Consider the following 124,818-nt stretch of genomic DNA (forward strand, 5'->3'; position numbering starts at 1 on the left):
GTGATTCATTTGCCACACAGCCTCACCACAAAACTCTAGACTGGGCAGAATAGGAGGGTTCTTCCAGGAGTGGAGATCAGTCGCCTCAGGCAATTGTCTTGTATTCATAAGACACAGCTACTGCATAGTACTCTAAACACAACAGGTGATGAGAGGAATGTGTCTAATCACTGGCAATCGCTCGCAGTAGCATCCCAACCAATCGTTCTTTTGCTCACTATGCCAGAGTCCAAACTGAGGTGATATGGTGAGCAAAAGAAGAGTGGGTTTGGATGCTACCCTGAGTGAATGCCAGTCGTTAGACAAATTGCAAGCATTCACCCCATCACCTTTTGTTTCGCGTGCTGCCCGAAGTGGCATGGCTATGCCCCGACATGAGTCCCGTGCTCACTGGAACCAAGCTGTACCCGGGTGATGAAACCACATCTAGGGCAAAACCATTCCTGGGTTGCTTGTGTTCCAGTTCACGGAGGTCCTGGTGGCAGCTCATGCTGGATTGCTCTTTTGCGGATAAGAGTCTAGCCTGATTGAGTGTGGCTGGGTCCACACTGAGGTGGCATGATGAGGTGGTGGAGTGCTGCACCGAGCCGTTGCCAGTGGTTAGACAAAGTGCACGCATTCTTCCTTCACCTTGTGTGTTTACTAAATGGAACTCCCCAAACCTCTGCCAAACGTCCCTCCACGAGTTAAACAAAAACCTAAAGGGTGCAGGAAATCGCACAACTACGAAGAAAAGTCAAAGCAAACATCCAGAAAATGAGCAACAGGAAAGCCCCCCACCCTGAGGGAGGGAGGCAGGCAGTGGGATCTACTCACATACTGCCTGGTACTATTGTGTATGGTATTGTAGAATACTTTTATGGTTGCTTTTGTGAAAACCGAATAAAGTTGGTTCGATTGATTCAACACTTCAAAATGACATCGCGACAAGAGGTAACACCACTCCTAAGGGAGAGATTACGTGGCCACCTTGGATCTTAAGGATGCCTACCTGCATGTACCAATAAACCAGAGCCACAAGAAGTACCTGGACAGGGTACACCACCAAGTCAGAGTGCTACCATTTGGCGTAACGTATGCACCAAGTGTTTACAAAATATCTAGCGGCATTGGCATAGCTGAGAAGATGTGACATCCATGTCTACCCATACCTAGATGACTGGCTGGTTAAAGCAAAGTCAAAACGCTACCAAGACGTACAAGCAGTAATTGCAACGGTACAACACCTTGGGATCACCATAAACCATGAGAAATCTTCACCAGAACAGGTGAAATTATTCCTTGTAGGGACCCAAAAGTAAGAACTGAATTGGTATACCCAGACACCAACAGAACAGCAGCAGTTCTAGAGCAAATCCCCTTTACCAGTAGGGTCAGTCTGACAGTGAGGACTGTCGTTAAATTGATGGGCATAATGGTATCATGTATTCCCCTCATACCACATGCAAGACTGCACATGTGCCCCGTACAAGAATGGATCTGCAATGGATGGTATTTAGTGGTTGTCACAGCAAGCTGGCAAAAGGAAATGGAATGGTGGAACCTGACCAATGTGGGGATAGGGAGACTGTTCAGATCACCAGCCCCCATGACTGATGCATCCAACAAGGGTCAGAGTGTACATGGACAACCTGAAGGTCAGGACTGGAGCCCCACGGACACCATGAAACCAACTATCTGAAAGAAACAGTTATAGATTACCCCGGGTGTCTGACTGGATCCGGAAACTTTTGTCAGCAGTACCCCTGCGCGTTGGAAGGTGGCATCGGTCGACAACGCGTTCCGGGCGATGGGATGACGTCGCCGTAGCTACATAGACACCGCCCTCATGCGCTGAAGTCAGTTCTTTCTTTTTCCATGCCAGCAAGCGCAGCTCTAGAGAGAGCGGTACCTCCAGTCGCTTTTCGACTGACTTTTGTTGACATCGTTTTTTGAGTCCATCGACTCCTGGTGCACGAGGGATGCCCGGCTTCAAGGCCTGCAGTTCCTGTGACCAACTGATGTTGGTAACTCCTCCGCACTGCATGTGCCTCTACTGCCTGGAGAGCGACCATGACCCAAAGTCTTGCTCCGACTGCTGGATCATGGCCCGAAGTCTTTGCGGGAGGGGTCCCGAAAGCTACTTGAGGCATGGCAGTCGGCTCCCCGTTACTCTAGGTCCTGTGGGAGATCCAGGGACCTGTCGCCATCATCATTCCTCTTCCAAGTCTTCGCACTTGGGGTCAGGTAAGTAAAAGCGCAAGAAGGCGGCGAAGCATCGTTGCTCTTTGACCGATGTGACGAAGGATGCGGATGGTGCCTCCTGCGGCTCTGCTTGCGGAGCCCTCTGGGTTGACTCTGGGCTTCCTACCCTTCACGGGACCAGAAGCAACTCCTGCCCAACTTCGTCAGTTTTACGATGGGATGCATGCCATCTTTGTGCAGCCTGACTCGGCTGGCACGACTTCGGGCCCTGCAGACTTGGCTGGGGGCCCTTGGCCTTCGATGCTGGTGGCTCTGGCACCGCAGGGACCCCTTGGATCCAGGCCTGGATCCCGATTGGCACCGGTTGACCTGATCATGCCTCCCCTGGTGCCGATTCCACCGGCGCCACGTCTGCAGCAGACGCGGGCTGGACCTCCAGCCGGCTTCTGCCCCGATGTGGACACTGAGCCGGACCAACGCCGGATCCGGCGCAGATGGGTCCTACTTGTGTTCCACATTGGCCCTTTTCAGCCAGGTTGGCAGCCAGAGGAGGGTGAGTAAGACTGGGAGGGATCTGGAGACCCTTTGACCGACCAGTTGGATTATGATCCTGACTGGAGACTGGAACTGGGGAATGCTAGTGGTCTGGATACTTCACCAGACCGTGGCATGTTGTCTCCTCCTACCGTGGCTACGGAGAAGGGAGCCCTACATAACACGCTGTGCTGTTACGTAGGGCAGCCAAGGCTCTCCACCTTGTGCTCCCTTTGGTGGCAGTTAGGACTAACCTCAGGTGGCAGCGAGCTCTTGGGAGTCCCTGCTGATGTTCAATGAAGCCCTAACCGACATCCTTTTGGGCACCTGGTCAAGGCCCAACACAGGGCCTCCTGTGGATAGGATTATTGCCCGGCCTGGGCGACCCCACTGTCCTCGCCCAACACCCCTCCCCTGAGCTTGGTGGTCAAAGCCTTGACATCCAAAGGTGCATTCCCCAATGCTCCATCCGATGGGGTATCCAAAAAAGCTGGACCAACTTGGGAAGAAAATGTTTTCTTCCTCCAGCTAGGGACTGCGGTTGGTGAACACCCCATGTTTGTTGGGCCGTTATTCCCACTATGTGCGGGATACGTTGACGCAAGTGCTGCTCCAGTGCCCGGAGGAGGCCCGGGCCGTGCTGTCTGTGCAGTTGCCCGAGGAGAGAAACGCAGTGTAGTTTACCATCCGCTGTGGACTGGACACCGCCAACTCACTGGGTAAGACTATTTCAACGTCGGCAGCCCTTTGCCGTTACGCCTGGATTTTCTGGGGATATCAAGAACACCCTGATGAACATGCCCTTTGACAGCCGTTGCCTGTTTGGCGACAAAGCAGGTAGTGCGCTAGAGCGCTTCAAGGACATTTGGGCTACGGCTAAGTCCTTGGGCCTCTCCACTACACGCCCTGCACAGTCTGCTTTTCGTGGCTTCGGAAGGGGTGCCCCACCACGTTCCCTCCAGGGCCACAGGCTGGCGCAAGCTGTTCAGCCCCAGCGCGGCTGGAGACGTGTGAACCACTGATGTGGTTCTGGGTGCCAGTGGGCGAGCCAGTCCACCAACGCCCCCTCTGCAGCAGCCTCCAAACTCTTCTAGCCTGACCTTTCAGGCCCATCACATGCCAGTGGGTGGCAGGATTAGCCATCCTCTCCCACCACTAGCTTACCATCACGTTGGACAGGTGGGTTACTCCCTCCCCTTCCAGACTACCCCCAAGCAATGCCACCTCCGTACCATCTAATATCGGGGATCATCTGGCCCTTCTTCAACAGGAAGTTATGGCTCTCTTGGCCAAGGGAGCTATTGCATGAGTTCCTGCCCCAGAAGTCGGTTGTGGTGCTATTCCCACTACTTTCTGGTGCCAAGAAGGACAAGTGTCTGTGTCCTCTTGGATTTCAGGAACTTCAACCACTTCCTCCAGAAGTAGAAGTTCAAAATGTTGACCCTGGCTCGGGTCCCATCTGCCCTCGACCCTGGAGACTGGATGGTAGCGTTGGACTTGCAGGACGCTTATTTTCACATCCCCGTTCTGCTGGCCCACCGGCGCTACCTGCGGTTCACAGTAGGCCATGAAAACTTTCAGTTTACCGTGCTCCCCTTTAGCCTTACCACCTCCCATCGGGTGTTCACGTAAGTGATGGTGGTGGTTGCAGCTCATCTGTGTAGATCAGGGGTTACGATCTTCCCCTATCTCGATGAGTGGTTGTTGAAGGCGGGCTTGCCGCAGGCAGTTGTTGCAGACCTCCTGCATTCGTTGGGGTTCTCCATCGACATGCTGAAGTCACACCTGACTCCCTCTCAAACTCCTCTTCATCGGAGCGGTTCTGGACACAAAGCAGTTTCGGGTCTATCCTCCTGAATAGCGAGTCTGGGATATTAGGGCTATGATTTAGATCTTTCAGCTTCTATCCTGGGTTTCGGTCCGGATGACCCTCCGGCTTCTGGGCCTGATGGCCTCCTGCTTGTGGATCATGCCAGATATGGGCTCTGCAGTAGGACCTGAAGTTCCAGTGGCCCAGCATCAGGAGAGCCTGTCTGATTGTGTCCAGATCTTGGAGGGCACTGCATGCAACTGCAGTGGTGGCCCACGAACCATCATTGGGTTGACAGTAGATCCCGCTCCCTTCCCCAACCAGAGTTCACAGTGGTGACTGATGAATCACTTCTGGGATGGGCAGCCACATGGGGGAGGCGGACATCAGAGGCCTCTAGTCTTCTGTTGAGTCCAGGCTCCATATCCACCTTCTGGAGCTTCGGGTGACTCGTCTTGCACTCAAAGCATTCCTTCCCTCTGTCTGGGGAAGAGTAGTGCAGGTGTTCACGGACAACACCACTGCTGTGTGGTACTGCAACAAATTGTGTGAGGTCGTGGATTCTGTCAGGAGGCCATCCGCCTCTGGACATGGCTGGAACATCAGGACCTATCCCTGGTGGTTCAACACCTGGCAGGTTCCCTGAACACTAGGGTGGACAAACTCAGCTGCAGGTGCATGATTTATCACGAATAGCCAAACACACAAGAAGATGGACGGAATGTTGCACATTGACAAAACACTCACCCCCAGTCAATTGATCTGGGTTTAATCCATCACCGTTCTTTAGCTCACTCCACCACCCCAGTTCTGTCATTGCCATATGCAAATCAGTCTTGACCCTGTGCCTCATGGGTACAGTCCAGCACGAACTTCCAAGCCATGTCTTCCCTGGACTGGAATCAAGCATCCTAGGACCGGTTTCTGGCTATCAGCCAGGATAGCTTGACTCCAGTGGTGTAGTAAGCACGGGACCCACGTCTGGGCATACCCTTCCCACATAGGGCGAACAGCAAAACACATGAATGGCTTCGTCACTCGGTGATGGTGCAAGGTCTCTTTCAGCAGTGGGGCCTTGATTAGATCTATTCACCACTGAAGAGAACGCGCAATGTCAGCAGTTCTGCGCGTTGGAATTTCCAAGGCAGCACTCGCTAGGTGACGCTTTTTGTCGCAACTGGAGTTGCGCTCTTCTATATGCCTTTCCGCCGACACCACTTCTGCCTAGAGTGCTGAAGAAGATCGAGTGAGACCGGGCCCAAGTCATTCTTGTGGCTCTGGATTGGGAACAGAGTCTGGTATCCTTAGCTGCTCAGCATGGCCATCGACCCTCTGATCCGACTACCTCTTCGGGAGGATCTTCTGTCACAGCAGCAGGGGACCATCTTCCACCCGAACCTGTCCAGTCTCCAACTCCTTGCGTGGAGATTGATCGGAGGCAGTTGACGTCATTTGACCTGCCTCCTGAAGTCTGCAATGTTATCTTGGCAGCCAGGCATCCCTCCACTAAGACCGTATACACCTGTGGCATGGTGCACAGCAAAGGCTGTGGATCCCCTGTCTGCCCCTCTTTCTGAGTTTCTCTTGTTCCTCCTTTCTTTGGCCCAGCAGGGCTCTGCTCTGGGCACTCTAAAGGGCTACCTCTTGGCCATTTCAGCCTTCCTTAGGCTTACTGATCAGCCTTCTCTTATCAGGTCCCCTGTTGTAAATAGATTGCTTAAGGGCATTACTCATCTTTTTCCTCCTGTTCCCATTGTAATGCCCCACTGGGACATCTATGTGTGCTTCCTTTGAGCTGCTACATAACTGTCCTCTCAGACTTCTCACTTTGAAAACTGCCTTTCTGGTGGCCATCACATCTGCAAGCAGGGTAATTGAGCTACACGCTCTTTCTGCCAAGCATCCCTTTCTGGCTGTTGATCTGGATAAGGTTACCCTTAGAACTAAACCTTCCTTTCTTCCCAAGGTTGTTACTTCTTTCCAAATTGGCCAAACCATCACTTTGCCCAACTTCTTTCTGCCTCCACATCCTTCAAAAGAGGAAGAGGCTCCACTGTCCGGATCCAAAACGTGCACTTTCTTTCTACTTTGATCGCACCAAACTATTCCTGGTGGACGACCAGCTCTTTGTTGGTTATGTGGGCGCTAAGAAAGGTTGGGCTGGTTAGAAACGGACCATCTCCGGGTGGGTCATTGTGTGCATCAAAGCATGCTATTCTTTGGCAAAGAAGTAGCCTCCAGTGGGGCTTCGAGCCCATTCCACCAGGGCGACAGGGGCTACTACTGCTTTGGGACGAGGAGTCCCCCTACATGACAACTGTCAGGCAGCTACGTGGGTATTGCTTTACACGTTCACCAAACACTACTGCCTGTATAACTAAGTCAGGAGAGATGGCTTCTTTGGCCGTTCTGTTCTCCAGGACTTTTTGGTGTGAACTTAGTTTGCAGACCTGCCTCTGGGGCTGTTATTACTGGGGTATCTATTCTAAGGTAAGGAATCTATAACTAACTGGACATCCCCTGGAAAGCCAGTTGTTCCCAACCAGGTGTGAAGGCGAACTGCCACCATTGATGAAATCGCTCTGCCATGCAAGCCAATCAAGTTCAGACCACAGCGAATGGTGAACTTTGCTGCATCCATCCCATTGGTTGCTGCTTGGGAAAGGATGGCCGGGCCTTCTGAGACCTGTAGCAACACTTTTACACCCTTTCCCGCAGGGTGCGGGAATTACGGACAAATAAGCATGCAGTGTTCACCAACCACAATGCAAGGCTGACTGAAGAAAATATTCTCGCTCCAACTACCCAGCCTCTTGGATTCCCTGTCGGCGGAAGAAGGGAACCCGCCATGGGAGGTAGAGGTGCACATTAAAGGGCAGCAAGGATTCCGAAGAGGAGACACCTGGCTGTATGACCTCTGTCAAGATATTAGACTTTACTGCCATTGAAGGGAGCTGGCAGTCTACAACCTCAGCTGCCCTTCACACCATCACAGTATAAGAAGCTCTCTCCTCTGTAGCCACAGTAGGGGGGAGAAGGCGGGCCATAATCTGGAGAGGTATCCAGTCCGCTGCCCTCACCCAATTTTTCATACCAGTCTATCTTGGTCAGGCTGGTCTTCTAAAGGTTCCAACGACCCCTCCAAATCTTATTCCATTCCAAGCCTTCAAAATAAGGCTGTGTGGAAACAACCTCATGAAGTCTAATGTTATTTTGGCAGTCAGGTGTCATTGCACCAAGACGGTGTATGCCTGCCGATGGATCACATTTGCAGTACCTTGTACAGAAAAGTCTAACCCTCTTTCTCTTTCTGATTTGCTTTTTATTTTAACCCTAGCCCAGCAGGGCTTGGCTTTGGACACTCTTAAAAGGGTAACTTTCAGCCCTGTCTGCCTTTTTTGAGGCTGCCAGACCAGCCCTCATTAATTACATTTCCCATTGTAAATAGATTCCTCGAAGGACTTGTACACCTTCCCCTTTCATTATGCCTTATTGGGACCTTAATTTTGTTCACACCTTCCTGAAGGTTGTGCATTTTGAACCTCTGTATAATTGCCCTCCGGTTGCTTACCATCAAAACAGCCCTTTTACTGGCAGTCACATCTGCCGGGAGGGTGAGCGAATAGCAGGCTCTGCCATCCAAACCACCTTAACTGTCCATATTCCCTGACCAGTTGGTGCTTTGTACTAGACATCTTTACTTCCAAAATTGATAACACCATTCCATGTGGGGCAATCGGTCTCCTTGTCCACTTTCTATGCTCTGCTGTGTCCCTCTAAGGAAGAGGAGCGACTCGCTGCCTTGATCAAAAGAGCATTGTTGTTGTACATTGACCGCACAAAAGAGTTCTGGGTGAATGATAAACTGTTCTTTGGGTCAAAGAAAGGTTGCGCGGTGCAGAAGAGGATGATCTCACAATGGGTAGTCCTCTGCATATAGACTTGCTACACTCTGGCTAGAAACATCTTCCTAAAGGCTTAATAGATCATTGCACCAGAGCGAAGGCTGCATCCACATTGTTGCATCGTGGAGTTCCAGGCATCTACATTTTTCAGGCAGCAACGTGGGCATTCCTGCACATGTTTACCAAGAATTGCTGCCTCAATGGTCAGATCTGCAGGGAATACTGCTCTGGTTGTTCTGTCTTGCAGGACTTACTAGCCTCAACTAACTTGTCAGCAGTCCTTCCTCCAGGGATAGTATTGATTGGGTAGCTATTCAAAGGTAAAGAATCTGCAGCTAGATCAGATTAACTAGTTACTTACCGTTGGTAATCTCTTATCTTTTAGACAGGACCTAGCTGCAGATTAATTACCGACCTCCTCTCCCCTCCACAGGTTTCTGTGTCAGGGCTTATCCCTTTTTGGTCCCTAGTTGTTCAAGACACTGCCAGTGTACTTCATGGCTCAGCGCTTCTGGTGTGAAAAGTCGGTAAAGTATCGGACATCTGCGTGCTGAGGTGGTGCCTATATAGATAGTGCAACTGTCACAACAGCACTGATGAACTCATGCAGAGCTGACTGATGCCACCTGCTGGCGTGGGATGTATTGCTTGAAAAAAATCTTCCGGATCCAGTCTGATGCCTGGGAATTTCATAGGTAAGGAATCTGTGGCTCGATCATGTCTTTACCAAGGTAAGTAACTTGTTGATCAGGGAGATTTGGATATGCCTTTCCACTAATCGCAAGCACAAAGGACAAACCAGACAACCAGGGACCTCGCTTGTTCTCATAAACCCACAATAGGCCAGCCAATCATGTTAGTCAGACCTGCTGGATTTGTCCAGAGGGCAACATAGAACATGCTAACCATCCAAAATGGAAAAGTGTGCCCTCTAGATCCAGCCACACTCCACCTAGCAGTGTAGTTCCTGAATACCTTGAATTTGTACACCTACAGCTACCTCCCAGGACAATTGAAATGTTGAGGTAGGATAGAAAAACAAACACGAAGTGCTACACGGAGAAGTGGAGCAGGTACAGTTGCTGGAGCAGGGACAACAAGAAGATAGAAGCGAGGACAGAGTGCATGACTGTACTGACCTATCTCGCTGACCTACTGGAATGTGGCATCACTAAAGGTCCACCTGGCTGCAATAGAGGTGTTCACTGGAGGTACCTCAGGGAACAGTTTCTTCATGCTCCTGGTGGTAAAAATATTCCTGCGAGAACCTGCACATGGTTCTCGCACAATATGATGATGGAGCCTTTTGGACCAATGCAAAAGCTGGATTTGAAGTCTTTGATCCTAAAGACTGCTTTCCTAATTGTGATTAAGTCTCTCTGCAGAGTCAGCATGCTACCAGCAAACGAGCATTGACAATAGAAGAACCATACCTGCAAATTCACAAGGACAAGGTTGTTCTGCAAATGGATCCACAATTCTTAAAGGTGGTATCTCAATTCCATGTCAACCAAAGCATCCAGCTACTGGCCTTTTTTCGGGGAATCAGAGTTGTGGGCTAAGAAGATGCCTCACACAATGGATGTGTGAAAAGAACTAATGTACTATGACCGGAGACAAAGACATTGCAGAAAGGAAGCCAAGTCTTTGTCTGAGCGGGCACCCAAGGGAACACCGGTGAACGATCGTGCAATGGATACCATACAAACCTGCTACACTAGGGCCAGGGTGCACTCTACCAGAAAAAAGGGTGCAACCCCTGTGTTTCTAGCAAATTTACCCATTGATGACATCTGCATGTCTGGGACTTGGTCATCCCCCACACACCTTCACCCAACACTATTCTGTGGACCTTCCAGGCGAACAAGGAAGCACAGATTGCACATAGTACTGCAACACACCCACATTTCAATTCAACCTGGCCTACCCAAGAAACGAAATGCCACTGTAATCAGATGCACAGCATGTGAATCCAGAAAGGGATTCATGCTGCAAAGTGAAATGGTTACTTACCAGTTAAAGTAGTTTTGCAGCCTGAAGAATTTTCTAGATTCACATGCAACCTTCCTGCCTCCCTAGAAATGTTGGAAAAAGCAAAAGGGTGAGGCGAACAACACTTCAAGCCAAGGGAAATAACAGTAAAAATATAGATAGAATGAAGGAAAAGGAAAAGATCTGAAGATGGCGGTCACACTTCTGGGATGCTTTCTGAAGTCACACAGGGAGATGGAGTTACCACCAAATGGTGGTTGAAGCTCATAACAAAAAAAGAAGACACATATTCAGCTGCAGAGTTTGTGCATCACATGCAGGAATCTACTGCAAGCCATTGTGGTTTTGAAGACAGATTTGATCACTCAGTGGAGCTAACATTTTCTAGAATGCCGACTATCTCTTATGGGCAATTCGTGATCAGTAGGTGTAGTTGTTTCAGCAATTGAATGAGGAAAAAAAAAAACACCCCTCTCGCTCCGTGTTGGTTTATATTTTTAAAGTCACATGCTATTTGACTATTGTCCCAGGTTAAGCTTGGCATCCTCTGGTAAATTTGGCATGGGACATGTTCAGTCTTTAATCAAAAGCCATGCAAGCAGCATTTTTCTAGTAATTGCAGATTCCTTTTTCATACCTTCCTTAGCTAAAGCAATACCACCCTCTAACCCCTCCCTATTTCTGTTATTAAAAGATGTGGCTGGGAGTCTGCCAGTGAATCTTCATTGGTTTCCTGAATTTCAAAGGACTAGTTGCTCAATGTGTGTCTGGCCATTCTTGTATCTGTTTAGGTGTTTCTTAACATGTGGATCTTACTGAGTTTATGAAAAACTGGTGCCCAGCGTTTAGAGGACCATGCCCAAAAGTCATCCCACGCTAGAAGTGTGCACAGCTTGCATCTAATTTGACAGGAGTTAACGGCCCCAGTTCAATATCACAAGCACCAGCACTGTTTGACTGTACCAGAGCAGAAGTCATGAGTGCTGACTAAGCCACTGAATACCCATGATGGCACCTGTTGTGTCTTGTTTTAGCATTTCTCTGTGTGGCACAGGCCTAGGTTAGTGGCTGGAAAAAACAATTAGCTACAGTCATGGCAGATGATGCAGAGATTGAAGATTGGTTAAAAAGCTGAAAGAATGTTGGAATCTCCAGGTAGGCAAGGTGGATGGTAGTAGAAAAAGGCACTCCATGAAGGTGAAAAGCCTCCTATTCCAAGGACCTTAAGATGTCTGAAAAGTACAAGTAATTTCTGTTTGGTGGTGGTTTTGTGTGTGGGTTATCCACTTGGTTTGACTTGTAGGATTTTTGAGTTGGATACTGGGACAAGCCTGTCCTGTGGAGCGCTTCAGAGTATGCATCTGACAGATATAGCCTGCCCACACCACTCAATTTGTCTGACCTGAATTAAGACTTTCGCAGGGGTATTAATGTTTCTTTCTGAAGAGCAGTACCAAAGAGGTACATTAATGTGCTCGTGTGTTCGCTTGAAGCTCTCTCAAACAATGCATGATGTTGACCATAGTCTGTTGGTATACTACCTTCTTAGTGTTCCACTTAGGCCAGGTAAGTAGTTAAAGGTGATCTCTGAGGAGCCATATGTCAAAGTTAACTGAAAAGGTATTGCTTCAGACTCACTTTAGGTTCATGCTGAAGGTGGCAGTGTTAACACTTCAACCAAATGGGTCTCCGTGCTTGTGTTCAAGTTGCTAAAGTTTAAGATGGTTTCCCCTAAAGCTCATTCCACCAGGAAAATGGGAGCTTCTATGACTTTATTGGGAACAGTCCCATTGCTGACATTTGCAAAAGCAGCTACATGGTCCACTCCACACACATTTACAAACCATTATTGTGTGGATGTATTGCACGCCAACAAGCCAATGTTGGCCAAGCAATTTTAAGGACTCTCAAAACAACTGCAACCCACACAGGTTAACCACTACTCAGGAAGAGGGACTGCTCTACAGTCTATGCAAAGCATTTGTATCTACAGCACCCATGCCTCAAATGGATTATTACTTACCCTGTAAGTATCTGTTCTTGGCATACAGTGCTGTAAATTCATATGTGGTTTTGGAGACCCTTGCAGTTAAAAACTACAACACAGAACGTATTCTGTATGAGAAAGCACAACGCTGGGTCCACCGTCTCAAAACAGATAAGGAAGGAAGGAATGATAACATCCCATGGCACTCCCTTACATAGACCAATGAGGTTTGATAATTTACCCACACCGTATTTACATAGGTAAAGACGGAATTCTGTAAGGCAATATAACCTATTTGTAAATATTGAACATCTATTTTACATAGTAGAAATATTACACTCTTTCCACGAAGACTTTTTACAGTCTTTTCTCTACTTTATCACTACTGTGTATTGGGCCGAAATGCCAACCAGCCCTGCCAACCATTTTTCAGGTGTAGTCCCTTATTGCTTACAACCTTGAGAGTTGTTAAAAAACGGTCCTACAAGAGAGCGCATCACCTGAGGAACTAGAGTTAGCACTAGTCCTCCTGACGGCAGCCACACAATGGTCGACTCTCGGACATAAGACGAAACTGTGAGTAAATGATGCCTAATTTGACCCCTCTGTATATATTTTTTAACACCAGCAACAGGGCCTCACGGCTCGTTGATTCCTCGATGCTGCAATAATCACTATGATTTAAGGGGAGAGGGGTTGGCCTAACGGCTAAGGCGCTCGACCTCGGACCTGGGGATCTGGGTTCGAGTCTCGGTAACGACGCCAATAACCCCCTGTGATTCTGGGCAAATCACTTAATCTCCCCGTGCCTAAAAAAAAAATGAAAGTGTGTCCTCATGTAACGTAACTGGTGCTATGTAAAGCGCTCTGATAACTGATTCAGTTCGGTTCTAGTTCGCGCTATATAAAACTCCCCAAAAAAAAAAGGTAATGAAGGACTTTACTAAGTTTTGGGCCTTTTGGATGTTCCCCACTTTTCTATTTGAATTAGAGTGCACAGTAACTAATGAGTTTGGTATTTTTACGATATGATATACGCTCAACCCTTCACCATAGTGTATCGCGCTTGTAAATTCATCGAGGAAGCTGCCATTGAAAAATACACCGCCACTGTTGCCCCTTCACAAACGTGGCTTACACCCCCCCCCCTTTTCTCTTGACTACACGATGTACTAAGATAAAGAAGTAGCCTCTATAACAATGGTAATTGTCCTTGCTGACATGTTGCATAAACGCACTCCACATGTTCACAAACACGCGCTACCTACCAACAAGTATCACTCCTGTTGTTTCTGAAAATACGCAAACATCCGTATTTACATGAGAGGATTAACCTGAGATTAGATCTGTACTTGACGTTAACCCTCTCTCTACGATAGAGAGTTTCTCGGCTATTCTGGCCTACTGATTCGAAACTACATAGAACATCGACCTCTTTCCCTGTAACCTGTAATTGCTTGATTATAATCAGCGTTAACACACACTCCTATACTCGCACTCTGTGAATAGAAATTTAACGTCAGCATTGAAAGTTGACTGCAACAGCAATGTTATTAACTTATGATATTTCTGTAAAAATTTCTCTTTTCCTTTTAGGTACAGATAAAACAGATCTGTCCATTCACTACAAAGGTGGTGAGTAAACCACTTTTTTACATTTAGGAGCCACAATGAGCTCTTAAACGATTGGTCCTGATGAAAGCCTCTAGAGTTACCAGGAGGCTGAAACATGTTTACCGCTCTCACTAATGCGATAGGCCAGTAACTAGGTCTAAAAACGCACAACTTTGTTTCTAGTGTCCTATACCATTGATCTACAGAATAAAACACAAGAGACTTGGCATAAGGAATTTTATTTCACATTCACTTGAGCACAAACACGCCCTCTTTTTTTTTATTTATTTTTTATCTCTGACCACTACTGCCATCCCAGTTGGTCTTCCTCCATGTGGAGGTCAGCATAACGTACAAAGGAAAAGACCCAATGATAATGTTGTGACGGCACTGAAAGCTGGAGAATCAACATATACCGCCCGACGCCTGTGTCTGTATATGAGGGCTTTTTACAATGATCCCCCCCCCCCCCCCCCCCCACGTTATTCTAGACCCTGGTAACACAGGACAAGTGGTCCATTCTCCCCTCAACTTGATTTTTTGTAAATTCATATGTGCCATCCTCCTCAAAAGAGCCCGGTGTAGGCTGCAGTTCACATACTTTATATACTTACATTATACTATCGCCTGGCCATCACTTTGCTATACTTTTCACTATTACATCCTCACCTACGAACGGCAAAACAATCTGAAGATGGCGTCCAACACCATGTGCAATAGTCCCAAGAGGAGGTGTCACACAGCCTTGTGACTCGAAAAAAACGCCTTGGAACAAAAACAACTTCTAATCATCCAGGCACAACACTAGATGGCGGACTTATGCAAACATGTTAATCTACAGCATTACATGTCAAGAACAGATGCTTACAGGGTATCTAACATAATCCTTATCAATGATCCAGTAGTGGTGAAGAATATTACTTGGCTGTCGGGGTGGTTTTCGCGGTTTCACATGCATCTCTCGTAGACAATGCCCAACTCGTTTTATTTTGTATGGTACTTTATGTTACATATGCCAACTCAACTGCAATGTATTATTTCACGATTTTATACTCCTTTTCAAAACTAGCACAAGAGATCTTGCGAATTGCAAGACACATTGTCCCCGGTCATGTACCAGGAGTAAAAATAAAATGTAAAAAATCCTAGAAGCAAATTAAGCAGACCAACACGCGTGTAGTTTCATGTGAGAAATAAAGGCGTTGGTCTTTCAATCTCAATTCTAAGGATCTGCAACTTTGATCCCAAAAAACATCAGTCGATTGAGCCTTCCTAAAACCTGCTTAATATTAGAAGGACACAAGTAAACCGCCTGCTAGGAAAGGTTATGCTTCGGAGTGGACAAAATAAACCAAATGGCGCACAGTCATTTTCAACATGATTGATTGGACAACTGTTGTTTTCCATCCTGGCAACAAAAAAAAAAAAAGACCTTTTGTTTCCATGAATTAACTATAGAGAAATTTGTTATGGCAACCGTGCATGCAAAAGGGAATTTATTCAAGTGTTTAGGACTTCTATGAAGATTCCTATGGTACCCAACCAGGACTACAGGCACATAACCGTTTCCTACCTCTAAGAATGGTTTTGTGGCTTGACCCTTCTAGTGAATGTGGGGAGTTGTGCTAAACAGAAGATGTATATTAGTTTTGGTGATTTAATTGCATAAAATGCAGTGGTATTTAACCCTATATGTTACAGGGAGTGGTGAAATATGGAAAATATTTTACAGTCCTCCCAAATTTTTCTAAATCTGCATAGTTTTAAACAATCAATGAATAGTTTATGCAGGTATTTATCCCATTAAACACACTAATATAAGAACACCCATGGAACGCCCCCCCCCCTTGACACAAAGTAATGAAATCAGTGCTTTGCGCAACTTTGCGTTAGTTTGGAAAACTATCCAAAGCAAATACTAATTTGTGTTGGCTAGCATATCACAGCAAAACACATTGTGTTGGGTTTGCATTATCCAGAGCAAAACATTAGTAAATGCAGCCTTGTATGATTAGCTAAAATTACTTGTCTATGTGTGTCTTACGGCAATAAACAGAGCATTGATGTTGTGTCTTCTGACATGACCAACATCCAGTTAGATCTTCTGCAGCCTGGCCTTTTCCACACACCTTCAAACAGCTCGACAAATGTTGATCCCACCCTTCCAGGGTTGGTATGGAATTGGGTCCAGAGAACAAAATACTGAGACAGTGCAACCATCACTTGGGGGATTTTTGTGAGCTTGAGTATGTTTTGAAGCTTCTCCGTACACCCAATGCAATTGTTAGACCTGGCATCTTCTGGCGTGGTTTCCCCGCCTTTTTGCCTTTGTGCTGATGAGGCAATCAGAGGAAGAGTATTCCAAAGTTTAGCATTGAAACAAGAGAATGAAAGCTCACCTGCCAAATAAATTGTTTTTCCATGCTAGCTGTAGTAACAAGGCCTCTGAAAGTTGAACATAACGTCCAGACTGGACATCAAGAATTGATTGGAGAGAGGAAAGCAAAAGGGCCTTTACACAATAAAGGTTTATGAGATATATATAAAGAGATTTTGAGTTGTCAAAACTGTTTTGGAGGGTGGTTGTCTATTAGATGGCTTGATGTTGGGTCAATGGGAATTACTTTATGTCTGGTCTTCTCTCAGATAGGCACAATTAGTCTCAGCACTGTAAAGTGATTCCACTATCCTTATTTCCTTGACATTACAGCGAGTTAGATTTTTAGTTTGAAGGTGGCATGTGCTTCAAGACTAGTCTTGCACTCTTGTTCGGTTCTCTTTTTGAGATTGGTCCTCTTTTCAAGACTGTTGGGGCAAAAGACATGTTGGCTGTTTTGGTTTCTTTTACCCAATAACCGGGATTCTAATCCCTAAAGAATCACTTTGGACTAAATATATTTTGAATCATCATTGAATGGAATTTACCAATGAATTATAACTTCATCTCTCTAGCCTTGATTCACTCAAACTGTTTTATGATATAAATGGGTCTCCCTGTTTATCAAGGCTAAGTTACCTTTGACTTATCCTCATTTAGCAGGATGGGCTATGAAACAGGATCTTCAAAATTGTCTCTTTTCAAGACAATTTGTCCTTTAACCTGTTGGCTGACAGCAGCAATATCTCGCTGGTGCTGCCGTCGGCCAATGGCCGACGCGACCGCGCCCGTTTTTTAAAACTGCCGCGCGGAAGCAGCCAACGGGTTAAAGGACAGACCTCGTGGCTTTCCCCACTTGGGAATTTTAAGCTCGAGTCCTCTGGTGAGTGGTGTCAAACTTCAACCAATTCTGTATCATCCTCTCAAGGGTTCTTTTCGCTTTGGGTACTTCTGTTGCTGCCAACACTAATGTGGCAAACAACTGAAGTTGCCTTGAGGACAGTGACAAGAAGTCATTCTATTGTAATATACTCTTCAGTATCTTAAGTGTACCCGGTGAGATTACTGTGAGTCCTGGATAAAAATTTCTTTCGGAGCTTTACTTTGATACACATCATCCTCCAGAAGATGTTAGATTGGAAAAATCAGAGCTAAAAATATTTGTCTTTGTGATTGAAGCTGGTCTTTTCCATAATTTGGGGCTGAAATCCAATGGCTGCAGGTTATTATGTGATGATGCTAGTTAGGCTTCACCATGCAACAGCCTCACAGACCCCAAAGATGGTCCTTGGATTCAAAATAATAAATCCTTAGCTCAGTCCTGGTAGTGTGGCAAAGAGAAGACTGGCTTTGAGTACCAACATGGCTAAGTAATTGACAGGGTTCAAGAGAAATACGCCACCAATTTATGAAATATAAAGTGTTTTTATTCTAATTTAAACACCAAAATGAACGGAATAGCATATATATATATATATATATATATATATCCATCCAAAGTTATGGGTTTTAGAAGCAATTTAAAATCAGTGCAAAAGAATACAGTGAGACTTTTTCTTTGCCATCAATGGCAAAAACCACTAGTGATAATCAGTCACTTGCAGGTCGCGTTGTGCAGAACCCTTGCAGCTAAAGGTGATGTGGGTCGCAGGACCATGTCACGATAGTCAGTTCAATTTTGCCTGGGTGCATAGTTGTCCTGGCTGTCCCTGGGGCTGAACGGAAGCTGCGAGAGAGCTGCTTTACCGCTTACACAGTGCTGCAGGGAACAAGATGTAAAAACACAACAACAAGGTGGTTGCTGATGCCGATCGAAGTTCCCTGTAGGTGTAGCGTCTAGTACAGGGGTCGGTTGCCGGACTGGCGACCAACAAGCCTTGGCAGAGGTAATACTTGGAAAAAGGTACTTCGACGTCTGGTGGATGCAGGGAACATGGTAGCTGCCTGTAACTTCATGGAACAGTACACAAGGTGTTGTCTTGGTAGCAGACTTATTTTAGTGAAGAAAAAAAAGAATAATAGTAGCAAAACATACTACTAATTCATAGGAGCATAAATACAATTAAATTGAGGTTAGAAGAGGGATAAAATCCCCCATGTGATTTGATTCAAAGCATTAACAAATAAAGGCAACCCTGTTGCTCAATATGATTCTTAGTGCAATATATTACAGTGCTCTGGTTGCAAAAGGGAAGGTAGGAAGGGGGTGGGTGTTGAGTGATAACGTTTAGGAGCAGGGACAGGGAAAAGGTAATCGTGACATATGTTCATCAATATTTCATGGTATCAGCTTTTCCAACCTCAGATAGGTCAAGAGTTCCAAACAATACACATAACTCTGATGGACAGGTTACTATTTATAAGCAATGTCACTGGAGTTTGTGTTGTCGACGTTTCAACCGCTTAGGGCAAGACTGGATGTGGTCCTCGCGTCAGGGTCTTCTTCAGGACTGAAAGGAGCACCTGGGGAATAATTCGGAAAGTGGGTGTAAAAATGTGGAGTTGTAAATTATGTGCTACTACTGTGAAAAGGTGAACACTATCTACTATGTATGAAAACGACGGGTAACCTCCGCCGGTCAATCCAAAGGGTGGGCCTGTGGAGGTTCCTGGGGGGTGAGAGGAAACAGTCACACGTCTGCTGGTAAGTCCTTGCCAGCATAGACAGGGTTACTCAATAGCGGGCCCATTGGTACTTACTTATATGGAAGAGTAACAATTGCAGCACAGTTTGCTTGCAAATTGTGGGAAGATAATTCCAACGGTTCTGTAATGAAAGAAAGGGGGGTGTCTGTCATTAAGACATCCATGATGGAAACTTCAGATTAATTAAACCATAAACATGGAACAGTGGAACCAAGAACTGTCCGCTTAGCAATACCATGGTCACCATGCTCGTGACTGGAGGGCCAAGATGTGAGAGGTCTGGGCGGTTACACAGGCGAGTGCTCGTGTCGTGCTATGCAACCCGGTAATTTTTCCGGGATGCCGGCAATGACTGCATTGGTGGAAGTTATGGGTAACATCATGCCCAGAGGAGTCACTGTAAACGTTAGGGCAAGTAACAAATAGAGCCCAGGTGTTAATCGGGTGAGGCACCGCAGGCCCGGATTTATGTACAACTGCGGACCTGGGAGCTTGGTGAGACTAAATTCAAAGGCTGTCAAAAACAACCCGGGTCGGTAACAGTAAAAAAATGCTCTGAACGGAATGCCTGTGGACGCGGGATTGCTGCCGCTGGAGTCAGCTTAACGCAGTCAAGAACGGCATTACTAAACAACACAAGTTTGGCCGTCTATTCTGAGATGCAATTAAGTAAAGGAAATGGGGTTGCGCCGGAGTCGCTTGGCGCTTGGAAGACTGAAAAAGCAGAGACTCGCTCTCCTGAGTAACAAGCATTTACAATGCAACGGTTTCGCCTTTGGAGAAGTTAGAGCTATTGGCATTGTAAATGACAAAATTTGTATGTATGTGTTGGTTTTGAAAACAGATAAATAAATGGCATTGTCATTTACATTGCCAATAGCTTAATCTCTCGCAATTACTACCACCCACACACACACCCAGAGCCAGCCACACACACCCAGAGCCAGCCACACACACCCAGAGCCAGCCACACACACAACCAGAGCAGTCACACACACACACACTGGAGCAGTCACATACACACACACACACACACTCTGGAGCAGTCACATACACACACACACACCCAGGAGCAGTCACACACACACACACTGGAGCTGTCACACACGCACACACACACTGGAGCAGTCACATACAAACACACCCTGGAGCAGTCACACACACCCAGGAGCAGTCACACACACACACACACTGGAGCAGTCACATACACACACCCAGGAGCAGTCACACACACACACACACTCTGGAGCAGTCACACACTGGAGCAGTCACGCACACACACACTGGAGCAGTCACATACAAACACACCCTGGAGCAGTCACACACACACACACACACTGGAGCAGTCACACACGCACACACACACACTGGAGCAGTCACATACAAACACACCCTGGAGCAGTCACACACACACACACACATCCCCAGGAGCAGTCACACACACACACTCTGGAGCAGTCACATGCACGCACACACTGGAGCAGTCACACACACACACTGGAGCAGTCACATACACACACACACCCAGGAGCAGTCACACACACACACACACACACACACACTGGAGCAGTCACGCACACACTCACACACACACACTGGAGCAGTCACACACGCACGCACACACTGGAGCAGTCACATACAAACACACCCTGGAGCAGTCAGTCACACACACACACACCCAGGAGCAGTCACACACACACACACTCTGGAGCAGTCACATGCACGCACACACTCGGGATCCCTCATGTGTAGACAGCGGGTGAGATCGTTGGTGTTTTCAAATATAGAAGAACGGGCAAAATGGAAGACTTTACTAAGGTCTAGTGCTTATAGAAATAGTAGAAGTGCTATATAAAAAACATGAAAGTCGTGTGGTCACACAGCGGAGAAGGTGCCGTGCCTATATCTTGAAGACATCGGACATTTGACAGAGCAGCAGGGCGCAGCAGCTGCTATAACACAAATGTACAGAACGAGCGATCACAGTGGAACAGACATACAGCAAGAGGTATATGGCAGTTACTGAGTGAAGTGCACTTGTTTGTGTGCAATGAATCCTTACACCCAATTTTTCATTTTTTTAACACACACAGGTCCATATATGGATATTATTCATTGTCTCAACGATGGTGAAAAGCAAAAAGCTGTATCTTTACAATCACAAACATGTGGATAAAAGGGACGCATATGTCGCCTCGATATCATGTTTTAAGGGGGGGGAAAAGTTATGAAGGCTCACAGCATGAAATGTCCCAAATGTCAAAACAAAAGCTCAGCACTAGGCAGGGAAGGGGAACCCTTGACATTTATGGGATTAACATCCTACATCTCATCCATTAGTTTGATAGGGGCATGTAAGACTAGATCTTAAATCTGAGTGTAAGACAGGATTCTAATACGCTCAGTTAGACTTGCAAGACCGACATCAGATAGAGGCTCTGTACGGTTTCAGCAACTAAACTGTTATTTTGTCAAGGAGGTACTACACAAACAGAACTTTGAGGCAAAAAAGCACCTAATTATCTTGCACAAGTACACAACCCTTCGCTTTTCCCTATCTTTGTTACGACGGATTTTATTTGTGCATTGCCACAACATAATAGCAGACAGAGCGTAGCCTTCACCTGTGCCGCGGCTACAGTGGCATAACTAAACCCGGGGAGGGGGGCGTTCTCCTTGCTTCCATTTGAGCTTATGGCACCCTCGTTACTGCTTCCCGAGCCCCACAAAGGCCCATGTGTGCTACCTTCCTACAACTAGGCCATGGTACAGCGCCAGTGCATGCGTTTTCTGCTTCTTTGCCGTAAAATGGAGTGCCCCTACACACCCCTCCCCTACCACCACCCCCTGATGGTGATGGGGAAGCATGGAGTGAAGGTTCTCCGAAACTGCAGAGCTCCTCACCAGAGGTTGGGTGTTATCCAAGAGCCCTTCTTTGGCATTATGGTACTGTCAATTTGTCGAAATCCAGCATGGCTTTCCAAATCCTTTGCCACATGAACCTTGAGATATATGCTCAGCGTGTCATTGAATCTGAGGAATCCAAAGAGTGTTAGCACTGTCCAGTAAACAATTTCAATGAGATCGGGGCTATATACAATTGTGTTTTTCTATACTTTCTACAATTAGATTGTCAACGTATAGCAGTCATTTTGAAAAGCATGTGGCTTTATCCAATCAATTCTCATAGATAGCTCCGTTAAGGTCAAGGACGTCACTTCCGCAACACCTGGGATTTTAGTGAATCAAAGTCGGAGGGAAGTAGGCCAGAACAGGCCTTTCAGGCTGCATTTTCTAAAGAACAGTTTAGACTGTTAACACATCGCAAAAGCGTTTTAAATGATTTTGAAAAAGGACAGTCGGGGATCTGCAGAGGCCTTCCTTCCGCCTGCTCGCACAATCACGCACAGTGTGTCACGGGCCCTTGAGCAAGGAAGGCAATGGGCCGCGTGGCCGCTCTTTGAACTGTAAAATAAGGCAATTATCACGGTCTAGTCGCCACCGCAGGCCTCTGGGTCCTGGTACCACTGCACCTGCTGCTCCAATGGACGCTACGCCCCTGGAACTACAGGCGAGTAAACAAAGAAATGTACTTTAAAAAAATAATTTGCAAATATTTCACGTATTCTCTTGCCGCCGCAGAGACGATCTTGAAAAAACAGGTTACAGGTCCCTGCCAGCACGCTGGATGTTCTTGAAATGTGCAGGGTGCCTGGTCACACTGAATGAACTTTGCTGTCTGAGCACCATATATGGGACACATCCCATGTGTGCGCGTGCCGTCGGGGCAATTCCAAATATGCTCAAACACGGTACGTGCTGCGTTTAGGAAAATCCTGAGGGGTAGAAATATCTGCGCAGATACAAATCATGGAGCCAAGGCGAAGCCCTAAAAACACTTCGTTTTACCTTTCGAAACAACGACTGCTATCTTCCGTGACTGCGGGTTAGAGACCCTTTAAGGAGTTTTTAAGTTAGTCAACTTAAAGGGACAGTTGGCCGCAAATGCTTTTTTTCGGATTGGGCATCTCAGCGCAGGCTGCTAAGATCGGTATTTAAAGCGGTAAACCCAGCAAAGAATGCACCCTACCCCCTCAGAATGCCAAGGATGAGTAAACACAAGGGCAGTAGCGCCCTTTGACTTAGCTTTTTAAAAGAACGGTATAGTTTTCAGATCAAAAGTGAACAGGATTAAGATGTCAGGCAGTGTGTGCAGGGCTGCTTTAAACTTTGCCATGCAAAATCTGGAGCTAGTTTATAGCTATAGTTTTCTTTAAAAAGCAAACATATGCCAGGACCGAATAAATACAGGGATCAATCGAGTGGTGTGCTTAATAGATAATAAAAACAATCAGACCTCGTTTGAGCACTGAAATGGATGCGCAAGAAAAACAAGTCAGTCCCGGGCCGGCAGCCAATCACAGCGCGGCCCGGGGAATGACGTCACGGGGGTGTCCCGGCCGGCAGATTCGGGGGCGTGTTTTTCGCGCTCTCTCCTTCCCATTGGCTGGAAGGTAAAATTCCAGCCAATGGGAAGAGGAGAGGGCGGGACTTAAAAAAAGACACAAACGCCCCCGAATCGCGTTTTCAGGGGAAAGCGTGATTGACAGCCAATCTCTTCCAATGGCTAGCCTCCATTTATGGAGCTAGCCAATGGAAGACAAGGCGGGACCAAAGCTCCATATGTAGAGACATAAGATTTCGGCTCCGCCCACCCACTGCTCACGCAGTGGGACGGTAGCCGAAACCTAAAAACAGCTGGGCGGTTCTGACTAAAAAGAAAGCAGTGCGTAGAACCCCCCTCAGAGAATGACATAAGGGCCACATTAAGTCCTTGTGTGGGAAGAAGGTAGTCTGCTTACCTGACTAGTTTAGGCGTAACGCCCTTGAGGTAGATTGGCATCAGAAAAGTGCTGTGATATATAGGACCTGATTAGCGTGCACGAGGACGCGCTAACTTTCATCGTCACTGTCTCCCGGTGTGGCAGAGTCAGAACATACTTGGAATGTTCTGGGGCCCTATCTCAAAAGAGGAGGCCCTGGTGTAAGGGAAAATGTGAAAAGACGGTCGGTGTGTATAGTACATGTAGTAGTGGAGAATCTCTCAGTTGTGAGATCTAGTTAGAGTATAAAAATATCTGCATGTAATACAGATCTTATCAGTAATAAATGCAATGGAACAACTAGTAGCAACCAGTCTCTTAAAAAAAAAAAGACACACATGAATGTTAAACACCAGTATAAGCCTGACGGTGATTACATACATCTTACAATTGTGCACAAACCATGTCACATTTTTAATATTACACTCGTTAGCCATGGTTGCGAGTATCTAACCTTCACAGGTATATAACATCATACATTACGGTTATATTTAAAAGGCACAGGGTACAATAAACACCCTGTTACATGGTCAGTGATTCGAGACCTAACAAATGTCAATGCGTTTGCTGTAGTTGACACTCAAGTGCTATGGCTCACCTGGCGGCATAAGTTCATGTGTGGCCCAATAGACAGTGTGTTTAAGAAAACATGGTTGTGGAGTGCTATTATACAAATACCTCCTATTCTGTCATGAGGCCAGCCAGTTGGGCATTGGTACCATCCAATTCGTTTAGCCCAGTATTAACTGTGTCTAGAAGGTACATCATCTTACACTCTCTGACATTCAAGATAGGTCTAATGTCACCGCCCTTTGGTCCCAAGGATACTTTCTCTAGGACCAACAATCTGATGGAGTCTGGTGGGTGTGCGTGTGTTTTGAAATGTTCCACCAATGGGGCCCCTGGGGTGTCGCAGCGAATCCTGGTGCAATGCTGCAGTATCCTGGTCTTAACCTTTTGTCTGGTTTGTCCCACATATAGTAGATTGCATGGGCACAAAATGGTGTAGATAACGTCACAAGAATTGCAGTTTGTGTGGGTATTGAGTTGGATGGTATGGTGTTTGTAGTTGAAAGACTTGGTTTCGATCACCATTTTACAGGCCTTACAACTTGTGCGCTTGAAATGTCCCACAATTTGGGGTAAGTTCCACAGAGTCTGGATAGTCGGTTGCGGTGGTGTGTCGAGCAGTGAGCGAACTACATGATCACGGTCACTCTTTGCTTTCTTGAACGCATGCATTGGAGGCTCCTGTATGTCCAGGTTATCAGATATGAGTTTCCAGTGTCCGTTGATTATTTTCTTGAACTCATTACTTCGTGTACAATATGTCGACACACAGATAATTCTGTTGTTGCCCAGTCTTTGTTCTTTAGGTGTCAAAAGGGTTTCTCTGTTTTGGTACCACACTCTTTTTCTGGCTCTTTTGACAAGTCACCTGGGGTATCCTCTCTCTATTAGCCGATTGATAAGGTCGTCTGATTCACGGAAGAAGTCCTCCTTTTGCTTTGCATACAGTTCCTCTGGATCCGGAGGAACTGGCCGAACGTAAGATTGTCTCTAATGCTTCCGTTGTGGTGGCTGGTGTATCGTAGTAGAGAGTTCCTTTCAGCTGGCTTCCTATACAATGTGGTGTATAGGTGATCCTCCAATGTTTTAACTGTAACATCAAGAAAGTCTATTGTATGCCTGTCACAATGGATCGTGAACTTGATATCTGTGGGGCATGTGTTCAGCCACTCGAAGAACTTATTGAGATCGACTTTGTACCCTGACCAGATAAAGAGTATATCGTCTATATATCTGTGCCATTGTGTGACGTTTGCCTTGTATGGGTTGGTGTTGGAAAAGATATATTCATCTTCAACATTATCCATATACAGGATAGCTAGGTCCGGGGAGAAAGCTGCCCGCATAGCCACTCCTTTGGTCTGGATGTAAAATTATTTTGAAAGACAAAGAAATTTTGCATCATAGCCACTTCCAAAAGATCCACTATGAATTTGGTGGGTACCTTGGATGGTTGTGGTCTTCAATCCAGGGTTTTTTGCATCACATCAAGAGCTTGTTGTTGGGGTATACTTGTGTAGAGTGATACAATATCTAAGGTAGCCAACAGTTGTGACTCCGGGTCGCAATCCACTATGTTTATGACCTGCATGGTATCTCGTAGGTATGGTCTAGTTTCTTCAGCCAACGGTTTCATGAAGAAATGAACGTACTTGCATACAGGTTCCAAGAGTGAGCCACAGCCTGATATAATAGGTCTCCCCGGTGGCTTCTGTAGGTTCCTGTGTACTTTCGGTAAAGTGTATATGGTGGGAAGACGTGGTTGGACATTGTTGAGATAGTCAAATTCGTGTTCAGACAGAAAACTTGCCTCCTTGCCCTCAGTAGTTATGCGTTGAATGCGTTTTCTTCTTTGGTAGGGTCAATGGATACGGATCTGTTACTGATCCCATCTTGTAGTTGCGAGTGTATTTCATCCTTGTAGTCACCGATGTTCTGGACCACAATCGCACCGCACTTGTCTGCGGGTTTGATGACTATGGACTTGTTGTCCTTGAGTGTGTGCAGGGCTTCTCGTTCTCCTCTGGTTACATTGTGTCTAGCATACGACTTGGTTGGACATGTCTTGAGATTATCCCGGATTACAACACTTTCGAATGTTAGGCTCTTGTGCGACATAATGTGGCTCGGTGGCATGAACGTAGAGGGTGGTCTCAATCCATTGGTGGAGATCGATGGCGATGGGATGGAGTGTCTATAGAAGTGCCGCAGTCGCATTGGGGAACGAAGTTGGTACAAAAGATAGTCCCTTTGTCAAGATGCTGGTTTCGTCGTCTGACAAGGTGTGTCCATATAAGTTAATGATGGGGCTGGTCTCTCTTGTCACCATCTGTATGTTCTGCGTCTGGTGTTGATCTCGCCGTGGTTCTCCGGTTGGAACTGGACTTGTTTGGGGTTCTGTCACTGGGGCCGGCCCGTGTCCCATGTCTGTTGGCCGCATCAAGCAGGTCTGTTCCAGTTGTAACCGTGTCCCCTGGGCGGTCTCCACTGGGTATCTTCTAAAAAAAAGAGTTTCCAGGTTGGTATTGGCCTTGTGGTGGTTGGTACCATGGATCTTGTGGCTGGTACCCACTGCTTGGTCCTGCTTGCTCACTCCTGCTTCCTGAGCTGTACGATGAATCAGAAAAATTGGTGGCACGTCTGTTACCTCTATATCCTCCTCTACCTCTGTTGAAAAAGCATCCTTGGGTGTCCTGTTTGTAATAGTCCTCTTGGAGGTAGGGATATGTGATCTATTTGTCGTACAGGCGCATGTCTTTGGACAATTTGTCAAGTTTCTTCGTTTGTGTAGTTATTTCAAATTCCTTGATGGTTTACTCAAGTCTTTCAAGTGTTTCCTTCGCATTGGTAAGTGCGGAGTCTCCTTTAATTTCCAATTTGAGATCCTAGATCTCTTTAGTCAACTTCTCAACTTGCTCGAGTGCCGTTTCCACACCAAGGACCATTTAATGACGCGAACAGTTGTTTGCAACAAAGCTGAACCCCTCTTTGAATTTTGGATGGTCTACAAAGATCGCCGGTTCGTTGCGGACCTGTAGTCCTGTTGGTATTATGTTAGCTTGCAAGTATTTGGTGAGAAGGTGGCCATGGAGTCTGGTGCGGATCAGTTTCTTTTCAAGGCGTTCCAATGTAGTTATCTTCTCATTCAGGGAGAAGTCTATGTTAGCGGTACTAGATGTAAGAAATGCCGATGTGGATTCACCTTGTATCAAGTTGTTTATGAAATCCTCAGTGTAGGAGAGTGTTTCCCTCTCTGACATGTTAGGACCTACACGGTTCCTAAGTTTAAAAAACCCTCGCAAGTATGCACTTGTTCTAAGAGTGTTGAGTATAAAGGGGGCCTTCCTTCGCGGAAGGCAGGACTACAGTTCCCACAGTGCATTAGACCACCTGGATTTGGGCGAGCTCTCAGAAGGCCCGCTGCCCAGCAACTCTTCGGATCCTAAGTGTTGTTTTATCTGCAGTTTGCAGTGGACTAGTGCCACTAGTTCAGGGAAGTCTGAGGGTGCTACAGGCTCTCGCAGGGGTCCCTCTGTCTGGGGGAACCCAAAGTTGGCCTTGGACGAATATTGATCGGCAGTTCCAAGAGTGTTGCCACATGGACCTTGTATCCGTGTTTTGCTTTGTGTAAGTCCTGTAGTCACAGGTACAGGTCTCTTCTTTGTCATCTTTGATCCAGGTTGTTAAGAACTGATGTTCTGGTGTCCGGTGTAGCCCTTAAATCTTACATTTAGGGGTGTATGTGGCCAATGGGCTGCTTGCCCCAGTGACTAATTTGCCCGGAGATGAACACATCCGGTATTTAGGTCACCTTTTCTACCCAGAACCCAATACTTCTACCAATTTTTAAAATGGAAGAAGAATTCCTTAGCTGCACAGACCAGGCAGCCCACCATAGAGGTGCGACTAGCCTTCTGGGGGTGTACACCTCCTGCATACCAAATGTCATGCCTGCCTGGGTGCAAATCTCTCTGGGCAGGGGTTTCCTCTGGGGGTCAGCCCTGATGCATATCAGAGGCGGTGTAGCCTTTGAAGCTCACCGCATTGATGAGCCACTTCCCTAGTCTTCCTTGTACTTTGTCACTTGTTCACCAAGTCACGTTGTGTTTTTCATGTATGTGTTCGTGACAGATTCTTATGAAAAAATTGTGTATAGTATTTGGATATATGATTGTGAATATATGCAACAGGTAATGGTTATGTTGTGTATTATCTATTCCTTCATTGATTTGTACTTTGCCATATTACACATTGGTCCAAACTCCATTTATGGTGTGTATATTGTCCTCTCTTCAAACTATAGGCTCGTTTGCACAAATTGTTGGTATATTCTAGACACCATTTCGATCACACAAAGAAATTTGGTCACCCGACTTAATACATTGTAGCTTTTATCATTATACTCCCAGGTTCCGAGGGGGACAGGGTAACCTCATTATTTTTAATGGTATGTCTACTTTCAGTCATAACTATCAACTTTCCTACAGTCATTAAATCCAGAGTATAAATACGATACTTTCAACCAAGATAGTGGAAAAACGCAATCAAGGTTGATGTCTATGTCCCTACGCATTGTGGGCTTTGGGTGTTGTGATCACAAGCCATTGCACACACCCTTGAAGCTGAAACAAAAATATTTCCCAAAAGAAAGAAAATTACTACTCTGGACCCAACATTTGAAGACAGGAGAGGAGATCTGCATCAGGTACATTCTACAAAAATATGAATTTCCCTTTGATACATTGCCTAGCACAATTACTTATCCTAATAAAAGCACTGGCTCTGCAAGATGACATGCTTCTGTTATTTAAAACATCAAATAATAAAGAAAGTTTCAAGGAGCCGCAGGTTTGGAATACATTGGAATTGAATCCTAGTAGAATTACAACAGGGGTGAGGGGTATGTTACAGAGCAGAAAGAATTAAGGTGCACACAGACAGGATGAATGTGGCAGTTCAACTAAAATACTGCACGTTCACTGTGGGTTTGTTTGGGACATGTGTTTAAAGAACCTAAATAAAATGGACTGATTTCATTTTGATGCATTTTTATGATAAAAGCAGGAATTGGGTACACCAAGCTTTATTCACATGATCACAAACAAGACACAGGTACAAATGGAAAATGCATTCCTTCATCAGCACATGCAGTACATAGGGCCCGAGTCGTTCTGTTCGTCTGAGGATATGGGTTAAGTATAAAATCACTGTTCATACCTTCTTTAAAGCAACCAATGCTTATTCGTCAGCTTCCCCTCATCATGACCATCTGGGAAAGAGGGGAGTGAAGTTTTACTTTCTGTTTGGTTATTTGCAGGTTTTGTATTCTTGCAATTTATGACCACAAACAGCAATGTAAAGAATGGCCTACTTGGAGAATACAAATGGGCTCTGCTTTATGAATTAAGAGGCCACTTGTTCTACCTCAGTGCATCTTACACCCCAAACAAGCTTCCCTAATCCACTTTCCTCCCTGAGCATTAAGAAGTGCTTTCCTGCATGCCCGTCAAGCTTCCAGCACGAACACTCGTATTCGTCAAGCAAAACGGTACCCGCCGCCCTGCTCGTTTGTGTCGCAAAAGCAGTTAGTTCTGCTTTGTTTGGGTCAGAATTAAGGGGTTTTGATAGAACAGAGGAGCTCACTAGAGCAGAGCATATTCGTATTCAGGCTTTTTAAGTGGAGTGTCATGAGTCCCTGCTGCTGGCAAGAGGGGTGATGAACAACAGGGAGACGTTGGGTAGCCCAGGACCTACTTTTCAAGCACCAAAATGTGCCCCGGCAGGAGTACTGCAAAAGGGAGCGAGAGTATGGAGCATACCATGGTGTTCAAGCATGTGCAACTGCAGGGACCAGCCCTCTATATAATGTCTTCACACCTACTGATGTGGACATTATAAGGCCCTCAACTTAATAAATAGGAATGGAATGAATATGCTACTTACCAGTATGCATCTGTTCTTGGCATGTAGGGCTGCTAACATTCATATCTAGTGCATAGATCGCCGCCTAGTGTTGGGTCCGGATGATTGCACATTGTTGTCCTGGAAGAGTCTTCGAAGTATCACGAGATAGGTGGCTCCTCCCCTGGACTACAGTGCGCATGGGCATCGACTCCATCCCCAGATTGTTTTTAGCCATTGTGGCAGAGATGGAGTGAAATTGTGTAAAGGATGTCCATGCTAATGATGAATGCAAGAGAGTGTCTGCAGCCGCTACGGGCACCGGGGAGGAGGGCGGGCGATATGAATGTTAGCAGCCCTACATGCCAAGAACAGATGCATACTGGTAAGTAGCATATTCAGTTCGAGGCATGTGGGCTGCTAAATTCATATCTAGTGCATAGAATACACAGCAGTCCCTCCATTAAGGGCGGTTGCCCGTGCCAGCTGCAGAAGCTTGAAAAAGTGTCTTGAGAACAGCCTGTCCTACAGCTGCTTGCTGTTTGGAATGCACATCTACGCAGTAATGCTTGGTAAATGTGTGTGGTGTAGACCATGTGGCTGCTCTACAAATGTCTTCTAAAGGAATGTTCCCTAGGAAAGCCATGGAGGCCCCCAATTTGCGTGTGGAGTGCGCCCTTGGGGGTATTGTTAAAGTGCGTTTAGCCTTTTGATAACAGATTTGAATGCATTTAACAATCCATCTGGCTATTCCTGCTTTGGAAATGGGGTTGCCTTTGTGTTGTGCTGAGAAGGCAACAAAAAGTTGTTGTGTCTTCCTAAAGGGTTGTGTTCTGTCAATGTAGTACATTAGCGCCCTCCTAACGTCTAATGCGGCGGTACTCAAAGTACGGCCGCGGGCCATTTGCGGCCCGCCAGACCTTTCCTTGCGGCCCCCACAGCAGTCACGGACTCAGCACCATTACTGCTGTTGTGGTGTCTCCTTGGGGCCGCATTTGCGAGAAAAGTTCAAAGGCATGCGCAGACAATTAGTGTATTCATGCTCACCTGCGCACCCCCCTCATCTGCCCTCGTGACCTCATAGGCTTGCGTAGCAGCAGGACCTACTTCGGACGCCGACGGAAGCAGTGTGTTGAAACCGAGCCGAGATTCACTGGCCCCTGGCACCAATTGCCGCGAAAGCAGTAAGTATATGACAATACCATAATTGTTATGCCTGGGCCCCCATACTTTGTGGATTTCTGTTTCTAGACCTTGTTCATGCACCACACAAAAGGTCAAGATATCGTTTGGGGTTTTCCAGGCGCTTAAAATCTTGGGCAGAAGAGTTATGTATGTTTTTCTTTTCGATTTATTTCGAGTGGTTTTGCATATTAATTTAAGTGCACTAGACAGTAGATGGCGCTTTTGCGTATTCTGTGACCAATTGTGAGTTAATCTTTGGCTGAAATGTACTTTTTTATGCGAGTTTGTTATCCCCGAGTTAGCAAGCCGGGCTGCTGAGACGTGTAACTATTGGGGCTCCATTTTTGCCTTCAGGGTGAAAAAAAAAAAAAAAACATCAACTCGGCAGCAGCACTACTGCTCAAAAAGCCTTTGTCATTTCAAATCGACTGTTTTCATTCTTTGTCTCATCATTTCAGACCTAAAGCATTCTCATTATATACAACAAAGCCATAGTTTTTGCTTATTTATCTTATGCAACTAACAACTACTGGGGTCTCCATTTTCGCCCTTAAATAAATATCAACTCAACAGCTGCACAAAGCCTTTGATGCAATTCCAAATAGGCTCGTTTAAGTTCTTTCACAGTTTTGTCATTTCAGAACTGAAGCATTTTCAATTTTATATACAACAAAGCAATAGTTGTTGCTTATTTATCTTATGCAACTAACAACTATTGGGGTCTCCATTTTCGCCCTCAGGGTGAACCAACAATATCTCATCTCAATACCAGCATCACTGCTCAAAGATTTTGATGTAATTCAAATAGACTGGTTTTAGTTCTTTCATAGTCTCATAAGTGAAGCATTTTCAATATTATAATATATTTACAACAAAGCCGTAGTGGTTGCTTATTTATCTTATGCAACTAACAATCATTGGCAAAGCCAATAGTCCGGACTTGTTGCAGGTATAATGTCACTGGTTGTATCTGATATATCTGGATACAATGACAAGAGCGCCAAGATGCTCCTCGGAGCGATAGCCGCGCTATAAAAATGTGTGCTTACATTACATTACATTACATTACATTCCGCATTATACCAGTAGGGTGGCAAACTATGCTAAGCACAGATTTTGAAACGGGTTTGATTTTTGTTTACTCGAACCCCGCCCACCCACTGACTCCGCCCCCACCGGTGCGGCCCTCGGCCACCAACCACACTGTAATTTTGGCCCCCGACAGAAAGTTTGTGAGTACCCATGGTCTAATGTATGAAGCATTCTTTCTGCTGCCGTTTGTGGGTTTTGGAAAAATGCAGGCAGGTCAATAGTTTGGTTGATATGAAACTGTGACACCACCTTTGGAAGGAATTTGGGGTTAGTGCGGAGCACCACCCTGTTAGAATGTATTTGGATGAACGGCTCTTGGATTGTGAGCGCTTGCAGCTCACTAACACGTCTGAGCGACGTGATAGCAATGAGAAAAGCCACTTTCCATGTTAGAAACTGAAGTTCGCATGAGTGCAGTGGCTCGAAAGGTGGGCCCATCAGCCGAGTGAGGACCACATTGAGGTTCCACACAGGAGCTGGTGGAGTTCTAGGAGGAATGACTCGTTTCAGTCCCTCTAGGAAGGCTTTAATGGCAGGCACCCTGAAAACAGAGAGGTGCTGCCTATTCTGGAGATAAGCTGCTATGGCGGATAGATGTATCCGAATGGAAGCGTACGCTAGATTGCATTTGTAAAGATGTAACAAATAGCAGATGATGTTAGGAATGGATGCATCTAGCGGGTTGATATTGTTGTCTGTACAGTAGATGACAAACCGCTTCCATTTTGCAGCATAGCAAGCTCTGGTCGTGGGCTTTCTTGCCTCCCGGATGATGTCCATGCATTCAGGAGGCAGGTTAAGGTAGCCAAATTCTAAGACTTCAGGAGCCAGATCGCCAGATTGAGCTGTTGCGGATCTGGATGCTGAATGTCGCCATGGTTCTGCGTTAAGAGGCTGGGTGTGAGATGCAGCCTTTGATGCGGTACCACGGAAAGTTCTAGAAACGTGGTGTACCATGGTTGGCGTGCCCATGTTGGAGCAACCAGGATGAGAGTCATCGAGTGTTGCTTTAGCTTTCTTGCCACCAGCGGAATGAGAGGCGCTGGGGGAAAAGCGTACGCAAATTTGCCTGACCAGTTCATCCATATCCCATTCCCCTGCGATTCCGGGTGAGGGAACCTGGCGGCAAAGCTTTGGCATTTTGCGTTTTCCCTTGTGGCAAACAGGTTGATCTCTGGATGACCCCACTGCTGGAAGTACGGGTGGAGTACTGATGGATGTATCTCCCACTCGTGCATTTGATGGCTGTATCTGCTGAGCAGATCCGCCATCTGATTGTCCTTGCCCGGGAGGTGTTCCGCCATGAGGAAAATGTTCCTCTGAATGGCCCACTTCCACATGCTCTGAGCCAGATGAGACAGCTGTGGCGAGTGAGTACCTCCCTGCTTTTGGATGTAGTACATGGCTGTCATGTTGTCCGTCCGGATCAACACGACTTTGTTGCACAGATGTACTGTGAAGGACTTTAGCGCCATGAAGATTGCCATCAATTCCAGGTAGTTGATGTGCAACTTCTGTTGCTGGGTGGACCACAGTCCCTGCACAGTGTAGTGGAGCACATGAGCTCCCCACCCTTGGAGAGATGCGTCCGTCGTCAGGATAATCTGTGGCACAGGCTCTTGGAACGGTCGTCCCTTGCAAAGGTTGTGTGGATTCCACCAATGCAGAGAGTTGTATGCCCGACCGGTCACCAACACTAGGTCTGTCAGTTGTCCCCGAGCCTGTGTCCACTGATTTGCCAAGCATTCTTGGAGCGGACGCATGTGCAACCTCGCGTGCGGGACTATGAAAATGCAGGAGGCCATCATGCCTATCAACTGCATGAACACTCTCGCTGGCAGGGAGTGTTGCGGTCTGAACCTCTGGATTAGCGACTGAATGCTGTCGATTCTGACTGGGTTGGCTGAGCCATAGCAGTCAGGGTGTTTATTGTCGCGCCCAGATACTGCCGCACATGGGCTGGTTGAAGGTGCGACTTTGGGTAGTTTAGCGAGAACCCCAGACTGTGAAGGAGTTGAATAGTGTGGGACATGTCCGCGGCGCACTGCCGTTCCGACTGTGCTTGAACAAGCCAGTCGTCTAGGTACGGGTAGACATGTATGTTTTGCCTCCTGAGGTGCGCCGCCACCGTCGCCAGACACTTTGTAAACACTCTGGGGGCAGTGGTCACCCCCAAAGGGTAGGACTTTGAACTGATAGTGCCTGTTTTGAATGGTGAACCTGAGGTATCTTCTGTGGGATGGGTGGAGTGGGATGTGGAAATAAGCATCCTTGAGGTCCAAGGTTGCCAGGAAGTCCCCTTGATTTAGCAGGGGAAGAATTTGTTGCAGTGTCAGCATGTGAAAATGTTCTGACAGTATGTACATGTTGAGGGGGCGCAGATCCAGAATAGGTCTGAGGGATCCGTCCTTTTTTGGGATGAGGAAGTACAGGGAATAGACTCCTGTGCCTTCCTCTTCCACTGGGACGAGCTCGATTGCGCCTTTGTGCAGCATCACTAGAACTTCCTGCTGCAATAAGTGCAAGTGCTCTGCCGACATAGGACGGTGTCTTGGGGGAATGTTGGGAGGAGTGGATGTTAACTCCAAACAATAACCGTATTGGATATGTTTTCTTACCCACGTGTCTGTGGTGATGGATGTCCAGTCTGGCAGGAACTGCTGTAGTCTCCCCCCGACAGGTGTTGGATGGTCGGGGGGCAGTGACAGAGAGTCACTGTTTGTTGGCGGCAGAGGAACGGGAGTTGTTGTTCCCTCTGCCTCTGCCTTTGGCACTGTTATCCCTGTAACCCCCTCTACCCTGCTTGGGGTACGAGGATTGTGCACCACTCTTTGAGAATTGTGATTGTTGACCCAAGTGTCCTCTGGTAACACCACGTGCTCCTGAGCGACGAAAAGTGTTTCCCCTGAACTGTTGTGACTGAAGCGCCCCCATGGACTTAGCAGTCTCGTTGTCCTTCTTAATCTTTTCAAGGGTGGTGTCTACCTCTGGGCCAAACAGTCGGTCAGGATTGACGGGCTGGTTGAGTATTGTAGTTTGAATGTCAGGCTTAAATCCAGATATGCGAAGCCAGGCTTGTCGCCTCAACATGACGCTAGTGTTAATTCCCCTTGCCGCTGTATCTGCCACATCAAGTGCGCATTTTATTGCAGCGTTTGAGATAAGCTTTCCCTCTTGAATGAGCATTTCGGCCGCTTCCTTATACTCATCAGGTAGGTGTTGAAGGAGCTGTTCTAGGGTGTCGTAATGCGCCCTATCGTATCGCGCCAAGAGTGCCTGTGTGTTTGCTATACGCCATACATTGGCAGCCTGCGCAGCCACCCTTTTGCCGGATGCCTCAAGCACTTTCGACTCCTTGTCTGGGGGAGGAGCTTCACCCGTAGTTTGGGAGTTCGCCCTTTTGCGGGCATTGGCGACCACCAACGAGTCTAGAGGCAACTGTCCTCGAATATATGCAGGATCTCCAGGTGCCGGCCTGTATTTTTTCTCGATACGTGGGTTCACCACTCTTGCCCTGGATGGTTCTTTAAAGATCTCTGGGGCATGTTTAAGGACACCTTTGAGCATAGGAAGAATTTTAACTGTTCTTTCTGAGACAGAGAAAGTGTCAAACAAAAAATCTTCCTCCACCGGGTCAGCATGCATGTCCACATTATGATTTGCTGCTGCCCGTTCGATTAAAGCATTAAATGCTGCAGAATCCTCTGTTGGAGATGTACGTGCCCCAAAACCCTGTGGATCTTGTACCACTTGCTGTCCACCTTGGTCCCCAGTGTCGTCATATGAGTCCTGCTGAACATCAGGGTCAGTGTCCACTGGGAAATTGTATTGGTCGTCTTCTTCATCATCCTCTCCTCCCGATTGGTTGGGGGAAGGTGATGGACTTCTTATAGGTGGTGGCAGAATAGGCTCAATAAGGGTAGGAATGTCCTGTGCTGGCCTCTTTTTCTTCAGTGGAATAACATAGGATTCCAGTGGTTGGGAAGTGATCTTCCTTTTGTAAAGGGTCAATTTCCCTGTTTGGGCATCGATGTAATGCTCAGAATGGTCGTCTGAGGCTTGATGTGGATCCGATCGGCTCATTTGCGTTGAAGGAGCCGAAGGTTTCGGCACCGATTTTGGTGCAAATGCCTTTGGTGCCACTTTTGGTGGCAGAGTGTAAAGAAGCTTGGTTGAGGCCTTTGGAGGTGTGTCCACCGCTTTCGGAGCCGATGGCGTGGAAGCCGTTGCCGACAAGTCTTTTCCCGAATACGTTTGAGTGAGTCGGTGACCTGCTTTGTGAAGGAGGCAGAGGGTTTTGTAACCGACGACCGTTGTTCGGTGGCGTCGGAGTCCCTTGGTGTCGACGGTATTTGCGTCGACGAATCTTCTGCTGCAGTGTGCCGCGACTCCGTTGTAGGCTTCGGCGCCGACGCCGTTGCTGCAGAACCGGCATCCTTGTGCCGATGCGTAGTGCCTGCGGCCTTCGGGTCGTGGCTTTTAGTCGATTTTGGGTCGACTGGGCGTTTACTTGACGGCGCCGTAGGAGCGTCCGAAGGCGTGTCAACAGACTTAGACGTCCGTGCAGGAGCAACAGAGGTCGACTCTTGATGGACGGCCTTCTTGGAGGATGGGTCCTTGTGCACCTTTTGCGGCGCTGTCGACTCGACAGCCTTCTTCGACTTCTGTGGGCCGGAGGGCGACGGAGTCGATGAAGTAGCAGGCTTCGATATTTGCTGGACGTCGGCCATTTTAGGTGTTGTCGAATCCGTAGGTTTCGATTTCGGCTGGACGTCGGCCATTTTGGGTGCTGTAGAAACCGAGAGTTTCGGTTTCGATACGTGCAATGGCGGCTCCGCTTGAGTGTCCATGGCCGGGCCAGAAGGCGGGGCCGGGGATAGCGGTGCAGGGTCGTGGGTAAGGCCGAGTGGCGATCCCGTGACCTGAGCCTCAATAATGTAGACTTCGGGGCATAGCTCTTCCTCTGAGCTATCTTCCGCGGCCCCATAAACCTCTTCGTCGTCCCCTACCTCCTCGACGTATTCAAGGTCTTGGCCCTGTCCTTCGACAAGTTCCTCGGGATCGGCCTGGACCTCCGTCGACGGTGGTGAAATCTGGAGATGATGGCTACCACCTTCTTCTGCGGGGTCGTCGAATATGTCGTCGGGTGCCGGTGCCGCTCGCTGTGCCTCGAGGCGCGCCGATGCTTGAGCGTTTTCTTTGACCTGAATTTAGAGCAGGCCATGCAGTTTTCTTCATTGTGGTCCGGTGAGAGGCATTTATTACAGACCGGATGCACATCGATGTGTGGATATTTGGATCCACAGACTGGGCAGAACTTGAACGGGCTCCGCTCCATGTTAAGTTCGTCGGGGTCTTGCTGCGACGAGAGGGCCTCGATGTCCGAAGAGTTGCTTGACTCCGTAGAATTCCGGCTCAGAGAGTCGGACGACGCTCGAGACCGTACGCAAACAATACCGACGCAGGTAACGAAGGCCTTTTGGCCTTAAGAACAAAGTTTATCGGTTCCGACACGGAGACGTCGAAACCACATCCGAACCCAATGGCGGAAAAAAACAATCTGGGGATGGAGTCGATGCCCATGCGCACTGTAGTCCAGGGGAGGAGCCACCTATCTCGTGATACTTCGAAGACTCTTCCAGGACAACAATGTGCAATCATCCGGACCCAACACTAGGCGGCGATCTATGCACTAGATATGAATTTAGCAGCCCACATGCCTCGAACCAGCTTGTTATAGTGATTTGACAGTACAGAATGTGAGTTGGTGCTTGTGACCAAGCACAGATGTGATTGGTACCATTTTCAGTTTCGTTCCTCAATGTACTCTGCCATTTGTGAGTTCATTCCTTGATTGGCCTTCCAATGAACCAATTGCAGTTAAAATAATAATGTTTAAAAGTTTACTTTAGGATGAACCTAGTCCAGAAGTGAACTATCTCAGAAGTTTACCAACTAACTAGCAAAGCCAAAATACCTCCGTCGACATTTACTGTTGAATGGTAGTCCCTAAGATGTTTCAACAGGGAGCGTCCATATCCAGTAATAGAAGAAGTTTGGAGTGGGTCACCCTACTGACAGCCCAAAATAAACAGCCCTCAGGCAGAGCTATGGTGACTCGACAGCCAAAACAGGCACTTACTTCTATGGAGCAAACATCTTCATAACATCTGGGCACAAAGAACTCTGAGAACAGCCATACAAGGGATGATTACTCTCAACCAGCTTGGAAAATAATTTTTTTGCAAGTCACAAAAGCCAAAAGGTGTTTAGTCTCTAGTGTGTGCTTTATAAATTCTAACAGTCACTCCCAACCTGTAACTTCAGCAGATGCTGGATGACATTTCACCTCCTGTAAATCCACTGGTCCTGTTTTCATAATGTGCTTTAGGAGTGCTTAAATGTTTCACTGGTCAAACAACCACAGAACAAACCCCACAGAAGTTCACAAAGTCACCACCACCACATAATTGTGTGAAATCACACTTGCCATACATACCCAATACATTCGGGTGTCACAACTTGCTATTCACACAGTTCTATCAATCTTAATATTATTAGACAGTAGTGGTGTTCTTCAGAGTATCGTCCAGGGAAAACCTTCTTAGATCATGGAACAAAATTGTGGACTCTCAACTCCTTCTAGCCCCAACCCACTAGAGTAACAGGTCAACTAACCTCCCGTTAGGTCAGCAGCAACCAACCCAGATCTAACGATGCCCACCCTCAGCTGGCTAAGTGGCCCCAGTTTCCACAATGCTTATCTCTCCATGTTGGTACAGTGGGGTCAATGCAATGATTTCAGGACTGAGCAAAGCACACAAAGAAGCACAGCAGAAAATGTCAGATGGAGAGTCATAATAAAAGGAAGCATGGAACTAAGGTTTCAATTCAGTATTAGACCTACGGGTAGAGAAAGAAGCAGAGTTGTTCTCCTGGCTCAATCGTGGCAGCAGCAGCAACCAAGTCAAGTCACCTGTAAAGGAGGCCAATTGCAAATCTTAAGTTGTCAAAAAAATCACGACCTGCTGGGGAGGCAATCCGACAGGACTGGCATGAGTACTGTTCAGCTGCATGAACAGAGAATGTTCCTTACAGGTTTGGATGCCCAAAGAGGGCATATGGTGCGTTACTTCTGCTCCCTTCTCCAAATGATGACCATGCCCTTAGCATCGCTGGAGGCCAGCAAACTCTCGTCGCAGTTAAAACTGACATCAAGGACAGCCGCACTGTGTCCCTGAAGCTTGTTCACAATGGCCTTGGTGGCCCTCTCCACATCAAAGAAGTATACACACATGTCCTCGCTGCCAGTAACTGCGGGGAAGGAACAGCGCAGGATAAAAGGAAGGGAAGTAGAGGAAAAAAAGATATTTAAATTAAGTATTGTGATATGAACAAATTATCACATCAGAGAGAAAGAAAACAGACAAAAAAGGGAAATGGACACAAAGAAAAACATACCAGCATGAGGGTTATACAGAGGCAATGGGAAAAAAATGAATACAAGAATAAAGGAAAATACAAAAAAGTGTAATGTAAACCAAAAAAACAAAAAAAGGGCCATGAAAAGAATTGGTGAAGGAAAATGACGTGGAAAGTCAAGGAGGCCAACAAAGCATAATGAGAAAATATGAAAAAAATGAAAGTAGGGTACAGTGAATAAGTGATACAGAGATAATAATAAACCAGAGAAGTAAGATCAACGGAAACTCATACGACAAAGAGTAAAAGACGCAGTGGATGGAACAAGTTAAAAAGCGAAAGAAAATGGAACAATGTGTGGGAATAAGTGGGCAAGGGGAATGGAAAAGCATGATGGATAAAGACAAACAAAGAAAGCCAGTAAATTAGAAAAGAGGAACACACAGGAAATAAAGAATAATGGAAATGTTACAGTGAAAGCCAGTAAGAAAGAAACAAGTTATGGAAACCAGAAATAGAAACAAGTCTGAAAATGTACAAGGAGAACAAAATAGAAAACAGATGTGTCTAGGATCTCTTTAAGAATTTTGCTCAACTTTTTTGTAGTTGTTAATGAATATCACAATGTTATTCCTTATAAGCAGGACCAGGACGTTTTGTAATAGATCATTTTAAAGTCTCCACACTACGTTTTGGGCCCTTCCCTGCTGTGGGTACTACGCCCATCCTCACAGGTGAGGAACCCTTTTTATCGGGTGACCTGGGGGAACACTGGGTGGTAGGACATTTGTGTAAGATGGTGATTCTACAACTTTCCCACACAGAAATGTGAGGAAAAATTTGATTTTTTTCAGCTACATTTGATGTTTGCAGGGGATTCTGGGTCGCAAAACGTTGGGGGATCCACACAAGTCACACCTTCCTGGACTCCTTAGGGTGTCTAGTGTTCAGAACTGTCTCGGATTGGTAGGTTCCCGTAGATGGTCGCTGAGCCCGGGATCAAAAACGCAGGTGACTCGCTTGCAAAACAAGGTATTTTTGTAATCGATAATTTAGAAGTCTCCACAGTACGTTTTGGGCCTGGGCCATTCCCTTCCGCGGGCACTAGGCCTACCCATACAAGTGAGGTACCATTTTTATCGGGAGGCTTTGGTGAATGCTGGGTGGGGGAAGTTTGTGGATCCACAAAGATTACAGAACTTTCCATCACAGAAATGTGCAGAATTCTTTTTTTTTCCTTCTTTTTTTTTTTTAACACAGTTTTGAGGTTTGCACAGGATTCTGGGTAACAGAACCTGGTGAGAGCCACACAAGTCACACCATCCTGGATTCCCCCGAGTGTCTAGTTTTTAGAAATGTATAGGTTTGCTAGGTTTTCCTAGGTGCCGGCTGAATTGGGTCCAAAATCCACAGCTAAGACCATTGCAAAAAATAAAAAAGGGGTCAGTTTTCACGTGAAAAATGTGATGTGTCCAAGTTGGATGTTGGGCTGTTTCCTGTCGCAGGCACTTGGCCTACCCACACAAGTTAGGTAGCATTTTTTTTGGGAGACTTGGGGGAACACAGAATAATAGAACAAGTTTTATTATCAATTGACTATCTTTGCATTTCTACCTTCCAAATATAAGACAATTTGTAAAAATAGAAGTTATTTTGAAAAATGACCTCTTATTCACATGCCTGTATGGGTACCCACAATTTTGGAGATGTACAAATAACCACTGCTTCTAAACTCTATATTTTGTTCCCATTTCGGAAATATATAGGTTTCCTTGATACCTATTTTTCACTCTTTATATTTTACCAGATTAATTGCTATATACCCGGTAAACAATGAAAAACCATTGCAAGATGCAGCTCAGTTATTGGCTCTGGGTTCTTCGGGCTCTTGGTGAACCTACAAGTCTTATATATCTCTGCAACCAGAAGGGTCCAGCAGATCTAACTGTGTATTGCTTTAAAAAATCTGTCATACTTAGAAGAAGTTACAATGAAAACGTTGCACTAATGGCTGTTTTCTTTAACTCAATTTCAATATTTTTTTTTATTTTCAACTGTTAAGTTTCTATAAAAAAGCCTTGAAGGACAAATGACCCTTTGCTGAATTCAGAATTTTGTCTACATTAAAGTAATGTATAGCTTTCCGGTATCCATTATTGCTTTCACACAAATGACCCTTTGCTGAATTCAGAATTTTTGTCTACTTTACAGCAATGTATAGCTTTCCAGTATCTATTATTGCTTTCACACCCATTTCTACCACTAATTGGAAGGAGGTTGAAAGCACAAACAAAAGCTACAATAGGCTATGTCACAATAAAATGCCAAAAACTGTGTAGAAAATGTTGATTTCTGACAAATGTCTGCCTGACCCTGAAAGCTGAGATTTGTTGATACCATTTGCAGGAAACAAAAAAACAGATGCTTTCTTCTGCAGCATTTTTCCCATAAAAAAAAAAGTAGTTGTATTATGGCTAATTTCTGGGTCCCCTCCAGGGGAATCCACAAAGCCTGGTCACCTTTAGAATCCTCAAGACGTTAGAAGAAAAGGACACAAATTTGGCATGGATACCTTATGTGGACAAAAAGCTACATGGGCCTAAGCGCAAACTACCCCAAATAGCCAAAAAAAGGCTTAGCACAGGAGTGGGAAAAGGCCTAGCAGCAAAGGGGTTAAGTGGTTCTCCTGCACTTGTGCTATGGAAAATCTGAGGGATTGGAGCTTCTCTCTGAAATGTTCTAGAGGGCAAAGCAGCCTGATTGGCTGGATCTAAGTTTGGTCTCTTTTTTAAATAGACTACAGTAGGTTGCAAAATTGAACGGCCGAGGGCCTTCATGGTCTCAACATTGCATTGCTATTGTATGGTACCGGGGACTCCCATCTCGATGATGGGGGATGGTTCAAGCATGTGAATCTATGAAATATTCCAATACTGGAGAACTACAATTAAAGGTAAGTAACTTATTTTCGTCTTTCTAATATGGTCTTTCAACCAATGCATATGACGACCGTAAGCCAATAAAATGAAGGGCCTATGTGTGTAGATTATTAGTTGGATTTGTTTTTCCGGGTCTGGTGGCTTAGTGGACTAATGTGTCCATTGTAGGGGCCTGTGTTCAACCTCATGGTCACAGGTTCAAATCCCAGCGGGTCTACTCAGCCTTTTATCCTTCTGAGGTCGATAAAATGAGTACCATTAAGTTGGATAACAATAAACATCTATTATTCAGCGCCAAGATATGCATGGGTGAACGTGCACTTTACAAATCCATGTTATGTCAAGTTTTCCTGCAAGTAGTACTCCCTCCCACCAAACTTTTTATTTTATTTATTTGAACAGTTCATATTTTATTCTTTTCAGTGTATGTTTTACTGAACATTGAATAAAAAAGACTGAAATTCAAAATGAGCAAACTAAAAAAGTTGCATTTCTTGGATCTGCATTTGAGTATTAACTGGCTAGTTTATTTCTAAATGTTTAAAATTAAAGCAGGCACAGTTACTGTTTGGAGAGAGATATTTTGTTTTTATAAAAAGTCTTCAGTGTTTATGCATGCAAATCGAGATGACATGATTGGCCGATAAGGGATCATCAATAAAGCAACTCTTCTTATTCACAGATGACCACTGTACTCTGGTGCCAATACAGACTTCTAGATCTGTGTTGCTCCAAACCACAGACCAGGGTCATCCAGGGATCCTCACCCTGACATCTCAAGCAGAAAGTCAAGCACAAATTGTGGTTGTGCTCATACTCACCTACGCAGGCGCCCTGACGGAAGGACATGAGAGGACAGAAAATACTACGCAGTGGGTGGGAGTTCTGCTGGATCTGGAAGCTGCGCTTTAGCTGTAGTGTACCTTCATTGTCCACCACCCTAGAGAGAAGAGAGTGTAGTTTATAAAACGTCAAAGTAAAAAAACAAGTTGGAAAAATGTGTTCGACATTCCCTTATCTGCTAGGTAAAAGGACACATGCATATTTACCTCTAACTAGGTGAAGACCCTCTGACACTCAGTGATAGCGATAGTAGAAGGAACAGAGGTCCAGAGCACTTTCACGGATAAAAATTAATGGATACTAGACAGACCACAATGGGCCGCTGTCAGATTGTCCATGTCCAGCCGGACATGGAGTTTATTGATATACAATAATCAAGAGATTTATAACATTTCATTTGGAAACAGGGTTTCAGAAATGACGGGCACAATCCTGTGCTAAACTCAGGGCAGAAAGTAAAGAGAGATATAGTGGTAGAGTAAAGGGGAGGTTTTCAGGCAAAGAAGAGTAGAGCAGACTGGTGCACTTTTTAGATCAAGTGTGCCGTCAGAGATCGTGGTAGCCTGCGCTACTCTGACGGACATTGTTCCGGTTAATCGCGGATCTAACTACTGGCTGGACATGGACAATCTGACAGCGGCCCATTGTGGTCTGTCTAGTATCCATTAATTTTTATCCGTGAAAGTGCTCTGGACCTCTGTTCCTTCTACTATTGAATTGTACCCTCGGTCCAAAGCCACCTTAAGGATCCCCCCTTGTTTTTCTAGAGACTCAGTGATAGCAAAGCATCAGCCCACAGATTCTATGCACAGCAAATCTCCAACAGCGATTCACACTTACTGTGCACAGGCCAGCCAGCTTTTACGAGAACTTTAATGTCAACACTCAGCATGGACCTGTCTGTTGAGGCAGCACCCATAACAGACAGAACCTTTTTCAGCTGAAAACCAGGAGCGCGCAAATCATGTAGAAATCTCTGGAGTAGGACTTCAACGGCACCTTGAGTAGGTGAGATTTGTGCTTAGCAGAGTGTAAAAGCCTAATGCGATTGTTTCAGGCAGCACTGCAGCAACATGCTCCATCTATACACAATTATGAAGTACAGGATGGACACAAAGAAAGGATTCCACATCCGATCGCATTCAAAGGCTGTGTGCTCATACTACCCTGGACGCAATTATGATTTCAAACCAACCACAACTCTAAAGAATTGTGGAGTCCATGTTAAGTAGTATGCTTAAATAGCACATTTTAGGGAATTAAACGGAATGTATGACGTTAGAACGCATACATTGACAACGCGTACCTTTACAACGCGTTCGTAACAACAAAAGTTGTTACCACGCATTGCGCTGGGGGGCGCAAAATTGATTAATTTAATTTACTATTCCAACACCAGTCCCCGTGGATAGTAGGGAAGGTGTTGGGATAGTAAATTAAATCATTTACTATCCTTGAGCGCCCCCCAGTGCAATGCGTGGTAACAACTTTCGTTGTTACGCCCACGTTGTAAAGGTATTCCGTGGTAATGCTTGCGTTCTAAATGCTGCATACCAATTAAACGCTTTTAAGATGCTCTTCAAAACAGGACTAGGCAAAGCTCCAAGTTACACCTTGATGTACTATATATCCAACTGTCTACAGACATAAGATATCATGCTTTGTCATCAGAAGGAAGAATCATGGGGCAATTTTTTTTAAATTCTCTAGGAAGAAAGACAGTCTGCCATGTCGCACCTCTGCATTTCTTTAAAATACCAGTCTCGTAGTTCCCACTCTTCACCTTCTTGGAAGCAGCCTCCGCAGACGTGACCAGGCCTCAGGCACTGCTCTCACCCCATTACTTACCTAAAATAAATATGCAGGCCTCTCTCAGGCTGGTGTAGCTCACCATGAGACCCTAGATCCAGAACTGGCCAAAGTCATCATGTGAACTCAGGAAAAGGTTACAACTAGAAAACCCAGATCCAGATCACATATGCAGTTCTCTAAGGCATCATTTAGTTAAACATGGTTGATGGGTTACATTATTTAAAAAAAAAGTGTAATAATGGATAATCTGTGTAAAATCGTTATAGCCAAAGCTTTGTCAACATGAAAATAAATAGGGTCCGAAATCTTAATGAAAATCACTAACCTGCACCTGCAGGTATATATCCTTGCATTGGTGCGGATTTATGACTTTCAGGAATTGACAGATTCATGCCTCGAAACTGTAATTCCTTTGGGAATTTTGTGTGAGTGTGAACACATAGGGCCCGATTCACATAACTAACTTAAGACAAAATCCTAAACTTACTACAATTTTGGTATTCACAGAAGGCACTTACTCATTTTGGTATTCACAGAAGGCACTTACTCATTTCGGTATTCACAGAAGTTAGGAGTCCTAACTTCTGTGAATACCAAAACTAGTAAAGTTAGGACTCCTAACTTTAGGACTCCTAAACTGAGAAAAATCCTACCTTTAAGACTTTCGGTATTTACAGAAGGCATTTAGGAGTCCTAAAGTTAGGAGTCCTAACTTCAGTGAATAGCGAAATGAGTAAGTGCCTTCTGTGAATACCAAAATAGTAGTAAGTTTAGGATTTTGTCTTAAGTTAGTTCTGTGAATCGGGCCCATACACCTTTGTGTATTTGCTTGTGCAAAATTCTCCTGAGTGATTGCAATGTCACTTTCCATAAACCTACTTTTTTCCCCAAAGAAGAAAGTTTTCCTTCTGTTTTTCTCAGGACTAAATATCCAACCTTTTTAGGTGTTACAATTGACCGGAAAGGATTTGGTGGATTCCCTTTAAACATGTTGGTCTGTGGGTGTACACAGTCTCAAGGCAGTTCAAGCGTGGAACTACAGCTTCCTGCCGACCTCCAGCCCCTGCATGTAAATGTGTAGAATGTCAAAATCGGAGCTTTGCTAAAACCCTGATATCCTATGAGCAGTAACATTATCAAAATAGCTACCATCAAAGCGCCTCTATAACGAAATTGTGATCAGGTGTCAACACACGATTTCGACGACGGTAGTTTGTAACCAGTGTGTCGCGGGAGGAATCTCTTTAATCAGGCCCGCATCAGTTTTTAAAGAATCCCAACATATATATCGGGAATTTCTAGACTGTGGTTCTTTCCAGTTTAACTCTGATGGTGAGACAAGTTAGGAACAGAGATTGTGGCTTCTGGCTTTACTCTACGAAGGGATTTGTTGTGCTCACTTTTGTGATTTCCGGGCATCCACCACACAAGAATGGGACTTTTTTTAATTGCCCCGGTTTACTGTTTTTTCAGACACTGCTGGTTATCAGGAGATATTGATCTTTTCGACTCCGAATTTAGGAGGAGCTTTGTCGCCCCAGACCTCCAAGACTGTCTCTCCAGCCCTGTTGTTCACACTGTGTTACATTACAATTCTGCGATGACCAATCTTGGGTCATGAATAATTTTCGAAGCATAACCTGCGCCCTGATGAAGGAATTTTTATACAACGTCCTTGGTACTTTCCGAAACGCGCGTCGGTGCTTTTCTTTCTTGTGTATTATGTATGGTATAGTCGTGAATTGTATATTTCTCCGTTTCTTGTAATGTTTTTCTAATTTTTTGTAACAATGTATTTTAGATTCATTATGCGTGTTTTGTGTAATTGTTTCTTGGTTACTGGATTTATACTGTGAACCTTTATTTGTATTTTTTTAATATTGTAAAATATGGGCTGTCTTTTCTCTGTATGTCTTATGAATTTTTATGCGCTTTTTAGATGAGGTTAAGTCACTGTTCACAATTGTTATCATATCACAGATGAGATTTAAAAAAACTATGGGTTGGATGATGACAGTCGGGATCGCCATCCGGCTGGTGTTTATGACCACTGACTGGAGTGTCTTCTCGCCTCAATGCCATCTGTGTGCATGTACTGTACTATGGGGGAATTTAGGCAACCTCACCTGTACAGCAGCAGTTTGTTCACACATGCATTCACAAGCAGGGAGGGATCTCTAGCCTCCCGACTGATCCAGGAACGGGCAGATATATTGGTGATGCAGCTTCCTTCATTCACCACCAAGCGCTTGGCTTTGGTGAGCTTTCCTGCAAAGGACAGAGCAGAACACACGCCCATCAACGTATAGTAAGCAAAATGCATCCACAATGCAACAGTACTACTGCAGAGCTTTCCCAGCATGGTCTATGTTCCCAAGTACCTGACCCGGTAGATGCTTCCAAACCTCACCTGTAGCCATGTCGAACAGGAAAGAGAAGATGCTCCCCCGATCATCCCCAGCCCACAGGATGCGCCCCGGAGAGTCGAAGGATAGGGAGAGTACCCGGCCTGTCAGCTTGCTGGATCCCCCTTTCACTTTTTTACCAGTCGAGATGTTCACCACATGGATAGTGTGTTTAGCATTGCCCACCTTTGGGAGACAAAAGACATGTGCATGAGAAATTAGTAGATCGGGAATGGACTAGAAGATTAATGTGAAAGTTGAAAGCAAAGGATGCACCATAAACAGAAGCAGCATGTCCAACTTTACAGGTGGGTATAAGATAAACAGGTTGTCAGAATTTGGTTGAAGAACAGTAGATACATTGTTGGAGTAGGGGGATAAGAAATAGGGAAATAGACGAGAGAAAGCTTTCGAACAGGATAGAAAAAGGGACAGGGAGATACAGAGGACACATAGAAAACTTGGAAGAACGCTAGAGACTCTCCTACTTTGTCTTTCTCAAACAAATAACACTGCTGCAGCAAAAGGAACTGTAGGATCAATAACACAGTGAAATAGCCATTGTAGGAACTTCTGAACTGAGCACATTCAATACCTGTAACCACGAGTCAAAAGTAGATCGCAATATAGAGACAAAGCTCACTTCTTTTGGTTGGTCACAAAAAAGAAAACCATCTCATCCATTTTTTTTCCATGGATTTTACTATATTGTCAGCTTTGCAACACATCCTCACGTTAGAGCTTGCACAGAATATTTTTGCAGCAAATGCCTCATTTATCCACAGCAGGAGTTAAAGTATCATCGCACAAGGAATCCTGTTCAATTTAAAGTAATACTAGAAAAAGGAAAAGTTACTTATAATCATTTATCCATCAAAATATAGAAATTATGCACTTATGTACAGTTCCTTTGGCAAGCACTGTCTATTTAAATACTATATTTTCTGTCGCCTATTTAGCAGCTCCAACTAGAAGTTTAAAACGAGCTTAAACAAGTCTCCTCTAAGGCATCAGGGTGCTCCAGAGTCCCAGCTACCTACCTGAAAAACTAATGGAAATGCAGGCAAAGGCAGTCAATGAAGGAATGGAACATTTGTTCTGATTGAAAAACCTCTGCAATAGCTGTAAATGGTGCATGTTCGATCATAGATATAACAAATAAGTCTCAACGTTGGCTTTACAAATCCCGTTTTGCCAATTATGTTAACAAAAAGAAGAAGAAAAAAAATCGGTATTGGAGATGCTAAACAGCATTGGCAAAAAAAAAAAAGACTAACAATAGTGCAATGATGTTTGTGTGCATACTTACTGCGCATTTGCACACATATGCCTCATAATGCAACTGCAGCCTCAGCGTGATGATGTATATAGTGCATACATCATTACACTCTGGAACAGATTTTCTTCTTTATAATTCACCATTCCAAGGTGGCAGATGCACACGAAAGTGCTTTACGTAGAAAGGGGCAGCATGGTTGCAAATTGCAGCTGCCGACCCCCCAAAAAATGCAAGAGCACTTTAAAAAGTAATAATAATAATAATGTGGTGGGTAGGGGCGGGTAAATAGCAGCTAGAAATGTGCGATTAACATGGCAGCTTGCTCCTAAGCAATCCTCAGTTGGGGACTCCAAAACCTGAATGAATCACCCTCCTACCATCCTCCTGTAATTCTGTTGGGGACATGCCACCCAAGTGCTAAGCAATACATACAGACGTTTGTAGTAAATTGGGTTACTGGTTGATGGCGAATGTAGTCCTACTCAAGCAGCAACCACAATTCTCGTCAGTAAACCCCAAATTAACCTGTGCTCAACCCTCTGGTAGCCTGGCACAAGAGCAGTCAGTCTTAACTTAGAGGCAATGTGTAAAGTATTTATGCAGCTCACGCACAGTAATAAAGTGAAAATATGATACCAGAAATATCACACGCCAATTTAGAGAGAGTAAATGTTAATAAATGATTTGACACCAAAACGACAAAAAACCAATCAGTAGAACCAGAGATATGCAATTATAAGGACTGAAGTAGAAATAGTGCTTAAAAGCACAAAGCATCAATTGTGGTTATTTGGTCGCATCTGACCGGTACCAAGCCATATGTGCAGGCTAACCGAGATGGAGTGCAGGCTGGATACAAGGGCCGAGTTAGGCCGACTGAACAAAGTACCCTAAATTCTGGTTGTGGAGCACTCCGAGGTGCCGTGTTGAGGATGCATCGCGCAGCAGTGATTCTGAGGAGCGGCAGGGCTGCCATGCAAGGTTCTGCTTGGAGGATGCGCCACACAGCGGCAGTTCTGAGGAACTGCGGGGCTGCAAAGCGAGGTCCTCTTCGAGGAGATGTCATGCAGCTGCAGTATCAATGAGCGGCAAGGTCCTGCAAGGGAGCGAGACAGTTCGTTGAGCTGCATCAGTTCTGCTAGGATCACAGCTGGGCTTGCAGAGCACCTTGAAAAGCACTCCAAAAGGTCCAGGACTGGGATGGCACCACGTGTGGGGGTAGGACTTCCAGCAGGTAGAGTCCAGGTACAGGGTTCACGATGGTTGGAGACAACTAGCCCATGGTGGTCACTCTGCTGGTCCTGGGTTCAAGATGCAGGCCCAGTCCTCACTCAGGCAGCAGAGTAGCAGACCTTCTTGCCGCAGAGCAGCACAGCAGTCCTTCTGAGTCGACCAAATGTGTACTGACGAGTTGGGGTCTGAGGTTCAATAGTTATACCTGATGCCCACTTTGAAGTAAGAGAAGTTTCTAAAGGCTTCCATCACCCAGGGGTGCGTAGATGTTACTGCATCTCTGCCCTGGCCCAAGATTGTCTGGGATCACAACAGACTAGTGTCAAACCTTATGTGAGAGTGCTCAGGTAAGGCATATGTGATGTACAAGTATGATAGGTCAGAGTTCCTCCCCCTTGTTAACTCAGAGGGGCCCATTCTGCCAAAACCTAGCTTCTCTTTGTCCAGATGTGTACTGAAGAGTTGGGTCTGAGGGCACACTTTTTATCCTTGGTGCCAGCTTAGAAGTAGGAGAAGTTTCTAAAGGTTTCCACTCCCAAAGATGTTTGTAATTACGTTCCTCCCTGCCCTGGCCCCCGCCTGTCTGAGGGCACAAAAGACCAGTGTCAAACCCTTTGTGACTTTGCTGAGTCTTCGTCTTTGTGATGTGCAAGTGCGGTAGGTGACAGCTCCGCCGCCTCATCAAATCAGAGATGGCCCATCCTGTAAACACCTGTTCCCCCTGACCAACTGCCAACTATACCTAGTCATGGAACAAGAGATTGCCAACTTTATAAAAGTGGGATTTTCAGAATTGTTTGACTTTACCATTAAGGGTTTAAATTACAATTTTTTAGACACCAAACTCTACATTCCTACCTGTTCCCAATTGCAAGTTATCACTTATTTAATGTAATAGGATAACCCAACGGTATCATATGGAAGAGGAAAGCCTTGCAATAGTGAAAAATGAATTAAAAAACTTTTTCACTACAATGACATGTCAATAATACATGCCCGCCTTTTTAAATGCACTGCACCCTGCCCTATGGGCTATGTAGGGCCTATCCTAGGGTTGATATATGTATTAAAAAGGAAGGTTTAGTCCTCGCAAAAGGTTTATTTTGCCAGGTCGAAATGGCAGTTTAAACTGCACACACAGGCTGCAATGGCTGGCCTGAGACATGTTTAAAGGGATTCTAAAGTGGGTGGCACAATGAGGGCTGCAGGCCCACCAGTTGTCTTTAATTTACAAGCCTTGAGTACATGTAGTACCACTTTACTAGTGACTTACAAGTAAATTAATTGTGGCAATTGGGTGTAAGCCACTTTTACCATGTTTACAGAAGAGTGCACAAGCACTTTAGCACTGGTCAGCTCTGGTAAAGTGCGCAGAGTTCTAAAACCCAATAAAAAAGGATTCAGAACATAGGAGGGTGAAAGACAAAAGTTTCGGTGTGACCCTACAGAGGGGGCCAAGTCCAACATGGTTTCACTTTGGATTCCTCCTGCCTGCTGTAGTTAGCGTGAAGTTCTGGGTGAGAAAATTGGGGATAGACATCTTTAGACCAGACGTCTTTGTGCAGCCAGACACGGCCATCCCATTCTTCAGCCCCCCAAGCTGGGATTCATCCGAGAACTTCAAGGAAGCCGGCCCATGCACATCAAGCAAGTCCTGGTCTGTGGTGTCTAAGGTGGTCTGGACTATTTGTGTGGTGTCTGAGGACCTCCCCTGTCCCATGTTTCAGGTATGCTCTTCTACCTCCTGGCGCTTTCGTGAGGTGGATACTTCCTTGAAGTAAATCCTCTGGTCCGACGCCTCCTTGCTCGTGGTACTTAACCCCAGGGGATGGTGGGAAGCATTCCTTTGCAAAGCCTCTCTCGTTTCATCTGGGGATGACACAATTTCCTGATTCCACCTACAACACGATGATTAAGTGCGGTATGCAGTGGTTGGCCAGCCCAGGATGAATTCACAGTCGTGACAGGTCTGCTGATGCACTACTGCTCCCTGGGCCTCAGGACTCCACACTGATTCAACAGACCTCCTGTTAACTATAAAAAACATGCTTCACATTTTTCTTTACACCCCCCTATCTCTCCTCACCGTGGGGAAGGATCTTGACAACAGAATAACAGGAGGGAGGACCCTCATCTCTATGGAGGCAGGCATCATAGGTACACAGAAAGAGAATAAGGACTTCCCCTCATCGCCCCTGAATGCACCCCTACAACTACTTGGTTGCAACAAACAAAAGCAGGAATTAATCCCTCTCACAGCTATGTGATTGGGAGAAGTAGAACTAGGACTATCTCCTCTTGATGAACCCATATACCACTATTAACAACAACAACAACAAAGGAGTTTATAAAGCGCCTGGTGACGCCATCACGGCGTGTCCCCAGCTACAATCACATGGATATACAGTGAGATAGAACCTCCTTTCATTTCTTCTTTCATTTACATAAGTGCTCGAATCTCCTCAGCTTGACAGAAAATCTGATCTATTCCACCCATCTCCCATGTGTTTACCAAACAAGATCTATCCCCCTGGATGTCTGCAAATTAGATTTCTTCTGGATGTGCCCCGACATATGTATGGATACAGAGAATTAGAAGGAGGTCATCTTCTCTCCATCTATCTACATGAACTGTCCTTCTCAGATGTACCCCCTAGAGACCCTTACGGGTGATTGTGCGCTTTACAAATGTGGACTTTACTTTATTTCTCTGGCAACAAAGAAACAGAACCTAGTGTCCTCCTTACTTCATCACCGATTTTCTTTTTAGGCCCATCTTTTATTTATCCTGTCTCCAGGCTCCTCCCACCACTCCTATCCAACTACCCACTCAACCCATTCAGTACCACCCTTAACTTCTTCCACCATAAGGGATATCTATCTTGTGCAGTTCTTTCACCAGACCATGTTTTCTTTTACTTCTATGAATTAGGGCCACCACTCTTTATCTCTTTCTCTCTTCTGAACTAGGGAATCCTTTCCTCTTTTCCCCCCGTCACCATCTCCCTAAGAGAGGCTCCCCCATTTGTCATCCCTCAACTTTCTCTCATCTCTCACCTGGCGGAAAAAGATTAAGACTCAGACAGAATCATCATGTCCAATATATCAAGGAATGCCATGAAGATCTTCAAGCAAAGGTTCCTTGACCTATTACCAGAAACCCTTACCTCTGACCAATACTACTGTGTGAGAAGAGACACACATAAAACGGGTGTCTCATTCTTCTCACCGACATTCCACTCTGGCTGGAGACTTACACCTTCACCCTTACCCGTGTATCAAAAGTTCCTATCGGAAAGAAGATCAACATAATTCCATCAACTTTATTTGATGCAGCAAAGTCATTATTCATGCCTCGAATAATGACCTCCAATCAATCCCGTGACACATTCTTCTGTCGTTCTGCTAGACTGGGTCAGTTATTGGCTGAGGTCTTCGGATGAACTGACTTTTTTTTTTAATTATTATTGTTTTATAGAAAGAGGGATCACTAAGATTTTTGCTCAGTACCGGGGAACTTGTTCACAGGCAAGTAAAGCATTGCATAATGTTGTCAACATAAGAGCAACAGAAGAAGAGAGAGATCGGATTGTACTCCTACAGCAGGATTAAAACGTATTTATTTTGGATAGTGCAATCTCTTCCATAGCAAAATAAAAGCTGATCCTCTGTTAGTGCGAGATTTAACAACCGACTGATGAGAGTTAAACACAGAGGGGAAGAAATGTTGGGGCTGATTTGTTAAATGAATCATGGCAGTAATTAATCTCCTTATTCAACCTGGGGGATGGATAAACTGAGATGACAGGATACTTGTTCAGTGTTTAATTTAGGCCAGTGCCTGCTGAGCTCTGTGAAAGATTTGTGTCTGTCTTATGGAATCACTGGAATACAGAAATGGAAAAAGGATGGCCATGTGATCATTCCAGGAATGGATAAGTGTCTACGTAAGAACCCTTTATTCTGGTGGTGGTGCACACTTAAATAAAATTAGGAAGATAAAAACTCCATTTTAGTTGTAGCTGTTCCTTGAGAAATCTTTTTTTAATCATCTTTTCTTTTAACCCACTGTTAATATTTTCTCTCTGGCATTCTTTCCTATTCACTTTGTTTCTTCTGTGTGTTTTGAGTTCCAACCCTTAGTCAGGTGATTACTTAATATATTTGCTTTTGAAAAAACAGAACAAAAATCAATAATACGTTGTAATTTTTAGCTTTTTAAGACGCAATGTAACTAGCAGACAATCGTACATAGTACAGGCATTTCAACATGTACATTCTTTCAAGAGTAGGCACTGGAATTTACAAAAAACCTTGTTCGTTCTAATGTCTTGTATTGTTTTTGATCTGTTGAGCCTTTTTCCCCATTGAAACAGTTTAACAACATGGCTTTATGATTTGATGGAGAGGTTTATATTTATGAGTTTTTGCATTCTGTTGCTTAACAGCTTTTAATACTCAAAGACATTCGGTTTGCTTTTCACATATTGTTTCATAACTCTCAGTTCATACAATCACTCACCCTTTGTTATACTTCATATTTTTCTTAAATGATAACTTGCCTTCGTTTACTCTTATCTTACATATTAATCAAATCTATTTTAATTGTTTCATAGAGTTCTGGATATTTGTGGAGGAAGTTCAGAAATGTTTTTATTGGTATTATCTGCACACTAATGGTTCTTACATTTAGAAGTTGCAACCATTCTATTTAGCGTATGACCGAAAGGATAAGGAACTCCTAATTCCCACTTCTAAAAATATGAACCAATAGTGTGCTACAATAATACCAATAAAAGTGGTTTTAAACTTGACGCCCTATAATTTAGCACACTGAGAAAACAATTAAAGCAAACAATACATAAAGCATACATTCATTCAGAATTTTTACCTGCAGAAGACGTGACACACACAAAAAAGACCCGTTACCTTAAATAGAGCAGAATTGAGGGTACCCAAAATAAAACAGTACTTCCAAAGCTAATTTTTAAAAGTGCAAAATATGCACACACAAAAAGTCCAATCCAGCGACCAGAGCACAATAGATTGACACAGCTCTCTCTACATTGTAGGTCTCTGGGCCAACCTGCCATCTTAATCACGTCACTGCCCGCGCACACAGCAGTTCGCCATTGTTTGATTGTCATGCTGATGCTTACAGACAGCACCGCATTCCTTTCTAATGAAGCAGTTGCCTTCCTAACCCCATTTCTTGCACTTTTTACTTTTAACATGAATAGTTTGACATGAATTTTTTTTTAAATTCTATTTGGAGTTATTTGTAATTGAAAGAGAAAAAATTGTCTTTATATAGCCAATATTTAATATATATTATCTTGAACAGTATTTTCTCTGTTGGTTAAATATGTTACGGGATCCTGCACTGCCGGAAACATTCCATGTTCATGAATAATGAATTAAATCCAATTATGTGGGAATAGGAAACTTTCAGAAATTCAGCAGTTAAAGTAGGCAGTGTTACTTACCGCCAGAGCACTGTATACAATCTGTTGCAAGATCCCGACTGAGTGACAGCGAAACAGACTACGCAGGAGATTGCTTTTGTAGGCTAGCTGATGATTTTAAAGGCACATATGAATTGCAACAATATTGCCAATGTGCACTCGAAATACAACTGATGAAACGTAGAGATTCAATTTAATCTGTATGCGTCCCTGCCTGTGTGCCGTCTCCAAAGGCGCCAACTGAACTTTCTTACCGCCAGAGCACTGTATACAATCTGTTGCAAGATCCCGACTGAGTGATAGCGAAACAGGCTACGCAGGAGATTGCTTTTGTAGGCTAGCTGATCATTTTAAAGGCACATATGAAATGCAACAATATTGCCAATGTGCACTCGAAATACAACTGATGAATTGTAGATATTCAATTTCATCTGTGTGCGCCCTGCCTGTGCGCCGTCTCCAAAGGCGCCAACTGAACAATACAACAAGTATGCTGGGGAAAGAAAAACCCTCCAAGCTGGAGGGGGCACTTATTTGGAAATAGGAATGTTTCCTGTGTCAATTAAACAAGTTCATTCAATCATTACACTTGGTGCATTGCTGAAGCTTCTTTTTCAATGTTATTCAATCAGTTGATGTCATTCTACCAATGGTTCCTTGGTAGCCAAATAGTATTTTGTTGCAATCAAAAATTAAACATCCCAATGCATTTCGGGTCGAGCGTGGTCCTTCGACAGGGGTCTCCTTAACATATTCTGTAAATGAAACAGGAGACTTTTCAAAACAGTCAAAGAATTCACACTGCCTAATGAAAAACGGATACATTTTTGCCATCACCCTTGGTATCTTTGCTGTGCACGCATTTGCATTCTTTTTTAACCCGTGTCACGTCTTCATAAGGATGCACGACCCACATATCAGGAGGTTGTTGTAATTTATTATTAGGCAGTGTGAATTCTTGGACTGTTTTGAAAAGTCTTCGGTTTCATTTACAGAATATGTTAAGGAGACCCCTGATGTTCAAACTGGAAACAAAGTTCAATTAGGCAGCTGAGGTGACACACAAGGCTGTTTCTCTTTCTTAAAGCCGGAGCCTCTGTGAAGGGTGTAGAAAAGAGGTACACTTTCATGCAGCTGGTAAATCAGCTCAAAACCACAATCCTGTGCCATCCTTCAAAATGTCAGTCCTAGAACGGAGGATGAAAAGACATGGACAACTAAAAATTCGTTCACATCATTTACTGAAGGGCAGGCAGGCAGGCAGGCAGGCAGGCAGACAGACACACACTAATACCAGACCACAACCATTTTCGATCTTAAACCCAGGACACGTCTATGATTCTGGAGATTCACAGAAATCAGCCACTTGAAAATTAGGCAATACCAGGCACAGCCCCATGCCATCTCTCGCTAAAGGACACTTTCCACTCACCACTGTCAGGTTGTTGTTCATGGGTTGAAAGGTGCAGCACAGCAGCTCAGAGCTGTCGGGATCGGGGATCTCCCGGATGCACTTGCCATCCTCCGTGGCCCAGATCCTCATGGTGGCGTCAAGCGAGGTTGAGACGATCACATCATTGGACAGCGACCAAGCAAAGTCTGTAACACCCCGAGCGTGGCCACGAAGCACCCGCACTACAGCCGGTGGAGTGGGTACCAGCTGGCAGACTGAGATGGTGCCATCCAGCGAGCAGCAGGCCAGTAGGTGCTTGTCATCGTTGGCAAACTGCACCTTAGGAACTGGGGAGGAAAGAGCAGAGGTTTGAAACTCTCTGAAAAGAAAATGTCTTAGCCAAAGCACTCAAATCCAAGATGAAGCCAAGCTAAAGAACATCTCTGGGACCAGGAAGGAGTGCATTGAAACGTGGGTTAGGGTCTGGATTATTTTAAATGCACAACATGGACCTGGATAAAGTATAATGCCAATGCCAAGCCCGTGTCTTTCTAGATGTGTAATGGAGGTTACCCTCTGGCTCTCTACACCCCCTCTCCACCTGAACAAACTGTCTCCACACATGCACATCCACCGTATTCTGGAGGTAGGTAGGGCACTAAAGACCCCATGCTCCTTTGACTTACATACAAGGAAAGGTGACAAGGAGAGATTAGTGCCATCTGAGGATGTTTTTTAATTTTTTTATTTACTAAACTCACTGGAAACTGCACTGAGACAACAAAGTCATTCTACACGACTCCCCTCTCCTGCAAGGATCCTGGCGACAATTCAACTTAAGTCATAGGCCACATGAAAACGGCATCATGCCATGTTTAAGAATCACTGATTTTGTTGACTGAAAACAGGTAATTTATATTCAACACTTGGGAACTAGTATGAGGTGTCTATGAAAACACAGCCCCTTCCTAGGTCCAGGAGTACTGTGGTCTATGCACAGTCACTGCAGAAAGATGTCAGACTCTTGTTCGTGGCCAATGATGCCACTATATTACCTGTGACAGCATCAGCAGAAGTACACAAGACTTGCCCTATTCTATGACTGAAATGTAAGTTGTGGGATGCTACTGGAAGTCATTTCTCACTTAAACCACACTCACTTCATCATGGCGGCCTTTTCTGCTCCCCAGACTTTGCAGACAGCCACAGCAATGAGGTCATCCGCGTGCCCAAACACCTACCCGCCTCATCCACATGCTGATCAAAGATGTGGTGCATTCCGGCAAAGGCGTAGTTCTCACTGAGTGTCGTGTCACCAGCCATGGCTCGGCTGGCTTCTGCCACGGAGGTGGGTACCACACTGCCAGAGGGCCTGCCACGTGGGAAAGAAAGACAAGAGGGCAGGGTGAGCAAGAAAGGAGAGACGCTGAAGGGGGAATAATGAATATGGAACTTTATTAATATATTGAGTTTACAGCCAGTCAAACAGGAGAGAAACGATAGAGAAAACACCTTAGAGGGACACAGTAATGTATTCAGACAAGGGGAACCAGCAGGGGAAGATACAGTCATGGTTCCTGAAAGTTCAAACTCATTTAGGCCAAGTAGCCCACCAGAGTAGAAGCAAGTGTTTCACAAAAAACAAGCAAAACAGACCACAATATGCAAACAATGCATGCACAATCCAGTCACAGCTACTACACAAGCAAGCAAGTCAAAGAAAACGTACAAAATCCAGACGCAGTTGTATCATACAAAGAGATGTGCTTAAAAAGCATGCTAAGCCCAGTTTTGTCACCAAGTGGGGTACCTAGGAGATGTGCCCTTTTGTTTTCAAGGCATTCCTGATCACAGGATCCCAGAATCTACAATCCCCAGGTAGAAAATGAGCTAAAGTCCATGAGCTGATTGTTAATGCTTTGTGAAAAGACCAGTGCCTCCCTGCACCGGGCTGAGACAGTTAGCATGGCAAAAGGAGGAAAGAAGGAAGGCAGGCAAGCAGTTTATGAGATCAGGATTCTGTAAGTGAATGGGACACTGTATAAATACATCAGACAAAAAAAGTATTTGTCTGGGATATGTGAACCACATCTGGACCTTACACATGATTCTCTTAACCTAGAACAGAACTCTGGTTAAGGGAGAACCAACTCACTTCTCATCGTAGACAGCTCGGTTCATCTGGGCCTGTAGCTGGTATGAACCCCGGCTGACCGAGCGGCGGTGTCCACGGGCACCCTGAGCTCGGGGATCGTCCTCAAAGTCCTAAGGTGGAAAAAAAGAAAGATGTCAGAGTCTGCAGCAGGAAGACATGAGGGAGCCTGGTCTTCCATGATCTTTTCTGGAGATGAGTTTTTGTTCTCTGCACTGAACAGAAAGCTCATCGTTCATCGTCTCTGATGTGATGGAGGACCCTGTCCTTCAAACCCTCGGTCCGCCAGCTCTATTCTGAATCAGGCAGATGGTCAGTTTTCCGACAGATGTGCCCCCGCTGGCTCTCCTTTTTGGAAAAACCTATTCTGATGACCCTACAGAGAAGGGGCCGTCAGAGTAAGGCCATCAGACCGCCTAAACCCTTTTGAGCCAATGGTCTGATGTATTTTTTTCTGCCCATCACAGCCCGGAAAAATGTAAAACCTGCCAATCACTGAGAGAATAAGCATAATGATCCCCACACTCTGGGAGACCAATCTCAGGGTGTGAAGGTCATTAGTGTTTTATTTTTCGGAAACAGGCTTCTGCTTTAGGAACTTCAGTAAACGACCATCTAATGGACAGCAGCTGACCACCAAACTTGTAGAGCTTTCAGAGGTACAGCCGTGATGGGCAACCGACGATACATGAAATCAAGCCTTAGTGTGCACGGAAATTAAACAAATTTAAATCATGATAAAACCACTGACAACAAACGTTTCTTTAATTCCCTGCCTAGGGTTTGATGCAGTGAGCCTTCCCAAATTAATCAGCTTCTTGTATTTACTATTAAGAGACTAGTATTACTTTACACTCTACAAACTCCAATTAACTTGTTTTACTGGTGAAATGTTCACACTAAAATTGTAAATCTCAAACCTGCACATCATTGGACCAGTGTCTCAACCAAGGGTGACTAGCGGCCGCCCTTCACTGCTTTGTGCCATGCATCTTCAACATGGGCCAATGTACATAGAAAACCTAACTCAAGCGCACAGAGTTCTGCAAAATCACCCAGGACAGGTGGCAAACGGACGTGTGGGTGATGAAATTGTTGTGGTAATGTCACAGATTGCCAAGATGGTTTGGAACAGGAGTGGTCAAGCCAGCCGGTCTGTTTGCTTCAGTCAGCAACTGAATTGGCGCCATAGAAAGCTGTGAGCAGAGCATCAATACAGTCTGACCTACTGTTGGTTCAGGGATGTCCCACGCAAGGTATATGGGCTTCTTTCCCTGCCCTGAGAGCCCAACTACATGATGAGCTTGTATCCTGACTTAATTTGGCCCTGACATCATGTCAGTCTAAGTGTGTGTGCAGAGGCCTAGGTCTGTCATTTACGATGTGACGTCGTGAACCGGTCCTGTGACCACAGCGGTGCACAAGCATGCCCTTACTAGTGACTACTGTCCTTACACTGGGTATACCACATAAAGGCATGATGACAGCATGCTGTGTTTTTAGATAAGATTTGTAGTGTGACCGAACCTTTCTACGCGTCACGATTGGAGTGAGGCATACAGGTCAAATTAGGTAACGTTCTGCTACTATGCGTATGCCCAGAACCTCAGTTTGAATCTGTGTGTATGTTAAATGCATATGTAGTGCATGTAACACCTTTGGTAATAAGCTGTGTGTGAGTGATCCTGAGTACTGAAGGCCATTGGCATAACACAACATGGAGGGTGAAGTCTTTTGTCTGAAACAGTGGAAGTGTATGGACTACATGTGTGTAGCTGAAGGGAGGAGAACCAAATGAAGTTAGGCGAATGGAGACAGTGCCGTCTTTGGAAGTTAACTTTACAAAATCCTCTAACTTTGCAGTCAGAGAAAGAAAAGTAAACACCAATCTCCAAGTTAAAATATGCAGCAATTTGTAAGAAGGCAGAAGCTGACATTTGACCCATCTTTGAATGCACAGCAAAAGTGGCAAAAAACAAAAACATATTTAAAAGGTGTCTTTATTTCTCATTCACTTTCGGAATGAACAGAACACCTGTTCTTTGTCAGCTTGAGCTCACTCGTCAGAACTGGCCAGTAGGCACTAAAAATAGTTCACCCTGATAAAATCTGACTCGCCATAATGAGTGGGCGAGTAGATTTTTTATGGTCTGGGTATGTTTGATGGTCCAAGGAGTCTATAGTACATCTTAAGGCACTTAGCAGGAAATGGAGTGGGTGATGATGATGCACATCATTGTTTGGAACAAAGACCTTGTGGGCAGAGCATGCCTTAAAACTTGCAGTCACTCTGGTAGACCAGGACCTTCGGGCTCAGTATCTGCAGCTGGGCTCAGACTACATCAGTGTTAAGGGGCTATCTAGTAACGAAAAAAAGCTGTTCTATTTTCCCAATACCGCATCAGTAGCAATCATCAACAATACCCTAATAATGCTGTGTTGGACAAGATCACAGGACGGTCAATTTTAACCGCATGCGCGCTAGCGGGTTTTCCCGCTGTGCGCTGAAATTTTAAAAAACCGCGGTTTGTGACAAAGCCAGCTCGTCATCCGCGTAGCGCAGGTAACGCGCATGGCGAGCTGGCTTTGTCATCCGCATCGAAGGGGTTAAAGAAGATGATTTGAGATTTGCACACAAGGAAGAGATGGGTCATAGCTGTATGGAGCCTAGGTGGCCAGTGGTAGCTGATGAACGATATGCCCCTTGTGACTACAGCTATTTCCTAAACTGCAGGGATGAAGGGCAAGTATCAGTGTCTTCTTGAGAAGAATCTTTAGAAAAATCGTCACTTTGAAAAAGATGGTTGCATCTTTGACTGTGATAATTCAGAGCTTTTAAAAATGATTGTTTTAGGGAGTACTAATGCTCTATTGTTGAAGCCATGGACGTTCAACAAAAAAAAAAAACATAATTTGCTCCTTTTCTGGTCTTGTCCCTAGAATATGGAACGCAATAACTCCTGGAACCAGATCTAGCCCCCCAACTACCCCCTTCAGAAACAGAGTAAAACTGCTGTTGCGGACTAGATATCTTCAGTAGTAGTCCTGAATTCACTATCTTGACTATTTTTCCTGGATACATTTCAGGTTCTTGAATTTATTAAATAGTTTGTTCACATATATATATATATACTTTGTTTGTTGCTGATTCCTTTGCTTTTGCGTTTTAAATTGTTTCCTATTTGTACAACATTTTCCATCTGCCTTTTTATCTGTTTATTGCTTATTTCCTTTTCGTATATCTTATGGAGTCTGTATCGGGGGGTTCATGAGGGATGAAACCACGGTGGACTCGGTCTCTGGAGGGCTGAGGGACTACGTTGACACCGCTGCCCCACTTCAACTTGGGCTGGAAGCAGCTGGTGCACTGGTGTCCTTAAGCGCCGGGTTTTTGTGGTCTTGCGGTCCTCTAAGGTCTCTTTCGGTGCCTGCAGAATGAAGGGAGGCAGATACGCTGCTTCACAGGAGTTCTTGGTTCCTGGGTGGAGTGCTGGCAGGTCTCTCGACTTTGAGGTCTCAGCAGCTGCAGGACAAGTCATCTTTTGGCACAACTGTCGAAGTCAGCAGACAGCCCGGCAGGGTTAGTGCCAAGTCAGTTGCTGGGTCTCCTGTTCTTGGTCTGTTCGACTCTTCATGTCTGTCTTCTTCTCTTACATCGGCAGGATATGTTTTTCTGGTGCCAGGGGCTCCTCTAAGCACTGAATTTAGGGGCGTTAGGGGAGTGTAGGGTAGTAGCCAATGGGCTACCTACCTTTGGGGTCACTGTGCCTCCTACATGACCGCGTCCTGTGGGAAGTGGCATTACCCTGTCCCAGAGTTCCTAAGTTTTGCAATCACAAAGACGGCCAACTCTGAAAGTTATGTCCACTTCTAGTTTGGCCACCTTAGGGGTAGTGCTACCCTGGGGGTGGGCACACCTACCTTACTAGATAATATTCCCACCTGTCCAGGTGCCAAAGGGCTCTGGACAAACGGGGTCGGCTTCCTCTCATGTGAGGCAAGCCGGACTCGCATTTCAAAGATGGTAGCTTCTTTGAAGATCCCCTGCCTGGGAATGCTAATCAGCAAGTCATCCTCTACCCGAGCAGGCTTTGTTTCTGATTTCCTGAGAGCAAAGGCCCTCACCCTTGGGGGTCAAAAACTAATCTCTGGTGGCGGACTGGCAGAAACCAGTCAGTCGACACACCAGTGGATACTAGGTTTTCAGGGGGCACCTCTAAAGTGCTCGCTGGGTGCATGTATTAATAAATCCAACACTGAAATCAGTGTAGGCTAATACGAGATGTTTGATACCAAACATCCCTATTTTCAGTGAAGCCCTCATGTTGCTCTGTAACTCGTTATCACCAGTGTCCAGCACATTTTAAAATTGCATCCCTGCTCACTTGAACTGGCAATCATGGGACTGCACAGCACAGGGGCATATTTGCTGAGGCAGATATATCCTCACATATAATATATTGCACCCTGCCTTAGGGCTGTAAGGCCTGCTGCAGGGGTGACTTCCACATATTACATGTAGTGTGAGGGGACATGGCACACAGGGAGGAGTGCCATGTCGTGTTTTCACTTTGGTCAGCACCAAAAGCACGCAGCCTGTTGTGGTAGTCTTGCATGTGTTTGGTGAGGGGCCTCTTAGGGCGGACTAATTTGTGCTGCAGCCCTTAGGGACTCTATTACCTCAGGCCCTAGGTACCAGGGGTACCATTTACTAGGGACTTAAAGTGAGGTCTAAAGGTATTAGCAATTGGGGGAAACAATTGTACAGTTTCAGGAGAGAGATCTGGCACTGGGGACCTGGTTAGCAGGGATCCAGTGCACTTCCAGTTGAAATCACATTAAATACCAGGCAAAACGTGGAGGTGACCTTGTAAAAAATGGGCACTGTTGTACAACAATCAAAGGATTCGTCTGGTCTCAGGTATTTCATGTTCCTTGATCATAACTGTACCCTCAGGATGAGCCCTTCCTACATGCATCTAGACAATTAGGCACCAAGACAATAGGTGCGTCTGGTCATGGAACCCATGCAGTCAGTACCTTACCTGGAATTCTGTATTTCTAGGATATGCGTATTAACTTGCTTTCTTCTGAGGGATCGAGAGGAGAACTATACTAAATGTACCGCTATTTCATGCTACGGTGCAATTACGGGAATCTCCTCTATAATAAGGATCTGAAACTTCAGATAAAATAACACTGTGTGTTCTTTATATATTTAACAGTTAAGACTAAGACAAGGTACACATTTACAAGTATCGATAAACCATTCTTTGTATGCAGCTTATAAAGAACCTCTAAAGATTGGTGGACAATGTATTCCACAAGACCTGATAAGTTACACTTGGGGTTTTTTAGTTATCATTTTCTATTTGTTGTAATTTCTGCTGGGGCTTCTTCGGTGTTTGGCAATGTTTTACTTCTTTTTTTTTTTAAACACTGAGTGCCAGTGATAACCCTTTTTGCTCTGTTAAAAAAAATAACATCTGCGGCATTGTGTTTTTTCTGTGCTTATACGCTATTTGGCGTTAATGTCCTCCCTTCAGTCTCTCATTCCAATTCTCAATCCCTTCTTCCCTCCTTCGTGGTCCTAATTCCTTTCTGTGTTCTTTTTCCTTGATTTTGCTCTTATAAGGAACTTTTCATAAATCCGGTTATCTCCCTGCTTATCTCATTTCACAGCACTCCAACTCATCTTTCCAGCAGCACAATTCCAAACAATGTCCAGGATATGCATGCATGCTGATATGATTTCCCCTTGCTAAAATTTGATTGCAGCCGATAAAAGGTTAATGGTGAGCATTACAAAAGGGGGTGGTGATGGACGGAGCATCTGAATCAATCAAACACTCACACCCAGTCAAAAGATCTGGGTTTAATCCATCACCGTTCTTTAGCCCACTCTGCCACCCCAGTTCTGACATGGCTATATGCAAATCAGTTTGATCCTGTGCCTCATGGGAACAGTCCAGCCCGAACTGCCAAGCCAATTTGATTGCAGCAGATAAAAGATTAATGGTGAGCATTAAACACACCTTCCTGCGGCTGTATTCTTCACACAAGTGGCAAAGGTTGACTGAAGATTTTCTACATAAGACATGATATGTGTAACAGGGTGCTCTGTGTTGTCTTACTACAAAGTGATGTCACACTTCTTTGTTCTTTGTCTCGAGACACCAAGACTTGTCCTGCTCTACATGGTTACAGGAAAGAAGTCTGCTAAGGTAATAATGTGTGTGCTGCTAGCTAAACGGTCACTGTTAACAGCAAACTGCTGTTGAGTTAGTAAAGAAATGTCATGACCATCAGGATGCTTTCAGTTGTTTGCATATGCAGTTCAAACTGTGAAAGAAATTTATTTTACAATGCTAGCCTAGGCCTATTGGATTTTGTGTTGATTTAAATGCCAATTTGAGGAATGCTAAGGATTGATTTTACCAGTAATGCACGCCACTGTTCAGTTGAAAGTAATGCAGGGACTCTGCTCCTGCCAGGCTTGTGTGAGAGTTGCCCAAGGTACTTTAATACTGTGGTCTGTGGAGCTTTCCACTGTTCTAGTGCATGTTCCATCTTGGGAGAAAGAGTGCAAAATGTTTCCATTAAATTAGGTGACCGTGGCTTGTAAAAGAGATTTTGTCGATTGTCAGGCCTAGTTTCAGTACTAAATTTCAAGCTTCATTTTGACATGCAAACTTGAATTTGGTGTTCCGGGGGATGTATCGTGAACACGTTTCATGCTGGTATGCAGACTAAGAGCATGTCTACGCACCAGTTTTGCTCAAATTTGTTTGTAGAGAACAGAGCAGCAGCTGCCTCTTCAGGTTTCTGGGCTGCATGGTCTGTATCTCAAAACAGTTACTCATTGTCCGAGTTGAGGTACGCTCTGTACGCAGCGCAGCAACAGAAAAGAAACAGTCCGTTAACCTTTCTGGACCTGTGCATGGCTGCAGAAGGTTTTTATGATATGGTCCTTGTCATGCTGTATGAGGAGATGTGGCACCCACAGATCATCCCAATGTAAAACAAAAAATAGGAGTGCTGGGTAGAGCACCTAATTACACATTTTGCGGCAGTTACTTGATACAGTTTGTAATACCATTTGTAATACAGTTTTAAAATAACGATTTTCATATTCACAGTGCTTTCTGTCACAGCCTGTGGCCTCGTAGCACTAAATGCAAGTCACTGTGCCCATCAAGCCAACCTGGGTTCACTTGGGACTTTCTTGCTGGACACAAAGACACCTGCAGTGATCACATTCAGAAATTAGCATCTTATTAAGCAAAATAGTGCATTTTCCACTGATTAATTTGATCTGTATTTATTTTGCATTTAGGTTGTGCAAGCTATTTTATATGCAGTTACCTGGAGGCGAAACAAATCAGTTACTGAATATTTTGTTCTTTTTAGCTATGTCTTTGACCACGTCCCACACTTATAGACCCTTCCCCAACTTCAGCCAGTATCACAGTTCCCATACTATTTTATGTACTTTAACCACTTGTAGACTTCCATTGGAAACCTCAAATTTATTTTAAAATATATTTTAAACAAGCATTGGCAAAGCCAATAGGTCGCGCCTTTGGGACCTTATAAGTGGTTATCCATGTAACGGTTGATGTTGTTGCACCAAGGATATTGTGCTGCATAACTAAATACTTTTACGGTCACAAAAGCGAGACCTACTGGCTATGCCAATGCTTGTTTTGTTTTACTGTTACCTGCACTAGGAAAGTTGCTTCTTGCAAACTCATTTCTACATCAGAAGACTAATAGTTAATTGATGGCCCTTCCTGTGATGTAATTTCCTGTGATGTCAAATTATATTCAAATTAGAGGGGCCTCACACCTTCCCTTTTTGCCTGGGTCGTAAAAAGTCTTAGACCACTCCCCAAGAACATGGACGCTTGTGTAGACCACCCTTACAAACATATATGTATGAATCCCTCCTCCTCCAGCAACTTCGCCACTTGGAGGCAGGCCGAGGGTCGGGATCCCCAGAGTCCTCCAGCGCACAGACTAGCCCTGGGAGCTTCCTTAGTAAAGCGCTGTTGTGGTCCTCAGCTTCCAGTCTGCCCCATATGCAGGTGTTTTTAACACAGCCTCGTGTGCGGTTCGCGCTGAGTGAATCAGACCTTGTCACTTGCGGTACCATCACTTTGTGCTTTTTAAAGTTCACCGTCATTTGAAAGTAACAAAGGTAGAGTTTCTCTTTGGAAAGTGCACGTGGAGACCAGAGCAGCATCTGGCCCTCGAGACCCAACTACCCTATCAGCGACCAGATGCTGTGAGTGGTGCGAGGAGTCATGGAGAACACACAATTCTGACTTAATCCTGGGCCCTGGCGGCTGATCTGGCAACCAAAAATAATGAGGGGCTGTCTGGACTCCCCAAGATAGAGGAGTCCGACTGTGAGCAAAAACAGACAGGCAGCATTCCAACGTTCGCTGAAGTGACACTAAAGATTGTTGGTGCCAAGCGACTAGACGAGCGCACATGGCGGAGGACAGGCTGTCCTATGTCCCCAAATGCCTGGGGAGAACCTCCCGAAGAGAGGCGGCCTGAGGCGGTGAGTGAGGGCGAGCTCCCCTGATCTTCGTCGTGGGGGCCCGATAGCAAAGAGTGTTGGGAAACTGGGAGTCCGTGAGGCCATGTCCCTGGGCTTCAACCAGACACCAATACGAAGTTTCCCTATTGGGGCTCATTCAGCCAGATCCTAATCACCGACTCAGCGCTGGCGGTCAGAGGCTGCGTGCAAGAACCGGATCTTGTCCTGACACGTTCCCTTCTCCCCACCACCTGGCGAGTGAAGATTGTAGGCAGTGGCAGCAAAATTGGGGCTTGGCCTATGCGGTCGGGGGGGGGGGGGGCTAAGAAGGCACAACTGGGTCCCCTCAAGCACAGCAGATGCCAAATGGAGGGCCGGGGGCCCTGGAGCAAGAAACAGGAAGGTGGGTGCTGCCTCCCAGCTGGAATGAGACCGACACTGGAAGCATCTGGTGGCAAGCTGGAGGCATGGCTATGGGCTTGACCAGTGCTCTTCCCTGGCTTTATGTTGGTAGCTCCATATGCTGGTCGCTCCACCTCGGCACCTGGCGCGTTCAAAAAGGGACTCAGCGTTTCCCTTGCGGGATCGAGAAGCGGCGCCATCGGTTTCAAAAGCGTGAGCAAGATCATTAAAAACAGATGGCGCTACTGCTCACTCTCGCAAGGGAAACGCCAAACCTGCATCAGTGCCAATACAGAACAGTGCAAAACATGCACAATTTTGAACCAAAGTCCTGAGCGATTCCAAAAGGTCCCCTACTAAGCAGCGCTTGCGCGCTGCGTAGACGAGACCTAAAAATGAACGATAGACACTTCAAGCAAGATTACTGGAAGCAATGTGGTTCTACTAGTGAATCACAAACGTGGGTACTTTCTAGAGCGTCATATGCAACTCTTCCATCGACTCTTTTAAATGAAATTCTAAGCATCCTGTTTCTGAGAAACAAAATGGCACTAGTTGAGCCATGCTTTTATAACCCTTCACACCATCGTCTGGACTATTTATTATAGCCCAACAAAGTTAGAACAACTACTCATGTGGGTTACACTATCAAGAATGTAATTCCAAGAAAACATTTGTTACCACTGAATGTTTATTATACAGATGTCTTCCTCACAGTTAACCTTTCAAACTTTCTTCCTATACATCTTTTGAAAGGCCAAAACACTAAACACTAAAATTATAAAATTAATATAATATTGCACTTGCAATCGCAAGTAACCTTCATATTAGAGAGAATGTCTGCCCTGGAAGTGTATTTCCTTACAATTAGTACTCTAAAGCAGAGGTTCTGAACATTTTGAGTTATTCTGACCCCAGTGAATAATTACTAGAATACAGAGACTCCCAGTGTCATTATTGGAAGTCGCAGACCCCGGGTCTAAGCAATTTCTAGAATATTAACCTCAAAAAAATACAAAAACATCTAACAAATATTTAAATGTTTTGTATATCACTCACAATCAACTATAGAAAAAGTTTTCAAATTTCCAGTGTTACTGCTTTATTTGTATATACTTTAATATGTTTAATTGATTCATTTTCATATGATTTATTTTTGTTAAAAACAGTTGTGGACTGCCTCAGTAGGACTTGCGGACCCCCAGGGCTACTTGGCCCACAGGTTAGGAACCTTTGCCCAAAAGCAAGATAATCTTTACAACAGGCTCATACCTTCTTGGTGCATACACCAATTGACACCTATGCCTCTGTCTCCCAGAACTCACAAAAAAAAGTCAAATTTCCCCACCAATTTTTAACAAAAATATATTTCAGACCTGGATAGGTGATAGATGTATTTATTTCTTATTGGTTTGATTAACAACATTTATATCAAAACAGAGAACCCAGTAGTTGTACATCTGATTACTTTTCTACATCAGGAAAAAGTTTTTCTTGTGAAACCCTCACCCAACAGGATTTCCCCTTGGTGGCATGCTTTATTTATTTATTTATTTATTATTGAAGTTTTATATAGCGCTAGCTGGGCCCGAGGGTATCAGAGGCTTCACATCATGTACAGTTATGAACACGAAATTTTGGGCGGGAAACAACAACAACACGAGAACAAAAAGAGAAATAATAGTCTGCAGATCACCAACTTAAGAGCAATATGGAACAGAGTTCGAGAGCGCCTCTTCAGGCTATCAGGTTTCGAGAAGGGGAAATAGCTGTCCTTCCCCCAGTCAAAAGTGGAATTCTCGTTACGGACTAGAGCATTCTAGGAAGAGGGCTTTGAGTAGTGTCTTGAATTTAGGGAAGGAGGTGGTCATTCTGATATGGGGGGATGGAGTTCCAGATCTTGGGAGCATTTCCCGCAAAGGATTTATTTGAGGTTTTGTGTTTCCGTGATTTCAGTGGGATGAGAAGAAGCGTGTTGGAACTTCTGAGGTTCCTGAACTGACCGGCCCTTTTGAGTTTGGTGGCCAGATATTCTGGTTTGCCTGTGTGCAGGGCTTTGTGCGTGAGGCAAGCTGTACGTAAGCTGACTCATTTGTCGATAGGGAGTCACTTCAGTTCCTTGAGTGCCAGAGAGATGTGCTCGTATTTCTTCGTTCTTGTGACCATTCTTGCTGCGGCGTTGAGGGTAGTGGACCTAGGTGAGATGTTGCTGTCCCGGTCAGTGCTGCGATACCATAGTCAATTCTGGAGAGCACCAATGCCTGAGTGGCCTGTTTAAGATCTTTCGGGGGGAGGAAGGGTTTTATTTTGTAGAGCAGTTTCAGATTTAGGAACGCATTTTTGGCGGTTTTTGAGATGTGTTTTTTCATGTCCAATTTGGGGTCGAGCGTAATCCCTAGGGATTTCACCGAGTCCGTTGGCGTAAGGGCACCATTGAGGGAGTCTATGGCTTTGAGCCATTCTACGATTTGGGGGGTTTCGTCTCTATTAGAGATGAGGAGCACTTCAGTTTTCTCTTGGTTGAGTTTGAGGTGGTTGGTTGAGAGCCAATGTTGGACCTCAATGAGCGTGACATTAAGTCTGTGAATGTCTATGATCAAGGTGGTTTCCAGATAAAGTTGTGTGTCGTCGGCATAGAAGTGGAAGAGGATGTTGGGGTTCCTTAGAAGTGTGGTGAGGGGTTCCATGTAGATGTTGAAAAGTTGTGGGGAAAGTACTGACCCTTGTGGAACTCCTCTGCTAACGGGAAGGGGGTCCGACTCAAAGTTATTGATTTTTATTTTTTGTGTACGGTTGTGGAAAAAGGAGGAGAACCATTTTAGAACCGTCTTTTCAATACCCGCTCTCTCCTGGAGGACTTTGAGGAGCAGGGTGTGGTCAACTGTGTCGAACGCGGCCGAAAGGTCTAGAAGGATGAGAAGGCTACCTTGGTCAGAGTCAAGTGACATGTGAAGATCGTCTAAGACATTTAAGATTGCGGTTTCGGTGCTGCGGCCCTTTCTGAATCCTGATTGGTGTGGGTCTAGTAGTTTGATGTTCTCTAGGTGTTGGGTTAACTGTGGAAGAACACATCTTTCTAGAATTTTGGATAAGAGAGGAAAGTTCGATACCGGTCTAAAGTTGTTCATGTCCTTAGGGTCGAGGCCAGATTTTTTTAGTAGCGGCGTGACTAGTCCTATTTTGAGACCATCTGAAAGGGTTCCCGCGCTCAGTGAGTTGTTGATAATCTTGCACCAAATTGGGGCTAGTGTAAGCTTCAGGTCTTTAGTCAGTCTCGTGGGTAGCTGATCGAGGGAGTGGAAAGAGGGTTTAGAAGTGGCGATCAGATTGCTTATCACTTCTTCCTGGACGGGACGGAAGGATGACCAGTGAGTAGGCGTGATCACTGGGTATTGCTATTTGTTGCTGGTGTCGGGATCCTGATGGGGGTGGAGGGCTTAGTGCTGAGCGATCAATCAATTTTGGCGATTTTTTCGTTGAAAAAGCTGGCAAAGTTGTCACAGTGGATTTTGGACGTCACTATGTTGGCCGTCGCTGGTTTGGATGTTTGGCTCTTAATGATGTTAAAGAGTTCTTTGGGGCGGTTTTTAGCATTGTCTAAGGCGGAACAGGAGAAAGTTGTCTTTTTGCTCTTGATGAGATCATTGTACTTTCTGCGTGCTGCCTTGAGTTGATCCCGATGGAGGGAGGAGGGGTTATTCCTCCAGGTTCTTTCTAGGGATCTGAGGTGTCTTCTTTCCTCATTTATGTCTGTGGTGAACCAGGACCTGGAGGGGGTGCTTCTGGGTTTTTTTAGTTTCAAGGGAGCCAGCCGGTCCAAGGTGGGCGCCAAGTTGGAATGGTAGAGCGAGGTGAGTTCAGTGGTTGAGAGGTGCTCCGCCGTGTTTGGGAGGAGCGTGCTTAGTCCTTCTTCTAGTTTGTCTCGGGGGACTCGGGTAGTGTTCCTGACCCATTTAGGAGAGGCCTGAATAGGTGGTTGGGATAGGGCCGGTTGGTTGATATGAAAAAGTATGATGTGCATTGGGTCCATCCCGATCCACTACGGATCGGGGCGTGCTGCAACCTAGGATTTATGAATCTTGGGAATTGTACAGAAATCCGGAATTGTGTGTTTTTTAACAATAACATGACCCGGCAGCTAAGGAATCTGATGAATTGTAACACACAAAGAGTGGTGTATTTAATTACCTGCCCAGGCAACCTCCATTATATGGGGACGACAACAAGAAAAATAAAAACAAGAATCTGTGAGCATCGCAGTAACCTCAGGTGTGGCCGCACCACTAAAAAGAGGTCCTCTCATTACATAGAAATGAATCACAAAGCACACAACTACCAATGGGAGATCCTAGAACATAAAAGAGGCGCAACAAATTCTGAAAGAAGGCTTTTTAAGAGGGCATAACGTTGGGTGTTTAAGCTTAAAACATATGTTAACGGCCTCAAATCCAACATTCTGTGGGGCAGTTTCAGTTGAAAAGAAAAGATTAGAAAGTGGAAACCGTATTACATAAGATACAGTTTCTTCATTGTTCCTACTGCATAAACATCATTTTTCCTCTATCTAATAACCTACTCCCTAACTTACCTGAAGCGCTGAGGCCTAGCCACATTCGCTATGTTAGCTGCTTGGGTGAACCTCACATCTACTATCAGGGAGGCAGAACTGCCAGTGAGATGCCCTCCTGCGACTGCCCAGGATGTGGATGTTTGAGCACTAGGGGGTTGAAGGGCAATCCACATCAAGCTAACTTGTGAATATTGACCAAGAATATACAACTAGCAACTGAAAGCAAAAGAGAACCATACTGCCTGAAAGTAACAAAAGGCTTCAGGTGGTGGTCTCCCATAGACAAAAGATCTCTGGAGAGGCAATCGCGGTAGTCAGCGCCTAGAAGAGAAAATCACTCTACTGTATCCTTGACTTTATGGGAGGCATAACTACAACACGGTATTTGGACAAGGCCAGTACTGTAGGAGACAACCACAGCTGTCAGTGAGCGAACGCCAATCAGCAGTCTTTGACTGCAGAGGAGTAAAAGCAATGCATCTCTCTCTTATAAAGGACAACGCATCCCTTCCAGTCCTTGTGTTAGGAAGACATCACACACATATGAGATAATTAAGCACACATCAGGCCTGCGGGGAGGATGGATCTGGATATACCACTACCAAGCATAATTCCACCACCAAAAGAGAGAAGATAACGAAACACTTGCGACAAGACCACAACCTTGTAAGACCCACCACCAAGGTACCTATGTTATAAAAGAATGGGCCCACCTCGATTACCTCCATGCGATCCAGAGTGGTGCGGCTGCTGCGGATGCTGTTGCTGTAGGCCCTGAAGCTGCTCTGTTCTGACAGGGGCCCGTATCGCTGTGCTAGGAGCTGGGCCCGCAGCTTCAGGTACTGCCTACGTACCAGTGGGTCATAGCCAACCTTGGCATTCTCCCGCAGAAGCTGGCTGCGTCGCCGGATGTACTGCGTGCGAAACTGTGGGTAGTTTGGAGTGCGGTAGGCGTTGTATCTACAGGGACAGAAGGAAAAAAAGACAGCGTAAATCACTGGAATCTGTTGAGTAGCTTGAGAAGGAGAACTTGAAGACAAAGCATCGGCTGTACAACTAAAATCTTGTTTCAGAAACTCCCCTTGTCAAGGGCATTGTCCTGCATACATTACAGATCTACCTCTAAAAGATTCTGTGTACCTATTGGTGGTGAAAGGAACCTCTCTCAGCATTAAAAACAAAAGCCTTCCATGCATCCTCCGTTTTGGTACAGCCTACACAGCAACAGAGCAAGCATTCCTTACACAGAGCAAACAGAGGCACGTGAGGCAGCAGAAGAAAAAGCTTCATGTACACAGAACAGAAACTGCACAGGCAGTAAAACAAACATGAAACAGGTAAAGCATCTGTAGCAGCAGCCTCTCACTGACCCAGAAAATGTATAACAAACCCAGCACTAATGAGCCTTCATCAGCAGAGTAAGCTTTTTTCACAAAAACAAAGAACAATAGAAGATAGCAGCAGTGAAAGACACACACATACATGCAGGCACGTGTACAAGTGTACAGTCTGAGCGGCAAGCTCCCCTAAAAGAGACCCTTGCCAATAATGCAAGGACGAGCCCTCTATAAAGTGATCCAGAGGGCAGAGGTGACAATCATTTTTATAAAACACCCAATGCCACCTTAAGAGTATGTAGAGGCACACCATTCTAGTGAAATTGTGGCAAATGGAAAGGTCAAGAGGGAACTCAACATAAGATGTGTGTTGTTTGCGGAGCTGTAGACACTCTCAAACACAGGGCTTAAGATGGAGGCTTGGGCTACAGATTGGAAACTAAGAAGAAACCTCAATCAATCAATCAATCAATCAGGGAAGTGTAAGTGCGGTACTCACCCGAGGGGGTCTCAAGGTGCTGGAGGGGGAAGGGGGGCCACAGATCTCTTTAGCCGAAGAGCCAGGTCTTGAGAATCTTCCTGAAGGTGTTCGGGGAGGGGGCGCATCTGATGTCTGTGGTAGGTCGTTCCAGGTCTTGGCTGCAATGTGAGAGAACGATCTTCTGCCTGCTCTGGCTCTGTAGATGCGCGGGGTTTCGGCCAATGCGAGGTTGGAAGATCGGAGGTTTCTTTTGGGTACGTGGAAGTTGATTCTGTTGTTGAGGTATTTGGGTCTGTTGTTGTGTAGGCATTTGTAGGTGTGGGTGAGGGCTTTGAAGATTACTCTTTTCTCCACGGGGAGCCAGGGGAGTCTCCGTAGGTTGTGGCTCATGTGTTCGGGCCGGGGGGGTGCAGAGGAGGAGTCTGGCTGCGGTGTTCTGTATGGGCTGGCGTTTGCGGAGTAGGGACTTGATGCCGGCGTAGAGTGCGTTTCCGTAGTCCAATTTGCTGGTGATGAGTGCGTGGGTGACTGTCTTCCTTGACTCAGGGGGGATCCATTTGAAGGTCTTGCGAAGGATGCGGAGGGTGTTGAAGCAGCTGGAGGTGACGGCGTTGACCTGTCGATTCATGGTGAGTGAGGAGTCGAGTACGATGCAGAGGTTTTTGGCGTGGTCTGAAGAGGGAGGTGGGCTTCCGAGGGAGGTGGGCCACCAGGTGTTGTCCCATGCTGATAGGGTTCCAAGGACTTCTGTCTTCTCTGTGTTGAGTTTGAGGCAGCTGTTGGTCATCCAGACTGCAACGTCTTGCATTCATTCTGGAAGTTGAGTTTTGCTGTGTTGGGGTCTCTGGTGAGGGAGAGGATGAGCTGGGTGTCGTTGGCGTAGGATACAATGTTGAGGCCGTGTTGTTGGACGATGGCTGCGAGGGGGGCCATGTAGATGTTGAAGAGGGTCGGGCTCAGAGATGACCCATGTGGGACTCCGCAGGTGATTTTCGTGGGGGCAGAGAGGAAGGGCGGTAGTCGGATCCTTTGGCTTCTTCCGGTGAGGAATGATCGGATCCAGACCAGGGCTGTTCCTTGTATGCCGGCGTTGTGTAGTCTGGTGACTAGATTGCGGTGAGAGACGGTGTTCAAGGCTACCGACAGGTCGAGTAGGATGAGGGCTGCGGAGTGGCCTTGGTCCAGGAGGTTGCGGGTGTCGTCTGTGGCGGCGAGTAGAGCAGTCTTGGTGCTGTGGTTGCTTCAGAATCCAGATTGGGATAGGTCTAGGACGGAGTTGTTTTCAATGAAAAGTGTCAATTCCCTGTTGACAGTTTTTTCCGCCACTTTAGCTGCAAAGGGGAGGAGCAAGATGGGCCAGTAGTTCTGGAGGTCGGTGGGGTTGGCCGTGGGTTTCTGGAGCAGGGGCCTGACTTCTGCTCATCCTAGAATTGGGTGCTCAATTAAGGTTCAGCAGTGAGAAGCAGCAGGTGTAGATTCTTTAATCGACTCTCTGCCAGCTTAAACACTCCAATAGGCAGGACAGGATTTTAAGATAAAATAATATTTCGATGAGGCTGAAACAGTGTGTTTATACTTCAAGAAGAAAATTAAACCATGACTCTTTGCAACCCCTTCCCCAGCCGGATTTCCACTCTATTTCTATCCTTTCTCTTACCTTGCATCCACAGCCAGCACCTGCTGCCACACTGCGGCCATCCCAAGGCTCCACAGCCACCTTCACCTCCTTCGCCTTCTCAGAGCTTCAGCATACACGTGGGGCCTAGTATACGCGCAACACAACGGACATGTTGGTAAGGCACAACAGCTAAGACAGCCTCAAGAACACTAATTGTAATGGCTCAACAACCTCTGTCAAGAAAACAGAAACAGAGCAGCAGCATGTGGGGTGTGTTGTTAATCATAACATCACCAGCAGAGTGACCCTTCAAGGTGGTGCTTACAGGTACCTTGTCAATCAAAGCACGAACAATAGGTGTGCCTTTACCCAGGGAAGCACTTAGGAGTGCCCTCAATCCGTTCAGTAACTAGACACCTCCAGTCAAATACGCACACAGAGGTATGTGGCCAGTCTAGTATGACAAATGTGCTTCTAATCTGAGCAGCACCTTGAGGTGTGCCACCAATCACAATGGTACCTAGAGGCATTTGGGCAATTACGCCACACCTACATATCCAGAACAGCATCTACAGGTAGAGCGGCAGTGGATTCCACACCTGGACATGCATGGACTGTGGTTTGTAGTAGTCATATATATTATCTCAGTAGTTCAACATCTGCAAGATTGTTTTGCAATATTCTAATATTAGAGGTGATTTACAGTAAATTAGCAACTTTGAGGTGAATACGTTCTCTCCTCTTGTGGTGAATAGCAAATCCACTATTGTAAATCATCCCAATTACACATGATGACTCAATTGAACATACCTCTCACAATCTCCATACTTTGCCTTCTTCCTTGCCTAAGCCCTCTCACCAACGAAACCTTTCACAATCGCATAGAACAATGCACTCTTGCCCATTCCACTTGCTCTCCAAAACCTTGTACAATTTTCTCACCTGCATACCTGTTCACTCACCTGCCTTGCAGTAACCTTATACGATCCTTTACTCAACTGGCACTGCTGCCCAATCCTTTTCCATACCAAAACCATAGAAAATCTTATACCGATATGCACTCGTCAATCCTTTCCTCCCTGAAACTTTCTAAAATCTCTTACCCACCAGCATTCTTGTCCTATCACCGCCTCAACCAGTCTCCTCGACAGGCTGTCCCGATCTGACACTCAGAGTTTCATGGGGAAGAGAGGTGAGGAGTTTGCTGTTTTCTTGGCTTAAAGTCCACTACATATATGGTCACGCCATTTAAAAATTAAAAACAGTGTATTTCTTTATAAAGGGACCATTGCAACTGATTTCAGTTCAGTATACTAAATTATACCATTGCAATGAGACAGTTTTTAGAAGTGATTCTCATCATGAACTTAGAAACATTCATGTCCCTCCGCCACTGCCCTGACAACCATGCTACTAGTCAACTAAGAGGGAAGACAGTAGTCTCATGCCCCCATATGCGGCTTGAGAGTTTTACTATAGAATGCGTAACATTATAAATTGAGTATACATTACAGTTTCAACCAATGCCTCACAGACCACCTCAGCAACCACCAGCTCCTTGACATCAACCACGCAGTCCAGATTCAAGCCCAACGACAGTGCAGAAACAGCACTTATCGCCGTCACAGACCACATCCGCATGATCCTTGACTGAGGACACATGGCAGCCCTAAATTTCCTGGACCTCTCTGCAGCATTTGACACAGTCTCAGCCCATGCTCATCACGCACCTACACAAGATTGGCTTCCAATGATCCTGCTCCCCAGTGGATCTGCTCCTTCTTAAATGATAGAACACAAGCTGTCAGCCTGGCAACTTACTCCTCCGAAGCCCGCAAACTCATCTGGGGATTGCCTTAATGATCATCGCTCTGCCCTACCCTCTTCAATGCATGCATGCCCAGGTCAAACAGGATTACTTTAGAAGCCATCCCAGAGTCATTGGATGATCATCCAACTACCTTAGAAGTCATTTACACGTCATCAGACATCATCAAGCTCTTGAAGTCATCAGCAAGCTGCAGAAGCTCAGCCTGAGGATGACTTGAAAATGAGTATCTGATGACTCTAGTAGGTGTCATTATTGGTGATGATTAAAGGATGACTTGAAAAGGAGTACCTGATGACTATAGTAGGTGACATTATTCATGATGATTTAAGGAGGACGTGAAAATTAGTATCTGCTGACTTCAGAAGGTGTCATTATTCCTGATGATCTGAGGATGACTTGTAAATGACTCTCCGATAACTTTACAAGATGACATTGTTCCTGATGACTTTGGGGTGATTTGAAAATAAGCATCTGAATACTTCAAAGGTACTATTGTGTTTTCAATAAGATGTTTTTGCGTCTGGTGATTTTAACAAGAATTGTTTGTCTATTTAAAGAGCACGTCCACCACTTTGGTTTCAGTTTTCCAGAAAAATGAAAACTGTTGGATGATTTCACAATGAATTGCAGATAAACGTCTGACCTCCTGCAGCTGGGAGCCCCAAAACCCAAACACACCCTAAACCCTAAAATTAACCCTGGCACCCCAAAACCCAAACACACCCTGAACCCCCAAATTAACCCTTGCACACCAAACCCAAACACACCCTAAACCCTAATATTAACCCTTGTACTCTAAAACCCAAACACACCCTAAACCCTAACACTAACCCTGGCATCCCAAAACCCAAACACAACCTGAACCCCCAAATTAACCCTTGCACCCCAAAACCCACACACCCTGAACCCCCAAATTAACCCTTGCACACCAAACACAAACACACCCTAAACCCTAATATTAACCCTTGTACCCTAAAACCCAAACACACCCTAAACCCTAAAATTAACCCTCGCACCCCAAACCTAAACATGCTCTAAACCCTTAAATTACACCTGGCCCCCCAAAACACAAACCCACCCTCAACCGTAAAATGACCATGTACGCCCTAAAATCCAAAAGCCCTACAAACCCCCAAACTTTTTATGAATGCGGAATGCCGGGAGGCGCTGCTGTGATATGATACTTTCTGTACCCCCAGGCTGCACCTCCTTCATAGAGTATTTCCATAAACACATAGTTTAGTGGAATCCGATTGTTAGATTCTTTAAACAACTGCGGACAGAGGAATAGGTCTTGCAAAGGAAAACAAGCGTTGTCGTCATGGTGACTGCCGAATTCACTCCCTCACAATACTAAAATACATTTTTAAAAAGCAGTTGCCTCGAACACAATGCCAAAATCACCTACTGTCAGCCATCAGTCTGCCGGCTGGCTGGGACTCGAACCGCAGATCCTCGGTGCAGAGCAGCTCTCTCACCTTTTCTTCCTCTAGCAAAAGCCTACGCCCATCCGGGAGCGCCGGAAGTGACGTCATTGTTCTGCGGCAAGAACGAAGATTGCCGTGAGTGCAATGGCCATTAAAGGGACAGATGGATTCAGACGCAGCTCCCTGCATGTGTGTGCTTCGTACGTGTTATAATGAATACCTGCGTTGCAATGTGTGTGTATTATGTGTGTTTGATGTTTGTCTGTATCAGCCTGCCTGCTTGTTTAATATGCACCTTTTGTGTTTGAGCATGTGTATTTTTGTGTTTGAGCATGTGTATTTTTGTGTATGTGTGACGTAGTGCGTGCCTGTGTAAGTTGTAGAAAATTGCAAAAAGCCTAAAAAATGTGTTTTGCAGCAAGTTCTTCGCCGTAAGGAAAGATAAATTACTGCCCGGATATTGTAGGTCCCATGTTGGTTCCAAGTGCACCTGCGTGTATTCAAGATTCTCGACCAAATGGAACAGTTTTCGATCTACTGAAAAGTTGTCAATCAAAGAAGGCTAAACACATTTATTTATGTGAATATTGTATATTGTTGAGCATTACTTGTGTCCTTGCAACTTGTAGTGAGCCTTCATTACTAAATGAATGTGTGCTCTATTGTTGAATCCTGGTCACGTTCCCCAAGCTGTGTAGTGTGCAGAGCAGCACATCTTCTAAAACACTGGCAGTTTTCATGGATGCGTTTCAAAGCATAAGGATAAATGCTTCAAATAACTTAGCCGTTGTAATGCTGGTTCTTTATTTTGTTTGGTATTTGTGTAATTGAAAGGCCTGGTTGCCTGTGGCGATTGAGGTTTACGCCCTATTTAGGAAACGTAGTCCGACGCATTCCAACATCTTGCAATATCTACTTTCGCAAAAAAGGCTATCATTCTGGTTTCGTTCCATGTGCATGCAATGTTTTTAACTCGTTTGTATATATTATTGAGACCGCCAATTACGTATTCCCTGTTTGCGCTAATTTAGCCTTGACCGCTAAGATCTCTGTAAAAATGAAGCCGGTCTTGTTACATCTGCCACTATCGATCCCAGCCATATATTATCCAGTTACAACCTGACCTACTGCTAAAGTACTGAGGGATCGAGCCCTGAGATAAATCACATTAATATTTCCTATTTTCTCTCTTTCTCTCTCTCGCCTTCTCTTTGTCTCTCTCACCTTCTCTTTGTCTCTCTCGCCTTCTCTTTGTCTCTCTCGCCTTCTCTTTGTCTCTCTCGCCTTCTCTTTCTCTCTCTCTCGCCTTCTCTTTCTCTCTCTCTCTCTCGCCTTCTCTTTCTCTCTCGCCTTCTCTCTCTCTCTCGCCTTCTCTTTCTCTCTCTCTCTCGCCTTCTCTTTCTCTCTCTCTCGCCTTCTCTCTTTCTCTCTCTCGCCTTCTCTTTCTCTCTCTCTCGCCTTCTCTTTCTCTCTCTCTCGCCTTCTCTTTCTCTCTCTCGCCTTCTCTTTCTCTCTCTCGCCTTCTCTTTCTCTCTCTCGTCTTCTCTTTCTCTCTCTCGCCTTCTCTTTCTCTCGCCTTCTCTTTCTCTCTCTCTCGCCTTCTCTTTCTCTCTCTCTCGCCTTCTCTTTCTCTCTCTTGCCTTCTCTTTCTCTCTCTCGCCTTCTCTTTCTCTCTCTCGCCTTCTCTTTCTCTCTCTCGCTCTCTCTCGCCTTCTCTTTCTCTCTCTCTCGCCTTCTCTTTCTCTCTCTCTCGCCTACTCTTTCTCTCTCTCGCCTACTCTTTCTCTCTCTCGCCTTCTCTTTCTCTCTCTCGCCTTCTCTTTCTCTCTCTCGCCTTCTCTTTCTCTCTCTCGCCTTCTCTTTCTCTCGCCTTCTCTTTCTCTCGCCTTCTCTTTCTCTCTCTCTCGCCTTCTCTTTCTCTCTCTCTCGCCTTCTCTTTCTCTCTCTCTCGCCTTCTCTTTCTCTCTCTCTCTCTCGCCTTCTCTTTCTCTCTCGCCTTCTCTTTCTCTCTCTCTCGCCTTCTCTTTCTCTCTCTCTCTCGCCTTCTCTTTCTCTCTCTCTCTCGCCTTCTCTTTCTCTCTCTCGCCTTCTCTTTCTCTCTCTCGCCTTCTCTTTCTCTCTCTCTTGCTTTCTCTCTCTCTCTCGCCTTCTCTTTCTCTCTCTCGCCTTCTCTTTCTCTCTCTCGCCTTCTCTTTCTCTCTCTCGCCTTCTCTTTCTCTCTCTCGCCTTCTCTTTCTCTCTCTCGCCTTCTTTTTCTCTCTCTCTCGCCTTCTCTTTCTCTCTCTCTCGCCTTCTCTTTCTCTCTCTCGCCTTCTCTCTCCTTCTCTCTCCTTCTCTCTCCTTCTCTCTTTCGCCTTCTCTTTCTCTCTCTCTCTCTCGCGCCTTCTCTCTCTCTCGCGCCTTTTCTCTCTCTCTCTCTCTCTCTCTCTCTCTCTCTCTCTCTCTCTCTCTCTCTCTCTCTCTCTCTCTCTCTCTCTCTCTCTCTCTCACCTCCCCCCCTTGCGCGCTCTCTCCCTTCTCGCATTCAACTGCCTCGGATCATGTGTTAAATATTTATAAGGTGGAAGCACGCACAAGTTGCAGTAACGCGTGCCTTCCCCATTGATTGAGATCTTATAAGAGGTTTCCCCATGCCCTCTTCTCGTTTGAACTGCGGGTACTGCATGTGTCAACGAGGTATGGGATCCCTTTATGTTAAATTGCATCTCTTACCAAACTTCCAAACACCTCTGGCAAAACACTTATAAGGTCCCAGAGGGGAGACCTATTGGCTATGCCAATGCTTTTGCTTTATGTATTTGCCATTGTAATGCCTTTTGTTTCATTTATAAAGCCATTACATATTGCACAATTAACATACAATACTACTAGCAAAGCTAATATTTTTAGCTTAATAGAAGGTGAAACCTATTGCATTTTTAACGCTTGTCCTTTCATGTTGGGGGTGCCGGTGGGCAGAGGGTAGCAGGCATCTGACTCTCTATGCATCTGCGGGGATAGGTAACTTGATTTCCCGTCACAAACCCCAGAGTGAAAGTTCACTTATTGATAGTTCTTCTATTTCTCTCATAATGCCTCTACTTTGCTATTACTATTTGTCCCGAGCAGCAAGACCTAAGCATACACTCTGGCTCTCCAAAAAGAAAGTTGATATTAGGTAATTTCCTCAATGGCCTTCAGTGCATGCCCAAACACTTCTTTGTAGTCCACAATCTAGGCATATTAGATAGAAATTGCACCAGGTCAGTGTACTTTTTGGGGTGCTTTTCTCCAATTTAAATCTGTTAATCAGTTTGATATGCTTTGTATTTTACCTCTGAAACTTAAACCACACACAAACTAATTCCTGATTTTTATATCTAGCAGGACATAATCATGGCTTCATTCAACGTCCTGTTTTTCACTTGCGATCATTCTGTGTGTGTTCGAAAAGATGGTGACTTCCTGCTTTTGGACAATCCCGGGGAAGTTCTTTGTAGATGAAGCTGGTTGGCCAATCACCGAAGAGAGAGATTTTAAAGCTATGATTCTGTTCCAATCATCTGGTAAGCACAATAAGTAAACCTTTATAATAAGTTTGCAACTGCAGGATAACGGTACAAATTACCAACCTGTTTCAGTAAAACCTACATTTGTGATTAATTAATCCAATAATGGACAGTAAAAATGTACATGCATGTCCCCACATATGCCTTGGATTGCTCTCCAGAGACAAATGTAACACTTATGAAAAGGACTGAAACGTTTAGCTTGTGGCACTACTATAAGGCAGCTATTTTTGGATAAACTATTTTCAGGAGGTTCAAGTTCAGGCTTACAATGTGTACTGTCTATTAAGGAAAACTTACTTACTTGGTTAATGGATAGATTGTACATTTGTCCTTTATTATCAATACCTCTTTATTTATATATTATGGCTAGAGCGTGAAGATATATTGCAAGTGGTCAATGTGTTCTTTTCTGTTTTGAAGTTTATATGTAAATATATATTTTTTTCTCTTGCTTTTTTTTAGTGAAGAAACAATGTCTAATGATTCAGGATATTTTTCAAGAGATAATTGCAAGCTATTCTGGCACAACAGAGGGTCTAAAACAGGTGTTACTTCAAAGGGCACTGGAGAAAAGGCAGATGTTAATGGACTGTGGCAATCGGGGAAGCGCTGGTAGACTTAAGAGGGTGTTACGCGAACTACAAGAGGAAGAAATTGCAGAGAAAAGAGGCAAGGACAAAAAAGCCAAGCAGAGTGGACTGGATTATATAAGAGTTGGTAACAAAGCTCATGCTGAAAGCACAACTTCTCAGCCTGGTGATGCAAGTTCGCGGATGAATTTGCAGAAACTTGAAAACCTGGCCCTTTTAGCAGGGATGGCTAGTGTCCTTCATCAAAAATCCACAAATAAAAATGACGCATCAGACTGTGAAAATGAACTTGTCTTGGAGTTCCCGCTTAAATCCAAATATCAAGGACAAAAACATGCCTCCCTTTCACCACGTCATCCTAGAGTAATCAACACTCATTCTGAAAATATAATGGGGCCATTCTGATGTAATCAATAGCCATCCTGAAGCTGTCATAGGATCATCCAGGAATAATCCACACTCATCCAGAAATTGTCATGGGATCATTCCAGAGTAATCCACTTCCATCCTGGAGCGGTGATAGGATCATCCTGGAATAATTGACAGTCATCCTTAAATTAGCTAGAACCCATCCTGGAGTAATTCTCCCTCATCCTGAAGTTGTCAATTAGTATTCGTGGAGTTGTAAAAGGTAATCACTCCCTGCCAGTAGAAATCATCAGAACACCATCCTACTGTAGTTTTTGTGATGAGTCTAGGTTCGTCATCACATTTACATGTTTTGTCCTACAGGCATACTTCAGGATGGCTTGAGATGACTTCCCCAGATAATTGCGGGAATAGCCTGACTGTAATCATCAGATGAGTCCAGAATGACTCCAGGATGATCTTCCTTTTTGACATGGGTGATCCCTCTGGCCAACGTCATACGTGCACACATCAACATCCTCGCCTACGCAGATAACACACAACTTATACTCCCTCACTACAATATCCAGCTTCATCTGACACAGACCCCACACTCGTATTGTTCAGGAAAGAAATCAAAGTCCTGCCCGTTTTATCGTCATCCTCCCAACCTGTCCGCTCCAACCATACATTCAAGTGCACACCACTGAGCACTGAAAAGTAAAGCATGACATACCATCTCTCATCAACTACAATACCCACTTGCAACAAATCATTCTTAATCAACAATATAATAAAGTGACACTGCACTTGTATATTTCACATTCTTTAAATGAAAATCCCTGGGCTTTGAATGCTGCTGCCCGATGTACCGTCACAACCACAGGGTTCAACTCAATTCCAACAAGAAAACGAAAGAAAAAAATACCCAATATTCTGCTCTCTGTTACCAGGTCGCATCTTAACGCACCGTCATCCAGCCCAGTCATCCCCACCTCAACACACACAACTCTTCCATGATATCACTGAGATACGTCTACTGACCGCAGAGGTAACCCCACAGTCCCATGTCATTTCTTTAAATAATTCATAAAATGACTGTAACCAGATTAGAAACCTTCTCGCAACTAACCTATGGTTGTTAGTTCAAATAACATTGTCAATGTTTTAGCTTCTCTTAGTTGATCTACTCAACATAACGATTTCACTTAATAACATATTAGATCCCTATAAAATGATTGCCCAGCTCAATAATCGGAGAGATAGACCTGCAGTCTGAGGGCTCCACCTCTATAACATCTGCAAACTGAAACTGAATATCTCTGTTGACTTAAAAACGCCCTGACAAGTTTATTAATAATAGAAATGGCTAGTAACTGAATACAGTTAACCAAAAGTGATCCTGACAGAAGGTAAAATAAATCAACATCTTGGTGGAGTGGAGAATATAATCCAAGGACGACTACAGTCTTTCATGCCTGTGGGTCTTTCTACTTCATTCCGCTTTATCTGCCTGCCTCCTGGAAACACACAGGCATGCATATTTTCATCTGGAGTTCACATCCATATTTTGCACATATTTCGGTACATAAATGTGTAGGTTAGTATTTATATAATGCGATCCTCGCAGATTAGCAGCTTCTCTTCTGGGAACCTCTAAAATATAACACTTTGCAGTACGTGATAATGGAAAATGCAGGCCTGCCCACATGTTCATGAGACATGTACTGTGAAAAATTGACATTCATGGCAATATGTAACATGTATGTCCGGGGCTGCAAAAAGTGCTATTCTTCCTTCTCCCAACCCGACTTCCGCTTCTTTAAATGTGGCTTTTGTCCAACTCAGTTTTCTCTCTCGGTCCTAAAATACCCATTATCTCAATGCTGTCAATTAACAAATACAAAAGAAGCTTTTATCTGCAAAACCTCTCTGGAATATTTACAATTAGCAGGGATGGAATTTACAGGTTTTGCAGAGCGCTTACTACCCCCAACCGAGGCGTATACGTGCTTTACGTGAAGGGACCGCCTATACACTACTCACACGGCCCGTCCGTGAAGTCCGCCTCATATTCGCCGTCCGCAGGGGGTCCTTAACGGGTGTCATTTGTCCGTGATTCTAGCACTTCCGGGTCGCACCACAACCAAGCCCACGGATGACACATTCTGGGAGTCTCCTGCGAGGGGCGGTGCTGCTGTTGGATTAGGTAACCTGAGAACAGGGCGACGCAGCCAATCCGAGAGCGCCATTCAGAATTCTGAAGTGCTGATTGGCTCAGTTTCCCTCACTTGTCTTTCTTATTTCCGCCTCATGTAGTCGCCGGGCCCCGCCCATCTTGGATTGGGCGGGGCTTGGTTGTGACAGCTTAGTTGTTATGGATGGGCTGCTGCCTCTTGCTGTCCTGGATAGGAGGCAGGAAGAGGAAGGGAGAGAGGGAGCACAGGGGATGGAGGCAGCTGTGGTGATGAGAATGAGCCTTGGTTGGAGTAGACCCTGCAAGGGTCTGTTTACAACTGACTGCTGGGCAGAACCTTGGTGGCCCTGGGGCATAGCCACCAGTGGTGCAGCAGGTGCAGTGGCAGCAGAGCATTTAGGAGCCCATATTACCCTGGTAATTGCTGTATTGTACTGCTTTGTAGCAGTCACAGGGGCCGTTTTCCTTTTTTGCGCCACGTTTCATGGCATCCTTGGTATACTACTGAGTTGACCTTTGTTTCCGGGGATCATGCTGGCTGTGACAGTTGAGGGCTGTGCAGTACTGTAGCGGTCTAGTTGATGCACGTACACGCACCCCTACATCCGCAGGCCAGGCGTGGCCTGCGGGGTTAAATAAAAGTGGGACGGGCGCTCGTGCACGTCACTTCCGACTAGGACACTGGTGTGAGCCTGAGTGATATCGCTGTGCACGCCCTGCCCCTGCGCAAGCGATCAAGCCTTCCTGAGGCCTAACGAGGCCCAACACACACCAACACAACATTGGCGACGAGCGAAGGGGGCCCAACCCTCGCCCGTACACCAGAGACTTGCCCGGAGCTGTTTGCTCCCGTCCGCGGTGCCTACCGCGTGTTCGCCGGCTGCGGCGCCTGCTTGCACTGGGCCGGCGCACCTATCCCTGCTTCCTCGCCTGGGCCCTGGTGTTCTCCCTGCCGCTGCAGGGGAGAGGAGGACGCGACGTTGCTGCTGCCTCGGCCGGTCCGCAGAAGCGACTGCCTGCCATTCGCCACGCATCCTGCGTGAGTCGCGGGCCGGTGCGACGACCTGCCAATGCTCACGCATTGCGCGTGAGACGCGGAAACGCCCTGCAATTCATCACGCGTGTGTCGTGTGGTCGGCCGGGGGTTACACTGCGACGCCCCGGAGAGGCACTGTCGGTGCCCTGGTGTTGGAGGAAGACTCCGGAATGGAACACGACACCTTCACGCCGCTGGAGACCCACTGAACTTGCGGAGGGACCAAGGTGAGCCGCGCAGCTGCCACGTGGTGTCGCAGGACAACGCCGTAGGGGAAGAGAGCCGGCAGGGGCACACGTCGTCTCACCGCGTAAGGGGGCAAGAAGGACACCTGGAATAGTTCATCGACATCCACTTACACTCTCACCATGGGGGATGAAGATCCGCCAGCAGCCACTATCAACATCCCATTTCAGCACGCCGCAACGGGGGTGCTACCGCCATTCAGTGAGGCGATAGACCCGTCCACAGCTTCACCGCGGTGGAAAATATGGCTCGAAAGACTGGAAAATTATTTTGTGGTCACGAGAGAGACAGACAATGCCGTGAAAAGGTCACTTTTACTTCACTATGCGGGGGATGAGATATTCAGACTTTTCAAATATTTACCTAATACGGGTGCCGCAGACAGCTACGATGCGGCTGTTGCTGCCCTGAATGGCCATTTTGATCCCCCAACTGAACGTGGACTTCGAAGTGTTCAAGTTGGGTCAGGCACGTCAGCGGGAGGGTGAGTCGATGGACCAATTCCATACTCGCGTCAGGGAACTAGCTAGCTCCACCGACGAGGACCAACCAAAAGCCATAAGGAGACAGATTATTCAAGGGTGTCGAGACAAGACACTGAGAGGACTAATCCTACGCAAACCAGGGATCTCTTTGGAAGATATCCTAATCCTAGCCAGATCTCACGAACTCTCGAACGTCAGAGCCACTGCCATGGAACAGGCTTTACACAAAGCTCCGATCAAAACTGAAACTATCAAGGTTGAGCGTGCAGATGCCGTGCGGTCCCGACCACGTGGACCACCACAGAAAGAATATCGGAGAGATCCACCCCGAACCCGGTGTGGGTACTGCGGCCATGAGCCCCATGCGGCCAAGGACTGCCCGGCTCAAGGTAAAACATGTGCGAATTGTGGAATTCCAAACCACTTCGCATCGGTTTGCCGCAGGAAGAATCAATCCAAGAACTTCAAGAGATCACAGACGCCTACCAAGGCCGTTCGTCAACTGTCACTAACTGACCCACCACTGGCGAAGGCAGAGAAACACCTACCCACAGTGTACGACGATTCCAAGTCGGAGGATGAAGAGGCGTACATCGTTTCGTTCGCACGGGAGCTCAAGCAACGACGGCGGCCACAACCAACATGCATTGTACAGATGGGGGAAAACGAAGTTAAGGCCATCATTGATACTGGCGCCACTGTCAACGTAATGGGCCTACAACAATTCAACAAGCTACATCCCCGACCTGAGGTACTGCCATCCAAGACAAGGATCTTCGCCTACGGAGCAGACACACCGCTGCCCCTCAAGGGAAAAATCATAATACCCATTCAGGCTGATGAGTCAGAGGTAATGGCGACAGTTCACATCATTAACCGAGAGGCTGACACTCTACTAAGTAGTCACACAGCTGACGACCTGAAACTAATAGCGTTTGCCAATCGCATTAGAGCACACCAAGTAGACTAACTATTGGGATTATTCCCTGAACTATTCAGAGGCCTGGGCTGCATAAAATGTGAACCTATCAAACTCCACATCGACAAATCTGTCGCTCCCACTGCATTACGTCACCGCCAGATACCCTTCCACCTTCGCCCGTTGGTGGAAAAGGAACTTGAGAAACTGGAGAGCCTAGGTGTCATAGAAAAAGTCACGGGGCCCACCCCGTGGGTCTCGCCTATGGTCATTGTGGAGAAGCCTAAGCAACCAGGCGAAATTCGCCTATGCATCGACATGCGACTACCAAATGCAGCCATCCGGAGGGAGAGACATCTGACCCCCACTATGGACGATATTGTGGCTGACGTAAACGGATCAAAGTGGTTTTCGAAAATTGACCTCAACGCTGGATACCATCAACTACCACTAGCGGAGAAAAGCCGATTCATCACCACTTTTAGTACCCATCTTGGACTCCGGCGCTACAAGCGTTTAAACTTCGGCATCTCATCGGCGGCAGAGGTGTTCCAAAACGCGATCAGAGAACTCCTGTCTGGATTACCGGGGGTAATAAATGTCAGCGACGACATTTTGATACATTCCGCCACCGCGTCAGAACACCACAAGCACCTTCGGGATGTCCTAAAGAGACTGAGCACCTATGGAGCGACACTCCACAGAGAAAAGTGTCAGTTCTTTCAACCCTCGATTGAATTCTTCGGCTATGTCTTCAACCAGGAGGGAATCCAGATCGACCCGAGGAAGTCCAAAGCTATAAAGGATGCCCCAGCGCCAAAGTCCCCGACGGAAGTCAGAAGTTTTCTTGGGATGGCCACTTACTGTGGCCGATTTATACCGGGCCTAGCCTATCGAAGCGAGCCGCTACGAGTACTAACCAAAACGGATGCCACGTGACAGTGGGGCGCGAAGGAGAATGACGCATTTCAGGGAATCAAGGATGCCCTCTTGGAGAAAGCCACCCTCTCCTACTTTGACCCTGCGAAACGTACGGAGGTGATTGTCGATGCCAGTCTGGTAGGCCTTGGCGCCGTCCTAACTCAAGAACATGAACCTTGCCGATGGACGGCATTAGCCTTCGCCAGTAAGGCCCTAACTCCAACTGAATCCAGATACGCACAAATCGAGTGGGAGGCTCTCGCTATCAAATGGGCCTGTAGCCATTTCCATTTGTATCTACAAGGACATTCCTTTGTTATGGTCACTGATCATCAACCCCTCGTGCCCCTTTTCAAGGGAACTGCCCCACATCCACCACGCGCATCGAACGATGGGTGATTCAACTTCAACCATACGAGATGGAGGTGGTATATCGCCCAGGGGCCAAGAACCCGGCTGATTATCTGTCGCGCCACCCCTCACAACAGGAGCCGGAATCAGTGGACGACGACTGTGAGGAATACGCTCAGTGGGTGGCCCTGACCGCATGCCCACAGTGCATGACGATAGAAGACATCAAGGAAGCAGCTGCCGTTGACAACATCTACATGAGGTCGCTTCAGGCAGTTCGAGAAGGCTCGTGGGCCGACTACCTACGCCCACCCAACTCCTGGGCTGCAGAAGACAAAGAGGCACTTACGAAGATCTGGCGCGTCCGGCATGAGCTAAGTGCCACGGAAGAAGGAGTGTTACTTCGACTGGTGATACCACAGAGCCTGAGACACTGGGCAACACAACTTGCCCACGGGGGTCACCAAGGCACGATGAAAATTAAGGCACGTATGAGGGAAAAGGTGTGGTTCCCGGAGCTGGACACCATGGTGGAGGAATATGTGAGAAACTGCATGTCCTGCCAGTTGACGAGCGACCCTGAGAGACCCGCATCAGTAATCACAGAAGAATCGTGCACATCTCCCTGGACCAAGATCAGCCTAGATTTTGGAAGCTTCCCAGGGGAAGGACACACACTTGTGGCCATTGACTCTTATTCCAAATACCCACTAGTGGAAAATGTTGTTTCCACTGCATTCACGCATGTGGGGCCGGTGCTAGAAAAGATGTTCTCCATGTTTGGATACCCAGCTGAAATACGGAGCGACAATGGACCGCCATTCCAGGGGGGGGGGAGTTTGCCACGTTCCTCAAGTCCAGGGGTATTCTACATCGCCGCATCACACCTCAATGGCCCCAGGCAAATGGGGACGTTGAGAGATTTATGCGGACCCTCAACAAGGTGTTCCGGATAGCGGTGTGGAACAAGCCGATCCCAAACAGAGACTACACGACTTCCTACGGGAATATCGGGGAACCCCTCACTGCACCACGCAAAGGAGTCCATGGACCCTCAGGGTCCAAGGACAACGACGAGACCTTCTTCCCACTGCCCCGGGGTGGACACCGGTGCTGACCAACAACGATGAAGCACAGGAACGAAGACGACAAGTTAATCGGCGAGCTATCCAATGCCGGAGAGCCATTCCAAGACACCTAAGCCAGGGGAACCGAGTGATCATACGAAACAGGCGCCCTGGGGGAAAATTCCAAACCTGCTATGAGCCGGGTACCTGGACTGTAACATCTACAAAAGGCACCATGGTCACCGCAAGAAAAGGTGATGAGGAAGTGTCAAGGAACACCTCCTGGTTCAAGGTGATACCACCAGCGCCAGGACAATGCTCGGAGGCAAGGGAAGAGGACAATGAATTACCTGCAACTGCAACGCCGGGAGGGGAAGGTAATTCCCTCTCAGAGAGCCAGACAGAGAGATCTGATCTGGAGTGGGTATCTCTAACACCGTTGGATGCCATCAGAGACATTCATCAAAGTACTGAAGGTGGCCGGGGCAACATCCAGAGGTACAATCTGCGCCCCAATCCACCCCAGAGTCAGAAGTTAAAAGACTATGCCTGTATGCTGAGACCCTGAAGCTGCCACCAAGGGACATGCAAGTAATGAGGCATTTTGTTTGAACTCTGTGTCTAGATAGAACCAATGTTCAGCCGTTGTGGAAAATTTTATATGGTTGGATAGGGATGTAGTACTGTAGCGGTCTAGTTGATGCACGTGCACTCACCCCTACATCCGCAGGCCAGGCGTGGCCTGCGGGGTTAAATAAAAGGGGGACGGGCGCTCGTGCACGTCACTTCCGACTAGGACACTGGTGTGAGCCTGAGTGATATCGCTGTGCGCGCCCTGCCCGTGCGCAAGCGATCAAGCCTTCCTGAGGCCTAACGAGGCCCAACACACACCAACACAACAGGCTGGACTGTTCCCATGAGGCACAGGGTCAGACTGATTTGCATATGGCCATGTCTGAACTGGGGTGGTGGAGTAAGCTAAAGAATGATGATGGATTAAACCCGGATCAGTTGACAGGGTGTGAGTGTTTGATTTGCTCATACCCTCCCGTCCATCTTCCCCTTTGGTATCCCTAGGAGATAGTGTGGCACTTGCTCAGTGTTGTCATAGTGTTCAACAGCTGTTCCCATGTCTTATTCATTGGCTTGAAGCTATTGAGGCGTAATCTAATGATGATGGATGATTAGTTTGTTCATACAGTCCAGCCACTCATATTCACAGAAAGGTTTGCCGTTTTGGGTCTTGAGGACATTGGGAGTCCATCGGCTGCGAATATCTTTTCCAGCTTATGTTTGATTTGATTAAATGCCACAGATTCTACTGGGGACTGCTCTAGAATGTATTGCGTCTTCCTTACGAAACTGAACTAATGTCATCCATACCCCACGTTTCTCGTCCAAAGCATTCTCCACAAAAACAGGGGCCCCTTAAGGCTCTATCCTCTCACCCATGCTTTTCAACATCTACATGAAGTCATTGCCAATACTGATCAATCAGTTTCACCTCACGTGCTATAACTATGCAGATGACACTAATACTTTCTTCAACTGGAATGCCCTAAAGACATTGGAAACCCCAATTTTCAGTTGTCTCAGAGCTGTGGATCAATGTATGACTTGGAGCCATCTCAAATTGAATGCTTCCAAAACGGAAATACACCTGTGGCGATTGGAAACATTATGGCCCACTTGCCGCCTGGCCTGATGAACTGAGATCACCACCTAAAGTATAGAAGGAAGTAAGAAACCTCGAAATGACCATGGACTCCAAGCTATCGATGAATGCCCAAGTGGGCACACTAGCAAGATCAAACTTTGTCACTATAAAAACTCTGTGACGAATCCTCCCCCATTTGGGATTTCCACACAAGGTCCAAGCTACCGTCTTCCTTGTTCTGTCCAAACTCGATTACGCCAATAGCCTCTACCACTTATCAGCTTTTACGACCATGAAAAGACTACAATAGATTCAGAACTCGCCTGCCAAACTACTCTTGCATATCAAACCGCAAGACCACATCTCACCTGCCTTGAAAGCCCTGCATTGGTTACCAGTTGCCAAAAGCTCCATGTTCAAGCTGCTTTGTATCACCCCCAAAGTGATACGTCTCCAAGGATTTATCCCCTTCTTGACAGACAGTTTTTAACTCAGAACGTTGTCGCTTATGCGGATTTCAAAAGGAAACCTTGGCCCACTTGCTGTGCGCATGTCCAGCCATGCTAACCCAAAGGAGACAATACCTAAAGGCGACCTTTATCAACCTGAACATCCGCTCTAGCAGACAAGCAGTCATAAGCTGGCTGGAGGGTTCGTCATGCATCTTGTCTTGCCGAGGAGTTAAGTTTATGAGATTAGTCAACAGCTGCTTATTGCAAGCGGACGATCATTAATCATAATTGCATGTAACATATTCCATACTTTTAATTTGGTTGGTACTTAATTTTAACTCTTCTGTAACTTGATCTAAACATAGATTTAGAATGATTTTATAATAACACAATTTTACACATATGAAATGCGTGGGAGATAGAGCACAGATGTACATTTGTATACATGACATTTCTATCTGGTTGAGTAGATGAAATTCACTCATCTTATGAAGGGGGGTTATTGTGATGATTTTAATTAATCAAGCAATAAGCATTAAACTTGAAACTTGATACATGGAATGGGACCGCTCTTCATCAGGAATAAAATCATGACCCACATTCAACAAAGGAACCTGTGCTCTAGAGTTGCACCTCGCCTCAAAATCCCAAGATACAAGAACAAAAAATGGGTGGCACATACTTCTCTGTTTAAGCAGCCAAAATATGGAACTCATTACCCCCCAACATAAGTTCCACAGACAACCACCTTATCTTCAAAAAACAATTCCAGAATTGGCTCTTCCCCACATAAGCACCATATGCAAACAGAAATATACAGCATATCCCTCTGTGTATATAAGCATTTATTTGTATTATAGATATGTACCTATCTTTGTGTATTACTTTGCCTGAACATGTATAATAATTATGTTGTTAAAAAATAAATAAAATACAATTTTAAGTACAACACTTGAAAACCAGAGTATATCTAATGCATCTTTAATCTACATATACTTACTTCCCTTATGCATCTATATACCTTCCATGTACTTGTTTCTATATATTTATTACTTTTGCCTAAAAAAGCATATTCAATGCACTACCATATTTATCATCCTATACCTCTATTAATATCTTTAATCTACATATACTTACCTTTATGCATCTATGTTCTTTCCATGTACTTATGGATCTATATATTTATTACTTTCTTCTAATTCAGCATATCCAATGCACTACTCTTTTTCTCACCCTATATCTCTCTCAATATGTCTTATAACCCAACTCTCTGACTCATCTCAAACTTCTTTCTACTACTCTTTCCAATGCACTACCCTATTTCTCACCCTATACATCTATCAATATATCCTCTACATCCACTCTCTCATTCATCCCAAACCCCATACCACTACTATTATCCCAAAATAACCCTTTCTAGACTCTACCCCTCCTTACATCATCTGACACCTCTTATACTATACCGATCCCCCAAAACAAGCCTTTCTGAACTCTTCCCTCTGACTCTTCCCCTCCACATCCTTTTTTACTCATCCTAAGCCTCCTACTGCTATGACCTCCAAAACAGACACAAAAAGTCTAAATCCTTCACTCTTCTATCCCTCCACTATCCCTTTCAATCAGAATAACAGATTAACATGTTCACTTCTCAAATTTCATATTTCATGCTACTCGCCGAAAAAGCCCTTCAACACCTCATCAGGGGTTGCAAGCACTATATAAATGCAAACATTTTCCCCTCTTCTATCCATCCGCTACACTGCTCTATCCAAATAACTGAATAACATATCCACCACTCAAATTACTTTCATATTTCACTATACTCATTTTCAACACTTTGGGGTCTATTACGATGGCGGGCGGACATCGTTTCGGCAAATGGAACTGCCCGCTATGTGTGCGGCGGTCCCGCAAATCCAATTAGGATGTGCCTGCCACACTAATGCACACTAAATGCGCATCCCGCATTTTTAACATTGCGGTGGACGGTGCTTTCAGCAGCACCCGCCACAATGTTAAAAAGGCATTTGTGCATTTGCATGCACAATGTGGCAGGTACGCACGGTGCCTGCCCCGTTGTGCATGCAAATGCAGGGGGGTATCATAGTGCACCCCAGCACCCCCAACACCCTGAGGGCCCGCAACAGGCCCCCACATGGTGACTCCGCATGCCTTTCCATGGCAGCAACGTCGCCATGGAAAGGCACATGACGGACTGCATCTTGATATGGATGGTGGTGGCTTGCAGACACCGCCACCATATCAATCCCCTTTTCTGCCCGGTCTCCTGTTTGACTAGCGGCAAACCAGCGAACAGTCTTTCCGTCCGCCGGGCCCCCCGCCCTCCTAATATGGTGGGGGAATGGGAGACAGGCGGTGAATAATGGCGGGCGGATCTCCACCGCCATTCAGGCGGTGGTGATCCACCTGCCATTAAAATAGACCCCTAAGCCTTTGTGGGTTCCGGAGTAGCTTGCTACTCACCAAAAGAGCGCTTCAACACCCCATCAGGGGTAACACGCTCTGTGTAAATACATACCTTTTTTCCCTCTTTTATCCTTCCGCGATCCTTCTGAATCCAAATAACTGACTAACCTATCCACCACTCAAATTACTTTCATATTTTACTATACTAATTAAACACTACTTCTTTATGGGTTCCGGAGTAGCGTGCTACTTGCATGAAAAGCAATTCAACGCCTCGTCTGGGGTAGTAAGCGCAAAATAAATGCAATTACAATACAATACAATTCAAATACAATACAATTTTAACTACAGTATATTTTGAACATGAGTTGACAATGGCAAGGGGTTGTTGTCCATCTGGCAGATTGCAAGAATCAGCACTGATTTCTGGTCCACAGTTTGGAGTGGGTATGTTCTGTGATGATTGGGGCAGTCAAGTGCTGATTATTTGTGGCTTGGCAAAACAAACTATTCATAAGTATTTCTACATGGTTATACATTTTGGAAAACCACCCATTTTCTCTCAAACAGGCTTTTGTTTTGGCCGTGCCTTGGAATAGTACTGTCCCCAGACCAGTGGGGTGGTTGTTTACATTGAGTTCAGTTTTAACTTGGTGTCGAAGTAGTGTGTTTAAGTATCTACTAGGATGGCAGATGGTATGGTCTTCAAGGCAGATCCATACTGATGCCATTTGATGAGGCTTTGTAGTGGTTGAGATTTGGTTCTCCAATTCGATATTAAACAGCAACAATAGTGGATAATGCCTAAGATGCTTTGTGCTCCGGTGGGGTTCTTAGAGGCTGGTTCTTTCTTTATGTCTTCGACCTTCTGGGGTGTTGATGCGAAGCCCTTTGAAAATATGTTTCCAACATTTTGAAATGTATCTTTAAAACTCAGTTATTTTCTTGATGCAGGGTCTACTCTGCTTTTCTTAACCGCTGGAGAATGCTGTGAAGTCTTGTGTTGTGTTCAGCAGGTTACTGGCTGTAAAATGAGGATGTCATAGCTTAAATTGATGACACCTATTAGGCCATTTAAAGTCTCTACTACAGAATTTTGAAACACTGGTGGCAGAGGATACTCCAAAACTCAGCCACTTATAGTTTGACTGGAGTCGAGAAGGTGGTGATTTAGCAACTGCTTTATAAAGCATGAGCTGGTGGCACCCTGCATTGAACTACAGTTTGGAAAACCACCTTGTGCTGTTTAGGTTTTCCAGTATGCCTATATGCCTGTATGCATTCTTAGAGTGGGAGTAATAAGCCTTTTTGAGTTTCATGGCTTCATTTGGCAGTCTCATGTCAATGCATATTCTGATGGCATCAGGTTTACATGGTTTGTTGCTACCACCATTGGAGTGGGACCTGACACCTTTTCATTCACTCCTAAGTTTTCTAGCAATTTGTGCGCCACTTATACTTGGTGTTGAAGATGGAAAGGAATGCTGCCTGTGCCAGAGGGCAACTGACTTGATTGTAACGTCAATATGGAGTTTGATTGGCTTTGCTCTCAGACATCCAAGTCCTTTGAAAAGCTCTCTGAACTCTGTGATAATGGTGTTGGTTTCCTTTGTCATACTGCAACATGCAGATAAAATAAGGAGTGTTTTGACCATCAAGCAGCTTATGAGAATGCCTGTACCTTCGTAAAAGATAAAGAATTTTATGTTCAGCATGTTGTTTATTGTGTGTATTGTGGTGAAGTCACCAGTGACTGGAAGGGGGTCTCTGGTGCCGTATACAAAAATGCAGGTGCTTGTAGTTGGAGGGCTGAGATTTGACATGCGTTTGTTTTACTGGGTTCTGACTGTGATGTTGACGGACGCGCCTGTGCCTGTGATCGCAACAATGTTTGACTCAAGCACAGTAATGTTGCACCTGGGAGAGGACCTCCTCTTCGATTGCTGTCCCAACACTTATATATGGTAGGTAGGTCTTCATTGCTTTCCTCACCTTGGTCGAGCCCATGAGCAGCGGTGTTTTCCTCAATGAGTTGCACTGTCTTTGGCAAGGGGTCATGAATTGAGTGAATAGCTCTTGCGTTTGCTAGAGCGGCACTTCTACTTGTAAATCGACAACTACTGCCACCTCTGCGTATCCTTGTGAAGTGGTTCTGTCGTTCACATGGCAAACGTATTCTGCCATGAGCCAGGCATTCGTTTGCTGAGTGTGGTTCTCCTGTGCAGTATCCACACAATTTATGCACTGTTCTTTACATTACTGATTCTATTTGAGTTTTGTTGAGGTGCTGGTCTGGTACCGGTCCCAGGATGCTTGTTTCTGGTCTAGGGAGGACCTGGCTTGGCAGTTCGGGCTGGACTGTTCCCATAAGGAACAGGGTCAAGACTGATTTGCATATGGCTGGGTCCAAACTGGGGTGATGTGGTGAGCAAAAGAATGATGGATTAAACCCAGATCCTTGTTACTGGGGGTGAATGTTTGCATTGTCCAGCATTCCGTCCATCAATTGTTTCTCTTGCATAGGTCTGGTAGAAATATCATCCGCAGCTTCTGACTTGGTGGGTGAAGGCAGTTCTTTATTGATATTTTTCACTTCAAGTTTTCGAGTGCATCCTCCATAGTTGTAGCGTAGACATAAGCAAGATCATATGATGTTTCCATTATTGGGATTTCATTTAGGCTTAACTATGGGTTTACGCAGAGTCCATTGCCTCAGTAAAAGCAGCAGCCTCGAATGATTTGTGTATAACAAGGGGTGGTGATGGACAGAGTCTCTGAATTAAGCAGAGTACTCTCACCCAGTCAAGAGATCAGGGCTAGATCCAACACCGTTTTTTAGCTCATTGCACCATCCCAGTTTCAGAACCTGGCTGTATGCAAATTAGTCTGTCCCTGGCCCAGTGCATCATGGGAACAGGGCAGACCAGACTACAAAAGCCAATTCTTACACTGGGAAGGAAACAAGCTTCCGGGGACCGGTTTCTGGCATTTCAGCCGTCTTCGGCCCGGCTTGCTTGAATCCTGATGGTGCAATAAGCAAGGGACTCACATCTGAGTATACCCTTCCACGCTTAGGGTGGACAAAATTGTTTACAACAAGGGGTGGTGATGGACAGAGTCTCTGAATTAAGCAGAGTACTCTCACCCAGTCAAGAGATCAGGGCTAGATCCAACACCGTTTTTTAGCTCATTGCACCATCCCAGTTTCAGAACCTGGCTGTATGCAAATTAGTCTGTCCCTGGCCCAGTACATCATGGGAACAGGGCAGACCAGACTACAAAAGCCAATTCTTATGATTCGAATGATTTGTGCACATACTTCCTTGGTAGTGTCGTCATCTATGTACATGCTTGCTAGTTCTCTAAGACACGTAGAAATTATTAGTGGTTTTACCTTCTTTCTATTTAGCTTGTCTGATGACAAAGTGTTCATAATCGGGATTGAGTAGCGGTTTGAAATTTTCCTCTAGTGCCTTCACAGCCGCATCAGTCATCATCTTTCCTGATGTTGGGTAGGTTTTGATACAGTCTGTATATCTCTTCACCTGCATATGCAGTAGAAGTGCTCTTTTGATGTGGTGGTCTGTCTATCTTGTTTCAGCCAAATAATTATGAAGCCATTTCATCCATTTTGCTCAGCTAGGCATGGGTGTGACGGGGCTGCTAGTTTGCTGAATGGAAATATGATATATGTCACATTGCCCACGAGAATATCTGTCAGTGTGGCGAGCAAGGATTGTTGGGGGCTGTTGCTTCAAGTTGTCTCTGGACAGGATTTTGCTGATTTTCATCCATACTGTCATTATGTGTGGAATGATTAGTAGTGGGGCAAACACTCTGCAGCCAGCGGCACTAGAACAAGGGAGCGGATGAGTAGATTATCGAATAGGGCACTGCCCAGCACTCTGACACATGCTGAGACTGGAAGCTCGACCCACGCAAACCTGGCTTCATGCAAGGACTTTAACCCCTTTCCTGCGGGTTGTTTCCCCCCCCGCTGTGTTGGGGCCCGCGCGTGGCACCCCCGTTTTTGTGATGAGCTCACCTCGTCATGAGGCACAGTGGAGCTGCACTCATGACAACCACACCCGTTTTAGAACGTTCAGCACAGCGGGGAAATTATCCCCGCGTGTGAACGTTCCAACGGTCATGACAAGCTCAGCTCGTCATGAGTGCAGCTCAACCGTGCCTCATAAGCACACAACGGGTTAAATATCAGCTCTACGCAATTCAAGGGGGAGGGGGGCACCTTCTGTTAAACGGGATTTCTAAGTTAAAGACGCCAGTGAGTAATGATTATGTAATATACGTGCAACTAGAGTGGGATGGGACATGACCAATGAACACTGTATGTATGTATTGACTATGTCTTGGAAAACCAATAAAATCTGGTTGAAAAAAAATGATGTGTTGAATGATTCAGAGTTAAGTTCTTTTGTTTGGGGAAAATGTTCCTCCTTCTCTTTTGTTTTCTATTTTGTAAACTTTCTCTTTGAGGAGTGAAGTATTATGGACAAATTGTTTTTCCTTGGTAGCTGTTGCCATAATTCAGGATTGCATATGGCATCACACATAAAAGTCTTTTCTTGACTTCTTTTCTTTGTTGTGGTGCTGAAGGTGCAGTGTGAGGGGTTGGTCACCAGATGGTGTATGCCAGTAATGTGCAAGGCTCAGTTTTGGCAGTTTGGTGGTGCAAATCAACAGCGATGAGCTCGGTTCTTTTAGGAGATTCCATGGCCTTTGAAATGTAGCATCTGAGGCCATGCACTTGTGTAGCTGTCGATCAGGAAGCGCTTACAGGTGAGTGGTCTGTATGTAGGTGGGCAAAGTCTTTGGATTGGTTGGGGCCGGTGATCATTTTGGGTTTGTGCTGTAAAGGCAGATGCATGCAGGAACACATGTGTGCCTGATAGCTCCTCACTCTTCTAATTCAGAGGTTTGTTGGCCTCTTCAACGCCATTGTGGGGTTACAGGTAATCTGCATAAGAGAGGGACATCAAGAGGTGTGGTGCAGTGGCCAGGGCGGCTGACCCCGGACCACGGAGGCTCACGGTTTGATCCCCGGCGGCAGGTTTGTCCAGCACCATGTGACTCTGGGCAATAGCTCGCTTAATCTTCCCGACGGCCCCCAGCACCGGGACACCTCTCCGGAGGTAGATGTGCGCTTTACAAATGCTGGTATTATTATTATTATTATTATTATTATTATTATTATTATTATTATCATTATTATTATTATTATTGTTTGGTACAGACGCCCAAGCATGCACAGCTTTCCTTTTATTGTAACAGTAACTTCACAACTGAGGGTCACCAAGCATGCTTAACTTAGCCCCTTCCATGCTTCTGACGAGCTCAGCTCGTCATGAGGCGCAGTGGAGCTGTGCTCATGACGAGCTGAGCTCGTAATAACTGGCGCGGCCCGCCCACGTGCGGCTAATTCCCCGCCTGTGCGGGCATTCTAAAGAAGTGGGCGGAATCGTGACAAGTCCAGTTCATCATGAGCACAGCTCCACTGTGCAGCATGACGAGCTGGGCTTGTCACGAGCACCGCGGCGCCGTGCGCAGCCCCTCCCCCCCGCACCGCGGGGGAATTAGCCCCGCGTAGAAGGGGTTAAGGTTGTGCTGGGTGGCACATTTCAACAGCAAGATGTGGGGCCCAGGTAGGATACACAATGCATGGCCTTTCTAGCACTCAGCTGCCAGTTGTTTGGTTTATGTGTGACATTTCCGCATTTTCTGTCGTATATGTTACACTGCGAATGACACATAATAACGAGCAGTAGAAAACAGTTGTTTCCATGAAATGCAACTGAATTTCAGACGCCCCACTTTGTGTAATGAAGTGAACTTGAGTCTGTGGTGTACATGGGGATGGGCAAGAATGAAATGTCAGAACATTTGGTGGTCTAATGGAATACTAGCCTTCCAGTTCTCAAGACCCTTTAATTACTGCACTGACTTATTCATTGTCATCACAGTGTGTGTCCTTGCCTTACGTTGTCAGGCCTAAAAAAATTAGGAAAATGTTACCAGACCTGCAGGTCTAGTGACGTGAATAATCCAATAAAATGTAATGTGCATGACCCATAAACTCATCTCAAATTGTGTGATACTAGGCCATGGGTACTCACAAACTTTCTCTCGGGGGCCAAATTTACAGTGGGGTTTGTGGCCGAGGGCCGCACCGGTGGGGGCGGGGTCAGTGGGGGAGGGGGGCGGGGCTAGAGCAGCAAAAAAAAACTGTGACCATGAGGTTGAACACAGGCCAATGCAGCGGACGCCTTCGTCCACTTAGCCAACAGACCCAGCATACACACATCCCTCGCTCCCTCTCTCTCCCTCCCTCCCTCTCTCTGTCTCCCTCCCTCTCTCTATCTCTCTCCCTCACTCTCTCTGTCTCTCTCTCTCCCTCCCTCCCTCTCTTGCTGTCTCCCCCGGTCTCACTCACTCTGTCTCCCTCTCTTTCTCTCTGTCTCCCTCTCTTTCTCTGTCTCCCTCTCTCTCTCTCTCTCTCTCTCTCTCTCTCTCTATCACTGTCTGTCTCTGCCTCAAACTGTTTCTGTCTGTCCCTGTCTCTATCTAGCTCTGTCTGCCCCAGTCTCTATCTGCCCCTGTCTCTATCTGTCTCTGCCTCTATCTGTCTGTATATGTCTTTATCTGTCTCTGTCTCTATCTGTCCCACCTCACCTGGCTCTCACTCCCTTCTGCCCTATGTCACCTCACCCCCCCCTTAGTCCCTGCTGTCCTCGGTCACCCTCTGCCATCTCACCTGACTCTCACTTCCTGCTGCCCTTCGTCACCCGCATCAGAAATATCCGATTATTTTAGCATCTTTTTAGCAGTTAAAGTGGCAATGCAGGGAATAGGATTTATTGTCTTTAATTCTGGCAGGCAGTAATTTGCATTCGGCACTCATACATATAGAAAGAAGCTGAGGAAAAAAGGGCAGAAAAGGCAGACCAATTTGAAGGAATGGAATAAAGGTTAGTAAGTTCACCATTCGGAAGAAGCAATGCTATTTAAATTGTAGCAATATTATGTAAAATGTTGTCATGCCCCAGACGCGATTTCTAAGATGTCAATATTTGAAAGATTAACCAGTCCCGGGGATACATGAAGCCACTGTAGGCAGCTGCCTGGCCGCTTGAAACTGCAAGTTGGCGCTAGATAGCATGGCAAAGGGAGTACCCAAACGCAAAATCTTATTTTGCCCGTGCTTCGAAAAAAATCCTGCTGTGAAGTTGAGATTAATTAACTATGAAAGCCACAAGTAAAAGTTCCTGCAAAGGCACCGAGCATAGTCACTGTTTCTTTATGCTAATGTCAATATGTTTAGCAAAGGGGCACAAACCACCTCAACCCCCATCCCCCCTCCTCAGTCCCTGCTGTCCTCTGTCACCTCACTCTGCGCGTCAGCCCGGTATGAGGCAGCTTCCCCTGCACGAACACAGCCGCACCCAGTACTTAACAGGTCTTTAAAAGACCATTTACATGCTAATGAGGCTTTGTTCACCTCTTCTTAGTGCCCATGCAGCTTCCCTCTGAATATCGCTCGAATCGCCTGGCCCGTCTCTCCGTGTCGGTGCTGTTGCAATCAGTGGTGTTTGCTGGCACTTTCAAAAATATAAATAACACAGGTATGCTGTCTGTAAGGTCCGTGGGCCGCCAAGGAAGGCTTGCCGGGCCGCTGCCGGCCCGCGGGCCGTACTTTGAGTACCCGTGTACTAGGCAAATATTTTATTTCAACATGTCTGCTGTGCAAAAAACATTTGTTTGCTTTAATAGGCTAAACCTTTGCTCCATGTATAATACAAATGTATCCCACATATAGGGTACACATGACCCCTGACGTCTCTTACCCCAGATTCATCAAAGTCCCGTTTTGCGAGTCCTTAATAGCGATTTTTAAGGAATCGCTATTAAAGACTCGCAAAACGGGATGCATGTAGAAATCGCAATATTTTTTGCGATTTCTACTGCTTCCTTATTTGCGAATCGTTAATTGCTAATCGCAAATAAGGAATGGCTTTCCCATTCATTCCTATGGGCCTAATAGGAATGAATGGGGAGTCATTCCTTATTTGCGATTAGCAATTACCGAATCGCAAATAAGGAAGCGATTTCAAGGGTGCCAGGGTGTCCAAAGGACACCCTGTAGCACCCCATGAAATGGTAAGGTACACTGGTGTTGCACACACACATGTCCAAAGGACATGTGTGTGTATAACATACAACTTAGAAAAATGCACAGAAGTGCATTTTTCTAAGTTTTCGCTATTTACCACGTAGTTAGACTTCGCGGTAAATAGTGGCCCCAGATTGCGAATTTGCAATTTTAAAATGGTTCATGAATTGCATTTAAGGAATATCAAATTGAGATTCCTTAAATGTAATTATTCGCAATTTAGCGGTTACTAAAATTGCGATTTTTGCATTTGGGATGATGAATCCCAAATGCAAAAATAGAGCTCGCAAAGGGCCAGATTCTGAGAATCTGGCCCTTTGCGAGCCGATTTCGGCTTGATGAATCTGGCTATATGTTCCCTAATAGCATTGTCATCAGGGAGGAGGCAGGAATGTTTCTCAGTTCATATTTAAAATAAATTACTTGTAATAAATGTATTACTAAAGCATGATTTGGTAACACACTGTCATTTACAGGCAGACATTTTCCATTGAAACGGCCACAAACTTTTCCACTGACATGCAGTTTTACTGCTAAAACTGTGTAGCATATAAAGATACTATGTGGACATCAGGTTTCAGCAAATATTTAACATTTGCACATCACCACGTAAAGTATTCCGATTCGTTTGGATCCTATTAAAATCTTTGTTTTGATCTCACTTCAGACTTTAAAAAAGTGCTTTTCTAATTACTGAAATATATTTTGAAATTTTTACAGCTCAGTTATAAGCTATTTAAATGCTGTGTGCCCTGCAAGGTTGACACAACAGTTCACTTAAAAAAATTCTCTAACTTTGCAGTCCAGGAAAGAAAAGTAAATGGCAATCTCCCTGATAAAATAAGCAGCAATTTGTAAAAAGACATAAGCTGACATTTTGACCTGTCTTTGAATGAACTGCAAGTGCGGTGGGATAAACAAGATTTACAGGCATCTATATTGCTCATTCACTTTCTTAATGAACAGAACACCTGTTCTTTTTCAGCAGCAGCTCTCTTGCAGACCAGGTCAGTAAGCATGTAAAATAGCTCACTCTGATAAAACCCAACTTGCCATTGCAAGTGGGCGAGTAGATTTCTCGAGGCCTGGTTATGCTGGGCGGCATACTACATCTCCTACCAAATATATAATGCAAACAAACGTATAACAACAGACACATGTAAGAGTTCTCAATAATGTATAAATAATGTATATATTATCCCACAGGTGGATTTTCATTTTGGCATTTCCCTGGTGACCCTGATAGGCTAGTGTGGTAGAGCTGCTCGTAGGCTGTTAGGGATGACAGTTCTGTGCCCTCTTAAAAGAGTCGCCTCTCATGTGTTTTCCTGACTTTCCATTTTTGAGTCAATGCTTGTTGTGTGACTTTATCTTTTTCAATCTGTTCAGATAGGAATGCCTTCCATCAATTTTCTTTTTATGTATGTATTTATTTATGTATTTTTTATAGAATTTTTAAGGTATGGGTAATAAGGCATAACAAATATTATTTATAGAAAGCATTCAGCAATCATTCATAGTAATTTCAGATCTTATATTACAATAAAAATATATATCTGAAGTTAAATAGAGCTCCATCATATAAAAAAAACTCAGTATCAAAGCATACAATAAAATTGGTTGAGATAGCAACGATTAGTACCATAATCATAAGGCAATTTAATAGTGACAAAGCAGCCTCTCCAGTTTAAATTCTCATAATATAAAGTACTTAAGAACAATAAAGTGCATATAGTGAATGCCACTGTCCCTCCAAGTGCTATCCAACATTACAAGAAATTAAGGTAGCAACAAACAACACCATGAAACAAGCTGTCAAGTGGTATATAGCCCCACAGAGCAAAAACTCTTCTGGAGTTAAGTGCATAAAGAAAAGGCAATCAAATACTTAAAGTGCAAACCCTTTATATGCCTTATGAGGCCTTTGCTTGGCATATGTACATATAACCACTAAAACCCCTCAGGGCTCTCAAAATATGTCTTATTTACGCCCTATCCGACCGTTATTCCAGAGTTAGCTGCTTCGTTACCACTCATTCCTTCCATCCAGTCCTCCATTGAAGCCCAAATCATTTTACCCCGTTTACGTGCCCTCCTCCCTTTTAGTTCATAAAGATTTTTCTTCATATTATACATACCCAAAAATCGTGATCTTCACTCCACAGATGTAGGGGGATCCTGCCTGATCCATCCAGATACCAGACAAAGTCGTGCCATGGCCGTAGCAACACAATTAAATAGACCCAAGCCCCGGATAACCCCTCGTCTTCACTGACCCCCAGGAGAGTTGTCTGGGGCATTATATTCACCCGCTGATTCAAAATCTGGCCATCAAAAAAACAAAGGTGGGGGAGTATAGAGGTTTTATAGATAGAATCTACCTCCAGTAAGACTATATAAACAAAGAGATTCTATCCTATTTTTATATTTTTTTTATATATTATTGTGATATGTGAGTGAAAATAGCTAGTCCCTAGAAATGTAAGGGAGAAGCACTATGTGTTTTTAAAATACCCCTCACACACTAAGAATCCCATAGTGTCATGCTTCATCATAGGGGTCTTCCCGTCTCTCTACGGGGTCGGGCATGCTTCAACCTACGACTACGCGAGAGCACTTGATTTTATGTGAATAGGCTATGTGTGGTGTGGGTAGTGAGAGTGGTAGGGAGTGTGCTAATTATAAAAATACAGGTTATTTAAACATTTTCTGGCTAGTGGATAAAATACACTTTATTCCTTTCCCTAGCTGGAAACGTTAAAAAGGGGAGTTTAAGTAGGGGGTAAGTATTACTCCCTACTTGGTCAACATGTTTCGTAAGCAGCCCCCACTGCTTTACTCATCAGGACCTAAAATGATCCCTTCTGCACTCAAGGTTAATCTTATAATATGTACTATGCCTATTATTTCACAAAGCCGACCACAAAAATAAGCTGGTCAGTTGACAAAAGGGTTGATTGACCCCACTTAAAAAATTACCAATTTGGTATACTTTCTCTCGGCAATCGTGCCACATGAGCTAGCGGGGAGGGTTCCTTTAAAATGATCAGTGAGAACTGGTAATCTCTCGCCCGCACATTACCTCCGTGCTGCTCCGTGGTCTGTGTTTTCATTTCTAGGGACTAGCTATTTTCACTCACATATCACAATAATATATAAAAAAGATATAAAAATAGGATAGAATCTCTTTGTTTATATTCAAAATCTGGCCAGCCAGGGGCAAGTACTAAACATGTGTACTAGATCGGCTCCTTCCGTGTCACATCTATTGCATTTTGAGTCTGCCCTCTTTCCCCAGTTAAATAACTTCTTAGGTGTATAATATAGATCAAACACTGTCTTAAAATATTGGCTCCTAGGACTTGCGGTCAAGATGACCTCATTACATAGCTCTAAAGAAGTCTCCAGTAGCAGTCTCTTTACCCCCAGCCTTGACTCCCACTTCTCATTCTGTAAGGTGGAAGGGACTCGATCAGGGCTTTATTAGATCAATCAGGGCTCTGTACCAGGCTCCGAAAGCGAGATTGTAAATAATGGGCATGGGGTCGAATCAAATTAGTGTCACCTGAGGAGCAAGACAGGGGTGCCCTTGCTCTCCATTATTATTTGCCCTATATATATATCGATCCATTTTTAATGCGATTGGAACGTAATAATAAGATCAAACAAATAGCTGTATCCCAAGCACAATATAAGGTATTGGCATATGCTGACGATGTAGCCATTTTAACCCCACATGCTAAAAATGCATTGAAATATATAGAGGAGAAGCAAGGGGATTGGGGGCTGTCACAGTATATCATCTCAATGAGGGGAAGACCCAAGTGATATGCACTGAAGGCACCAATTCTGCTGACCACTGCTGGGTGAAGAAGGTGACCTATCTCGGGGTGGTTATCACTGAGAGAGCGCAAATTAAGAAAAAATGTAGAAGTGCACCATATTTACAAGCACGTTGCATTAGTTTAGTAAAGATCACTTAAGAGTGTCGAATTTATACAGTGACCATGTATAAGAGTGTTTAATTAGAATGATAATACATATATCAGTGTGAAAAGCTAATATAGAATTGTGTAGTGATGTTAGAATGATGTTGAAAATCCCATGTTGTGTGGCTACTGTAAGGGAAAATGTAATTCTGCCAAACGTAGAAATGTGTAGGCCACATGGCAGTTCACAAAGAGTACAAGAAGCTGATGCATTTCCACATAAGATGGATTTTAATGTTTATATTATTCAAAGTATTACTGATTTATAGAACTGAAATATATGTTTAGACGCTTTATATAATCATTGTGTGCTATAAGTTAGAATACTGTTTAAACTAAGAAATTAAAGGTTTGCAGAATGCATAGGCCAGTTTCATATAATCCTAATAGGCCTGAAAAGACAAAGTCATTCCTTTTGATCTGTAGGTGCTCGTTAGAGAAAAGTCGTGCTAGGCACAAACTGTGGAGCCTGCTAGATGGTTTACGACTTAAAGATACGGTGGAGGCCGGAATTTGGGGCCCACAGTACAAGTGTCTGTTTGCAGGTGCGAGGAGGTTACAATCAAGAGAGTGATGAATAGACTTTTGTTCAAGAGAGCCAGGCACAGGCCTGTAGGAGTCTTCAGGAATTTCTGGGGGGTACCGTCCTGCCGGAGAGGAGCCTGAGAAGCAAGGTCAACGCTAACGAAGGGTCCAGAGGAGTACCAGCATGGAAATTGCCGCCAGAACCAACCAGAAGGGGCGTCTCTAGGGGCGTTTCTATTGAAAATGTGATTTTGTATTAGGGACAGCACCCCTGGGTGGAGTTAGAGCAGATGGTCTGAGGAACCTAAGAGAGCGGATGGGTAGGCAGATAGGTTGCTGAAAGAGACCGATTCTCAACGAAGACTAAGGGAAGTGTGTGATCTTCTTTGGAAGTCACCACTGCTGACACCTTTTTAGGTTAAGATCTTGTTAAGTAGGGATGTCACTTAGTCCAGTGTAGGGACAGTCTAATCTGATTTTTCCTTTCTGTAAATGACTCATAAGCTACAGCTTGTGTCGATTCTTGCAACTCTTATGATTTTTGAATTGGCTTTGGTGGTATTCTTTTGCAGACTAAGAGCATTTAGAAAGCTGATGTTTGTATTGATACCAGTATATCTTTTGAACCTGATTTTGAGATGTTTGTATCTCCAGTTAAGTTTGGCTTTATAATAAACTTTTAAAACTTTTCCTTAGTAAGTGATTCTTTAGAGTGGTGTAAGTTCTTAACTGATTGACCTAGTATTGGATTGCCTTTTACTCAATGACAGGTACCAACGGTTCAGTCGACTTGAGTTGGGATCTAGATCTATAACTATAGACCAGAAACCCCGCGTTAACAGTTGGTAGCAGAGTGAGGATGGTTACCTTCTTGAGGAAGGTGATCTAGACTAGGTTAGTTTAGGCCAAGGTCCCTAGAGATCGAGAGGTGGCCTGCCGAAGAAGGTGCTGACGGTGCGAGAGAAAAGCAGCAGTATCGAACGAGAGTGAGTATAACAAGGGTCATGCGTGGACAGATTGCGGTGTTTGTGTTGTATTTGTATTGTGATGTCATGCGGAGTTGAATGTCTGTAGTGTGATTGAGAGAGGGTTGTGAGCGCGCACAACCTGGTAAAATCTTAAGTTCGAGGTAGAGCTTAAGTGGTTCGGGTGTATCGAACATCCAGAGTAGTTGTCGACCAGAGTAAGGGGATCATGAGGTACCATTGATCGCCGCAGGACCGAGATAGGGGGAATGCAAGAGTGAGAGTGTGTGGGTAACGGACGCAGGTCGAAAGTTACCGTGTGCAAGTAACCTATCAGAGAAGGCGATTGTCTAGACGTACACGGAAAGACATTTCGTCGGTTAAGGTGACAATTAGTTAGACTGTGGATGTACAGTCAAGGAAAGTGATCACTTGGACGGGAGTAATCATTTTTCAGAGTATGAATGGGACGCATGCATGACTGGGAGGCGAGCGGAGAAAGGAGGGGAACTGCTGCGAAGGGGGAGAGTGACGTCAGCGAGAGCCGCGCTGAGATTGGGCGGTTAGCGAGAGCCGCGCTGAGATAGGGCGGTTGGTGTGACGTCGGCGAGAGCCGCGCTGTGATAGGGTGGTTGGTGTGACGTTGGCGAGAAGCCGCGCTGTGATAGGGCAGTTAGCGAGAACAGTGCTGAGATTGGTGGATTGTCATCAGGAAGTAAACGAACGCGGAGAAAATAGAAATTTTGTAGATTTTGAACATGAAGTGTTTTAAATGTTTGAGAGGGATTTTTAAGAGAAAAAGAAGAGAATCTTATTACGGGGAAGAGGCACCGCCAGAGGGTACACCAGCCCACTATATGGCAACGAATGTTGGGTTGCATACTATACTGTGGCTTGGTACTTGAAGTAAGATTACAGAAGGGAATGAGGAATTGACCTTTCCGAAATATGGAACGTTTAGACTAGAAGTGTTACATCAGTTGAAAGCAGTTATGTCCTCACTGAGACCTTTGCCCAGACCAACACAATTTGAGGCCCTTAATGCATGGATTAGGGCGGCGCACGACAGGAATCAGAACAGACGCCAAGAAAGGGTACGGCGATCAGTGAGGGCAGTGCAAGATGCTAAATGGGATGCGGAAGCCAAGAAGTGGAGGGTACAGGCAATTGAAGTGGATAAGTTGTACCCAATGAGAGAGGTTAAAGGTGGAAAGAGACCCTTAGAAGAGGATGATGAGAGCGAGTCGGAGGATGGTCTGATTAATAGGTTGTTGACAGATAGACCGCCTCCGGACTATAGGGAGACAGAAAGTACGGAGCTCCCAAAGGAAGACAGGGTTGGCGTGGAAGGGTATAGGCCACTCCCTGTAACGGATTGGGTACCCACCAAAGATGAAGAGTCACTTCAACCTGGTGCGGTACAGAGGGTAGTCGGAAGGGTTGCAGTGCAGAAGATGCCAGCAACCGAGAGGGTTGAGTCTTATGAGTTACCAGATGCTCTTCAAGTACCCGTTACCATAGGTCCTATATGGTCGATTTATCACCCAGAGAAGGGGAAAGAGGAAGAACAGGTACAGCTAGACAGAGAAAGAGTTGAGATGGAAAGGAGGAATAACACGACGAATGCCTGGAGGCAATTGCCAGGACCGATAACGTGGAGCACCCCATTAGATTCAGCAGTGGGTCCTGTAACAGAGCAGGGGGGTCAGAGAGGACCGATGGACCTGAGGGGACCACGGCCGAAATCCTACAAAGAGTTGACAGCGGACTTGAGGGAATGGGATGGGTCCACAGAAGCACCGAGCAACAGGTCAAGAGCGGAAGCTGAATGGGGAAGTCGAGAAAAAGGGACATTATCTCACTGTGGGGCTAGCGAAAGCAGTCGGGAGTGGGATGGTAAGAGTCAAGAGAGCAGAGGAGTTGTACGTCATATTGACAGTGGGAATGGACAGGAGCGAGAAGGTAGAAGTACGGGGTGTAGAGAGACATCTCGTCTCATTCAAAGTGAGGGAGACCAAAGGACCCAAGAATACAGAGAGAGGTTTAGGTGCACTCACCACGCACCCAATGATAACATACAGCACTGGAGTCGTGGGAATAGCGAAGGATCTTGCCATGCGTCGAGTGATCAGAGACCACAGGCAAATGGTGGAGAAATGGGGAATAACGGAATGTCCTACCATGCACCTAGAGAAACCAGGCAGGATGGGATAGGTGGGACAATGGGAAATAGAGGAGTGTTCCACTATCCACCGAGAGAGGATGGAACTGCATGGGACCTGGAGAGATGGGAACATGGGAGGACTCCCCATAACTCGCCTGAGCCTAGACGTAGGACTCAGAGCTGTGATGGGAGAGATGTAAATGGGCCCTCTAGAGGTGGCATACTGAAAGCGGTGGTTAAAGCTAAAAGACTTGATGTGTCCAGCTTAAGATCTGACCTGGATGATATAATAGAGGGTACGTTGCCTATAGACAGGATTGAAATGTACGAACAAGATAAGCTGCTGTTTATAGCAAAGGACATCACTCGAAAGGCCAGAGCGACCCATGAGAAACTGTCTGTATTGGCAGACAAGTATATGGTAGATTGGTCCAGAACCAAGGCATTACAGGGTCACCACAGGTTGCATTATTCAGATCAGGACCTAGATGAGAGGAGGACAACAGGATTAAAAACACACATAAGGGAACTGATCACAGGAATAAGAGCATGGAGAGATTTGGACAAATGGGAAGAGAGGTGGTCCAAGAAGGGAACTGTTAGGCGGTGTGCGAATGGGATGTCTCCGGAGGGAAGGCTAATGCAGATGGAGGCATTCCCGTTGCGAGAAATATCGAATGGGAATTATGTACATGTGCCTTGGAGTAGAGGAGATTTGGCTGCATTTACAAACTCATTTCCGAAGTTAAGGGATAATCCTGTAGAGTGGTACAAGCAGGTAGAAAGGTTTGTCAAGATCTCAAAGGTATTGTGGATTGATTTGAACACCTTATTCGACATTGTAGTCCCCGGAGACTTGTGGACAGCATGCAAGACTAGTGTTGATTGGCCAACTGCAGAACCAGAAAGGAATGCTCTTACTAATGGACCATCGGAAAGTGTGATGTTAAAGTACGAAAGGGTAATAACTTGGCTGAAAGATAAAGTGCCACCACAAGACATAGACTGGGTAAAGATAGACAGAACAAGACAAGAACCCAAGGAGACAGTTCATGAGTATTATGAACGATTGCTGAAAACGTTCAAACAATATAGTGGATTAGATGTAATGGATCCCAAGGATATAGGACAGTTTGTATCAAAGTTCGTTTTGGGGTTGAGACCTGATATTTGTTTGATGATTCAGCAACATTTAATTTGTTGGCAAAACAAACCATTGGATGAGATTTTGAGATATGCAAGGTACTGCAGTGATGAAATAGATTCTAAAACAAAGAAACTAAAGGAGAAGCTGATGGTGGTGCAAATGCAGTCAGCTGGAAAGGGAGGACAGCAGCAACAGGGAACAGGGACAATGGGACGGAAATCGAATAATCAGAATAAGGACAGCGAGGAAAACTCGAGACCTAGAATAGACTTTGCTACGTTGAAAAAAACGACAAAGTGTCATCAGTGTCACCAGGTGGGACATTGGAGACGCGAGTGTCCCTATAACCCTGAAAATGGAGAACTAGAAGTTCTAGAGGAGGAAGTTCAGGAAGTTCCAGTCCAAAGGGTGACAGTGGCAAAGGGTAAGGTGGCCAAAGGGGGGACTTCGGCTCCACGAGCTCAGTTTCCGCAGCCACCAAAGATTACAACAGGGGGAAAGACCTATAGACAAATGCCTCTTTTTATTGAGGAAGAAAAATGTTACTACATTGATCCTCTGACAGGACAACGTGTAAGCAGAGAAGAGGACTGCACCCTCGGGGCAGTTCTAGAATTGGATCAAAGAGGACCGTTTGTTGAGGCTGAAGTGGCAGGGTGTCCTACAACGTTTTTGGTGGATACCGGAGCTACTCGATCAACTTTGAGATCGGCAGTGGTTCCAGATCTACCAATGTCGGGGGAAACAATTCAGGTGGTAGGAGTCGCAAATAGGAGAATGACTAGCCCTTTGACGGAACCAGTGTCAGTGAAAATAGGAAACTACACCAATGAACATCAGTTTGTGGTATGTGATTCTAGTCCTGTGTGTCTGTTAGGAAGAGATTTATTGTGCAAACTGAACTGCACAATATACTGCACACCTCAGGGTGTGGAGGTACAGACTACAGATGATGATGCTACCTTTAAAATTACAAATTCGAGAACATGTATAGAACTGTACCCTACCCTGACTGTGGAGGACCTTCCATGGGATTTACGAGATGCAGTGTCTTCAGAGGTATGGGATTTTACTGGAGAAGAGATAGGATTGATCAAGGGTGTAGAACCAGTGAAGATCATGATGAAACCGAATGTTGATTATCCAAGAACGCCTCAATACAAATTGTCCCAGGAGACGATTGCAGGAATAAAACCTGTAATTGACTCTATGATTCAACAGGGAATACTGAAGGAAATCGTGGGTAGTCCATGCAACTCCCCGATCATGGGTTTGCAGAAACCTAGTGGGAAGTTCAGAATAGTACAGGATCTTCGAAAGATGAACAACATAGTTGTTTCGTGTTGTCCAGTGGTACCGAATCCATCAGTGATATTGTTTCAGATACCATTCCAAGCTGAGTGGTTCACAGTGATAGATCTTTGTCAGGCTTTCTTTTCAATCCCATTAGATGAAGAGGGCCAGTATCTCTTCGCTTTTAAGCTGGAAAATCGCGTTTTAACATGGTGTCGTATCCCACAAAGGTATACAGAAAGCCCATCAATTTTCAACCAGCTGTTGAAGAAAAATCTTGAAAGTCTAGTACTGCCACAGAATTCGGTTCTGGTCCAGTACATAGACGACCTACTTGTTGCGTCAGGAACAGAGGAAGCTTGTAAGGTAGACACCATTGCCTTGCTGAACCATTTAGCTGGAAATGGACACAAGGTATCCCCGAACAAGTTGCAGTACTGTCTGACAGAAGTACAGTACTTAGGTCACCGGATAGAGAAGGGAAAGCGCAAGGTGTCACCAGACAGGATAGAGGCAATCATGAAGATGAACGCGCCTACGACACAGAGGGAAGTTAGGATGTTCCTAGGAATGGTTGGTTATTGCCGACAGTGGATAGCTAACTTTTCACTGAAAGCAAAACCCTTACAAAAACTGACGCACAAGGAGGTGAGTGATCCGGTACCATGGGACAATGATTGTTTGATGGCGTTCCTGCAGCTGAGAGAGGATTTGTGCCGTGCTCCGGCTTTGGGGATGCCAGATTATGAGAAACCATTTTCACTGTACTGCTGCGAAAAAGAAGGTTGTGCGTTGTCAGTGTTGGTACAGACCCATGGGAATGCCCGTAGACCAGTTGCATACTTTTCGGCTACTTTAGATCCGGTAGCCGCAGCATTGCCCGGATGTCTCAAATCCGTTGCTGCAACGGGTGTCAGCATTGAGAGGTGTGAGAACATTGTGATGGGACATCAATTAGTGGTGTATGTCCCGCATTCTGTAGAACTGTTAATGACCAGGACCAAGACACAGCACTTGACCAATAGTAGGCTCACGCGCTATGAGCAAGTTATTCTTGCCGCAGAGAACGTGACCCTTAAGAGGTGCTCTGTTTTGAATCCTGCTACACTGATGCCACTTCCTAATGATGTAGAAGGCGAAGAATGTGAAGATCACGATTGCCTTGATGTGACTGAACTATGCACGAAGCCAAGACCAGATATTGTGGATGAGCCATTGATCGACCCCGATGAAATATTCTTTGTCGATGGTTCATGTTTAAGAGACGATACTGGTCGGTTGAGAGCAGCTTATGCTGTTTGCACCATTTCTTGAGTTGTGGAAGCAGCTTGCCTGGAAGGAGTACACTCCGCTCAGGTAGCAGAAATCATTGCATTGACACGTGCCTGTATAGCAGGTAGCCAAAAAAGAGTCACCATTTATACCGATAGCCAATATGGTTTCGGTGTGGTTCATGATTTTGGGCAATTGTGGTCTCAGAGAGGTTACATGACCTCATCTGGTTCGCCTATTCGAAATGGGGAATTTGTGCGACTGCTGTTAGAAGCATTACAAGGTCCAGCTGCAATTGCAATTGTCAAGTGCGTAGCCCACACCAAAAATACAGATTTTGTGTCACAAGGTAATAGATATGCAGACGAGGTTGCCCGCTATTGTGCGGAGCAAGGGTATTCTTTCTCGGAGGTGGAAGTAGGTGGAGCTCAGGAAAAGACCGAGTTAAACATGATGCTAGAAACAGTTGATACTTGGGAGGATTTGAAGAACATGCAAGAGAATGCACCTGATTCTGAGAAAAAGGCATGGGAAACAGCAGGCTGTGTGAAAAGTGAGATGGACTTTTGGGTTTCAGCAGATGGAAGGGCAGTGTTACCTGAGGAATTAGTGAGTCCAATGGCACGACAGATACATGGTCCAGCACACTTAGGAAAGGATGCCATGCTGAGGGTATTTAGGCAAACTTGGTATTGCCCTAAGTTTAGGATTGCGGCAGAAGCAGTCTGTAAGAGATGCGTTACTTGTCAGCAATTGAACATAGGGAAAAGAACACCAGTTACAATGAGTCACATTGGGAGGTCTGGGGGGCCTTTCAACAGAATGCAATTAGATTTCATTGAGATGCCAAAGAGTAACCACCTTAGGTATGTTCTGGTGGTTGTATGCATATTTTCCAGATGGGTTGAAGCTTACCCCACACGTAGGTGTAACACACTCACAGTAGCAAAGTTGTTGCTTAGAGAGTTGATCCCACGCTTCGGGGTGCCGGCCTCTCTGGAATCTGATCGAGGAAATCATTTTAACAGCGAAGTTGTGAAGATGCTTTGCTCTGCATTGAACATTGATCAGAAATTGCACTGTAGCTATCGACCAGAGGCTTCAGGTATCGTGGAGCAGATAAACGGTACTTTGAAATCCTGAATAGCCAAAGTATGTTCATCGACTTCCTTAAGTTGGCCTGATGCTTTGCCTTTGGTGCTCATGAGTATGCGTAGCACACCCGACAGGAGGACAGGTCTCTCTCCACACGAGGTGCTAATGGGGAGGGCAATGAGACTTCCAACTGTCCCAACCACTGCTTTGTTGAACATTACAGATGACCTGACCCTGGATTACTGCAAGGGACTGTCTGACGCCATTCATTCTGTGTCCCTCCAGGTGCAGGCTGCTGAGGTTCCATCTTCAAGAGACCTGTGTCACGACTTGTGCCCAGGCGGTTGGATTCTACTGAAGAAACACATCCGGAAGAACTGCCTAGATGTGCGTTGGAGGGGGCCTTATCAGGTCATCCTTACCACGAATACCGCTGTGAAGTGCGGAGGGCTGCCAAATTGGATCCACGCTTCCCACACTCGACGAGTTCCAGGACCCCTGGAAGAAACAGCTCCTCTCGCAGATGAAAATTCAGCAGTGGACAGTGAACCACTAGAGGGGATCAGTCAAGCTGTGGGGGTGTCTGAAGAAGTTGGGAACGCTACAGATCCAGAAGAAGAAAGACAGGACGACAGTGAAACTGAAGTTGCCACAGAAGGAGAGAGTTGCTGTGAATACGACTCAGACACAGATCAAGTCCAGAGTGATCAAGAACCGAGTGAGAGGACAAGATACAGGAGAACAAGGCGTGAAGAAGCTAGTTGGCCTGAGAGAAGAAAGAGGCCAAGCTTGAAGCCAGCTCGATAGGAAACTCTTGCTCCTATATCCGAAGACTCGGATCTGGACGAAGGTGCACAGGGACAAGAACAGGAAGGTCCGAGACGATCAAGGAGGGTGCGAGTGCCTTGCAGAAGATACGCTACTCCTGAGTGGACCTACCTCACTACAGATGTCCGGAGCACGCAGAACTGGGAGGGTGAGGGAAGTGACCCTGACCAGTACTGATCCCATCATAACAGTGGAGATAGGGTTGCTGATACCAGGAGTGGAGGTCGAAGGGTTGCTGACACTCAATATCGTCTATCCTCCTCTCCTGAGCGGAATAAGAGACTTGGTTTTAAACAAAGTAGAATTTCCGGTTTGCTGTTCAAGGAGTCCAATACTCGAGGAGCTCCTTCTTCGCTTGGAAATATTAGAATGCGTGATGAGAGTCGTTGGAACACGTATAATTCCGGATTGCTAAAGACTTTGCTTAAAGACTTTGTAAAAGGAAACCTTGCTAAAGGATTTTGAAGAGACTTTGAAAAGACTTTGTGAATAAACAGATTGAGAGATAACCTAGCGCCAAAGTGAAAGAAGAAGAAATTTGGGACTTCCATTTAGTGGATGGAGAAGGGCTAGGGCTGTCTGTTGCTGTAAAACTCAAAGACTGATCTTGCAGAGGGGATTATCAGCTTCTAGGTGTGGTTCGTAAAGAGACATTGTGCAAAGTAAAGAGACATTGTGCAAAGAAAAGAGACTTTGTGCTGTGAAAGAAGACCAGAGCTACACTGTTTGAGATCATGGAGGCTGGCAACCCGAACCGCAGGACAAAATGCATAGTAGGCACACTTTTAGTGGGAGTGATTTTTCTTATAATAATAATAATAATAGGGGGTCTTGTAAAGCGCATGGTGACGCACAACGGCGTGTCCCCACGCTGAAGTGCGAGCGTAGCCAGAGAGTGTACCGAGGGGAAGGCCCACTATCTTGCATAAAGAAATGTTTTTAACTTGGCTCTAAAGATAGGTTCTGCAGATTCCAAGCGCAGCGCCACCGGAAGTTTGTTCCAGCTGGATGCGGCCAGGTACCTGAAGGATCTGCCGCCCATCCTTGCTCTGGTCACCTTATGAATGGTCAGGCACCCTGAGCCAGAGGATCTTAGCGCACGGGAAGGCTTGTATTGTGTCAGGAGACCCTGAAGTGGGAGGGGTGCCCTGCCGTTAATGATCCGATGACAGGTGCAGAGTGCCTTAAATTCTACCCTGCTTCTCACCGGGAGCCAGTGCAAAGCCTGGAGCGCGGCTTTGGAGGCTGATCTTCTAGGCAGTCTGAGGACCAGCCGGGCAGCGGCGTTTTGCAAAACCTGTAGGCGGCTCAGATTCTTCTCAAGGGTCCCCAGATAGAGCAGGTTGCCATAGTCCATCCTGGACGTGACTAAAGCATGCACTAGTGTTTGGCGGGCTTTTTATAGTTTTAGTGGTTACAATATCCTATGTAGTAGGACACGAAAATGAAGAGAAAGCAACAACAGAAGCAAAGGTTTTATCGATACAGAAACCTACTACTGCTGGTCAAAGGGGACACACTACAGAGAAGGAGAAAGCTTTACTAGCAGCTGAGACTCATAGGTTACATGTAGATGCATCGCAGGGGAACTTTAAATCAAATGCATATGCTAAACTGCTTTATGAGTACATTGATGCAATGGAGGCTAAAAATTGTTACGTGTGCATGAAACTGCCAGCCTCTGTAGACGAAGGTATCAGATACCATCACCTTCCATTGACTTATGGAATCACATGTAGTTTGTTGTTGAGCATATTTTATGAACGTGATGGCTTCGAATACTACTTCTCAAACTTTGATTCTGTGTTACCAGAAGTCCCAAACTACAAGCATTTGAATAAGTGGGACTATTATAAGAGTGAAGACATGTTACAGAAGTTTTTCCTTCCTTCGAAAACATTAGATACTTCACATGCACGAAGAAATAATTTGACTTGTAAAGTGTCAGAAATTGAGAAAAAGTTTGTAGGACAGGTGGATGATCGATACAGGAGACAGAAGATTTTAAAAGCTTCAGGTCAATGGAAAACAGATTGGACCGAAGAAGAAAGGTCTCACCAAAGGAAGGGTAGCAATGGTCCAATAGCTTTAGATCAAGAGAAAAGGGGGTAACTGTGCATACACAGGAGTGAGACCTATTACGAGAATGTGTTTGTGGGGAAAGTAAATTGTGAACATGCTTTCCAATTAGAGTACTATTCTAAAGATTTCTTGAGGGAAATGCAGGTGATCCCAAATGTATATTTTGTATGTGGGAGAAATGCATACGTGAAACTACCGGATAATTGGTATGGATCATGTTATTTGGCAATTGTCTTCCCCAAAATATACCATGCTAAAGACTTAGAAATCATAGAAGGAGGAAAACAAGCTAGAGTAAGAAGAGATCTAAGCACTGAGGAGGTAGTTGGAGACGTATTTGGTGCTGCATTTCCTCTTTTGGGAATAATACTGAATGACATCAAGATTAGAAGATTGGCTACAGTTGTAGATAGGTTGTCCGCCAGTACTGCTAGATCCTTGATGCTCGTGGAGGGAGAAATGCAATTGATAAGGGCGATGGTTCTTCAGAACCGACTTGCTCTAGACGTTCTGTTAGCCAAAGAGGGAGGAGTCTGTAAGGCTTTGAAGGTCCAGGAATGTTGCACTTACATTCCAGACAATTCAAAACCTTTAGAAAAGTACATACGAAACATTACTGAAATACACCATGAAATTGAGGATTTGAAAAAGGTAAATGTATGGGAGAAAGTAGGTCAAGGAATGGGTAAAGTTGGAGGTTGGTTTGCCAACCTAGGAAAGAGTTTCATTTGGTACATACTGAAACCTATCATCATAATAGTGATTTGTATAATCACTTTGTGGGGATTGGTGCGGCTGTACCAATGGTATAGAGCAAACAGGTTGCAGAGGTCCATGAGAGAGCAGGAGAGGAGATTGACTGCGATGCAGGATACCCAGTACAGGAGTCTGAAGGCTCTAGAGATGATGAAACGAGGGGGTACTGCAACGACTTCAGTTTGATTTAGTCCATACCTTAGGGATGGTGTTGTGATGGTGATGACTACTAAAAGTCATCAAAGGGGGGACTGAGAGAGCGCAAATTAAGAAAAAATGTAGAAGTGCACCATATTTACAAGCACGTTGCATTAGTTTAGTAAAGATCACTTAAGAGTGTTGAATTTATAGAGTGACCATGTATAAGAGTGTTTAATTAGAATGATAATACATATATCAGTGTGAAAAGCTAATATAGAATTGTGTAGTGATGTTAGAATGATGTTGAAAATCCCATGTTGTGTGGCTACTGTAAGGGAAAATGTAATTCTGCCAAACGTAGAAATGTGTAGGCCACATGGCAGTTCACAAAGAGTACAAGAAGCTGATGCATTTCCACATAAGATGGATTTTAATGTTGATATTATTCAAAGTATTACTGATTTATAGAACTGAAATATATGTTTAGACGCTTTATATAATCATTGTGTGCTATAAGTTAGAATACTGTTTAAACTAAGAAATTAAAGGTTTGCAGAATGCATAGGCCAGTTTCATATAATCCTAATAGGCCTGAAAAGACAAAGTCATTCCTTTTGATCTGTAGGTGCTCGTTAGAGAAAAGTCGTGCTAGGCACAAACTGTCGAGCCTGCTAGATGGTTTACGACTTAAAGATACGGTGGAGGCCGGAATTTGGGGCCCACAGTACAAGTGTCTGTTTGCAGGTGCGAGGAGGTTACAATCAAGAGAGTGATGAATAGACTTTTGTTCAAGAGAGCCAGGCACAGGCCTGTAGGAGTCTTCAGGAATTTCTGGGGGGTACCGTCCTGCCGGAGAGGAGCCTGAGAAGCAAGGTCAACGCTAACGAAGGGTCCAGAGGAGTACCAGCATGGAAATTGCCGCCAGAACCAACACCACGTGAGGGGCGTCTCTAGGGGCGTTTCTATTGAAAATGTGATTTTGTATTAGGGACAGCACCCCTGGGTGGAGTTAGAGCAGATGGTCTGAGGAACCTAAGAGAGCGGATGGGTAGGCAGATAGGTTGCTGAAAGAGACCGATTCTCAACGAAGACTAAGGGAAGTGTGTGATCTTCTTTGGAAGTCACCACTGCTGACACGTTTTTAGGTTAAGATCTTGTTAAGTAGGGATGTCACTTAGTCCAGTGTAGGGACAGTCTAATCTGATTTTTCCTTTCTGTAAATAACTCATAAGCTACAGCTTGTGTCGATTCTTGCAACTCTTATGATTTTTGAATTGGCTTTGGTGGTATTCTTTTGCAGACTAAGAGCATTTAGAAAGCTGATGTTTGTATTGATACCAGTATATCTTTTGAACCTGATTTTGAGATGTTTGTATCTCCAGTTAAGTTTGGCTTTAAAATAAACTTTTAAAACTTTTCCTTAGTAAGTGATTCTTTAGAGTGGTGTAAGTTCTTAACTGATTGACCTAGTAGTGGATTGCCTTTTACTCAATGACAGGTACCAACGGTTCAGTCGACTTGAGTTGGGATCTAGATCTATAACTATAGACCAGAAACCCCGCGTTAACATCACACATTAGGAAGATAGTGGAATTAAACTTAGCCCCACTCTTTAGTAAAATGAAAGCAGATTTGCATAGAATAGATAATCTCAATGTGACGTTAGATGGGAGATGTAATGTATTGCAAATGACCGTACTCCTGAAGTTATTGTATCTATTTAGATCTATCCCACTTGAGATACATAAGAGCTGGCTGGCTAAACTGGATAGTTCATGTAATAGCTTCACGTGACAGTTTAAGAAACCTAGACGGGCCTCAAAATTTATGATTTTACGATTTTACCAAAAAATCAAGGCGGCCGGGGGGTTCCCAGTATTGTATTATATAAATGGGCATGTATGTTACAACATTTTACCGTATTATTAACTGGTTAAACTCAAGAAAGGAACACGACTATAGCACCGTCTATATATCAATGTTTTGCTCTGATGTGAAGAGGTATTTTTTAAGGAATCCAGAGAAAAGTTACCGTAAAAAGACTCATTTTAGGACACTTGAAAGATTTGGGGTCAGATTAAAAAGAAACTTAATTATTACTAAAGTAAACTGGTATATCCCCCTGTGGGATTCCTCTATCCTACCGGACATATTTCATGATGGTATGTTCAATCGATATAGGGCCTGTGGTGTGTTGAAACTGGGAGATTTTTTTGATAATGGTCAATTGTGCTCTTTTGTTCAGATGCAGGAAAAGTTTGGGTTAACCCAAGAGCAATTTTATAAATACCTGCAGATTCGGGATTATCTTGGCAAGCTAGAAGAAAATCAATTGTCAGTTGTCAAATACCCATTTAGTAGATATAGTAGATCAGACAGGCTGAATTTGGCAGATATATCCAGCCCTGTGGAGGAGCTTCCAGATGATATGGAATTACAGAATGATAAGTGGGCTTCCATCCGTTTTCTTGTAGCTTTTTCTTTGCTAGTTTCATGCACAGATCCGCGCTTGCAGCATAATACGTTTCTTCCAAGGTAAGAGCCATCGAGCAAGCTTCCTGTGTTATGAGATGTACAAAGACTTCTGTGGATTTGGCCAGATTCTGGCCCCTTGCAGTGTTCTTTGTTGGGTGTTGAGAGAGGCTGTCTTCTGGGTTGGCCAATCCTGGCCTATATTGTTGGAGTTGGATGGCTTGCTCCTCCCATGCCGCTCTCCTCCCAGGCCGATCTCCTTCTGTGGCTCTCCTCCCAAGCCTTTCTCCTCCCAGGCCGCTCTCCTCCCAGGTCGCTCTCCACCCAGGCCACTCTCCTCCTGTGCCACACCGCTCCCGTGCAACTCTCCTCCCATGCTGCTCTCCTCCCAGGCTGCTCTCCTCCCGTGCCGCTCTTCTGCCAGACCGCTCTCCTCCCAAGTCACTCCTCTCATATGCCACTCTGCTCTCACATGCCACTATCCTCCGGTGCCACTCTCCTCCCAGGCCACTCTTCTCCCAGGCCACTCTTCTCCCAGGCCACTCCTCTCACATGCCTCTCTCCTTCCATGCTACTCTCCTCCCAGGCTACTCTCCTCATCCCATGCCACTCCCACCCCAGGCTACACTCCTCCCAGGCCTCTCTCCTCCTCCCAGGCCTCTCTCCTCCTCCCAGGCCGCTCTCCTCCTCCCAGGCTGCTCTCTTCCTCCCAGGCCGCTCTCTTCTTCCCAGGCCTCTCTCACCATGCCGCTCTCCTCCCATGCGGCTCTCCTCCCAGGCCGCTCTCCTCGCAGGCTGCTCTCCTTCCATGCCGCTCTCCTCCCAGGCCGCTCTCCTTCCATGCCGCTCTCCACCCAGGCCGCTGCTCTCCTCCCAGGCTGCTCTCCTCCCAGGCCACTCTCCTCCCGTGCCACTCTCCTCCTGTGTCGCTCTCCTCCCATGCCGCTCTCCTTCCATGCCGCTCTCCACCCAGGCCACTCTCCTCCAGGCCGCTCTCCACCCAGGCCGCTCTCCTCCCAGGCCGCTCTCCTTCCATGCCGCTCTCCACCCTGCACCAACTTGGGCCACAATAGCTGCAGAAAAGGTTCACTCTGTATACCCCTCGCCGTGCTCTCCGATCGGCTAATTTGCATTTGATGACTATGCCCAAAGTCAGATACGCAAGATTGGGCGGTCAGTCCATTTCTGTTCAAACAGCCCGATCATGGAATTCCCTGCCGCTTTCTTTGAGAACAGCATCCACACTGGCGGGATTCAAGAAAGGGCTTAAAACCCATCTATTTAACCTCAGTATTTAATTTCTCCCTTGGATTGGTGCCTCTGGTTAATCTCACATATCGCGCCAGGATACTTTGCAGTAGCAGAGCGCGTTACAAAATATTTTATAACATAACATAACATAACACCCAGGCCGCTGCTCTCCTCCCAGGCCGCTCTCCTCCCAGGCCACTCTCCTCCCGTGCCACTCTCCTCCTGTCTCGCTCTCCTCCCATGCCGCTCTCCTTCCATGCCACTCTCCACCCAGGCCACTCTCCTCCCAGGCCACTCTCCTCCCAGGCCGCTCTCCTCCCAGGCCGCTCTCCTCCCATGCCACTCTCCTCCCATGCCACTCTCCTCCCAGGCCGCTCTTCTCCCTGGCCGCTCTCCTCCCATGCTGCGCTCCTCCCATGCTGCTCTCTTCCCAGGCCACTCTCCTCCCGTGCCACTCTCCTCCTGTGCCGCTCTCCTTCCATGCCGCTCTCCACCCAGGCCACTCTCCTCCCAGGCCGCTCTCCTCCCAGGCCGCTCTCCTCCCAGGCTGCTCTCCTCCCAGGCCG

The 124,818-nt window shown here is 45.5% G+C and overlaps 2 protein-coding genes across 12 annotated transcripts; one reads left to right on the forward strand and one right to left on the reverse strand.

The window, feature by feature from the left end:
• Positions 1-29,569: 29,569 nt before the first annotated feature.
• WDR13 (WD repeat domain 13) lies at positions 29,570-79,940 on the reverse strand. Of its 8 annotated transcripts, none has more exons than XM_078664711.1 (11): positions 79,819-79,940; positions 76,619-76,723; positions 73,866-74,103; positions 59,627-59,736; positions 58,713-58,843; positions 57,511-57,818; positions 48,107-48,287; positions 47,823-47,964; positions 43,863-43,981; positions 38,435-39,994; positions 29,570-30,455 (listed from the first exon to the last, which is right to left on the reverse strand). In XM_078664711.1, exons 2-10 carry the CDS (start codon positions 76,657-76,659, stop codon positions 39,810-39,812), a joined length of 1,455 nt encoding a protein of 484 aa, XP_078520837.1. In that variant the 5' UTR covers positions 76,660-76,723; positions 79,819-79,940; the 3' UTR covers positions 29,570-30,455; positions 38,435-39,809. The 8 variants fall into 8 exon arrangements, with proteins under 8 accessions (XP_078520837.1, XP_078520836.1, XP_078520835.1 ...); XM_078664710.1 differs by having other exon boundaries at positions 29,570-30,460; XM_078664709.1 differs by having other exon boundaries at positions 38,397-39,994.
• Positions 79,941-79,946: 6 nt separating this feature from the next.
• LOC144785863 (uncharacterized) lies at positions 79,947-94,598 on the forward strand. 4 transcript variants are annotated; one of them, XM_078664714.1, is made up of 3 exons: positions 79,947-80,026; positions 83,204-83,382; positions 83,851-94,598. In XM_078664714.1, the coding sequence occupies exon 3, from the start codon at positions 88,217-88,219 to the stop codon at positions 89,258-89,260; it is 1,044 nt and encodes a 347-aa protein (XP_078520840.1). In that variant the 5' UTR covers positions 79,947-80,026; positions 83,204-83,382; positions 83,851-88,216; the 3' UTR covers positions 89,261-94,598. The 4 variants fall into 4 exon arrangements, with proteins under 4 accessions (XP_078520840.1, XP_078520842.1, XP_078520839.1 ...); XM_078664716.1 differs by having other exon boundaries at positions 83,851-87,202; XM_078664713.1 differs by having other exon boundaries at positions 79,959-80,037.
• Positions 94,599-124,818: the final 30,220 nt, after the last annotated feature.

This window comes from Lissotriton helveticus, chromosome 10 (genome assembly GCF_964261635.1).
Source record: "Lissotriton helveticus chromosome 10, aLisHel1.1, whole genome shotgun sequence".
In the NCBI taxonomy this organism is placed as follows: Eukaryota; Metazoa; Chordata; class Amphibia; order Caudata; family Salamandridae; genus Lissotriton; species Lissotriton helveticus.

Coding starts and splice junctions, on each gene's coding strand:
- WDR13 (XM_078664706.1), bottom strand. CDS start 76,659: ATGGCCGCAGTGTGGCAGCAGGTGCTGGCTGTGGATGCAAG. Junction 57,819..58,712: donor TCAGCATGTGGATGAGGCGG/GTAGGTGTTTGG, acceptor TTTCCTCCCCAG/TTCCTAAGGTGCAGTTTGCC. Junction 39,995..43,862: donor CCGTCAGGGCGCCTGCGTAG/GTGAGTATGAGC, acceptor CCTTCCCCGCAG/TTACTGGCAGCGAGGACATG.
- LOC144785863 (XM_078664714.1), top strand. CDS start 88,217: ATGGCCATTTTGATCCCCCAACTGAACGTGGACTTCGAAGTGTTCAAG.